The sequence below is a fragment of the Xyrauchen texanus genome, chromosome 23 (assembly GCF_025860055.1).
Source record: "Xyrauchen texanus isolate HMW12.3.18 chromosome 23, RBS_HiC_50CHRs, whole genome shotgun sequence".
In the NCBI taxonomy this organism is placed as follows: Eukaryota; Metazoa; Chordata; class Actinopteri; order Cypriniformes; family Catostomidae; genus Xyrauchen; species Xyrauchen texanus.
Genome location: NC_068298.1, coordinates 13,032,720 through 13,176,898, shown reverse-complemented (window position 1 = coordinate 13,176,898; position 144,179 = coordinate 13,032,720). Strand labels below are relative to the sequence as shown.

The window sequence follows — 144,179 nt, the reverse complement described above, 5'->3', positions numbered from 1 at the left end:
GATTTCTGGAGGGTTTCAGGTTAAATCCTCTATTTGGGAGTTCCGCATGAGGTCTAGCCAGGACTCTTGTATCTGCACGTGTCGGGGATAGAGAAGTATAATAGCGCGTGCTGCAGAAAGCCTTAAGGAAGGGCGTATGCCAGCTGAAATGAGGAAAAAATGGTCACAGACATAAAGCCTAATGTTTATTAGCTTGCTATCTCAAAAAGTGCATTTAGCACAATTCCACTGAACATCAAACATCCATGATGAGTAATGGGGAGCAACCACAGTAAAAAAATAAATCTGCAATAGACTTCAAAGTAGAGCACTTTTTTCAGAACAGTTTTTCTTTTATTTATGTCTGGTGACATCATGATATTTGCTCACAATCAAAGAGGCAAGCAACAAGCTACAAGTTGTTACCAGCTGAAAATGCACCTGCAATTGCATCTTTATTCTATTATTTAACATACCATTTGACAGACTAAATAGAGGCCAAAATGTCATGCCTGGTCTGCACTACTGTATATATATTCTATTAGCAAGTGCCAACTTTGTTGTTTTGGAATTTAGAATGGGATATAGGAACTATATCAAATGGTTTTAAATGGATGATAGTTTTTAGAAACTCTTTGATTGTTTATATATTCCTATTTATAAACTCATAATCTCAACTAAAGGAACATATCAGATATAAAAGAAAAGCCTGCAACTAAGATCTACCAATGAGTGCAGTCCATATCCCTCCCCCACCACCACCACCACCACCACCACACACACACCCTCCACAAAGGGCTGAAAGCCAGTATCAGTGCAGAAGGGCCCACTAAGGTCATGGGTCACTAAAGGGCAGGAGACCCCTCACCTCCCAAGGAGATGGCCTCCCATGTCAATGACCACAAAACATCAAAACAGCCTTCATGTTTGTACAGCCATTGCACACAGCTACATATCACACCCCTTCTGAGACAGGGCCTTGGGAATACATTATGCCTTGGGAGATACTCTGTCAAAACTGTCACTTGTATAACTACAGTAAGAAGTGACTGCAAAGATGTAGGTACATCATTTGAGCACTTAATGACATTTAATAGGGAAAAAGCTAAATTTCAGATAGCATTAAATTCCTTTGCAATCCATTACATTCAATATGTATAGCATATTTTTATAATAAAATTACTCATGTGTTGTGTGCATTTGTATGTCTATCACATACAGTATAAACATAGCCTAAAAACATTGTATAATACATCATTGAGCATCACAATGAGCATTGAAATCACAGCTAGTATGATGATTGGCCTGCATCTTTATTGATATGTTTTGTGCTTTCTTTTGATGTTGTCAATTTGTAAATTAAGGAGAAATAGGCTATTTGCCTATTGCCTATTTTTGCTTGTTTTACATTTAATTGTATGTGTATTATTAATATGTTCATTACTTCTACACTCCCTTGATGTTTTCATGTTACTTATCTATATTGGATTAAGGAAGCATCACTAAGAGGAGATTTTCCCAACTCGGCAGGTGGAGAATGAGAATCAGCAGAAGATTGACGAGGCTCTTCGGTGAAAACTTTACCAGAAACCCCAGAGAGTCATATGAAGGCACAATGCAAGGTCCAATTAAACTATAAATGCCAGTTAATGACAAACGGAAGGTTGAAAATAGGGGGGAAGAGGTGATAAGAGAGAGTCTAGGGAACCAATATTCAACAGACCATTAACATATCATAGGGCTATAGATGGAAATATAAGATTAAAATAAGATTAAATTAGATATTTTATAAGATGGTCCAATACATTTTTTAAATCACTCAATTAAGAAGTATAAAAAGAGTAAGTAAAATGTATACAAATAAATCTACATCAAATAAATCAGAAAATAGTATATGAAATACACTGCCAGCCAAACATTCGGACACACACATTTTATTACCATTTTCCACACTGTAGAATAAAGTCATTACAACTATGAAGTAAAACAAAAACAAAAAATGTTACTATGTAAAAAAAAATCAAAAAATCTTCAAAACTAGAAAACTTAGTCTGCAAATCTAATTTCACACATTCAAGCATAAGCATCTTGATAAAATGTTTTTTATGTTAAGTTCATGATATTTCAATCAAGTGTGTCCTCATTTTTGACTGGTTCTGTATACTTGTACATTTTATAATGCATTTTTTACAAATTCAAATGAGTACATTATTCTGAAGACTAATAATTGTTGTGCTGTTGTTTGTGTTTTCATGTGCTTAAATGTGGTTGGTTAATTTTTAAATATAAATTATCATAATCATTTTGTATTTGTATTTAACAGATTGTTATGATTACCCACTTATGATTCTAGCTTTGAAATGTTTAACTTAATGAGCAAATTAAACATAATTCATATTTGTTTTACTTTGAGAGTCCGTAGACTGATAAGACCACAGCCAGCCCTAGTTGCTTGTTTTGGGTTGTAGGCTGCTCCCCTATCCCTGGAGATCTGTGACTAATTCTGTTCACCTTATCTCAAACAGAGATTAACAGATGAGTGTTGGAAATTGCATGGTCCTGCCCTCTGCAAAACTCACCTTTAGATCAGTGCAATCCTTCCCTTTAGTACCTAAACAGAAAGCTTCACACCTTGCCCCCTGATGGACCTGAAGAGTCACTGAGAACAGCAGCACGGGATCATTAAGGAAGCTAATGGTTTGTTTGGAAAATAGAGGATTATTTTAAGTCTGATTAGGGAGACAGGTGTCACAAACTGTTCCACACTGTCCATTTACAATTCAAAGCAAAAAAGGTGTTTGTTTTTGTTTTGTTTTTCAAAGAAACTGAAATAGGAATTTCAGCAGCTCTTATTATGCTTACTTTTTTAAAAGGTATAGGGTACAATGGGACTAAAAATCCCCTTAAGGAAAAATATGTCACTCATGGCCCCCTGGGGCCAAATGTGGGGTAAAAGATCCCACTAGCTATCCCCTCTTTTATTTTCACACAAACTTATTTTCACACAAATTGAGTTGCTAGATCAATAAACACACACACACACACACACACACACACACACACACACACACACACACACACACACACACACACACACACACACACACACACACACACGTTGTGTTTCCATGTTTTATGGGGACTTTCCATAGACATAATGGTTTTTATACTGTACAAACTTTATATTCTATCCCCTAAACCTAACCCTACCCCTAAACCTAACCCTCACAGAAAACTTTCTGCATTTTTACATTTTCAAAAAACATAATTTAGTATGATTTATAAGCTGTTTTCCTCATGGGGACCAACAAAATGTCCCCACAAGGTCAAACATTTCGGGTTTTACTATCCTTATGGGGACATTTGGTCCCCACAAAGTGATAAATACACGCTCACACACACACACACACACACACACACACACACACACACACACACACACACACACACACACACACACACACACACACACACACACACACAGACACATGTATATACAGTGTATATAGAGAGAGAGAGAGAGAGAGCAGAGAGAGAGAGAGAGAGAGAGAGAGAGAACTAGCAACACAATTTGTGTGAAAATGAGTTTGAAATGAAGTTTGATTCTCAAGATGGCGCTGGGGCGGATGGCAGCCTCAGTGTGGAGCTCTCCAAGTCTTTTGTTGTTTTTGTTTGTTTGTCCTGTGTTTAGGAATATTTTTCCCAATCAGTTTTAGCAAGGACGAACTACTGACCATTCGGCAGCATATACCAGACAAACTTTTCCCAGTTTTTGACTATTCGGATGTTTGCTGGACATTTTAGTAGAGGCGCAACTGTGTCGTTCAAGCACGTTATGAGATGCTAGCGAGGGAAGCAAGCCGGTGCGCTGGTCAAGCTCCGACAACGCAGCTTTCGAACAGTGCTGCTAAGTATTCATCTAGCGAATGTCCACTCTCTTCCTAACAAAACAGACAATCTACATCTCCTCACCCATACAAATAAGGACCTTTCGAACACTGCTGCATTACATCTGCTGGGCTTCCAGCAGTTCAGAGGGGATCACATTGCGGAGCAAACGAGGAAAATGAGAGGTGGTGGAACATGCTTTAACATCAATGAAAGTTGGTGTACAGATGTACAACAACGTCAAAGAAGAAATTTTATCTATTTTTGGAAGCGCTCTTTATCAACTGTAAGCCTTTCTGCTCGCCACGGGAGTTTTCCTCGTTTATCCAGGTGAGTGTTTATATTCCTCCACAAGTATGTGGGAGCGCAGCACTGCAACAGCTGGCTGATCAGATCACAGACACGGAACAACTATACCTGGACTCACATATTATTTTTCACATGATTTTAACAGAGTCAACCTAACCCTTGAGCTGCCAAAATACAGACAGCACATTACATGCCCCACTAGAAATATACTGGATTACTGCTACACAACATTAAAGGATGCATTTCGTTCTGTCCCTACGGCAGCTTTGGGACTCTCTCATCACTGTCTGGTTCATCTTCTTCCAACCTACAGGCAGAAACTTAAATCAGCTATGCCTGTAGTAAATTCTGTAAAGATATGGACTAATGAAGCAGAGCTGGAACTTCAATCCTGTTTGACTGCACTGATTAGAGTGTATTTGAGGCTACAGACAGCAATCTGGACGAGCTCACAGATACTGTGACATCATATATCAGTTTCTGTGAGAATATGTACTAGGACTTATTTAACATTCAACAATGACAAACCAAATTTTACATCAAAATTCAGGCAGCTCCGTCAGGCCAAAGAGGATGCTTACAGAAGAGGGGATAAAATCTTGTACAATCAGGCCAGAAACACACTGACAAAAGAGATTATAGTGGCTAACACAAGCTACTCTGAGAATGTGCTAACGACCCAGCGTCAGTGTGGAGAGGTCTGAAAGACAAAACAAAACACAACAAACCACAATTCCCCAACAGTGTAACGACTCAACAACTGGCTGACAACCAGAATTTGTTTTACTGTAGATTTGAAAAGCCCAGTCTCACACCCCACACCATCTCACCTTCACTTCACACAAACATTAACACCTCCTGCAACCACCCTCCTCCCCCTCCTTCTTCTCAACCTGCACTTAAAATCTGTGAAGAGGATGTGTACCGGACAAGTAAACCACCCGACAAGGAAACCACAGTGCCCAGACTGTGTTTCACCCACTAGTCTAAAATCCTGTGCTGACCAGCTGACACCTATCTTCAACAGATCACTGGAGCAGTGTGAAGTTCTCTGCTGCTTCAAACACTCCACCATCATCCCTGTCCCAAAAACCAAATCAAAGGACTTAATGACTACAGACCCATTGTTCTGACATCTGTGGTCATGAAGTCATTGGAGAGACTCCCGCTCCCGCTTCCTCCTTTCCCAAACGAACAGAGATCTGTTACAAAATGTTATATGTTTATATAATGTTATACAAATATAAATATAAAGTTATAGAAAGCCCCTCCAACAAGGGGTCTTTTTACCCCAAATTCTAGTCTTTCACTTAATCTACAGTCACTGGAAAACTATTTTTTTAATCTCCTTAAAGATAATGAAAGTGTATTGTTTCAAAATATGTTAGTAGTACAACTTTATTCAAGACACAAATGTCCATAGAGACAACACCGTACAGATATATATAAATAAATAACAATACAATCAGTTAAAAATGATGCGGAAGTGGCATCATTTATAAAACATATACAGGCTTTGGGTCCAATGTTTCCAAAAGCAAGATGTATACCTTGTGTCACTCTTAGAAACATCAACTATGGACACAATGATCATATTCTTAGACCCTGTCAGTCTGCACATGAATCTATACATACAATTTCTTAAAACAGCATTAAAAGTGGGCACATTGTTAGACACAAACATTTCACAGGCACTACTCCACCTAGGAATTTTAAGCACAATTCTCAGCGCATCATTATAAGCCACGTGAAGTTTTTTCATTTTCGACTTACTAAAATTACACCACAATTGGGCTGTATATAGTGAAGTGCAATAGGTTTTGAAGAGTGAGATTTTAACATCAGGAGTGCACATATGGAATTTGCGTGCCAGCATGTTCGCCTGCCCATACAGTTTTCTACACTGACGCTGCACATCATCATCATCACAGAGGTCATCTCTTATCACATGGCCGATATTTCACTTTCTTTACAACCTCTAGGGGTTCACCTGCCAATAAGAAAGAAGGATAGACACATTTCATATCCTCCCTGGTTCTGGCGATCAGCACCACACTCTTCATTGAGTTAAATTTTATATCAAACAATAAACCATATTGAGAACATATTCCAAGAAGTTGCTGCAGGCCAGCACTAGAGGAAGACAGTATCACCAAATCATCAGCATAAAGCATATGATTAATGAGACTATCCCCCACCAAGCATCCAGTTCTACAGCCCTTTAACTCCATAGATAAATTATCCATGTACAGATTAAATAGCAACGGAGACAGAATTCCACCCTGCCGCACTCCATTGGAGACATAGAAAGGTGTTGACAAACTCATCCCCCACATGACTTGCATAGTTTGATGAGAGTACCAAAACTGCAGTATCCTAATTAGGTAAGAGGGGACACCACGCTCAAGTAGTTTACCGAACAGTTTCCCATGATTGATACGGTCAAAAGCCTTTGACGCATCCAGGAAACACATGAAGACTGTGCTATTGCGAGATCTGTACCTATGTACAATTTCTTTAAGTGCATAAATACACATATCAGTTCCATGCTTGTTCTTAAAACCAAACTGATTATCTGTTGACGCTATGTGTTCTGCAAGCCAATCCATAAGAATCCCTTCCAGCACCTTAGATAGTGTATTTGCAAGTGCAATAGGTCTATAGTTATCTATACTAGTTAATTTACCAGTCTTATTTTTGACTACAGGTACTAGCAAGACAGATAACATGGATCCAGGAAGTATGCCATGCTTCATTAACCCAGAAAAGCATACAGCAAGTAAAACTGAAATACTTTGACTAGCGTATTTCAGATGTTCTGCTGCTATTCTATCTTGCCCACAGGCTTTGTTCATTTTAAGTTTGTCAATAGCATAACATACTTCCTCCGGCCTGATGACTACATCATCACTGTGAGGTATCTCTCCTATGTTAAAAACATCGCTCTTCACACAGTTAAAAATGTTCTCATAATGACTCCTCCATAGCTCAGCAATGTTTTCAGGTTCAGAAATGCCCTCTATACTAGAAGGCAGTGGAATTTTGCTGTTGTTAACCACTTTCACCTCCTTCCAGAACTCATAAACATTATTAGTTTGTAACTTTCTCGCCATAGAGTTCGCCCTCATAGTCTGCTCATTTCTTTTTATAAAACGCACAGCATATTTAAACCTAGCATTAGACCGTACCTTGTGCTCACAGACTGGGCCATGCCTAGGTTTACCTGCTAAGACCCATCTTCTAACTGCATCTCTTGCCTCCATATGAACATCATGGACATAGTCATTCCACCCTGGTCTTACGATATGTTGTTTCACCACTTTACTTCTCAGTGATTCACTTCCATCAACTAAGCAGTTCACAGTTCTATCATACATTACACATAGGTCATTATTAGGGCCCAAGCCTTGAAAAGGCAAGGCCCTATTGTTTTCATTAGGATGACTATGATTATTATTTTTTTTACGACTATTGGGGCACTTTTGGGGCTCTTAACATGCTCGAAAACTCTTGAAACTTTGCACACGGGTCAGAACCCGCGGCCATTAGGGCCGGGCTGAAGCTGGTGCCGGGGCGTGGCAGAGGGGCTCGACGGCGCCCCCTGGAACGGGGTCCGAAAACTTGGTCCATAAATCAAACACGCTTGCATGTAATAATATGAAACTCGGTACACATATAGATCTCATCGTTTCATATATCCTTCATACTTTTACTTTTTACCTCAGCCCAACAGGAAATCGTCTATTTAGGGTTGTTTGGAAAAGGCATGCAATGGAATTTGAAATACTCCTCCTAGAGAATTCCACCAATCGCCACAAAACTCGGTCAGCATGAAGTCAAGACATTGAGGATGAAAAATTGCCGGCAGATTTTTGATATCTCGAACGGTTTGGCCGTGGCGAGAAACGAAATGATGGCGCGAAAAGAGAAACAGGAAGTGTGTTATAACTTCTGCATACATTAATTGATCTCGATGAAACTTCAGCAGTTTGTTCGCTGTAAGAGCCCGATCGCATGGATGTGACTATTGTGAGTCAAAGTTATAGCGCCACCAACTGGCAGAAGGAAGTGTGTCACTTTCAAAATGCTTTGAAATCACCCTCTTATTTTTACCCGATTTACTTAAAACTTTTGGTGTGTAATGTAAACACACGGCAGATGTAGACATGTGAAAGGATTATTGATATCTTGGATACTGTTGCAGCGGCAATGCTTCAAACTCGAATATTCTTTTTGATGCTTTTAGACTCTTAGCATACTTGAAATTGCATGAAACTCGACAGACACATCACATTTATTAGCCAGTAGACATGTGCAAAGTTTCAGAAACGGGCGTGGTGCAGGGGCTCAGTAGCGCCACCTTTTGACAAAAGTGAGGGGTTGGTTTTATACTTTAACCCACAGTCACAAAACTCAGTAATTATATTGTTCTCATCGAGCCGGACAACTTTCTAATTTACAGTCATTAGCTCAGACCAACAGAAAGTCAGATATTTTGGTTTGAATGTGGATTTTTGGAGAATTTTCTCTGCCTCTCCCACTGACCCTACGTCTCTCTGTGTCTGGGGGAGGGGCTGATTTTGCTGATGAGTGAAATGCTTTTATTTTTGTTTTTCAAGGTTTTAGGGCCCTTAACGTGCTCAAAAACTCTTGAAACTTTGCACACGGGTCGGAACCCGCGGCCATCAGGGCCGGGCTGAAGATGGTACCCGGCGTGGCAGGGGGCTCGACAGCGCCCCTGGAATGGGATTCAAACACTTGTCCCGTATATCAAACATGCTTGCATGTAATAATATGAAACTCGGTACACTTGTAGATCACATCGGGCCGAACAACTTTCGTGCTCTAAGTTTTACGCCAGCCCAACAGGAAGTCGGCTATTATGGGTTGTTTGGAAACACATGCTCTGGAATTATATATATATTTCTCCTAGAGAATGAATCCAATCGCCACCAAACTCGGTCGGCATGAAGTCAAGACATTGAGGATGCTACATTCCGGACGGATTTTTGATATCTCCAACGTTTTGGCCGTGGCGAGGAAATTAATTTATGAATAAAAAAGGACAGCATAATAATGGGAGCATAAAAGCAATCCATACGACTCCATTGGTATAATTCATAATTCCCACAGTGTACTTGCTTGTTATATTAGCTACTACAAAATATATAAATACATTTACTATCTTAACTTTAATGATCTACTTAACATAATGATAAATAATCGTAAAATATGATATCGTATGCTATGTATTGTGAATACACCCATGTTAAACATAAAAATGTACTTCCATTGCATATCATAGGAACACATAAGCGTAAATTATAATTACATTAATAAACCTGTACAAAGACTGGGACTGTTGGTGTACATTGTTGGTGTACTTTTGATGTCTGTCTTTTTGGTAATTTATGTCTGAGAGTTGTACCAAGACAAATTCCTTGTTGACGTGGCAGTAAATTATTATTATTATTATTGTGAACTGGACCGAGACATCACATTGCATAGTTGTTAGAAATAAAAGTCTTCTAAACCATAGCAGTGCCTTTTCTCTCCGTCTTTTATTGAGTCATGAATGAATCAATACAAAGCATTGAATCCAACGTTGGGGAGCGAACAAAATCTGCAGCTCAGATTTTGTGTGTGGCATACAAAGATATACTACAATAGTGAAGGGGAGTTCTCATCTCTAACCAATAAGAGCAAACATTACCTCATACAGATATCACAAATAACAATTCCATATGGCAAAGGCTCCTCTATTCCTTGAGAGCCTGGGACCTATATGGAAAAGACTGCTCTGTCTGTGAGAGCCTTTCGGACCTTTGCCATATACAATAATACAATGTACACACACAGACAAAGTATACACAGAGAAAGAGAGAAGGAGGGGGCTCTTACAACTCCATGCTAATATGAAACAGATGTTTGATAATGCACACACAGCATTTCTTTCTTGGACAGAGCTGAAATAGGAATACCATTTCTTACAGTGCCCCCTTTGATAATGACAGTTATAGTATAACATAATTATCACATTACGTTATTCTCAGCATGTCCATTATTACAGAATAATACATGAAACATATTTCAATCAAACATTTCCTTCGAAGTCATTAGTACTTGATAGTTCTGTTTGCTGAGGAATATTGAGAGGATACAAAAGTATTCATAGAACGATAAATCAACATCCTAATGAATGGAATAATACAGCAAACAATAAATGAAAGGATTAACAGTATAACTCCAATTGGTATTAAAAAAGATACATGTAATTGTTTCCAACTTGTAATCCAATCACCAAACCCATCTCTATCATCCACTTGTCTTCTCTGTAATTCATCAACAATTTTTGTCATATTATTTATACCCTCAGCTATGATATGACCATCTTCATCATTTTCTGGTATATATGTACAAACATAACAGTCACTCTTTTGCATTAGTAATTGTAGCAAACATGGGCCAAATAATAATATAAGTAGAATGCATACAGCAATCGATATAATGGAAGACATACAGGGTGCGAACCACCCACACACATTGAAAAATGTCCCCATATTCCCTGATGTTATCAGCTAATTCCTTATTCAACTTATCCATTTCCTTTCATACCTTCATGAATTCAGCATCATCATCATCAATGTGACCCAGGATGTATGTATAGCATTTGTCACCAAATATTTTACATATTCCTCCTCCATCTTTAGCCAAGAATTAATCCAAACATTTAATACCTCTTGGCAGTCCAACACTGTCTAAATATACTTCAGGGTCACTTGAGGCATCACATTCTATGTACCTTCGTTTCTGGGTGTTTACCCGTACCTTCATAACAAAAACATCTTCCTGTAACATTACCATAAAACATAAACATCATACATTATTTCTAGGAATTGGAATTACACTTGTGACTCCTTGCTGTTGTTTTGATGCTGAACGGGCATAGGCAAGCACGAACACCTGCCATATGCAGAGTGTCAGTAGGAATGTTTTCATGTTGACTGTTCCGGGTCCCGCCTCAGGTCCTCCTAATTCAAAGATTCCGGTTGGGCACTGGCGCTGCGTGTTCAGCTCCTCCAGTGCTTTCACCGTTCACCTTGAATCAGTAAGGCCCTCCTCTGGAGCAAGCTTCACGCGGCTTGTGTGGATCCACTCTGGTTGAAGATCAGTTAGCACCCCTGTTCTTGTCACCACCAGTACAGTAGTTGGGCCCACTTTGGCTCACCTAACTTCATTGGTTGCAGATACTTCAACAGAACCTGCTGATTCGGAACAAATGAGTAGAGGTTTCTGCAGGCAGAGGGAGAGAGAGAGAGACATCACCATTTATGCCATTTAACGTTCTAACTAGGGAATCCACATAATCTGCGATGATCACCTCCGTGTCACCTGTGGAAAGATTGCCAGTGCGACCTCTGACCCAAGGGGTCGGGAAAGGTCTACCCATGAGAATTTCAAAGGGAGACATTTTTGTAGTGGCTGACAGAGACATTCTCATTTCAGTCAGTACGGCAGGCAACAAATCAACCCAATTTCTACCCATATTTAGACACACTTTATTAAGACGTTCTTTTATCGTTTTGTTCAAACGTTCCACATTTGACGAAGACTGAGGATGATACGGGATATGAAAATGCCAATTAATACTAAGTTCTTTAGCTAATAATTGTGTTACTTTAGAAGCAAACGGAGTTCCATTGTCGCTTGCTATAACAGTTGGAATACCAAAACGCGGTATCATTTCTTTGGCAAGAACCTTCACTACCGTCTTTGCGTCTTCTTTTCCACACGGAAAAGCCTCAGGCCACTTAGTAAATCGATCAATAATCACGAGCAAATACTTGTGATTTCCACATGGAGGCATGTGTGTAAAATCGATCTGTAAATATTGGAAAGGAAGTTCAGGATGCGGTAAAGCATCATGGCTGATTGCCTTGTGCCTGTTTGTTTACGCACACACCAGGCAAGCATCCAATATCAACAAAGTATTTCTTCGAACGTTTGCAATGCAGTATGATTGATTCAAATTTTGTATCACTTTCTCTTTCGACACATGTGATACACCATGATAATGCCTACACAGCATTATAACAGTAGATGCTGGTAGCGCAATTCTACCTTGTTTATCTCTTAAGATACCAACTTGAACTGGTTTTACTTCATTGGCTGCCCAATGAGTCAAATCATCTTGAGTAGGATTCGCTTGTAAGATTTTAACATCCAAATCATTAATCAACGATGAATTCATCATCGGTACTTCATTGTTTTGTTCATTTACATGCGGACTACGTATTGCTTTGTCAGATTCACCTGTTTTATGACCAGCTACTTTAATTACAGCAAGCTTCAATGGTTGCTGTGCGGCACTTATCAGCTCGGCCACAATGTTATGATGCGAAATTGGTTTTCCTTCAGAGGTTTTGAAATTTCTTTCCTCCCACAATTTAGCAAAATTATGGACTACACCATAAGCATATCTGGAGTCAGTATATATGTTGATACTCTGACCTTTTGCCAATTGGCAAGCTCTTGTTAAAGCAATCAGTTCTGCGACTTGTGCTGATTTATGTGGCAGTGAATATGCTTCAATTACTTACTTCAACAATAGCATAACCACACAAATATGTACTGTCGTTTGGCTTAAAGCAGGATCCATCAATATACCAATGGATTCCCTCCTCCAGGACAGACGTGGAAACGTCTGGCCTGCAAGCAGTCGAAATTTGGATCCTGTTCAGGCAGTCGTGATCGTCGCTCTCAAATTCACCTTGTGTCAGCAACCTATGCAAATGTACAGTAGGGCCATGAATAACAGAAGTTACTTTCAACGTTACATTAGCAGTAGCTAACAATATAGCCTCATAGCCGGAACGGCGTTGGGCAGTCATGTGTTGAGTCGAAATATTATGCATAATGGCTCCTACCTGATGAGAAACATGTACAATGAGAGGATGTGACAAAAAACCTTTTCAGCATCCTGTATCATGATTGCTGTGGCAGCCACTGCACGCAAACGTAGCCACTGAATCAAGGGTCTTGGATAAATAAGCTACTGGACGGAAAGTGCCCCCATGCTCTTGGGCCAGGATTGCTGCGGCTGTGCCACCACTTTCGTACACGTATGGATGAAAGTCTTGTGTGTAACAGGGTAGGCCAAGGGCAGGCGGCCTTAAGAGTGATGATTGCAAATGTTTGAATGCTTGATTCATCTCACTTGTCCATGTAATATCTTCTTTGTCACCCAGCGTAGCTTCTTGCAGGATTTTGTCATACATGGAGCAATTGGGCACCCACAGGCGGCAGTAATTGACCAGTCCCAGGAAGCTTTGCATTTGCTTCCGTGTGGATGGATGCTTAAATGTAGCGATGGCTTTGATCCTGTCCACAGACAGACGAACTTGGCCTTGTGACAGTTCATGTCCAAGGTGATTGACTTTTCTCTGCACCCATTGAAGTTTGTCTTTAGATGCCTTGAAACCAGCCTCAGCCAGAACATTGCAAACAATCTTTGAGGCAGCAGCACACATGTCCTCAGAGGCACCAGTGACCAGAATGTCATCAGCATATTGGAGCAGGCAGGTGTCTGGAGGGAGTTTGACATCTTTCAGTGTATCGTGCACTACAGCGGAGAAAACAGCCGGAGAATCTCTGAACCCTTGAGGGAGACGCGTCCAACTGTATTGACAATTCTGAAAACAAAATGCAAACAGTGGCTGAGTTTCATGATCAACAGGAATACTAAAAAATGCAGAGCTTAAATCAATAACAGAATAAAATTTATGTTCTGAAGGAATAGAATTAATTATAGCCTGAACTTCTGGTACAATAGGAGCAAGTGGTTTGATCAAATCATTAATTTCTCTCAGGTCTTGCGTTAAACGTCAAGTACCATTAGCTTTCTTAATTGGATTGATTGGTGTATTATAAGGTGAATGAGTTCGAACCAGAATGCCTTTTTCCAAAAATCGAGCAATGAGAGGTTTAATTCCCTCCTCTTTTTCCTTTGAAAGCGGGTATTGTTTCTGAAACACAGGCCTAGTATTTATCAAATTCGCCCTGTAGGGCTGGACATCTATTAACCCTACGTCATCCTTGTGTTCCGCCCACAATTGAGGGTTGACTCCCAAAATTTCCGGTAGCAGCACAGTTGCAGACGAATCTTCAACAAGAGCACTTCCTGTGTCGGTTGTAATGGAAAAAACTGAAGGAAACAGAAGTGTCAAAGAGTAAGAATCAAAATTCAATTTCATACCAAGTTTATGCATCAAGTCTCTACCTAACAGGCAGAATAGAGAATTCGGTATGATTGCAAAAGCATGCATCGTAAACAATGTCGGTACATCCTTAGAAGTAATTGGTAAGGCGGGTGTCAATTCGTATTTCACAGGAACATTATTAATCCCTACAGAACTAATTTTCTTTCCCGTGATGGAGCCTGAGTACAAATCAGAAGCTAACAAGGACACCGAAGTGCCGCTATCAATTAAAAACATGTATGGTTTATGGTCCACATTTAATTCAAGGAATGGCAAAATATTTGATTTATTTGGATATTGCATCGAAAGTAGTGAAAACTCAGACTCTTTGCTCTCGCACCGTCAGGCGCGGTTCCATTCAGTTGGATATCTCCCTGAATCTGTTAGGAGAAAACGAAGGAGGGTTTTTTTCTCATAGCCATGGAAGCGCTTACGCATCTGGTTTCTATTAGGCTGCTCAGTTCTTTGTCTGCAAGACTTTGCAACATGTCCGGAGCGACCACAACAATAACATCTAACAGGCTTTGTTTTGTGAAGGAACGGACGTGTCTGAGCCGCAGCATCAACCTGTAACATTATCAGAGTTTTTCCTTTGGAGGAAGCAAGGTCATCAATCGACGTCGTTAAAAAATTATTCGTGGTGATAGCTATAACATCAACAAGAGGCAACGGGTGAACCTTAAATCCTTCTGCAGTTTCCACGAACGGAAATGCAGTCACAGCTTTCAAATCAGGATACAGTTTATTTTTCACGGGCTCACACACTAAAGGAGCCTGAAGATATTCATAACTCGGGGGAAGGGCAGTGTGAGAGAAACTTTTTTTCTCTCTTTTCATGCTGTGCACTGAGATCAGCCCGTGGGGGAGAGAATTTGCGATCTTTGTTTATTCCAGCAGCTTTATCTATCTCAGGTCCGCGATCCCAGTACTTTTTCATCATTTCCCAAGTTTTATAGGATTGTTTCATATAATCGAAGTCCCATTCTGGATCACCCCAATTTCCATAAATCATGTCTTTCGCTGCAGACATGTCTCTAATTTTAAAGGAACCTTCATGCGGAAACTGATCTAATTGTGTTTTGTCAACTGACCAGCCAGCTAAATTTGATAGATATGGTTCCGTAAAAAAGGCTTGATTATTTCTTTCATTATAGATTCATTAAATAAAGGTGGATTTATTTTATTTCCCATTTTTGAAGCCACACAAAAATATTCTCCTCTAAACAAAATAAACAAAATTCAAATAATCAAATAGAAAACAAAGAAGAAAAATTCTGCAGTGTCAATTGTTAGTAAAGCATTTTAGTCAAGGAAGCAAAGAAAGAAGAAGAATAGAAAAAAGAGGGGAAAAAGAAATCCAAAAATCAAAATAAACTGTGCATTGATTCACTCACAAACCCCCCAAAAAACAACGGAGATTTCTTATGAAATATCTCGCAACAATCCTTCTTACAAAAGTAAGGATATCACACAACGAAGAAAATTGATCACGTTTTCTTACGTTCATCCCGTAGTTTATCAAAAACTTACGAGGTTACTCACAACAACAAATAGAGGGAATTCAAGTCACTTTTGTGTTCTTCCCGCATCTCATTAGAAACACGAGGATAATCCTCCCACATTTATCAAAAATATGAGGAGACCATACACCCCTCAACGATAAATAAACTTGATCATGTCCTTTATCGCCCTTCCCGCGTTAATTAAAACACGAGGTGTCACCAATCCCTGGTGACCATACGGTCTTTCAATAACGCAATACGGCACTATCATAACATTATAATCATATACTTTAAAATTATTTCTCAGCAAACAGAAAGAATCACCCCCTCATTAAAAGGAAAATTTGATTCTTACCGCTTTGGAGAATCCCGGTGACGAAGCCCCCAATTGTTAGAAATAAAAGTCTTCTAAACCATAGCAGTGCCTTTTCTCTCCGTCTTTTATTGAGTCGTGAATGAATCAATACAAAGCATTGAATCCAACGTTGGGGAGCAAACAAAATCTGCAGCTCAGCTCTTCCTATGTGTGGCATACAAAGATATACTACAATAGTGAAGGGGAGTTCTCATCTCTAACCAATAAGAGCAAACATTACCTCATACAGATATCACAAATAACAATTCCATATGGCAAAGGCTCCTCTATTCCTTGAGAGCCTGGGACCTATATGGAAAAGACTGCTCGGTCCGTGAGAGCCTTTTGGACCTTTGCTGACTGTTCTAATGGCCTGACGAGGTCCATGCCAACTCTGTCAAAGGGAACCTAAATCAATGGAAGAGGGCACAATGGCACTTTTGGAGTGGCCGGCAGATTCCACCAGCTTACATTCGTGCCATGTCGCACACCACCGGCCAACATCCCAGTGAATGCCCGGCCAATAGAAACAGGTGAGATGTTTTAGTGTTTTCCCCTGTCACAAATGACCCACCATCGGACTATGATGAGCCGCCTGGAACAACATTTCCTGACGGCTCCTTGGTATTAACAACTGGGTTGTATCTTCTTTTGTCTGAGTGTCCTGCGTCACTCGATATAACCGATCGTTTATAACTGAGAAATATGGATATGTGAGTGCAAAGCATGGCTGAAGGCTTTGACCATCAAATATTTTATCTTGATCAAATGCATGCTTAAAGGTATCGTATTGTGTCTGCTCCAGAGGGAAATCCCCAGTGGGAATTCCTCTAAGGGCTGGGGAAGCCGAGGCTCCCTTACGTTATCCTGGCATAGACGGCCCCAGCTCCACCTCCCCTCTCAGCGCATTGCACACCCGACATGTCCCACTGTATTACAGGACCCATCCACACACAACCCCTTTAACAATTTTGGAAATGCCGGCCAATTAGTACCCAAAATTAGTGGATCTAACCACTAAACACGGAAACTAACCACAGTCTTAACGTTATGCTTTTGACTCCGAAATAGAATAGTGACGGTCACTGCAGGATAATCATAAATATCCCTGTGCACACACCTCACCTTCACTCAATTATTTGTATCCAGTGTGCAGGCTGGATCTTTCTGTGGACAGGCTGTCCTTTATCTCTCCCGACTCTGACTGTGAACATAGAGATGGCAATTAGTCACAATTCATCTCAGCTTGATGTCTTTACCGCTTTCTCTCTCCCCAGACAGGCACTCGGTTACGCTCTCACCTCCATAATCATATCTTATTTAATGATTTATAGCCCAGAATGTTTTCCAATTAAGTGAACATGTATAATGAGAATTCTATTGTTTTATACTAATATAAACTCAGCAAAAAAAGAAACGTCCTCTCACTTTCAACTGCTTTTATTTTCAGCAAACTTAACAGCTATAAATATTTGTATGAACGAAAAGATTAAACAATTAAGACATAATCTGAACAAGTTTCACTGACATGTAAGGAACAGAAATGGAATAATGTGTGTGTGATGTGGAGGAGGGTGGTCAATATCTGGTGTGGCCATCAGCTGCATTAAATACTGCAGTGCATCTCCTCCTCATGGATTGTACCAGATTTCTTGCTGTGAGATGTTAGCCCACTCTTCCACAAAGGCACTTGCAAGTTCCCGTCACATTTCTGGGGAGAATGGCCCTAGCCCTCACCCTCCGATCCAAAAGGTCCCAGACGTGCTCAATGGGATTAAGATTCTGGCCTTGCAGAGCACTGACATACCTGTCTTGCAGGAAATCAAGCACAAAACAAGCAGTATGGCTGGTGACATTGCCATACTGCTGGATCATATCAGGATGAGCCTGCAGGAAGGGTACCACATGAGGGAGGAGGATGTCATCCCTGTACCGCACAGCATTGAGATTGCCTGCATTGACAACAAACTCAGTCCGATGATGCTGTGACAACACCTCCCTAGACCATGACGGACCCTCTACCTTGTAATTGATCCCGCTCCTGAGTACAGGCCTCGCTGTAACGTTCATTCCTTCAACGATAAACGCGAGTCTGACCATCACCCTTGGTGAGACAAAACCGTGACTCGTCAGTGAAGAGCACTTTTTGCCAGTCCTGTCTGGTCCAGCGAAGATGGGTTTGTGCCCATAGGCAATAAAGTTGCCGGTGATGTCTGGTAAGGATCTGCCTTACAACAGGCCTATAAGTCCTCATTCCAGCCACTCTCTATTGCGGACAGTTTGAGCACTGATGGAGGGATTGTGCATTCCTGGTGTAACTCGTACAGTTGTTGTTGCCATCCTGTTCCTATTCCGCAGGTGTGATATTTGGATGTACCGATCCTTTGCAGGTGTTGTTACACGTGGTCTGCCACTGTGAGGAAGATCAGCTGTCCTTCCTGTCACCCTATAGCACTGTCGTAGGCGTCTCACAGTATGGACATTGCAATTAATTGCCCTAGCCACATCTGCAGTCCTCATGCCTCCATGCAGCATGCCTAATGCATATTCACGCAGATGAGCAGGGACCCTGGGAATCTTTCTTTTGGTGTTTGTCAGAGACAGTAGAAAGGTCTCTTTAGTGTCCTATATTTTTATAACTGTGACCATAATTGCCTACCGTCTGTAAACTGTTAGTGTCTTAATGGCCGTTCCACAGGTGCATTTTCATTCATTGTTTATGGTTCATTGAACAAGCATGGAAAACATTTATTAAATCCTTTACAATAAATATCTGTAAGTTATTTGGATTTTTACAAAATTATCTTTAAATAAAGTTGTAAAGGGATTCATGGAAAGGAGGTGAGAACCGGCTTGACAATATAAACAATATTTAATTAAATAAAAAGACACAAACACACACAGGCCAGCTGCCTGTAAACGCTCTCTCTCTCTCTCTCTCTCTCTCTCTCTCGCACCACCATCCGCAGTCGGTCTTTATCCCTCTCAGAGGCTTGATTAGCCTGATAAGGGAACGGGTGTATAGAATCACGACCTGGCCCGCCCTCCGCCCTGTCACAATAGTGTCCTGAAAAGGGGACGTTTCTTATTTTGCTGAGTAATATGTCCTAAAAGCCTGGGACTTTTAATTAATAAAATAAAAACTAAAATTTTATAAAATACTTTGAGTTATTTAAGCATGTGTGAATGCATAAAATGCTTTGAGTGATTTAAGCAAGTACTTAAATGCATGAAATACTGTGAGTGTTTAAGTGTTGAAGCATATGGGTAGGCCAATGCCCTATTTGTATTTTCATTTGGCATTACCCTCTCCCGTATTCCATTTTCTATGTCATTTTCGTATTTCATTTTCTTATTTCATTTTTGTATTTCTTTGTACCAGATCTAATTTTTTATATTTTATTTATTCTTTTTTATATTTATTATACAGTATATACAGCCCCATCGACCACTGTTTTTTCTTCCTCTTCTTCAAACTGCCGTCAGAATAAATCCCCAAAATATATTTTTGTATCCCGCGTTGATTATTTTCAACTCACCGACTACAGTTATAAAAATGATTATATGTTAAAACAAATTAACTCATAATCAACCTTTAGATATTGCACACAATGTCTTCATGGGACAGGATCATTTCCAATTTTAAAAGAAGCACATGGTGACAAACAGATGTTTAGGAAAGTGGTGTTGTTGCTTAGTTACAGGCAAGAAATCAAAAGCACCTTTTAACCTGAGGGGTGCTTAGCCCTGTTGTAGCTGTAGATTTTAGGTAAATGTCATATCAACAGGTAGATTGAATGTTTTAGTGTCTCCACATTCCAGTTAAAACAATTTTGACTACACAGTATAAACTTTAGAGTGGGCTTTCAGCTAGTCTTTTCAATGGGCACAATGGGATGGTATTGATCTCACTGTAAATTCCTGAACATTGTTCTCAATTTGTAAACCCACTTTATATGCTTTGTCTGTTAGAACTAAAGACCCACTTCTCCAGACCCTCCCTCTGAATACTCCTACAGTCAGTTTTACGACAGTTCAACCTTTGTTTTGTCCTCACTTGTCCATGGAGTGGAACCACAGAGTGCCCGGTATGTCAAAAGTCAAAGGACCTCTTGCCCCTGTTCCATGTGATGACAGCGGATTCAATTCGGACCAAATGTATTCTGCCACTGGCTGCTGGACCCATTCTGTTTTCTTCACCACACCTCAAGCATCCTTTCTTTGTGCTTTCCCCTGGAGTTTATGAAGGTGGAAATTAGTCAATTAGTGTTTTATGTCTTGCTAGGAGCAAGAGGTGCTTTCTCATGGATGTAACATAAAAGTGAATTTAGCCTAAAGCATGCAAACCTCTCCTCTACAATCCTCTACACAATGAAAATCATTGTTTTGATTTGCAAATGCATAGCAAAGCAAATTATGCTGAAGACTGGAGCTTTAATAACACTGAGAGGTGAGAAGTGATGTATCAGTAAAGTCTATACCAGGGTCAGAAATTAAAATATTCCACTGAAAGTAACAAAGATTTCCTATCTATCTATCTATCTATCTATCTGTCTGTCTGTCTGTCTGTCTGTCTGTCTGTCTGTCTGTCTGTCTGTCTGTCTGTCTGTCTGTCTGTCTGTCTGTCTGTCTGTCTTTCTATCAGTCTATCTGTCTTTCTGTCTGTCTAAACACTTTGGCGACACCATAATGCATAGACACAGTAGCCGCCTCAATGGTTCAGGCATTTGAGAAGCACCTACACCTGTACTGAGGCTGGAGTGCAGATGTTCCTCTATGGTAGATTAGGCATATGTCACCCATAACCTGAGGAAGAGGCCATCCCTCTGGTTTAAGGCTTGAGGAGTCCACTTTAGAACGAGAGGCAGACAAAGACACAGAGGGACCTCTTGCCTGAGGGCTGGTAGTTCCAAGTGGCTGACTACAGTATGTAAAGATACCTTGTCTTCATTTGTAACAGAAAGCCACCGACACACACCTACACTCTACCTCCACCTCTAAACATGCGTACACCCTTGTTTCTACCATTGAAAGGACATTTCTATATGTGACCGTATGGCAAACCTCAATAACATATGTTGATAAACATCCTGAAAGTGAACCACAATTGAAAATGCTTCTGTTTTACTTTCTATTTAAATTTTTTCAATTCAATAAAAAAGACATTTTTTAATTGTAAATTATATCATCTACATAACAATTTGTAAGATAGGGTGAATAATTTTATTTTTTTTTTTATGGTATACAACATGCATTGTGCAATACCTCATGATCCATGTTATCCAGTATGATTTGAGAATGTCCCAAATAGCATCTAATGTGCTTCAGTGGAAGCAAAGGAATCTGAGTTAACATGGCTAATGTCACAAAATTGACAAAGAAATCTCAAAATACTAATATATATATATATATATATATATATATATATATATATATATATATATATGATATCCAATATGTGTGGGGCAAAAAAAAAAAATTATTCCCATAATGACTTCTTTTGTATTTTATTTGTAACATCTTATATTATATTCTAGGCATTGGTATTAAAACATTGCATAAAACATATGATACTTTATTCAGAGAATGTATGTTATACTAAATTTATTTGACATTTATTTTTATATGATTAGAAAACAAATCCCTGCATAAAGGTGAAAAATGATGAAAATCAAATCTAGGTTGAAAATATTGTCTCTATATGGAAAAGTTCATTTCTACCACTGATAGTAAGTAACACATGTGCCACAACATAATGTGTGATATTATTGCTGACTTATGTAGTTCAAAACATTTGAAATGGCCAACGTCCTAACTGTAGCCCTCTCATTTAGCTATCAGTCACATGATCTTATGTGCTCTTACAATACACTAGCACTGTGCTTGAAACTGATGCATCTCAAAGTGGCTTTAAAGTGGAGGGCAGCAGGTTACAAGTGCTGTAGACTGTGTTAAGTGCTGACTGCTTAGACTGGAGTGGCTTTGAGAGCAGAACTGCTGGTAGAGGAGGAGCAGCTCTTGCCTGTATCGCCACACACTGTCACCTACGCTTCACCTGCCCCCTCTATCTTCCTCCAGGGCCAGGAGGTCCAGCCCCCAATGCCCTTGGGCCCACAACGACAGGAAAGTGTCAATCAAAAGGGAAGCCATGCAGCTGCCTGAATGCAAACTTTGATTCTCGGCAAAATAGATGGCTTTTTTCACCCCACTCCCACTGGTGAGGCAGCTCCTCCGAGACTCAAGATAAAAATCAGGGAAATTCAATCCAAGCCACAGTTTTGGATAAATAGATGTGATTTTTCCCCTCTCAGTGCTACACAAGATAACCTCTTTCCCCCTTCTTCCATCTCTCCCTGACCCTGCACCTGCAAGACTGATGTCTCACTCTGCTCTCTGCTGACCTGGAATTATAGAAAACTATTCAATGAATCAATTATATGGCAACAGGCTATTTTGATTTCATCACTTGTCAGTTGTGAGTGACTGATGCCAGTTGCCAAGCACATATCAAACATCGGTAATTATTATCAAATGGAAAAGTGCATAAAATGCAAGTATTTTACCTTCAATGCTGTTTGATCATTTTAATAGCTCGAAAAAAATTCAAGATTGAACATTGAATTAGGCTATACGTTGTTAAATTTTACTTTTATTAGTCTTATGAAAAAAATACATACAAGTCTTTATAAAACTATAAAGGGTTTTCAGCAAACTTTAATCTCCATATTACTATAGGTCCACTCCCAGACTCCTCTCAAAAGAGAAATAACTTTTTTTGGTTTTATACTGTATGAGGCCATCAATGGGGCCAGGCTATGGGCTTTTTATGAGAACTCAATCAGGCCAATGGAGGTCAAGCCCTCCTCCTTGTCTTCGACAATTACCATGAAATTCTTAATGTCCACACAGTCGAGGGATACCCAAATTTCAGAGTGTCATCCAGAGGGCGAGGGACTCTGGCTGTGCATCTCTCTGGCTCCCTCGCATCTCCACCCATTATCCCCTGCCATGGTGTGCAGAAGTAGAAGGTGCAGCCAGGCTACAGTTGAACCAATGACCCCTGCAGACTGTGGAGAGGAGCAATTTCCAGGGCAATAAAAACAACCATGGCAACAGAGATGCTGTCTGTGACTCACAGCCTTTAGATAGCTAAGACTGGTCGCTATCCAAAGAGAGCCTTTTTGAAACCGATTGAACTTCAAATTTACATAAAAAAAGATTTAGAATAATTTCAAAGCGGTTGTTGTATGATTGTGCAAGAGTTGCTTTATGGAAAGAACTGCACATTTTGTGGCAAATCTGCTAAAATTTGTAGTTAATGAAATAGAATGTCACAAAAGCACTGATGTCTAGTGATCTATGTAGTTTCTTTTTTCCAGCATGGCCACACAGTCAGTTAAATAATGAACCCCGTTTTTAACCTTATAAAATTAAACTGAATCACCCCTATTCATTTGAACTGTGCTTCTGGGTTTTGATTTTGTTTTTAAATATACCATGAAGAAAAATATAAATCAGACATTTAATTTGGCCTGCTACATGGCAAAACAATGCCTTGTGGAGAGGAGATGAAGAGGGTAACGCCATAATGTAAAATAGTTAAAAGCTTATTAGAGCCATTGAAAGGCAGCGTGATTTCCACTTTGTTTCAGAACACCCTGAGCTCTGCCTTTCAAGTGATTGTGAAGGGGGCAATTCAAATCTCTTTGGGTCCATATGAATGAAGGCCTCTTAAAGCTCTTTTATAAGCCAGCAAATTCCCCACAGGCTATGCCCTTTAGCTCTGTTACTGATTTACCAAAAGCATTCATCTTGAGCCTTCTGCTTCTCTTCTCCCATTGTTCTCCCCGGTCACCCCAGCACCTGACAACTCTAGCACCAGGCTTTCTTAGCTGCTTAAAATGTGCAGGCCAAAACAACTGTGAATATTGCTATATATCTTTATGCGCCTTTGCACCATTGCACATTTTACAACAGTTAAAAAAGAGTGATTGATTTTGCTCACCCACAGGGTATAACATTCAGTAATGTTAACATAAATGGCTGAATGAGGCGGACTCCTATCCGGACAGAAAGGGGAGGCCTGATTCCTTTCTTTCTGCACAGAGAAAGAAGGGAAAAAATTCCGAGAGGGCCCATTGCCTCTATACTTAGATTAATTAGGCCCCCTTTAAGAGCCATTCAACCCAGTTCTAAATTAGGGGTCCAAGTTACATTATGTAAAGTTTTCAGAGTGATTTGCATTTGTTTGTGTGGCTGAGAGTTGTCTGGAGGGGCACTTGGAGAGAGACACAGAGAAATAAAAACAAAGAGAGGAGAAAATATTCTTTTAATGGCTTTATAATGTTCTAAACTGTTTTTCTTGCTCATTGAAGTTAATAGTGCTCAAAAATAAAAGTGTTTTTAAAGTATTGAAATAGATGGAAATCAAACCTGAAAATTATATTGCATTGCAGAAGTAAATGCACTAACTTGCTTTTTTCATAAAGCAAGTTAGTGCACATGTTTGTATTTTATATCTGTTTAATCACAAAGACTATTGTTAGATTTCACAGATTTCTGAATGTTTGCTTTACCAAACTGTGCATCTACTACATGGTACTAATACCTGTAGTTATCTAAAAAAAAAAAAAAAAAATTAATTTAAGATTCTTACAACGTTGTAGTTTTAATTAAGCCACTGTGACTCTCCAAATCCTGAAGTTGTTGTAAATAAAAATATTTAAGTGGCCCTAAATACTTTAAATGTCAGATTTTGGAATCATAACTCAAATATATATTAAACTTTAAACTTTGGCATGGTGTACTACTAACTCAAAATTATCAAGTACAAAATTGTGGCTGTGTAGGATACCCATAAGCAATAAATGTCTGATCAGAGACTATTTAGCAGAGACGTTCCACTTCTATTTAAATGAATGGGAGAAATTAGAATGCCCAACGATCAACGGATGTAGAAATGAATTCCCACCTTACAGTTAAAAGAGCCAATCACCGTTTAGACAGTGGCGATTTCTCAGGGCCAGCAAAGCCTTCGCTGCTGGCATAACCTGCCTAATAAATCAATATTTTTTCATCCTTTCATTCTTATTGACATTTATGTATTTTCAATTGCTTTCCACTTCTAATTAATCTACAAACCAATAGCAAAAAACAAAAAGGTCTATCCAATCAGAAATTATTCCTCGATGCTTACAAGCGAATTGTGACAACTGTTTCACAAATCTCATGCCCGAAGCCATACTCCTTAGCCGAAGCAATGTGTGAGTCTAAACTCCACATTGATGCACATTAATTGAAAGCAAAGAGCGCGAGATCTTGCTGACGAGACGGCTGTCTTCACTGCCTCATCACCACTGAGAAAGATATCCTTACTTCAAGTAAATTTTTAAGTGCTTTTAGCATTGTAATAGCAACATCAGGAGTTTTCTAAGTGTAAATTAGGCTGCTTGAGCATTCAGTGTTGGATCATGTTTTGAAAAGTAACAGTGAACCCTGACAAAACAAAATATATTGCAAGCAAAATTTAAATCGCAAATATTATTAGAGCTTTTTCTTGGTATTAGACCTCCTTGGTTCTGGCTTTCGTGCGTGGACATGTTTTTAAAAAGTCAGTTGGTATTATTAGTTGACTGTCACATAATGTATGATTATTCATTGTGAAACTGTGTTTTCTTAATGGCATGAATAGCACCGAAGGCCTAGACTTTAAATGCTCAGGCCGCGGCTACATTTAGATACAGACATCAGCTGTCAATCGACTCGCTTAGGCGCATGAATATTAGCTACACAAGATGGGAAAATTGCATGTTTTATTGTAAAATGAGGTAAATCAAATCAAATCAAATCACTTTATTGTCACACTACCATGTACACAAGTGCAACAGTAGGTGACATTCTTGTGTGCAGTTCCGAGCAACATAGCAGTCATGACAGTGACGAGACATATACCAATTACAATAAACAACATACTTACACAACACAATTTACATATCAAATGTACACATACTTACACAACACAATAATTATATACAATGTACAGTAAACAATGCACACAATATAGAATACACAATATACAATACAATGTAAAGGTAGATGATATATAGATATATATATATATATATAGTAGTTGAATTGAGGAGAATATGTTGACAGTCCAGTGTGAGATTATAGATTAATAAAGTGCAGTGCTAATTATTGATCGTGAGAGATCAATTGTTCAACAGTCTGACTGCTTGGGGGAAGAAGCTGTCATGTAGTCGGCTGGTGCGGGTCCTGATGCTGCGATACCGCCTGCCTGATGGTAGCAGTGAGAACAGACCATGATTCGGGTGGCTGGAGTCTCTGATGATCCTCCAAGCTTTTTTCACACACCGCCTGGTATATATGTCCAGGAGGGAGGGAAGCTCACCTCCGATGATGTTTCTGGCAGTTCGCACCACCATTTGCAGGGCTTTGCAGTTGTGGGCGGTGCTATTGCCGTACCAGTCAGGATGCTCTCTACAGTACTAGTGTAGAACCGTGTGAGGACAAGCACAACGTATGAGTCCAATATTTTCAAATGTAATTGCTGATTTGAAATATGTTGTTTGATCATAATCTTCACCAACCATTATTGAGATTACGCTGTTCCTCCATTCAAGTAGATTGTAGCTGCACTGGCATGACTGAAAATAGTCTCCTGGGAGCATTCCAAAGATGGCCGCTGGTGGAATGCAAGACATTGTTTTGGTGAAAACTAGGGAATATATGTCAAAAAATCTTAATTGTTATTTATAATGTATATAGTTTTAATACTTCTGACTATAGTCGTTGTTTTGTTGTAGCTGGTTGACAGTCATTAGTGTGATAAATGTGGCCTCTGGTGAAGTTGAAGCCTGTTAAATTTAAGCCATTGTTACTCAATTGTACTTTGCAAAAGTTTAGATTTATGTGCACTAAGAAGTACTGAGAAGAATGCAATGTGCCATATGACTAACCGAGATTCCAATCATAATTACCCTTATACTGTATGAAACATGATATAACCCAATTTAAATAATAAATAAAAACAAGGATACTTTAATCACAGATGAGTTACGTTTACTTGTAACTAGTTAACGTAAGCCAAATAAGTATATTTACTTACATAAAAGAATCTACGGTAAGACCAACTAATTAGATTTTACAGTTTAAAGTGAACATCCACATTTTTTTTAAACAGAACAGTCTTTAACAGGAGTGATTTAATAAAAATTGTCTGCCAGAAATGAGTTCCTTAAAAAATTAGACACATTCTACAAATTCGTCAAAACTACTATGGTATTTAAGTCTAGGTTAAGAGTTATTCAGGTTGAATGTGAAATTCATTCAATAGCATCTGGATTTGGCGATTAAAAAATTAATCATGCTTTTATAATTCAATATATTTGTATGCTTTGATTTCTTTTCTTTTTTTGGTAGCTTTTATTTAAATCCTAAATATTTTGAACTTCATTTAATCTTTTTAGTCACTTCATTTTTTTCACGACATAAGCAATATGTCAACAAAAGTACGTTACATAACCAACATGTGTTATTCATAATTGTGCAAAGGCATTTAAGGTTATTTATAATTGTGCATTAAAAATCCCTAGGGCACTTTCTTGTAAAGAGTAGGGGTTTAACCCCGGTGTCCTGGCCAAATTCCCCATTGGCCCCTATCTATCATGGCCTCCTAATAATCTCCATCCCTGAATTGGCTACATCACTCTACCATCTCCTCTCGTGTGTGTGTGTGTGTGTGTGTGTGTGTGTGTGTGTGTGTGTGTGTGTGTGTGTGTGTGTTCTGGCGCACTATGGCTGCCATCGCATCATCCAGGTGGATGCTGCACACTGGTGGTGGTTGAGGAGATTCCCCCTATACTATGTAAAGTGCTTTGAGTTTGACGAAAAGCGCTATATAAATGTAAGTTGTTGTTTATCCTTCAGCCTCCTCGTTAGCGCACCCGCCTCCCATGCCGGAGACCCCAGTTCATATCCCGCTCAGAGTAGGTCGATCAGGACTGATTACAGTGGTGCCGTGACCTGGATGGGAGCGAGGTTTAATGGGGTGAGTGTAACGGGAGCCAGCTGGTACGTGATAGCTGTGTGGTATGTGCAATTCCCTGCCTCAAGTGGCACACTAGTAGCTGACACTAGAGGCTGTAGCATTTAGCCTCCTCCTTAGCATGTCCACCTCTGGTTTAAATCCCGCTCGAAGCGAGTCGAGCTGGATCAGTTACAATTGCACACGTAGATGCCAATTTGACCTTTCAATATTTTTACATTTGTGGACTACTTCATTCTTTTGAACAGAATTTGTTTTTGAATTAGGCAACAAATTTGGTGCTTTTTAAGCATGTTTTTACATTTGCATTTGCATTGTATCTGAAGTGATCACAATGTTTAGTTTGTAAGATTTAGATTAGATTTAGATTTATTAGAAGATATTAAAATGCATAAAGGCTTCTTTATTAAAGGTTTGCAGATGCATTCATCTTTTTTAACTATTTTGCATTGACTGTGTGCCTATGAGGCCATACAATGATACTGAGGCATCTGTAACACTTTAAGGCTCCATTTGTTAACATTAGTTAACATCATTAGTTGACAAGAACTAACAATGAACATTACTTTTACAGCATTTATTAATCTTAGTTTATGTTAATTAAAACATGTACTAATACACATGTTAACTTTAGGTAATGCACTATGAGCTAACATGAACTAACAATGAGCAATTGTATTTTTATTCACTAACATTAACAAAAATGAATAAATGCTGTAAAAATAAATAGTTAGTTTATGTTAACTGTTTTAAGTAATGTGAAAAGATTGAACCTTATTGTACTGTGTTACAGAGGGATCTTTAAATGATTGAGAAATGTCACATTTTGTCTGTTAGGGTCCCTTTCTCAACTCAACAGGCCTGTGAAGCAACATGGGATAAACTGTGTGTCGTGAGTTAGATTTAGTTTAATTTATTTACACGCTATGTAAAGGCTCTTTTATTTAAGGTTTGCAGATATATGACCATTTTATAACCATTTTTCATTGACTGCCTTCCTGCCTGTGAGTGCATATAATGATATTGAGGGATCCAAAATGACTGAGAAGTTCATAAGATTTCACTATTTGTCTGTTAGGGCCCCTTTCTCCATGTCTGCAGGTACACAACAGGCACGTGAAGTGACATGGGATAAGTCATACTGCGTGAAGAAGGGCCTCTCAGGCAGGAGAGAGGCAGCGTGCAGCTCAGGGATGGGGGTGATGTGCAACGGCAGGCTTGGACCTAACAAAGCGCCAAGGCTGTGTGTTAGTAAGGGGATTGGCGTGCCAAGGCTGCTTAATACTGAGGAACGATTAAGAACACAAAAGAGCAGGATGAAGCGGTGTGAATGGAAACCGTGTGCCCCAGATCACATAAGGGTCTTAAAGCTGGGGGATGGATTAAGCCCTGAGTGAAAGTGTCTGGGAGAGAGAAAGAGACTGCAGCCTCTTTTAATTGCATTTTGTGTGGAGCTATTGCCATGCCCAGGATGAACCCCAGACTGGGCAGTATCTGAAAGCAAGGGTTAAATCAAAGGAGATGGAGCACAACTTTTACTCTTCACCTTGTATATGAATGAACCACAGTGATGGATTTGGTGTCGGCTTTTAGATCTGGAAACAGCTAACTGTTGCACATTTGCAACCGCGTGTTTCGGGCAATGTTAGGGATTGGGTGGCTGTTTGATTTGGCACATAATGGAGAAGTGTGTAACACCTGCTTCTACCATGATCCTTCTTGAAACCCCTTAGAAAAGAGGAGAAAAGAGAATTCTCAGCATAGCCACTCAGCATCCTGATAGTACTTCATTTGATGAGTTTAGTACATTTTCTGGGGTAAACTTTAGACTTTGCTGGAATTTAAATAAACGGAAATGTTTTTACATAAGATACCCCTTTTCAGTCCAAGCTTTTAGCTATAGCTCAGAAACAATAAGTAACATCAAGGAGTCAAACGTTCAATTACAATGTGTGGCTTCTCTGACAGTGTGTTGGTTTCAAATGGCCAGTTTAAAGTTAAGAATAATTTTTTGTGAATTCCATGCTTCAAACTTCAATTTCTGATATTATTATGTTTTTCTAATGGCTCTTTGGTTAACAATGGAACACAATAAAACCACACTAAAATACATCCAAGGGTCAACTATATAATGAAGGTAGATTTTAACTGCCAGATTTATGACAAGGGACGTTTATTCTTTCATAAATGTCAGATCGGGCTAAGATGTCATATATAATTAAATGTTATATATGTATGCTATTTATTACTTAAAATATTTGTTGCTACAAGAATGAGTTTAAATTTTTGTCTTGTGTGTTTCATAAGTGTTTTACAGTTTAAAATGTTTTTAAAAAGTGTATAATAGGCTGTTTAATGACAGGTTTCTCTGTGTCAACTCACACCATAAACAGTGTTGGGGGTAATCTGATTACAAAGTAATTAGTTACTGTAATATAACAATTGTTTTGTTAAAAAAGTAGTGTAAAGCATTACAATGTCAATTATTATACTCAGATTACACTGCTGACTTTCAAGTACTGTATATTACTTGGGTTAAATTATTTGTGTAGGATAAACATTAATTCTGTTCATGTGTACATCTGTTTGTGTTTTTGTGACATCTGAAGAGACAACAATAAACAAGGAGGAAATAGACTTTGATTCAAATTTGTTGAATTTGTCTATTAAAACAGTTTTAGAATGTAATAGAAGTAATTTGGAATTTGTAGTGGATTACTATTTTTTAGTAACTTACCCTATACTGGTAACTTCCACCTATTGTGGAATGTGTCACAAAAGGTCAACATGTGTTCAATAAACTGTATGTTTTTTCCAGGCCAGTAACGGTTAAAATGTTCAAAAGCTTTTTATTGCAAAAACTTTACAGAACAGGTCTATACAGAAATGTACTTTCATAAATAAAACCTATATTAACTGAAGTAAAAAGTGACAGCTAGCTTCAGTCTCCCATAAATAAAGAATCTGATTTAGCATATGCTAAATTCTCAGATAAAAAGAGTTGTATTCATCATTGCTATGTATCTTTCTTCAACTTTATACACAATATCCAGTGAGCATGAAGATACTAGTTCTGCAAGGAAAAGTAAAACAAAGAGAGGCGCTGTGTATTACAGCCTCGCAAAACAAGGAGGTCGCCTTGTGGACATTAAATCTTTCTGCTGCTCTGCTTCTCTCATGTGTCCGATGACAACTCCCCTGGTTCACCTTTGTTCTGGGTCTTCACCCCGACCGCTCCTTGGGGAATGGCGGTCATGCGAGTCTGAACTCTGCTTCCCTCGGACCACAATACAGAACGCCCTAGATCCCTCTCCATTTCCTTGAAGGGCTAAGCACGTCCACAGTGAGGTCAGAGGGGGCATCCCAAAGTGGATAACAAAGCTTTGAAAAGCTTTGCCACTTGAAGATTGCCTGACAGAGCTACTGAATCCCTTCCCCCTCCCATCCCAGGCAACTCAAAGTGTGGGCTGTCAGATTTGCCCACCCTCGCATCAAGCCCTGGAGCTCTCTCTGTGGCCGTCAGTGATACAAAGGAGGCCCTCGCTGCAGAGAATGAACCCACTTGTCTATATACAGTACATGCTGTAACAACAGACGTGGAAAGACTGATGAATGAACAAGTGTGTGTGTGTGTGTGTGTGCTCTTGTTATGGTAACATTTAGAGCAAATTCGAAGACTTGCTTGAGGTGAATGTTCTCTCCAAATGTGGATAACACCATGTTACCACATAACTTTAAACTTAAGTATAATGGTCATTGAATTTGCATTGCAAGAATGCTAAATTATTAGCCTGCTGTGAGCTTACATACTGCTTTCTAACTTTCAAGTGTAATAATCATTTTAAATATTCTGTTTTCTGTTTCAGGTTTAAAAAAAGACGGTGGTCAAAAATAGAGCAAGAACAAATTGCATGACACTAACAAAAAAGCAGCATAAAGTACCATTGTAATACTATGTTTTTGACAACTTTGAAGTAACTTAAAATACATTACTGGCCCCATGGGCATTTTTAGTGTATATATAAAATCAGTTCTCCTAAAGTTCACACAGGTGTCCTGGCAGAGTAACTACATGCCAGTGTCCAAAAACACTTAATTTTGAATAGCAGACATTTATCTACAGTTTTGTTTGCAATATTCTTTTTCTGAGATCTGAGATGTTTTGCTTGTGCTTTATTGTTCTATATTCTTCCTTTAAAAATAATGTCATGTGGTTTGATATATTGATATCTAATGCAATGACATTCATACATAGTGCGACTGTTTACTTTGGGGTGACTACTTCTGGTGCAGTGGGGATTTCTTTAAGACTGCAAGGGAAGCTCAGCTTCCCCTATAATGTCAAAAAAATAATGGTCAAATATGTACTATTGTGTAAACAATTTATTGACTAAAAATGCGTTAGAACACGTTCATCTCGAAGACGAGTTCGTTCAGAATCAGCTACATTACATATAGCAGGTCGGCTGACTCGATTTACTTCTCATACATTCCCGTAGCGTCAGTGCATTTCCCTGTTGAAGCCGATCGTCCATTGACTTCAATGGGGCTGCTCTGAACAGTTTTTTCAGTGCTCGAAAATAGACGGTCATTGGATAAATGCTGCGATTATGTCCCGCCCACGGACGCTCAGCGTCTCTGGGGGTGAATGAGGAGTGGGCTGGCCGGACTCGGGCTTCCGCGTGATGATTGGAGGATCTGTCGAAAAACTGCATCTCCTTTTGATTGACAGCGAATCTATACTATAAGAAGTCACTGAAGCTATTTCAGCTCAGTCCCATCGTGGATTTCTCAAGTGTAGTCGAAAGACAAACTGTTGCAACCTATTTCTTTATATTTGTTTGGCGAAATTGCTAGTCAATTTGCATAATACATTTCACACAATTATACACCACATTCCTTGTTTCAGTTTTACCAAGTTTAATATATTTTGTTTTAGAGCGTTCGTTCGTTCGTTCGTTCATTCATTCATTCATACAGTAGGCTAGGCTAGCGTCGTACGGGTGAAACTGCGCACGATGGCAGACGGTGCTAATATTGTCGACCTGATTTTGGCGAAGCCATTTGAAAGTCTTCCTTACGAGGAAAAAATTAGAATTAAATAGCAGGGCAGAGCAACACCTAAGATTGATTTAGTGCAAAAAATAGGGTAAATAAGTTTATAATGTAGGCCGAAAATGAGCTTCCCCTCTTTGAAAGACCAGCAGCCGCCACTGTTCTGGTGGTATGGTATATAACCATCTGAAACAATTACTGTAGCATGGTATCTCCACAATACTTGAAAGGGAAAATATGTGCTCACTGAGAACAGCTCAACCAACACACAAAATAAACTAACACTATGCTATATGGCCTTACACATAAATAATCCCTCCATTTACTCTCCAACTGTTCTGATTAAGCAACAGCCAGCAGTGAGTGCTGCAATATGCAGTGGCTCAGCACACTAAAACTACTGACAGATCCTCTGTCCATTAGTATCACCTGTAGCAGTGAGTGACCTCAGAGAGCGGCTGATAGGCTCTTGCACGGGGGGGCCTCTTGGTGTGCACCAAAGTGCTGGGGGGCTGAAGTGTGCCGTCCGGCTGCCAAAAGACTCAGTGAATGAGCATGCAGGAGATCAATGCAAGCTCCTGAAAATCCCATTAGGTCCCGAAGGCACTTGTTGGCTTGGCTTAGACCTTTGCTACACGTTCTGCCCAGGGCTACATCTTTCTCTTTGTCTACCTTGTCTTTTTCTTAGATTTTATCACATTAGTTCCACAGGAAGTTAGAAATCAGCAATTATTGAAAGTTCTATGATGCTGGCAGGACTAAAGGTGGGAGGGAGTGATTAGGGCAAAAGGCCATATGAAGAAGGGGGCAAATGGTGTATGGTCAAATTGGAAAGACATCTCTGTTTTCCACAGTTTAAAAAAGTGGAAAATGAATTGAGGCTGCAAATCTTGGCCAAGCTCAGAGTTTCCTTTGATGCAATTCAGGGGATTTGTCACACTGAACCTTTGAGTTTATGCATTTGACAGAATACAAATGAAGCTAGATCTCCAAAGTACAAATGAAGGTTTTTGAAAGGTGCTTTTTAAATTGTCTCTAAATAGTTTGTTTGTTTTCCATGTTGTGTGTGTGCATATATATATATATATAATGGAATTGCGTATTTAAAATACAAAATATAAGTAACTGTTCCATGAGTTACAATTTAAATCATTGGTAATTAGAATACAGTTACATTCAAAAAGTATTTTGATTACTCACGAGATTTCTTTGCATTTTATTGTCATTTGTTTCACTTAATATTTAGTTCTTTCAGATGGAAAACATTTATACATATAAACGATGCGTTCCAAAGTGCATTTGAACAGCGGTGAAACACTTTCTTATGAAGTGTTACATTCATATGAACAGACAGTTTGAAGTAAGTTTGGAGCACAAGAAATATAAATAAATTCTGTTTAAATATTAGCTTTACGTTAAGATAAAATGCTATTTCTAGCCATTTTACATGCACATGTTATCAGGCACAGTCATATTTTTATCAAGAAAATTTACGTTGGATCATAATTTATTTGATCTAGTAAGACCTTTGATATTAGGGCAAAAATCATATTCTTGATAATAATTTTTGTATTGTTTTCCTGTAAAAATTTCTAAAAATCCTTAAAACAAGAACTTCAAATCTTGTTTTAGAAACAACACTACGTATGATTTTTAAGTTTTTCAGAGAAAGTATGTTTAACATGTGTATTTTGTCTTATTGTATTGGCAGAATTTTAATAGTCAAAACAAGTGAAAAAATCAACTAGTGCTGAAGAAGTAATCCAAAGTATTTAGAATATGTTGCTGACCTTGAGTAATCTAACGGAAAATGTTACAAATTATATTTTACAGCATATATTCTGTAATATGTAATGGAATACATTTGAAAAGTAACCCTCCATTTGAAAAGTAACCGGTCAAAAGTTTTGAAAAACGTACTCATTTTTACATTTTAGAATAATTGTAAAGTCACAAAACTATGGAATAACATAAAATGGAACTATGGGAATTATGTTGTGACTAAACAAAATCCAAAATAAATCAAAACTGTGTTATATTTTAGCATCTTCAAAGTATTCAGCCTTTACCTAGAATTTGCAGACATGTACTCTTAACATTTTCTCAAACATCTTCTTGAGGTATCACCCTGGGATGCTTTTTAAACAGTACTGAAGGAAGTCCCATCTATGTTGGGCACTTATTGGCTGCTTTTCTTTATTATTTGGTCCAAGTCATCAATTTCAAAAACTTTTTTTTAATTACATTTTAGTTTTATAATAAATAATAAATTTCAAAAATTTAAGCATATGCCTTCAGATCAAACGATTTTTAAGATAATAAGAAACATTTCAGTCAAGTGTTTCCAATCTTTTGACTGGTAGTGTATATATATATATATATATATACTGCATATGATTAAACGAATCATTTAAAAAAGAGGCCTATATGAGCTTTTAATAAATGTATACAATTAAAGGGATAGTTCACCCAAAAAAGATAATTCTCTCATAATTTAATCACATTTATGCTGTCTCAAACTCATATGACTTTCTTTGTTCTGCAGAGCACAAACAGTGCTCTGATTTTTGAAAAAATATATGAAGTTTGTGTTTGTCCATATAATGCAAGTCATTGGGGTCCAAAACTTAAAAACTTCAAAAAGGCAACATAAAGGTTATTCATATGACTCCAGTGGTTTAATCCATGTCTTCTGAAGAGATATGATTGGTCTGAGGTTAGAAACAGACCAAAATATAATCTCCAGTCTCCTTGGCACAATCATGAGAGAAGCTTAATTAAAGTTCCAAGCAAAATGGCGCATGCGTAGAGCACTGTTCACTCGCTTTTCACAGCTTGAAAGTTTTGGACCCCATTGACTTGCATTGTATGGACAAACAAACACATCATATCTCCTTCAAAAAAAAACAAATATTTGTGTTTTGCTGAGGAAAGAAAGTCATATCAGTTGAGAAGTCATAAGGGTGAGTAAGTAATGAGAGTCATTTTGTGGTGAAATTTCATTTAAGAAAGGATTCCATATAAAGGATGTGGACAAAACAATGAAAATATAGTTGCAAGTGTTGTCATCTAGGGCCCTTAGTGCAGTGATAAAATCTATTAAATGGTTCAAAGAAAAGTAAAATAATAATAGTTGCTTAATATGAACAAACTCGGAAAAGAACTGTAACTGTCTGCAAGCATAAGGTAACTTACGGAATTTAAAGAGTTAGCTCAGCCAAAAATGAAAATTCTCTCATCATTTACTAACCCTCATGCCATCCCAGATGTGTATGAATTTCTTTCATCTGATTAAGTATATTTCTGCTCTGTAGGTCCATACAAGGCAATTGAATAGGTGCCAAAATGTTGAAGCACTAAAATCCTCATAAGGGCAACATAAAAGTAATCCAGACGACTCATCATTGATGTGGGGAACTGTATGACGTCTTTTGGGGCATTGGGGAAGGTTACGTGCACCTGCTATTTTTGCACGCAGCAGCTTGCTTGCACCTGCATTAGCAGTCCACGTAACGCATCACCCAGTCCATCACTCTACAGATGTCTGCTAAAATCAATATCTTCTGAAGCAATATAAGTGTGAGTAAGAAACAGATCAATATTTAAGTCCTTTTTACCATAAATTCTCCTCACTGCTCAGTCAATCTCCACTTTAACTTTCACATTCGTCTTCTTGTGTTTTTGGTGATTCACATTGCCCCCTTCTGGGCAGGGAGAAGAATTTCTGATAAAAAATGACTTGAATATGAATCTGTTTCTCACCCATAATCATATAGTGTCTGAAGTCATGGATTTAACCACTGGAGTCATATTGGATTACTTTAATGCTCCCTTTATGTTGAAGTTTTCTTTAAATAAATTAAACATTTTAATTAAATAAAATTTTGGCACCTATTAATTTGCATTGTGAGGACCTACAGAGCTGAAATATTCTCCTAAAAATCTTAATTTGTGTTCTGCAGAAGAAAGAAAGTCATACACATCTGGGATGGCATGAGGTTGAGGAAATCATGAGAGTATATTCATTTTTAGGTGAACTAACCCTTTGAAGGCCCAATGAAATCAAAATAGGTTTTTTTATTTTTAATCAATATCTGTTAGCTTTGAGGTCATCCATATGAGACCCTTCTCCTAAAAATGGACAACATGTTCTTAAAGCAGATATCAACACAGTAAACTGTGCTCATAAAGTCATGTCATAAGGGCTTTAACAGACGCTTCACACTTGAAAAAATTATAAATTAGTGAGAGAGACAAAGCTGTACCATCTTCAGTTAGTTCTTCACAAGATTGCCCTGGATGGCATAGGTGCCAAGTCTTGGCATAGGTCACTTGTCAAATTTAATACACAATGGGTGAAAGGTGCCATTTGTTGTTCCTGGCAGGCTCCATTCGGTTGGGATTTTTAATTGAACATTATCAAATTTTTTCTATTACTCAAATTTAGACAATTGTCATCTTTTAAGATAGTAGACCCATGTGATATTATTGTAACAAAAATGTATATTCATTTAATGAGATTCTTATTTGTATTCAACATCAGGGATTTAGATGTGCCACTTTTTATACAATTTAAATATTTGTTTTAGGCTTTTTACAATGTCAAATGCCCAGATTCTTCCTGAATGTATATTTTTGTAAAAAATTTAATTTCATATATGTATATATGTGCGCATGTGTGTGTGTGTGGCTGTTCTGCTCCAGCAGCATTTGTACTATTATCCAGTGCATACTAAAGAGAGTCCTTAATCCCACTGTCAGGGGAATAATGCAAAGAGAGGACAGTACCTGCGGTGTGACATTCGTGTGACGCCTCAGCTGCTCCAGTGACTCCTCCAGATCGGGAGAGCAGTGGGTGAAATGATCAATAAAGCTGCTGATCAATCGTGCCCTTTTTCTAATTCAGGGCCAAGAAACCCACTCCACTCTTGACGTAGCACTTCTTTCGCAGACTGGGCTTCCTGTCCTCATTATTGCAAAGCCAGAGGAGATAGTTGATCACTCCTCTGGAAGCTCAGAGTGGGGCGAGCATCCATCATTCTTCTTGAGGACCTGACAGTGTGAGTCTTTAGATGGGTTCTTGCCTGTACTCTGTCACGAGAATGATTAACATATTACCGAATACCCTTTCCGACCTAACTAGGCCTGTCACCTCTCTTTCACTGGGTAATAATCAAGACTCATCAGTTCTATGGATATCAGTTAGATTGGCTTTCTATATCAGATTGAGAAGAAGAAGGTTTGCTTTGGAGCACAATGATCTTTATGTGTGGCAACAACTTAATGGCTTCTTGCATACTATACATCTTTCTACCTGGTCTGACCTTGCTTTCAATGTTGTAAGTCACTAAGGTTTATTAATTCATACAAAATATATTTGACAAATAATATGTTTAAAATGTTATATTTATTTAATAATTTCATAATGAATTATTTAATTTAATAATATATTTGTGATGTTAGCACATAAATTAGAATTAAAGTTCTGTGACAAAATGTTTTTAAAGTGCAGTTTGTAGGATTCGGATTTGAAGCCATTTTCTTTTCATCCCTACAATTAAGAAAAACACATTTAACGAAATGAACAACTTTTTTTCTAAAAGAATGAAAAATAACAGTAAAGCCTATTAAAGCAAATTATTTTGAACATATTAAAAACATCAACAACATTGATGGTGATTATAATGTTACCACTAATCAAATTGCACATAATGAAATCTGTAAGAGGGTGAAAATTGTCTCTATGCTCATTAAATTACAGCCTATTATTTTCTAATTTTCCCTCAGGGCTGAATTCCACAGTTTTTTTTATTTAATTATATTTATTACACATAGTTGTATAAATGCATTTTAATGTAATTGTCTTTATTAATTTATAATTATGAAGCCAGTGTTCTTTTTTTATTTTTGGTGATTAATCATTTTGATCATTTATCATTTGTCTCATTTTAGCTTGCATTTCGTTCTCATTTCATCTCATCATTACTGACTGTTTTATTTAATAGATTCAGCTTTTTCAAATGACATTAAACATAATAAACCAACTAAGAAACATACTTTATATTTTAAAGACAATGAAACAGATCAATTCATTTCTGGGCATGAAAGAGATGAAGTGTGAACATTGTCACATTTACAAATCTCCTTTTCTCCCAGTAACAATTGTGGACTCATTTTGTAAGTCGGGTTTACTGTGTGAACATCTGAACTCATTACTTTGACTTCTGTGTATAGATACATACCACATACAATTCTGATACCATGGAAACTTCTGTCTTAGTTATATATAATGTCTGAACAAAAAAAGATTAGTTTCCTTCTTTGTTTTTGTTAGATTCAAAGGCTTAGTGCTGGTGACCATTAGGAGTGCAATACAAGACTATTGGACCATACATATGAAATCTTATATTCTTCTTTATAGTGTTTGTTTGTAGTGTTTTCCTGTAATGTGTGATTAATATTGTTTATGATACCTTTAAAACTATATTAAAATGAACAGTTTTGCTATTCGTGTTATGCTTGGACAGCCCAGCCCTTGGCTATCTTTTGCTCCAAACTGAATGACTTCCCAAACATAATAAAGAATAAGAGCAAACCAAAATGTGCATTGATCATTGCTAACCAATCTGGTCACACCTTGATTAAATAAAATAGCACTGTTTATTACCGCTTTTAACTAAGTTTCCATTTTAAAAGCCCCTTTTTCACTTCTTACAGTATCTTTTCAACCTACAGACACATTATGTAAAGACACAGCGCAGACTATCTTTGTAACTCGATGTAAAATGTGTACTGAATCAAAGCTTTGCTGCTGAGCATCTGAAGCCAAATTGCATGCCAATTAATGTAATGCCTCATTGTAAACCTCATCTTATGTGACTCATAATAACTGTACACGTTTTCAATGTTTTAATGAGCCAGCATTAGATAAGATAGCAGCAAGCATGTCAAGGAGCCATTGTAACTTGATAGAGCCACAGAGTGTCCATAGAACGTGATTTTGACACATTGAGTTGAAAATGGTTTCTATAAGATTGTTTACTCTGTTTTTCCATGTTTATGTTGCATATTTCCTAATCTGTTTGGCCAACCATGAGGCTCATACTTTTGTATCTGTACATTTCAATGAATATTGATTTATACTGCTACCTCAAGCACTGTAAACTATAACTCTAGGAACGCACAGTAGGCTGCACTGAAAATATTCAAATATAGTATCTATAAAAAATAGCACCTGTGTTATGCATGAAAACAAATCGATTAAAACAAAATCAACACTGGAAAGGATAACATTTCTTAGAAGGTAGGCCAAATGTTGGCGATCCCGATTTCCCCCTGTGAAACCTGACCTGTGTGCACTGGTCCAGAATGCTTGGCTTTATTGTTGGAAAGGCATCAGTGGTGCCACCTTCTTACCATTCTATTGTGTGTTTGGAGAGGGAAAGGATTATGTGGACATGTTTTAAAAGCTGGGGGAAACAACTCCCCTTTGAAAAATGCTTAAATGGTGGCCATAGAATGGGATCCTGCTTTTCTCTGCATTAGGGAACACTGTGCTTCACCCTTCAGGTTGTTCTAGTCACCTGGTGTCTTTGCCACCCAGCAGGACACGCTTTCATCTTTTGTTGTTTAGCAGGGAATGGGCGGCGTTTTGCCATGCAGCTGGTTTAGACCGCCGGTTCCCAAACCTCCCAAATACCCCATGCAGCCAAACTAACCCCCAATATTCAGTCATCAAACATTACAAAAACTTGAAATCTCATCAAAAACTTGAATGCTATTTCTAAGACAGAAATACAAAGTCCAACAATATAATTTAGCATTCATCTTAGCATCTTTCTTTCAATATAGGCAAATCCAAGAAAACAAACATAACTTTTCTCCCTAGAAAGCTGAAGGACACTACTGGACACCAAAAAAAGTCTCTTGACACTTATCAGATGGTAATACCATAGTAGTTTGATATACAGAGGTCCCAAAGTATTTGAACACTTAAGTCACACTTATAAATGTATGAATCACTGCAATGGAAACCAAAATATAAAACCAAGAAGTAACCAAGTGAAGTTTTAAATTATGAAATAATACATACACTATTAAAAAATAAGACAAAAGTATTTGGACACTTTCTGGTTGTGAAACTTAGTGCACCATGTCCACAGTTAATGTGATGGATTACACCTGTTATTCTGCTAGGACACTTGTGTGAATATGATGGTAACTGATTTCATACACCTACTTAAACATACCTTTGGACCAGTTGATTAAAAGTAATATGTGAAGTTGTTTCTAAAAAGGTCTAACATCATTTATTTGCAAATGCTACTTGGTTTGAACTGATATTCCCAAAGATTGTCCAAGACTTGTGTGGCACTCACACTGCCATATCTAAGGGCAACAAGCTATGGACGCAGAATGTGGGACTCTTTATTGGATAAGTGCTGTTCCTTTGTACTTTTGAACTAGAGATAGCCCGTCGGGATCTTAATCACTGGCTTTCAGAGGTAACCAGTGTTCAGAGGCTAAGGATAAAGAAGCCGCGTCCATTCAAGGAGCTGTTGATCTAGACCTCATTGTTCTCACTTCTATTGCTTGGGCAAGCAAGGTAAATAAATGGCAAACAAAAGGCGGTGCTTCACAGCAAAGCGGGCTCCGTGGGGGGTTCACGTCCTGAGATTGGGCCAAGGCCTCCAGCTTCCATTATGAGTACAAGTGCCACTCGCACCTATGAAGACTGTATGTCCCCACCATCCCTTGCCAGACAAAGGTCTGTCATAGGGACTGCAGTAAGGGAAAAGGCACAATTAGCACTATGCTCCCTTGATAGCAACACCACTAGGAATACAGTTTAAAAAGAGCTAACTATGATTTTAAACATCTTTTAGGGTCCCAATGAGTAAAGTTTCGATTTAATGCAAAAAATATTACTGTGAGGCTGATATGCAATTACATAGAAGCTAATCATTTTGAGACTATTTTTTTTAAAGAAAAAGGTTCATATGGACTATGCAGTCCATTTCAAGGCATATATATCACCCCAAACTGTAATAAAGTCACTTCTTTTTGCTGAGGTATATTTACAAATATACTTAATTTTGCCTTAGGGAGCCTCTATCATATCAATATATAAAAGTCTTAAAAGTGTTAGTGATATTATCTGTGGGAGTTCAGTAATAGGGGTGATATTTGGTTAAGAAGCCTTTATTTGTCAATTAAGTTATCTATCTAATTTCTAGGGATTAAGCTGTGCCATCTGGTGCTAGTGCCAAAGAGGTGAAGATCACAAATATGAGTGCCAGAATAGATGTCATGTGATCAGAGATACTCTTATATACTTGAATGTATGAACAGTGCTGCTGAAACAGAGAATATGCGTCAGATAGAGTATACTGAGACATTAAAGGTGAAGTGTGTAAAAAAAATTAAATGTCTTTCTCATGTTCCATTTTAAAGTGCAGAGATAATGTAACTGCATGTAATCTGTTGGTAGGTTGATTTTCCCAAAAAGTGTGAAACTGTGGCTTTGTGGTGCTATCAAAATATTGCTCTGTTTGTTTGACCATCAAGACACTGACATAACCAAAATAAACACATCACATTTAAATGTATCTTATCCTGCTTAATTTAGAGTTGTAATCTTATAAAGAAGAATTGCAAAAACTATTTGCCAAAAGCAAAAGTGTGGTGAACAAAGCTTTTAAAAATCTTCAAATCCCAGACAAGTGGAAAAGGAGCGCATCATTGATGTAATGGCATGGATGCCACATCTTTTATGCTCATGAAAACCCTCCCCAGATGGCAGGAAAGTTGCAAAAAAGACATTCACCTTTTTATAAAGCTGTCTAATTGAGAACAAACTGCCACTGATTTAGAGGGGACCATGACGAAGGGCCGATGTGGGCTAAAGTCCAGTTCCTGTGAATGTGGCTGGAAAGCTGGGACATGAGGGGCTGCTACAGATAACCCGTAAAATAGAGCTCTACAATAGCATTTCTCAGAAAATGAACTTGCATCAAGGCACAAATATGGTGCATGGTCAATGCATAACCCACAGCGAAATCTTTGTAAACAAAAATAAAAGTTTTGATCTTTTTTTAGTCTGATGTTAATTCTGTTTGCAACGGCAAACATCACTTATCTTATTTTTCATCAACATTAATTAGTTTGCCATCAATTGAGCAACAGACATAAATCATATCACGTGGCTTATTGAGGAGCTATTACTTTGTCACTTAAGATTTTCACCTGAAATTTTTTTTTTAAATAATCAGATTTTTTTTTACTTTATACTATGACAGTTTTTTTATAGAACAAGATAATCATGATTAATCACAATATTTTCGACCAGTTAAAAGAAAAACAATCTTTTGAGTCTAATCTTTAGAAAGAAGAATGAAATGGGAATAATGTCAAATTCTGTAAAACTGTGACAAAAACAAAAAATTTTTAACATGTTTGATTAACATCACTTTGAAATGTGTTACCAACATTTCTTTAAAATGTTGGTAACACTTTACAATACATTTGTACACTTTTGCATTTGTAAACATTAGTCAACAGCATTAGTTAACATGAACTAACAATGCACAATACTTTTGCAACTTTGATTAATCTTTATTATTAATTCTAATTAAAACATATACTTATATTTTTGGTAAATCAAAAGTTGAGTTAGTTAACATTAGTTAATGCACTGTGAACTAACAAACTATCATTGAACAATTTTAATTTGCTTAAGATTCATAAATGCTGTTAACAATGTGATGTTCATTGTTTGTTCATGATACCTAATCCATTAACTAATGATAACAAATGGAACCTTATTGTAAAATGTTACCAACATTTTCTGTGGACCCCCCAGTGACACCTTGCGGACCCTAGAACCAGTGAGCCTTGGGTGTGGGCCAATTTGACTAGGGCCGGTACTCAACCACCTAGCAACCACCCAGAATACATTAGTAACCATCTTGCATCGACCTAGCAACTACCTAGAACACACAAGAATCATTGCAAAGTGCTAAAACCACTCAGAACACCTTAGTAACCACATAGCAACTCTGGCTACCTTCAAAACACTAGCATTGTGGCTGCTAGTTTTGTATAGGCAATCACCACTCACATTTTCTTCAGAAAAGAATCTAGGGTTATTGTTATGATTTCAAAAGGGGTATGATGTTTAACATTTCAATGTGGGTGAATTTGGCAAAACTCTGAGGTGTACTACTTGCAAATTTGAATAGATGATTGTGTTTTGATTGACTGTCTGATCTTTCTCAATAGACTTTTTGATTACAGAATTTTGTGAACATTAAATTGTGTAACAAAGTTTGTTTATAAACCTTTAGATGTCATTCAAACTGACAAGTAATATAAAAATCCACAACATCCACAAGTAGAACCACTCAAACATTTCCCAGACTGGTCATTTGCACCGTTTGTCTATAATAATTCTTCTAACTCAACAATATATTTCAAATGAGAGTTTAAATAATAGAAAGTAAAGAGAATGATTTGCACACATGAACTGACACAAATGCTCACTGAACCCTCCATAATAAGGGTTTGCATGGGTGACAGTGGCTTCACTCATCTCACACCCTCATTATAGTTTGAAGACAAAGAGTAAAAAAAAAAAAATGAAAGAGCTTTGTTGGACAGCACAAAAGTCACCTCTCAAAATTATGAAAATGCACAAAAAAGGGAGTTCCCTTCTCTCCCAATGCACCATCAATCATTCCAAACTCTCACTCTCCATTCCAATGCAATCTATGGGCATTCGAAAGTTGAGATGTCACTTGAAATGTCTGTTCTGTTCATCTGTCACTTTTTATACAATAGGTTACTTTGCTGCAGCCTGCACTACATTTATATCAAATAAATTCAGTCTGTTTACTCTCTATTGAACTTAGAAACATTTTAAATATAATATTGAAAGAATTAAAAAAATTACAGCAAGGTGCAATCTTATTTGATGGTTGATATATTACACGCCATCTGCATTTGTTGCTCTACAAAGTAGCCAGACACTGCACAAGTCTGGAGGAAGGCAGCCTTTGGCCAAGTGTCACACGGCCCATTGAGAGGATTTATGCTTGTGTACTTTATTTTGTTTTGTATAAACAACGGCACTATGCACTACCTTTATCGGCTGCACCGCGTTCTGATTATTCCTCCCTAAAGTCCTCCCATCTGTCCCTGATTCTGTGGCCTGAGCCTCTTTCATTGGCCTGACAGGGAGTATCGGCAGAAAAAAGTAAAATAGTAGGGGGCCCTCATTTCACACCAACCCTCGATTGTGCCCTTCCAAACCAAAGCACTCTTCTATAGCTTTTTGATAGGCTTTCAATCCCAGCCCCACTGACAAGGTTTTCTTTAGGAGGAGTACGAGTTGTGGCTTTTTTTTTTTTTGGCAGTGGGGTGGGCTGGGGGGGCTTACCGCAGAGACTTAAGGGAGAGCAGAGGTGATTTTTTCAGGGAGGGGGGCCAATGGTGGAAAGGAAAAACTGGAGCAGATGGGACTGATTGTGCTCCCTACGCAAATTAAGGAGAGAGACATCTGCAGCCACAACATACTGGTGGTCTTAGGCAATTAAGGCAGGGGTACATGGGGGGGTGCAGGACAGAGGAAAAGACAGTTCTGCCTGCCGGTGCATAGAGATGAAGTCAGGCTCACATTACAATGAGGCGGGCTACAATAGAGGGAGTCGTCCAAGTGGAGATGGGGGGGACAACTGGGGGGTTGAAGATTAATGTACAGAGAAGCCAGCAACAACACTTTGTGCAGCCAAAAAAAGAGGTGGGGCCTTTGGGGCTGAATTGAGCCAGAGTTATAAAGTGTGTCCTTTTCTGCTGTCTTCCCCATTTGAGCCCTGGGGTCATTTACTGAGGTGACAGCTTAGACGTGCACTGTTGTGGATTTAATGTGCAGCGTTTTTCCCCATTTTTTATTTTTTTGGCCCGTCCTCACCCGTCCCCCCTCAGTTTTGGAGAGGTGACATGACAAAGCGGGGTCATCCTAAGGATTAGAACCCTTTAACGTTGCATTTATTTATCGACTGGGTGCTGAGGGGGAAATATGGGCCGAGGGAAGAATGCCGCAATGGTGTTTACAGGCTCATCCCTCCAGGGATATGTGTGCGCAACAATGCAGTCCTATTTCAGATTTGCATAACTCAGTCTCATCTAAACAGGCTCAAGTTGTTTTAAATAATTGGGGCAGCTAACAGGATGCAATTGTTTTGTAAGGGAGGTTCTTTCTGTGGGTAACTAAAAGCAAATCATACTCTAATTAGCATGCACACATGCCGTGATCATGAAAAATGTGCAGGTGCACTGCAACTTTCAAGTTCACATAAAAATAGGACATAGGAGTTTATTTATGTAAATCTACAATTGTATTGACAGTATTCAATTATGTATAGCAAATAGCCTTTTAAATTTGAAAGATGTTATGGTTAACAAAGTGGCTAATGATCAAATGAGATTTTGTTGATTTTATTAGATTCTGCCAATTCCTCATAACATGATTGGTTTTATACCTGTACAGTGGCCCCAAAATGTATTTGGGCACTTTGGAAAACTTAAGTCACACTAAAAGATGTTTAAATGTCATTGTAGTCGCCTACAGCTTGCTCAATGGGGTTATTAATACAATTATTATTTAATTATTTTTAAACACGATTAAGAATCATATTTTATCTAAATTACACAATGATGATTCATCGAATTTATAGACATTACAGTTTTATCGTCTGTTAATGCTGATCTTCTGTAAAGCTGCTTTTAAACGATGTGTGTTGTGAAAGGCGCTATACAAATAAAATTGACTTGACTTGACTTGACTTGTATTAGATAACAAAAAAATCAATCCAAGTGGATTCTATGCTAGACCTTTTCTCAGAACTAACTTCAGAATGGCACTTTTCCACTGCATGTTGCAGTTCAATTCGCCTTAACTCTACTCGCTTTACTTTTCTGAGCTTGCATTTCCAATGCAGTTCAGTTCCACCTCAACGTGGGCAGGATTATCGGCTAATTGTCATTGTTGCTCCACCTGACCAAAACAATAACACTACCGCTAGCTGTTAGCTACTAGCTCATTGTGCTGCATATAGCATTTGTTGCATGGTGATTTTACACAAGTGTAACAGTTAAATTGGCCTGGTTGTTTTAGAAGCAAGCATCCAGTAATTGGTCAACTAAATAAAAGTGAAGCTTTCAAGCAGAGTGTAGAATTAACATAACAAAATATACCATCCTCCATCTTGGCTGAGTCCAGGGCACTCTCCCTTCCATTGCTCGCCGGTTTAGATAGCGTCCATTTGGTCGAACCACTTCCACTATTCCTTGATGGTTCTGTAGTCACTTTTAAGTTTTTTTTTACTTTTTCCTACACAAACATTGTTTTGTTGATAGATCCGGTGGTAGCCGTGTGCGGCCAACAGTTGATACACTTCCTGAGAGACTTTATTGTTTCGCTCATTACTAACGAGTGGACCGTCTGAACCTCGTTTTTTGACCATGCCATGGTTTTGCGCACAGCTATTTCTTTTTTCACAATTCAAAAGTCACGTGAACAAATGATACTGTTATCGCTTTTGATAACTTTAAAATGAATGGGTTGATGTCGCGTGTCGGAAATCCAGTGATGCTGGTAGTGACGATTCTCCCTGACCAATCAGTGATCTACAGGATTTTGACATCACATTTAGTATCGGCTCGGCACAATGTCTATCCACAATGGAAAACCTCAAAAAAGCGAGCAGAGTTGAGTTGAGTCGAGTTGTACCGTGCAGTTAAAAAAAGCCCCTATACAGTATGATGCCAATTCCTCTCATGTTCACACAGGTGTAATAACAGAGTAAGCATGGGTATAGTTTGTCACATTAAATTTAGATATGTTCCACTAAGGTTTGACAATTAGAAAGTGTCCAAATACTTTCTTCACAACGACTGAAACCATGTCCATATGCGTGGATGTTGTATTTTGGCTTTGCTGTACGCAACGCATAATTTAAATTAATTTAAATTGACTCAATACTGTTCACAACACTTTAGACTGTCATTTAAGGGTTAAACTTCTGGCGCAACGAGTCATGTGAAACGACAGTATGGCGACGATTTCTGTGAAGCGCTTCTACGGGTGCAGAACCAACAAAAGTGCCTCTGATAAGAAACCGCTAAGTGTTTCATTGAATCCTGTTTGGGTGTAAAGAATAGCATTGTTTCCTTTGATATGCCACTTCAAAAAAATTCATAAATTTTTTGCACGTCAGCGTGTTGATAAAGACGATGACCACGTGTGTGGATTTTGGGACATTATTCCCTCAAAAATGGAAAAAAACATGAATACAATTGAATACAATATGGTTCTGTTCATTAACATTAGTAAATGCATTGCTATAGTTACTGTGCATTTTCACATTGAGAATCAAGAGGTTCATCCAAAAGCTGAAAAATATTTCTTTCAGAGGCTTGATATGGACACTGGGATGCATATAAGTTGCATTTCGAACTGTTCTGAGACCAGTGCACACAAACAGCACACTGTAGGTTAAGTCATTCACTAAATAGGGAGCAAGAGAGCAAGAGTATTTCCTATAGCTTTCTATGCAGCTACAGTGCATTCACTCCTAAAGTCTGATCAAAAGTTCAGTTTCAGGGTGCAGATGATGTTTGGACCACTCAACATGTTTGGCAGACATGGGATAATGCCAATTAGTACATAGATTCCAAATTGATATTGCTATATAAAATTTTAACATGGTTGGCAGTGATTGGATGTTGCTGGTTATAATTATTTATTCAGCTTAGCAGAATTCTTTTTTTAATGTCTGTAATGTCTCAAATACTTAAATGACCAACACTCCTGGAAACATAATAAACAATTTGATGAAAAAAATCTGACTGTCTATAACTTCTTACTACTAAAATCTTATAAGTCCTGCTGTCCACATTTGTGGACATCGATTTTTGGGAAAACCTTTTGCTCTAGAATTTATTTATTTATGTATTTATTTATTTGTGCTTGTTTTTTTGGTGCTACTAGTTACATGCTACATGCTCGGGTCTCAGGAGGTTAATTTTTAATAATATATCTGTTGTTTTGTGATTTTAAACTTAAACTTCTTAATGTGAAATTTTGCTTTTGAAGTGTGCCTGTTTTACCTTTTTTAAAGTAATATTCAGGGGTCAATACAAGTTCAGCAAAATGTACAGCATTTGTGGAATTTTGTGGATACCACAAAAACTATTTCAACTTGTGGCTTCTTTTCTTTAAAAAAAAAAGCACAAAAAAAAGCACAAATCTGAGTACCACTTACAGAGGTGAATGGGGCCAAATTGTAAACATTGAAAATACTTAATGTTTTAAAAGTATTGCCACAAGACTTCAACAATAGTGTTTGTTTGCTAACATGATTTTTGTGTGATCATTTTGGATACTATCCTTTTCTGTGTAAAGTTATATCCGATTTTACAACTTAATTGCCATGAAGACATAATGCCTTAAACCCTGTAATTCTGAAGAAAAAAAAAATGATGATTAAAAAATTGTACAGCTCAACAAATACATGAGTTTAATAGAAGACTTAATATAAGTGCTTTTAAACAAATTTAAGATTCACATTTCGGCATTTAAACTCTCCAAAATCTGGCCCCATTCACTTCCATTGTAAGTGCATCACTGTAACCTTTATTTTTCCTTTTTTTATATGGAAAAGGAGGGACAAGTTGAAATTAATTTTTGTGGTAATCAACATTAAGCCACAAATGCTGTGGATTGAGCATTAGTTGTATTATATTCCTTAAAAAATAAATGCCACTTGGTTTGATATTTTCTCTTTTAATGCAAAGACGTTATGTTACAAAATATTACTAGTCAAAACATACAGTGGCCCTTATGCAGGGAGACTGTGTGTAATTATACTAGAGATTTGCTATGATCATTGTTGTCCGAAAAGTTGAACCAGCCCAACTGTACGCCAGGGTCACATTTAACAAGGGTTAAGGGTTTGGTTTGTGAACATCCAATTCAAATCCTAATTGTCAGGCCAAAGGACAACTATAATGGTGGATATCTGAGAGGCTCCGTTGTCTTTGAAGATATGCTGTTCAGACAAAAGTCCCAATTACTCCCAATTGTCAGGGGGCTTGGAGAGAGGCAGAGCCTCCTCAAAACTGAAACAAGATCCTGGTCTGTGGTAATCCTGTGGTTTCTTCACCTTTTTGCAGCTTCCATCTCTATCGGGTCAGACACCCCAAGTGTGAGGCTCACTCCAAAAATACTGTTTAAATGGGTTTGCAGTCCCCCTTCATATTCACACTGAAGGAGTCTGCTTTCAAAGGCACACTATAGGATTCCTTTTGAACAGTGTGCAGGCAGTTCACAGTGGCCCAAGGTTACTCATCCATGGACTCAATGAAGCCTTTCAGAGTGTGGTACTCATACACAGACAGACTCAACAATAAGTGTTTGCTCACAAGAGGGTGCCCAATGCAAGAAGACTCCTCACTTGACAACTGTCCATCATCTCAACATTTGCTTTTTAAGTCATTCCACAGGCCAAAAGAGAAAGTAAGCAACACTTGACAATCTGAGACTATTGGTGCATTCAAATGATTTTCACAAAAAAGGCTTTTTAAACAAAACACTGACATTTTGTTTTATATAATTAAAATATACAAATCACTCCATTTTGTTCATATTAGCATTTTTTTATAGTGTCCAAAAAATTTTCGGAATTGGGTTTGTATAATAAACTGAATATACCTACTGTTTTAAACTGCTACTAATAACGAAAAGTGATCGAGCACATAATGTTGCTATGGTTACCTCTTAAGATGAATGCAGTTAATGATAGCGAGCATCCATTTAGGGCCAAGTTCATATTTTGACTAACTTGTAATCAAAGTTTTGTTTTCAGTACTGAAATGTAAATGTAAAAGTAATTTGTACTTCGCACTGCACATATAGACATATTCACATTACTTTGAGCACATCAACATAATTATATTGACAATCTTGCCAAACACATCTTCATACAATTTCCCTTTTTCAGAAGTTGTAAAATTGTACAGAATGAACTACAGAATTGATACATTAACATTTACACTAAAATGGGAACAAAGGCTTACTAAGGATCTTCTAGACTCCAACATTGTTCGGCTTGCGGCCCAAGCAGCTTGCATACAACTTCATGATTTAGAGCTTTTTTGTCTCCTTGTTCCCTATGAAGGACTAAAACCCTGAGGATATTTTTCCTCCTGATTTAGGAGGAGCTGATGTTTCTTATAATTGTTCACTGAAGTGAATCAGCCACCACAAAACACTGCAGCACATTGAGACCACTAGCAGAGGGCACAAGGAAGGTGACGAATTGGCAGTGAGAATGAACTTAATCCCCTAAGCTCTTGTTGGGGCTTGTCTTTGCTGTCCCTTCTTCCCTAGAAAAGACCCCAAACGTACAAAGCAACTCAAACAAGAGCTCCCACTCTGAGCTTGCTGAATGCTCACAGAAAGAAAAAGAAAAAAGCTGTTTATATGCATGTTCTGCCAGCTGTGTGAAATGAGTTTGCAGCTGCAATATTTCAGTCCAAATTTGAATTGATAACATTAAAAAGATGTCACATTAATTTGACCTGTGAAGCCTCAGTCTTAATAAGGTTGTATTTTACCATGAATTCTGTGTCATTTCACTTTTTAAAATGCTCATAAAAGTTTTCAGTGTCTTACAAAATCATAAAACCCCAGCAACAACTTTTACATTATGCTGCGTGAGTCTCAGGCAAATGCATCAAATACATCACCGAAACTCCTCTTTATAATATAATATATTTGTACTTATATATATGTACTTCTAGATAGGTTTTTGCTTAATTCATGGGAATGGATGATCTATTTCTACAAATTCCAAAGATATTTTACCAATTTGGACATAAGGAGAGATTATCTTAAAGGAAATGAGAGGCATCACCTTCATAGTAAGGTTACTTCAGAGGTGTCCAGTTAAAAGCCAGGATAATAAGATTACTCTTAAAAGTCAAATTGCCCCAGAAGACACTTTTGATTGACTGATCCTGAACCAGCTCTGCATGCTTGCCCTCATACCAAAACAATAATCCTTTTTTCACAATGATTAGGTTAAAAAACAAGATTACAATCATAGATACTGTCACATCTAAAATCAATACCTAAAACTTATTTATAGTTTCTAAAAAATTCCTAATTTTCTGATGAATTAAGATAACTAATTTGCCCAGCAATGATAAAATTGGTTTTGTCCATAATCCCTAAACTAAGAACAAAATTATCAATTGTAAATCCTCCTAGAGCATCCAAGCTACATACATCAAATTAGGCAAGTTGCAATGTCTTACCTAAATGAACCAACATATGGTTTTCCCATAATGGACAATCGAAAATCCACAAGATTCCATAAAATTACTTTGATGGAATGTTCAAACAAAATGTTCTAACAGCTTGACAGAACACCACAGCAATGTCAAGCAACCAGCCAGAACACCCTTGCAGTGCCTAGAAACCAGCCAAAACATGCTAGCAACCAGCCAAAACAGACTGGCAACCACTTAGTAATGTGCTGTCTGTGTGTTTGTCTGACTGGCCTGTATAACCTGTACAATTCAAACTTTTATAACTATATTTAACATCACTTTGTCATGCTTACATCAATGATAGTTTTATATTGTTCTCACAGAGTTGAATATAAAAAATATCCAATTCACACATAAAATCAATTTGATGTTTTAGGCCAGCAAAAACAAATAACTTAACCAATCAAAACCTTCCCTTTCTATAATGCTGTTAGTGGTGTCAAAGCCTGACATTAAATAAGGGTTTTGATTACAGATGACAAGATCATATACAGTATATATATATGTATATATATATATATATATATATATATATATATATATATATATATATATATATATATATGTATGTATGTATATGTGTGTGTGTGTATATATATATATATATATATATATATATATATATATATATATATATATATATCCTATGAATAAAGATTTGACACTTTCTATCAACACTAGCAACTTTAGTATTTACTGTTTGCTGCTTTTAGGCCTCAGAAGCTAGATACAGCAATTATCAATTAAGTATAGTGGTGGTACTGACACATGAATTTGACATTGCAATAGAAGTGAGTCCATATCTACTCCATAAAGAAGACCAAAAAATCCACACAACTTAATCCACTGTATGAAGATTCACAAAAACACACCAACTGGACTGTTTCATTGGTCTAATACATTAAACAAAATTTCAGGGTAATTACACATATTTATTTTGTCATTAGATTTTATAGTACTGTACATACCTTTAATAAATGCCCATGAAGTGGAGTGAAAATCAATGGAAGTTAAATGCTCAAGATTGTCAAGACATTATGTGCTGTATCTACACTGCCCTCTACTGTTCAAAGTCTTACCACCAAATCAGTAATTGCATTCCTTCAAATAGAATTATTCAAATAGTCTCTAAATAAATTAATAAATACAGGAAAACTGCATACAAATAAAAAAATCTGGTCAAAGTCCAAAGAGAATTGAAAAACGCTCATACAGTAGTCATTTATGTTTTACCCACTGCAGATACTGTGCTTTACATGCAATATCATTCATTTTTAGGTACAAAATAATACAACAATAAAATACATTAAACCTTATGTCCAAATGTCAAATATGTGAAATTCTGGAAAATGCGAGGTCTGTATGTTTTAAGGTAACAAATCAACACATGCCAAAACAGATTTACCCAATTTATACAAAACATTTTTAGCACAGATTCCAAGACTTCAATTTCAGTGACTGCTTTGGCTTGGCACAATGCTTTATGGTTATACTTTTCAATAATAATCAGATCATTTTAATACTGGTTTCTTGCTAGCCAATTTCAAACAGATAAAGGACCATTTAAAAACAGCAATCTCAAGTTTCAGAGCAAATTGTCTTTGGGACAAATCTAGTCCAACTTTTCTAAAGCTCTTGTGTGGTGTTGCCCCTCTCTCAGGTGAGGTTCTCAGTAGGACGCTGCTCTTCAGACTCTGGTTTCTTGCTGAACATAGTGGATAGTTCTTGTAACAGCAGTTCCTGTTGGGGGCTACATGATCTGTGTGGCCTGTGCCTACTTGGAACATGCAGAGAATCACTGGGGTCCTCTTGCCCCAGAATGTCTAAAGATTCACCAGAGGATAAGGTTCCCTCTCCCCTCATAGTGTGCATTGAGATATCCCCAACCATGCGTTCCAGGGAGGCAGCCTTCCTCTGTCCGAGGCTGACAGGCCGTGCTGGCACCTCCTGTGTCTCAGCATGGGCACTGGACAGAAAACTGGTTTCTAAAGACTTGAGCACCTGCAGGCCAAAGTCACCCACCTCCTCATACAATGGCTCTTTACTTTCAATGTGCTCCTCGAATGAGTCCTGCTGCATCTTCATGGGCTGGACAGAAAAAGAAAAAAAATCTAAAGCATTGCATAGCATACAAGGACGACAAGATATAACTGTGGTAACAGTAACCAAACTGTGCTTTGTAAACCAATAAGCCATGAGAGGCCATGCATTACAGTAATGTACCACAGTTACGAGGTAAAGTATTAAAATCACTGTAATGGAAGGCCTCTTGTGGCTTAATGCTTTTATAAAACAACAATATGAAAAAAGAAAACAGTATCCAATAAATAATTTTTATTTATGTTAATAATCATAAAAAATGGTTCTTCAATAAAATGATAGTAATATGGAACATATTATATAGCATGTATGATTATATATAGTGACAGTTATTATAGATAAATTGCATAATCATATAATAAATAAATACATAAATACACATGTTATTATATTATAACTAACTTATGATCAATAAATATTTACAGTATTAATTATAAATATGTATACATTTATAATATATATTTATTGTAACAATACAACATATAGCAAATTATATTTAAATATATATACAAATTTCATTACAATTATATAATAATTAAATATATAACACAAAAATATGTATTATATTTAAGACTGATTAGTATATTATATTTATCGATTCAAATATGATTAGTATATTGTATTTATTAATTAAAATAATCCTAATCCATTTTCTATAATACAATGAGTAATATAAATTAAAACATAAATATATTTTTTATTTAAATTACAATACTACATATAGTAAAACATTTTGTATTTAAATATATATCTAAAAATATAATTACATAATTATAAAATAATAAATAATACTATTATTATATACAGAATAGTAAAATGTGATCAATAGACATATTATAATTACAAAAATGTTAAATAATATATAATTACATAAAACTGCACAATAATAATATTAAAACAATTATATATTATAAATAATAATTATAAAACGTTATCATTATAGACTTTATAAAATGAACTATAATAGATAAACTGTAAACTGTTTACCACTGATAAGAAAGCTGGAACATTAATATGTATAAATCATTTTTGGTTTGCATATATCAGTTATTTTACAACAGCTTTGAACATGGCACATTCAATCAGATTTTAGAGCTAGAACTTTCAGTTTTATAAAACATAAGTAAGCTTATGAACATGTATCCTTGTGTTTGCAAATACTTAAGCTAAATGCAAAGAAAAAAAAACTAAATGAAATAAAATTGTATTAATAGGATATAGAAACAATACCTGAATAAGTAAAATAGAATAAACTAAAATAGAAACCAAGCATATATATATCAAACATTGAAAATCTCATATCAGATGACCAATAATCTGAATATTGTGGCAGACACATCCCTCTTATTGTCTATGTTAGCTACAACCCTAATAGAAACTAAATGCTAAACTATTTGGTTTTAGGTTACAAACACACTCGTGAATTTTTCCACATGAAAATACTTAATCTGCTAAATATATGGTTAGTAGATGATCTACCATTATGCGAACAAAAGGAGTATTTTCAGTATGTGGGTCATACACAGAAAGGGATTCACCCCTCATCAATGTTAAAAACAAATTACTTCCTTTTCTGAGCTTAAACGTTTGTCTCAGTATCAGAGTGACAACACCAAGATAATTGCCGAATACACTCAGGACAAAAGCACAAAGCCTGCAGACAATTTGCTTGCGAAAGCTTTTGGGCTGGGACGCTCCAAAGGCTGCGGCATTTTCCCAAAACATAGAGCTCCCTGCCCTCCCTCAAGGCAACAGTTGCAGAACAATGCAGAAGAAGCATTCTTCTTCTAAATGCATCCTGCCAGATCAGGAAACTTTGGTTCCCAACCGAAATAGAGGGAAGGACTAAGGAAGTCAAAGGGAATTCCTCAATTAAGTATAGCTTGTTTTGTGAAACGTACTCCCGAACCCTTTTGAGCTTGTAACACACAACTGCCATTTGATACTTTTCAAACCTTTTTTTTTACATTTTGGACAGTCATTGTAATTGTGACTAACTGTGTTGAAGAAATGGCAACAAACATGTTGGCAGTAGTGTTAAAACTGAAGTTTAAAAGCATTCTAACATAGATTGCATTGTTTAATATGCAGACAAAATTAAATACTTACAAAGAACATTGAAAGTGCTCTTCTTGTATGAAGCTTTCTCTGCAAAAATACACAAACAAAGACAAAAATCTTAAAGCGTCAGTTCAACCAAAATTTTGTCTTCATTTACTCCCCCTTGTGTTTTTCCTAACGCATTTTACTATTTCTCTTCTGTGGAACACAAAAGGAGAATGTTAGGAACTGACAGCCTCAGTCACTATTCACTTTCATTTCATATTTTGTTTTCCTTAAATAAAAGTGAATGGTGAAGAAAGACAGTTATACAGGTTTGAATCAACACAAGGGCAAGTAAATAATGACAGATTTAAATATTTTGGGTGAACTATCCTTTTAAGCTTGGGGCAGGTGAGCAGTACATGTGCAATGTGTCAGTATGGCAAACATTTTATGGCAAAAGCAAGCATGTGCTATACCAGAGTCTGATTGGCAGAGAGCATGGTAGAGTTGGTATTACTCTCCTCTCCTCTAATAGGCACTAGTGGCATGGTGCCGAATCTCTGTTTGGAAATGTCAGAGGAAGAGTGGCGTCTCATCACAGGAGGGTGCGGGTCATCATTCTGAGGAGGGAATTTACTGTTAATTTATAGCTTTGAAAGGTCAATGAACATTCAGAATCATTTGCTCTATAAGAAAGGTATTTTACCTGTGCTTTAAGTAAATTAGACATCCAGTCCCATAATTCAGTTTCACATGAACAGCTGAGGTACCTGTCAGGTCAATAAAAGTGATTAACATCTGCTATATTACCATAAATCAATTTGGTAACACTTTCTATGTAGCCTGTATATGTAAAATACATTTTCAAGGCAGTCTTAGTTCTTTGCAAATGTATTAATAGAACCAGTTATAATACATAAAATAATACCTACCTTGTATTACATCCATAAATAATTGCAAGCACAGTTATAATACATAAAATGTATTATTCAAGGTACCTTTTAAGAGTCTATAACACATGATATATCAAAATAAATGTTAATTGTGAATTTTAATGAATTGTAAAATGTAAACTACCAGTCAAAAGTTGATACAATTGACTTAATAATACTTTCATGATCAAGTCTCAAGTCTTCTTTAGTTATAAAGCCCTTTAAAACTACACTTTAGACCAAAGTGCTGAACATTACAGATAAAACAATAAGCAAAATGCATTAAGATCACATCGCACAGTGTAAGAAACAACTAAAAACAATAAAACATTAACAAATAAAAATAAAAATCACAGCACACAGTATCCATCAAGAGTTGAAAGCCAGAGAATACAGAGAGATTTTAAAGATGGAGATGGTATGAGGAGGATCTAATATTGAGCAGAAGACCATCCCACAACCTCGGACCAGCAACAGAAAATGCATGATCCCTTAAGCTTAGAGTGTGACCGAGGGATCGTAAGGAAAAGTTTATTCGCTGATCTTAACAATCTACATGAGTATTAAAGATTAATAAGCTCTCTAACATAACCAGGGGCCATTCCGTGAACTGCTTTATAAACATATTGCAGGACCTTATATTGAATCCTGTATTGAACAGGTAACCAATGCAGAGAAGCCATAATAAGTGAAATATGATCCCTCATCTTGGTATTTGTGAGAAGCCTGGCTGCTGCATTTTGGACAAACTGCAACCGTGACACAGATGCCTGATTGTCCCCAAATAGAGGGGATTACAGTAGTCCCGGCTGGAGGAAATAAAAGCAAGTATCACCGTCTCCAGGTCATTGACTGAAAGAATTTAATTAATTTTGGATAGAATTGGAAGAAGCATCTTTTCACAACAGCCTTAATCTGCTTGACAAATTTAAGGGCCAAATCAAAAACTACTGTGTCTGTAAATTAGCAGCCCATGGACATAAGCCATTTATTATATCCCCTCGACATCCACTAGGGCCAAAAATGTGTAAAAGTTATGTGAAAGTACTCGTCTCCAGATTTCAGAGAAAGTTAAATCTGTACATATACAATGAAAATAGAGTAGGTCCCAAAACAGATCCCTGCAGGATTCCACAAGTAACGGGTGCTAAGGAAGAAGAAAAATCCCCAAACCTCACAGAAAATGATTTACTCTCAAGTAGGACGAAAACGAATCGGTTACCTTACGTAACCTCGGTTCTCTCTAGAAGAGGGAACGAGTATTGCGTAAGCTAGCTTACGCTACGGGAAAGATTCATCTTTTCTGAAATATTGAAGCCAAAAAATTATCCTTAATTTTGTATCCATTGTCAACGCAGTGCAGCAACTGCATACCTTGAGCGGGCTAGCTAGCGAGCTCATAGGTTGCTCTGCGGCAACTGCTGCAGCCTATAGACGAACTTGAGTGAACTTGCGTCCAATGACAGGCGCCCGCGCCGTCACTGCATCAAAGCCCGCCAAAATGGGCGTGGCTAGAGTGCATATAAGCGTAAGTTCGTAGGCTGGAACCCTGGTTTTCATTGAATGAAGCGAAAATCGCTCGTGGCGCGAGCACGGCCGGCTACGCAATACTCGTTCCCTCTTCTAGAGAGAACCGAGGTTACGTAAGGTAACCGATTCGTTCTCTTACGAGAGGTTCTCTCGTATTGCGTAAGCTAGCTTACGCTACGGGAACCCATTGTCAACGCCGTGCGCGCCAAGCATCCACTGCATGAGCCCCGGGGGTGGGGGGACCCGGGGGAGCCCTTGTGAGTGGGGAAATAATATTTGGCCGGCAAGAGTGCGGGCCAGTGTGTGTGTAATACATAAGCACATAGTGGGAAGGAAAGACAGAGCGGCGGTGCCGGTCTGTGTGGAATGTGTCCCATCAGTGCAGCTCACCAGGGGAGCTGTAGCGTATTAAACCGCTAGTAGTTTCGCCTGCAGGGCGGGCACTTCCAGATTGTAAAATCTGACAAAGGTGGAGGGGGAAGCCCAGCCCGCTGCCACACATATGTCGTGAATGGAAATCCCGCTGGACCATGCCCACGAGGAGGCCATGCCTCTAGTGGAGTGAGCCCAAATGCCTAACGGGCATGGTAGGTCCTTTGACGTGTACGCGGCAGCAATAGCGTCCACTATCCATCTAGACAGTGTCTGTTTCGAGGCGGCGAAACCCTTGGTGCGCCCTCTGAACGAAACGTAAAGCTGCTCAGAGCGTCTGAAAGAGGCGGAGCATGCAGTATACAATCTCAGTGCTCTGACTGGGCAAAGGGGATTGGCGTCGTGTTCGCTATCGGATGCTGGCAGCGCCGATAGGGAAATGATTTGTGCTCTGAAAGGAGTACCGATAACCTTGGGGACATAGCCGTGTCTAGGCTTTAAAATGACCTTGGAGTCACTTGGTCCAAACTCAAGACACGCAGCGCTGACAGACAGCGCGTGAAGGTCTCCCACACGTTTAACTGATGACAGGGCAGTCAGAAAAATGGTTTTGAGTGAAAGGTATTTCAAATCCACGGATTGAAGTGGTTCGAAAGGGGGGGCTTTCATAGCTTCGAGAACTACGGAAAGATCCCAGATAGGAACCGATGGGGGCCGCGGGGGGTTCATCCTTCTAGCTCCCTTGAGGAAGCGGATGACCAGCTCGTTTTTTCCCAGTGACTGGCCGTGCAGGGGTTCAGCGAACACCGCGATGGCCGCCACGTACACTTTGAGCGTGGATTGGGATCTGCCCTTATCCAGCAGCTCTTGTAAAAATACGAGCAGCGATGACACCCCACATGTCCGTGGGTCCAGGTCTCTGTCGGTGCACCATTTTGAAAACACAGACCATTTGGACGCATAGAGTCTTCTCGTGGAAAGGGCTCTAGCGTGTATGATAGTGTTTATTACTCCTTCTGGCAAAGCGACGGGTAGTCGTTGATCACCCACGCGTGCAGCGCCCAGCGCTCTGGGTGGGGATGCCAGATCGTGCCGCGAGCTTGAGAGAGGAGATCTGCTCTCACTGGAATGGGCCACGGGGCTGTCAGTGACAGCCGCGTAAGCTCCGGGAACCATGTCTGATTCTCCCAGCGCGGGGCTATGAGGAGCACCGAGTGACGCGTTTCCCTGATCCTCTGCATTACCTGTGGCAATAGCGAGACGGGAGGGAAGGCGTAAAGCGGGCGGTTGGGCCAGTCCTGGGCCAGCGCGTCCTCGCTTTTTGAGAAAAATACTGGGCAGTGAGAGTTCTCTTCTGACGCAAAGAGGTCTATCTCTGCTCTGCCGAATATACTCCATAACTTCTGGACTGTTTGAGCGTGCAGGGACCATTCCCCTGGGGAAATATTGTCTCTGGACAGTCTGTCTGGGCCGTCATTCAGGTGGCCTGGCACATGTGTCGCCCTCAGCGAGCGCAGGTAGCACTGGGACCAACTCAGTATGCGTTTTGTCAGATGGAAGAGGGTCCTGGATCTGACACCGCCCTGACGGTTTAGATAGGATACCACAGATCTGTTGTTCGAACGGACCAGGACGTGGTGACCCTGAATGACCGGGAGGAAGTGCACGAGCACGTACTCGACCGCTATCATTTCCAGGCAATTTATGTGAAGGAGCTTTTGATACCATTCGGCCACTGCCCAGGGCTGCAGAGCTGAGATACAGGTCTGAGTCACTCTGATCGGCTGGCGGCCCGTGGCCCAAGCCCGGCGAGACGCGCGGGTGTTTAGCCAATGCTGAAGCGGGCGCATGCACAGTAAGCCCAGCTGAAGCACTGCTGCGGCTGAAGCCATGTAGCCTAGCATTCTCTGAAATTTTTTCAGAGGCGTGAGGCTGTTCATCTGAAAGGACGAGGCTAGTCGCTGAACACGGCGCACGCGCTGTGTAGATAAGCGAGCCGTCATCGCCATGGAGTCTAGTTCTATTCCAAGGAAGGAAATTGCCTGACTGGGCTGTAGTGAGCTCTTGGTCCAATTGACTGCAAGGCCCAAACTGTTCAGATGACTGAGGAGAACTGTCCTGTGAGACAGAAGCTCCGTATGTGACTGTGCCAAAATCAGCCAATCGTCCAAATAGTTCAGAATTTGCAAGCCCTGACTCCGCAGGGGTGTGAGCGCCGCATCCATGCACTTCGTGAAAGTACGGGGTGCTAAAGACAGGCCGAACGGAAGGACGGTGTATTGATAAACCTGGCCGTCGAAGGCGAATCTCAAGAATGGCCTGTGACGGGGATTTATCTGAATCTGAAAGTAGGCATCTTTCAGATCGAGAGAAATAAACCAGTCCCCCTGGCGCACATGCGCGAGGAGTTTCCTGATTGTAAGCATTTTGAACGGTCTTTTTGCGAGCACCTTGTTCAAAACCCTGAGATCTAATATTGGTCTGAGGCCGCCGTCTTTCTTGGGGACAAGAAAATAACGGCTGTAAAACCCCGACTCGCTCAGAGAAGGTGGCACTCTCTCTATGGCCCTTTTGCACAGAAGGTTTGCTATTTATGAACGAAGCATGCAGGCTGCTTCCGTGTTCACAGTAGTTTCGAGCCGCGCTCTGAAGCGGGGAGGGCGGCGATCGAACTGTAGCAAATAGCCCTGTTTTATTGTACTTAACACCCATTTGAAGCGTAACGCTAGAGGGTGAATGGCCAAGTCGCCCTGATTGCCGCACACAGCGAGCTGAACAGAATGTGTGAGCGCGCTTACTGTGCTTATGCATGACTGCTCGCAGACAGCAGGGACAGGCTGTTCTGTGAGTGACTTCCTGATTGAGATGAATGGGGAAAGAGTCACATCCGTGAAGTGATGCGCGAGCATAGTCACGGGCATGGGACTTACATACAGAGAGGTGTTTGCTGGCCGTGTGACAGAGCGGGCAGAGAAGGGGCGCGCGCACGGATTCGTGGGCGCGTTTATTGACTCTAACACTCGAGCTGGCTGTGCCTGCTTTATGTGAGTGGGCTCTGATAGGGACACGGGAAGTGTAATGCTTGTGTGTAGGGGTGAACACTGGATTGTGGGCACATTTTCTACACATAAGGCATGTTTGCTTTTCACAAAATTTCTTTTGTTCGCCGTGAAAACGGCATTTGAGTGCAGGCAAGCGGGCAGTATCACCGGCTTGTTGGCTGCTGAATCCACCACTGCAGTAGCCTGAGAGAAGGGGACTGACAGGGGGCGAAGCTTTGACGGTGGTCCGGCCGCGGCGGGACTGAGCCGTCGTTTCCTTAACAAAGCTAGGAGGACTTCGGTTGCTCAGGTTTCAGCGCAATCTTAGGCCGAGGCCCGCAGGGGGACAGCGGTCTGTGGCGGCTGTCCGAGCGCATTCTAGGGCGGCCGCCCTGTCGACGCTGAGAAGTCTGGCTTTGCTGAGCTGGGCGCTGTGAATAGGCTCGTGCAGGAGGCTGGTCACGTGGGCGGCCTGCAGAGGAGCTAGCGCGACGAGGCAGGAAGAGATTCATGGCTTGGGTGGCTTTCTGGACTTCCGAAAAACGGTCAACAATGCCACTCACCGCGGAACCGAAGAGACCGGACGGAGAGAGCGGCGCGTTGAGGAACGTGGAGCGCTCAGCTTCTCCCATATCGGCTAGTGTTAGCCATAAGTGTCTCTCGGTCACAGTCAGCGAGGCCATGCACTACCCTAGGGCTTGAGCTGCAGCTTTGGTGGCGCGAAGGGCGAGATCCGTCGCGCTCCTTAGATCTGAAACAGCCTCTGGGTGCCTGCCTTTCTCATCCCATTCTCGGAGAAGGTCCGCTTGGAGGATCTGTAAAACGGCCATGGAATGCAGAGCAGATGCGGCTTGGCCGGCGGCGGCATAGGCGCGGCCAACACAGGCGGAAGTAGTTCTGCAGGCCTTAGACGGGAGCACTGGCTTAGACCGCCATCTCGCGGAGGGCGGGCAAAGGTGTGCTGCTACCGAATCCTCGACCGGGGGGATGGAAGAGTAGCCCCTCTCGGTGGCGCCGTCCACCAGAGCAAGAGAGGTGGAGACGTGGGATCGGTTCCTGGCCGAGAGAGACGCGTTCCACGATTTAGAGAGCTCGGCGTGGAGTTCCGGCAGGAAGGGCGCGGCCCGGGCCGCAGGTGCCGCGTTGACGGCTCTGAAGAAAGCAGCCGTCGAGTCTGTTGGGAGCCTGCTCAGAGGGCGGTGACCACTCGAGCCCGAGGCAGTCGACAGCCTGTGTGAGGAGGTGCGTTAGTTCTTCCTCGACTCCGGCGCGGGTCCTGCTGGATTCCTGGGCCGAGGAGGAGGCTTGGGAGCCTGACCACTCCTCGCTGTCCGAAGCCATGATGGAACAGCAGCCCTTATCCTCCGCCTCGTCATCCGAGATGGCAACAGTGCGGCCGCTCGGCGGCAACTGCGCGTCCCGGGGGGGCGGGGAGGGTGAAAGCGAGGCTCGAGGGAGAGGCTCCGGCGAGGTAGTCGCTTCTAACACCGGTTCCGGCAGCCTTTGGGAGCGGCGCTTCTTTCTGCGCGGCGAAACGAAAGGCGGCGCGGCGGCTTTGGTTTTGAGTGCTTCGAGTCGAGCCCGCAGGGTCGACATCGGAAGCTCCTCGCAGAGGTCGCATCCGCCGTCAGCGAGGGCGAGCTCTGCATGTTCCAGTCCCAGGCAGAGAGCGCAGATGAGGTGGCGGTCTCCGGCGCTGAGAGGGGCGCGGCATGAGGCGCAGGTGGTGCGAGGCATCTTAAAAAAGACGCTCGTTGCTCTTTTTGTGAAGTTCGCTGAGGAACTTGCTTGCTCTAAAAAGGATACGTCGCCGGATGGCGTAGCTCGCAGGATGGCTGAAGGTGGCGAAGACGGCCGGCTTCTTCGAGCGCTGTCCAAGCTTGCTAGATGCCCCTCGAACGGCGACGCGGCTTCTGCAGTTCAGAGATGCGAAGAGCTTCGCTGAATAGATGAAAATCAGGGTTCCAGCCTACGAACTTACGCTTATATGCACTCTAGCCACGCCCATTTTGGCGGGCTTTGATGCAGTGACGGCGCGGGCGCCTGTCATTGGACGCAAGTTCACTCAAGTTCGTCTATAGGCTGCAGCAGTTGCCGCAGAGCAACCTATGAGCTCGCTAGCTAGCCCGCTCAAGGTATGCAGTTGCTGCACTGCGTTGACAATGGATACAAAATTAAGGATAATTTTTTGGCTTCAATATTTCAGAAAAGATGAATCTTTCCCGTAGCGTAAGCTAGCTTACGCAATACGAGAGAACCTCTCGTAAGAGAACTAGTATAATACTTGGAAGCCCACAACCTGATTAGCAAGAACCACCTTCTCCAGAATTTTGGATAAAGAAGGAAGCCTAGAAATCGGTCGATAGTTCGTCAAATCCAAAGAGTCCAAGCTAGGCTTCTTAAGAAGAGGCTTAACAACCGCTTGCTTGAAGCACAGAGGGATTGTCCCAGCTGAAAGACTGTAGTTCATGATAGACATAATACTCTGACTAAGAATTTCTACCATCTCACCAAGCAAGCACATGGGAACAACATCCCAGGAACAAGCTGAAGGCTTCAGGTGACCAATAATGTCCTTCACATCAGAGAGAGAAACTAGATCAAACTGATCAAAGATCTCATCACTAATAATAGCCACTACAGGGTCTTGAATCTTAAAAAAAACTTGATCTAAATGCTTGTAATTAGTTTTGCAGATAAATATAATTTGTGTCTACATTTTAATTTCTATACAAATCTATAACGTTGTTTTATTTTTGTTTTAATTGATGATTTAGGATGGATAGTGACAAGACGTATAACCATAGGTTGCTATGAATTCCTGCTTTAATGAATGTGTAAATTCTGAAAATAAGTACTTACATTTGCTGCTTTTCCAACATTACTGTAAATCCCCATCTGCAAGTACACACATGTTAATAGGTTTGGTTACCATTGCATAACGTTTGCTCAGGATAAAAAAAATGTAATTTATACTAAAGACAAAATATAGAGACATGTATTTTACTTTGTGGGTGGTTTTAGTTTCTTTCTTATCCCCATGTAAATCTTCAAGGTTTTTATTTGCCACTCTTTTTCAGGTTTGTTGGTCTGTGATGATGGATGGATATGAAATAATTGTTAAACTTTGCTTTCAGGTCTCTATGCTCTCATTTGTCAGGAAAGCTGAAATGTGCTGATCAATGATGAACTATAAACATACTTTCTTGTCCTTCATCAGGAGTAGTTTGTGGTCTCTAATTTGGAACGACCGCTCCTGGAATTTGTTGCCCTGCAGGAGTTTGGGCAGCTCCTCTCGACACTTCAGAACACCAGACTTCACTATCTCACTCTTGTAGGCTGCCACCCACAACACAGACAACAGATACAAGGTCAAAAACTAAACAACAATACAGAGAGAATATGCAGTTGGTGTTTTTCCTGTGACAATTTATGGTTTTAGATTGTATTTTTGGATGCAGCATGTTACTAAATAAACACACACACATACACAGTAGCAAGAAAATGTATATGAACCTTTTGGTTTTCTGCATTTTGGTCATAAAATGTGATCTCATATTCATCAAAGTCACAAGTATAGAATAAAACGATGATGCTTAAGCTAATAACACACAAACAATTTTAATCTTTCATGTCTTTATTGAACACATCCCATCAAACATTCAGTACTGTGGAAAAAGTAAGTGAACCCTTGGATTTAATAACTGGTCAATCCTCCTATGGCAGCAATAGCCTAAACCAAGTGTTTCCAGTAGCTGCGGATTAGACATACACAATGTTCAGAAGGAATTTTGGACCATTCTTCCTTACATAACTGCTTCAAATCCGCTATATTCTTAAGATGTCAGGTGTAAACAGCTCTCTTGAGGTCATACCACAACATCTCTATTGGGTTAAGGTCTAGGCTCTGAATAGACTTTCCAAAAGGTGGTTTTCTTTTTTAAGCCATTCTGAAGTGGATTTACTTCAATGTTTAGGGTCATTGTCCTGCTGCATCACCCAATTTCTACTGATCTACAGCTGGTGCACAACCACCCTGGCATTATCCTATGGGATATCTTGATTAACTTGGGAATTCATTTTTCCCTCAATTATGGCAAGTGGTCCAGGCCCAGAAGCAGCAAAGCAGCCCCAAATCATGATGCTCCCTCCACAGTACTTCACTGTTGGGATGATGTTTTGTGGTCTGAAGTGCCGTTTTTACACCATATATAGTGTGTGTTCTTCTCAAACAATTCAACCTTAGATTCATCAGTCCACAAAACATTTTCCCAGTAGCTTTGTGGATTGTCAAGGTGGTCATTTGAAAACTTCAGGAGCGCAGCAGGGTTTTTGTTGGAAAGCATTGGCTTCCTTTGTGGTGTCCTGCAATGTTCATCATGCCTGTTTAATGTGCTTTTAGTTCTTTTTATAAGTCAAAGTAGTTCTAACACACACCTCCATTTTTGTTTCATTAATTGGATGCCAGGTTTGCCAACTCCTGACTCTAATTAGCTTTTGTTGACATCATTAGCCAAGGGGTTCACATACTTTTTCCAACCTACACAGTCAATGTTTGAATTATGTATTTATATGTACATGAACAATACAATAAATTGTGTTATTTTTTTTAAACAGATTGTGTTTGTTCAATATTGTAACTTAAGTTCAAAACAAGATAATTCCAATGGGGTCCCATGATTTTTCTTAATGTATTTTTTGATAAACCTTTTATAGACATGTAAAAAAACAGTTTATAGACATGTTAACTTGATTAATGCATTCTCTGAAATATGTAATTTCATTATATGAAATAAATATGCTTTTCACCAGTGAAAATGTCTATAGCTTCTCTGGGTGCCTTCTTCACCACTAGATATGCTGAGCTGGGATCAACCATTTTACACCACTGCAGGGCTTGTTCCAGAACTTTCTCTTTGGGGTGAAGAGGTCGCTCTGCAAAAATGACATCCTGCATTTTACTTCTTTTTCCACCCTTAAAAAACATTATTTACCATGCAGTATGTGATTTACTTCATATTTTAAGGAACTTGTCAGTGTGATTTGACTATCATTAGTATGCATTTTCTTTTTACCAAGCTCTCCTTCCTCAACAGCCTCAAAGGTCATCCATACGTCTTTCTCCCCTGCAGGAATATTTCTCATATACAGCACCTGATTAGTCAGCTCTTCGGCACACATAGTGGGAGAGACCTGCAGAGTGCAATCAACAGCAAAACAAGACAAGACTTCTTATTGAATGAAAAAATGGTTTCTGTGTGCCACCTTGTGGTTATATTGTACAACAGCATCTTCCTAGTTTATACAGAGATGCAGCACTTGGCATAAGAAATTTTGTTCTTTTTTTTTATAAGCTTCTGCAGAGGCATCCTGGATTTTTAGTGAACAAAAATGTCCTTACTTTCAGAGTGATGCAACGATCTGGAATCTTTTCTTCTAGATAGACTTCAATAATCAAGTCCCCAGCCTGCGAGAGCTGTAAATGGCATAACACAAATATCAGCTCACGTTGCAATCTTTTTATTTGTGAACACATTAACATCAGATAAGCAGGTTTATTTTACTTGTGTGTCTCTCCAGGTAGTGATCAGACTGATTTCCAGTTCAATCTGTGTTTGGTGCTCTTCATCGACCTGATCAAATACAAGATATTTAGTGGTTATACCATGGTACAGTATATGTATATTGCAATCATTCGTTACCATGGAATATATCAAAATACAGTGGTATATGTCCTTTGTATCATTGTACAACCAAAGTACTTTATTTTATTCAGTAAAATATCCTTTTACTTTAATCAAAAGTGACTTAAAATGCTTCCAAGTTATACATGTTATTTGTTTGTGCTTTGCTCTACCTGTTGAGGTTCAGGAAAACAATTTTGCATCATGCTCTGAAGTTATCCACTTACATCAAAGATATACAAGTAGTTATCAATGAGGTCTTCTATAATCTTGACCTCATGTTCTCCTTTCCCGTCAGTCTGAAACAGGCTAGGAGCAAACAGCAGTGACAGGTTCTTAGTGCACATCTGATTCAGGTCAGCACACTTTTGTACCCTGAGAGAGAGAGGCAGATGCAAAGTGAAAGAAAGAGAGTGAGGGTGCTGCTATAATGACCAAAAACAGACTTGTAAATGTCAGGCTGAATTAGAACAAAGACATGTACCAACCTGTAGAGGTGACCAATGAGCGCTGCTAAAGTAATTCTGTTAACCCGCGGTAAACCTCGAATCAGCTCTTTATATCTGTCCAGACGTTGTGTCTTTTGAGGTATTTCTGCATATAGGCATGAGAAATCACTGAGACAACTATTCAAAATGAGATGCTCATTCATTTAAAACAAATATATTAAAGGGTTTGTTCAACCAAAAATGAAAATTCTCTCATTTACTCACCCTCATGCCATCCCAGATGTGTGACTTTTTTTCTTCTGCTGGACACAAAGATTTTTAGCAAAATATCTCAGCTCTGTAGGCCCATAAAATCCAAGTGAATGGTGACCAAAATTTTTAATCTCCAAAAAGCACATAAATGCAGCATAAATGTAATTCATAGGACTACATACGACTTGTTTAATCCATGTCTTAAGAAGTGATCCAATCAATTTTGTATGAGAACAGAACAAAATAAAATGCCCTTTTCACTATATATCTAGACAACATCAGTCTCCTTGGGATCGTGATTTCAAACTTGATTACACTTCCTAGAGCCATTTAGCTATGTGCATACATCCAACACTAGAAAGTATAATCGAGTTTGAAATCGTAATTGTGCCAACAGACTGCAATGGTAAAATGAAAAAGGAGTGACAAACTCATGGATTAAGCAGTATTATTAATAAAAATAACATAAATTACTTTTATGCTACCTTTATGTGCTTTTTGCAGCTTCAAAGTTCTGGCCACCATTCACTTGCATTGTATGGACCTACAGAGCAGAGCTATTCTTCTAAAAATCAAACACATTTGGGATGGCATGAGGGTGAGTAAATGATGAGAGAGAGTTTTTTTAATGATTTACTTTAACACTGAAACTTTTGAAAACATAAAGTTTAATGCACTAACTGGCAGCTTCCTTCCAGAAGGGGTGGAGATCAGCCATAAATATGGGATCATCTATCTCTCTGAAGAACCTCTTTAGTACATCAGTCACATCCTCTATGAAGTTATCTCCTATACGGAGTTTAACATTGCGGGCATCCTTACGGAACTCTTCCATCAAAAGCTTGATTCTAGACTTCGCACCATTTTTCCTGTATATACCCTCATGACCCAAACCTGTGTATGTGAGACAGATATCACTCATTGATATTGTTGATATTGTCCATATTATTGATGGACATATATTGATGGTGGCATTTCTTAAAAACAAGGCATATGTTATCAGTCGGTCTTCTCACCATACTGGGTTATGAAGGCAATGCAGCTGTCTACAATGATGGGAATGTCATTTCTGCTGAGTTGCTGATCTTTAAGGGTGTTTCCTTTCCCACCGGCAGCCTTCTGAATGTCTGTGTACCACAGAGAGAAATCTGTCCTGCCCATGCCTTGCAGGTGCAGAGTCCTACAGACAGAGTCATCCATAAAATTACATTGAATTTTAAGAAATTGAGACTATTAATGCTCGGCATGATCAAAGACCTCTATTTTTTATTCATTTGGCATTTAAAATGTTGGGAAAGGCGTGGTTTTATTCATCTGAAATTGACGGAATTGGCCTTTATCTTTGGAATATGTGCATCGATGAATCATTCACAAAAAAAGTCATGTGTATTAAAGGAGTAATGGCATGACTTTTTTATTATTGTGATGTGTTACTTGAAGCTCACTTATAATTTTAGTAAAGTTGCAAAAATAAAAAGATCACATTGTAAAACAACAAACTATCAGAAACAATCAGTTTTGGTGCTTTTTCTCATTTAAGACTTGTCAGTAAACACCCACTGTTCTGATTGGCTCTCTAGCATTGACTGACCTGCTCTCTGGGTGTGTCTCAATTCTAAGAGAAAGGACTTGCGTTCTTGTGAAGGCCATTCTTGCCAAGCTACCTTGGAAGAACAAAGTCGGAAGGACATGAGGATGTAGATTGCATCTAGTGCAAGCTTTGTGATGTGCTACAATCTTTCTGTTGTGCAATTGCAATTGTGAACAATCACAGCACATTTGAATCCAGTGAGAGATCTACTGGCATTATCACACCAGTAACAGCATTAATATCATCACACCAGTAAGGTTTTGCAGCACTAGTGACACGTTAAAAGATTAAAGTCTGTCGACACTAGTTTTCTCGTTTCTTACCATGTTAAAAATTATGCCTTGGGACTCTTGAAGATAAAAAACAAAGCGATAAATGTCCTTCGTCTGCCACCGTAGAACTGAGTTCTTATCAAGAACACATCCAGGTAATTGTCAGCAGTCATATCACCCTGTAGCACTAGACCAGTTGCCCACTGAAGCTTAGCAGAGTTGAGTCTGGTCAGTACCTGGATGGGAGACCTCCTGGGGAAAACTAAGGTTGCAGCAGGAAGAGGTGTTAGTGAGGCCAGCAGGGGGTGCTCACCATGCAGTCTGTATGGGTACTAATGCCCCAGTATAGTGACGGGGACACTATACTATAAAAGACACCATCTTTTGGATGTTAATACGAGGTCCTGACTCTCTTGGTCATTAAAATTCCTCCATGGCCCTATTCGATCATGGCCTCCTAACAATCCCCATACATGAATTGGCTCTATCAGTCCTCTCTCTCCTCTCCACCAATAGCTGGTGTGTGGTTTAGCTTTCTGGCACACTATGGCTGCCATCGCATCATCCAGGTGGATGCTGCACATTTGTGGTGTTTGAGGAGACCCCCTCTTCACCATATAAAGCGCTTTGAGTGTAGTTTCAGAAAATGTAACGTGCATTCATCCATAATTTCCCGCGTCCTTGGTACTTGAGGATTGGAATCGAACTGTGGCAGTGGATGATGATGTCGAACGAGTCTGCGAGAACGTAAGAACGCACACTGAGAAACAGCTCCTCTTTGCCATTTCACTGCTCACCGCTACTGGGCGGGGCTACGGAAATTATAAGGTAAAGTAGGCATTGATGTGTTGTTGTGGAGGCAGTCAGATGCAAATGTCTACCACAGTGCGACATCACAAACAAATGCTCTTTTTACAGTAAGGAGGAAGTTTTGAGTTCTGAAACTTACAGTATGTTATCCCACAAGTAAAAAGATCAATGAAAATTGAATTCCTCATTTCACGACCCCTTTGAGAACGTAAATAGGGTAATTTGTAATTTCATGTTGACTTTAATATGGATAAATGTGAATTTAGAAAAACCAAAGACCCACCTTCCTTTTTCAACCAGAACTAGAATGGCCTTCTTCTCATGGTTCTCTGTTTCTGATGCAATGCCTTGATTTATAAACCAAGACAAAGATAGATAAGTACATATGTAATTTATTAACCCAAAGGGTACATTTAGGAGCACGTTTTGCTCTGAAATACCATATTAGTAACAGAGTGATTGAGGTAACAGACTCACTGAGCTCCTGAAGGCGTTTGAGGTTTATAATGTCCTCAGCGGCTCCATCGTTTCCAGGGCAGATGAACAGGTTGGACTTTTGCAGAACAAAGAAGCCTTCTTTCCACTGCTGGGGATTGAGCATGGCCTTGTAGCGTAGCACGCCCACTCGCTCGAACTCTCGCGCCAGAAGGCAATGACAGCTGAGAGGGGTGGTGGCCTGCCAGAGATCAAAAAACAATGCAAGGTCTAATGCACTGGTGTGACAAGCTATTTCCTGTGTACAGAAAGCACAGCTTGTCTGATTAATATTTACCTTCCCTATTGCTCTCGCCCAACTATGCAATTCTTCTGGAGTTTCCAAGCCAAACAGAAGCAGTTTATCAGATGTTAGGTACAGTTCAAAAGTGTATCGAAATCTGAAATGCACAACAAAAATAAATCAAGGAATGTTAGACCTTTATTATGTGGAATATTTTGATCTATTCTAGTACTACAAATGTGAAACATGGTAACTTGTCACACACTTGTCGATAAAGCCGCTGTTGTTGCAGGAGTCTGGCCTGCTAACTCCTAAACAGATGATGTCTTTCACATCGATCTTCGTACTGGGCTCTTGACATCTGTCAGACTCATAAAAGAGAATGGACTTTTCCACTGAACACCAGTATTTTTGAAAATCTGCTGAAAAAACAAAACAAAGACGAAAAGCTATTAAAAATAAAAACAATAAAAAATGCTAAAACAAAGATAATATACTGTATGTAACATTGTGAATATACTGTATATACGAGCAGTATTTATTGAAAAGCGCACTAAGTAAGATAATATCGTTGTTAAGGATATAGATTAATAGACTTTGTACACCTTTAAAGTAATATCTGCATAATAGTATACTACCACCATATTCTAAAATGCATGAAATAGAATGGCCCAGCTATGTGGATACTGGCAAGTGTTTCTTTTTACTAAAGCAGTACATTCTGCTCCAAAACCACTGCCAAGGCTTGTGCTCGCCAGATAGTCGCCTACCGTCTCTGGTTCTGCGAGATAATGTCGCTTTGTTCAAGGTGCTTGACTTGTAGATGTAGCCGGAGTACAGGATGGGCTGCATGATCTCATCATAAACACAGGAATCTGAATCAAAATAATTACAGCATGATATTTTTATATTGTAGATGATGTAGATGATATCCAGATGTGTATGACTTTATTTCTCTTGCTGGACACCAAAAAATATTTTTTGGCCTCTGTAGACCATAAAATGCAAGTAAATTGTGACCAGAACTTTGAAGCTCCAAAAAGCATGTAAAGGCAGCATAAAATTTATCCATATGACACCAATGGTTAAATCCATGTAAATGATTAGAGAGTTATACATTTTGGGTGAACTATCTTTTAAATCATTACTGTGTTTTTTGGAGCATGTCAACTTCTGCCTCAATCAATGCAAAATCTGGGACAGAACTACCTGTAATAAGTCTTTTAATAGCTATCACCAAATACTAGGGGCAAAATCAAAAGCCCTTACAAAGTAGAGAATGAGTGGATGTAGTACAACACAAACAGTTATCAGTATAATTTTCACAAAATACAATATTTTAGGAGATCTACAGTTCCTTCTCAACAATTAAGCCTGGCTAGTCACCAACTGTGCTAACATTAGCTTTTTAGGTATTAGCTAAATATTACTGGCTAGCTCAGAGAAGTGGTGGACAGAGTATTTGGGAAACATTTTATTTTTATTCTTTCTTTTTTTATATATAGCTTGGGTGCCACTATTGGTGCAGAATTTACATACTTCAACTTTAAGAATATTATTCTTGATATTGCTAGTGGTGATGCAGAAAGAATTCTGTAGGACGTAAGTGTGTTTGTGATGTCAGCGGCTTTGTGTTCATACCTGCTGACTGTGTGTATGAGTAATGTGGGGACTGATGCTTATTGTTTCCATTAGCATCAGAGAGTCGAGCGGCCTCTGCTTCCGCAAAAATCTGAGTAACTGTTTTCAGCAAGTTCTGCTCAGTCACGGCAGTGCACAACGCCTGCAGGACAACCACATACACATAAAAACACACACTTAAACCAATGCACAACTAATAGCACATTCAGCCAAAGGACATTACATTTTCAATATTCCAAAATACATCTATTCAGCGCGGTGCTTTTGTTAGCCTTCTTTAATTATTTACAGTTCACAGCACATCCATCTGCCTGTTCCGGGGGTGCATAGGTAGCCTAGATACACAAAAGATAGCATTGGTAAATTCCTAAGAAAGAATAATGCACACTAATCTTGGCTTGACCGCTGGCATAATACTTAGATGGCTCTGGCTATATTAAGAACGGTTGTCCTTGTTGCCCCAGTAGAGACTGATCTAAAAGTTATCTTTTGAAGCAAAGGTATCACAGACAGAAATGCCCAATGCAATGTTCACAGTGGTTCTCTTTGAGGGAACTATTCTGCAGTGGTTTAAGAAGTAATACATTTAATGTGCAAAAGTGTTTTTATGTGATTATTTGGTATTGAAATCATCTGACCAAAACATTACCTCACTGCCATCTACGCAAAACGTTACGCACATGTTTGTATGGTAACTAACAACTGTTAGCATGTTAACAGGGTTCCCACACTTTTTGGAATACATTTCCAAACTTTTTCTAAACCTTTCCAGTCATTCATTAATATTTGATAAAGATTTTTTCTATTATTTTAAAGATGCAATTTCTAGCAAATTAAATATTTTAGAGCTGCCGTTAGTATTGTGTCCATAAAAAAAAGTTTAAAGGGTCTATATCCTACTATCATTTTCACGTTGAAATCCATTTATAATGTTAGTTAAGTTTTGATACACAAACAACGTGTAATTTTATTTTACATGTCCATTTTTCCACCTTCTCTCTGACTCTTGAATTATCAGGCTGTTTTTGCAACTTTACCTTTAAGACTTATTTGATCTCTGTTATGATTGGCTAACCTCTTTTCTAACACCCCTTTCAAGGTTGCTGAAAAATGAATAGGTGTTGATTTGCAAACGTGGGCGTTTATTTGTGCTTGGCTATGATGATTAATGAATGACCTGTTTTTGGGTCAACGTGACACAATTTGTTGTCTAGATCGATGAATAGTCATGCATACATTTAAAATGCAATTTACACAAAACAATTACTTGAATACACCTCGACAATGATAAACATGTTTTCAATTTCTAAGTTTATAGTCATTCTGAAATTTTAAAGTCTTAATGTCAAAAATGTCATGTGGTGTAATTGTTCGGAGACATAATAAATAAATAAAAGTCTCATTAAAAGCTGGAATTCTTTGTTGGCATATAGTACAAATAATATATTTATTTTATTTATTATTATAAATATGGTGTAACCAACATATCAAGATTGAAGAAAGGTGCCATTAGATGTTCCTGGCAGGCTACTCTGCCTTAAGGCCTTGGTATACTTCTTTAGAAGTTCTTCTTCGTTCTTCGTTCAGGGGTAAAAAAAAAAAGTTCTAAACAGCCGAGCGATGGTATACTGTTTTCGAATATTCAGACACCCACCACACTGATTTAAATGTAAAAGTCCATTTAAATATGAGGATGCTACATGTAAATCTTTAAAAATGTGTTAGCGAGCTGGTACAAACGTACCTACATCTGTACGATCGTTCGCTTATTGACATTTTCCAAGATCAAGTCATGTGTTTTTTTTTGTCTACTAAAGGAATCCATCCACCCATTCATAGGTGGTACTGTAGCCTATCCCAGCTGTCTCGGGCCGAAAGCAGGGAAACACTATGGACAGGTGGCCAGTCCATCACAGGGCAACATACACAGACACACACATTCACACACACCTACAGGCAATTTAGGGTCTCCAACAGTAGTGTAACTTTCAACGATTGTACATATGCCCACCTAAAATGAGTGATGATACATATGGCCGCCAGAACAGCGAGGAGGCTTTTGACCCATAACTTTGAATTATACTGAGGTGATGCCGCAGCACCGTTAAGGGAATTTTGATTATTATTATTTTTAATAAGTGTATAGCGACTCTCTCTAAACCTACATGGAGCAGCGGGAGGTGGGACCGCAACTGAAGGCATGGGCAAGATAGACATTTCGATTCAGCTGAGCTACCAATCAGAACGTTCGTTTTCGACGTGGTTGGATATTAAGGGCACCTGGAACAAACCGTGGCCCCATTTGTACAATGGGCCTAATGTGTAAGTGGTAAAAAAAAAAAATACATAAACCTGAGAGGACACTTTTGACCCTCAACACTGTTTGTGAAGATAAAAAAAAATATATATATATATATATATATATATATATATATATATATATATATATATATATATATATATATTTTATCATATTACTAAATATCAATAAATTTTATGGAAGGCAAATTTTTTTCAGGTCATCTGGTGTAACCCTAAAAAAAACATCTTGATTACCTTGACTCATTATACCTGACATTTGTCATATTTTTGTCAAACATTTGTGAAATATGTTTGTAAACTTTTTTACAAAAATTCCTCAGATTATATCATGTTTTGTCTTGCATCCTATGCATTGCTATTACCTTTAGAAGTTCTTCCTGGCTGCTAAAACTAGGATGAGGGTGACGGTATCGGCCTTCACGATATTTGTGGGTGATAAATTCTTTCCGCTGTTCCGGGGAGGCATCACAGTCCAGTTCCTCGGTCACAGGAAGCCTGCCTGCCCAGAATTCATTGGCACCATCATTGCCAAGCATTATAAAGAGCTAGAACACATGAAGATAGGGGTTCAAGTTAGCCTCATTTGTAACAGACCTTGTGAAAAACATTGTAAATATCAGTGGGGCGAAATATCAGGACCTTTTCGAACAAAGACCTGTGTCAAAATCCTTTTACAACTCATGACAACCCTTACCTGGACGATCTCGTTACTCCACACGCTGGTGTCTAGTTTCAGACTCTGCACTTTCGACACCATTGTGCCAAGACCTCGATGCTGGCCTGCAGGCAAACAGAACAAAAGAGGCATCACATCACTCTCCACACACCATTCACTCTGTTTGTCCCACAATGACTTCCAGATTTTGTGCCTCTGAGCCACTGTTATCTATAGTTTATACAGCACGGAGGACCTCTCATGAACTCTCAAATGAGCTTATGGGCTCTTAATACCATCTGTATCAATCCAAGACACTGCACTGCCATTACACATGTTGGCTAATCACAGTTTAGATGAACCATGACCAAAGCATATCAGACTAAGGGGCGAATTCACTTAATGGGTTCGCCACTTTGTGTGCAATATTTCAGTGCAAAAACTGCATTATACTACCACACGCAATCCAGTTTAGCCAGGTGCTAAATGCGTTGAAATAGCGCAGTGTGCTGAGTATTTAAATGAAAACATTGAGAATCCCCATCTTTGGCAATGTATCTTTTTCATCCTCTCTTTCTGATTGGGCTTTTAGTGTCTGGAGAGCACAAGGCTTAGTTATAATTGGTCAGTTATTTATTGTTAATAACTTTGCTTCATTTGACCAACTTAAAGAAAAATTTCATTCGTAAATATTTCACAGATTTTCCCTCTACTCCACACAACAGTATTCTTGAATGCATTATAGATCAGCATAAATGTATAAAGGGCACCATTTCTAGAATTTAAGGTTTAATAAATAAAAAGCAAGCTCCTTCTAATTGGACATTAAAGTCTCTTTGGGAGGATGACTTGATGATGACACTGGACGGTGACACTTGGGACTCCATCTCAGAAAGAATACACCATTCCTCAGTTAATTCTAGGCACTGCCTTATTCAGTGTAATATAGTGCATCGTATCCATTGGTCTAGAGCCCAAATCGGCTAAATAATATCCTCATCTTGACCCCACCTGCCCATGATGTGCTGTAGAGCCAGCCTCTTTGTTTAATTCATTTTTATCTTGTCCTAAATTATTAAAGTTTTGGGGGAAAATTTGTAGCTGTTTTTCAGACATTTTTGCTATGCTAATAGACCCCAACCACCTGACAGCCTTAATTGGTGTTCTTCCAGAAACTACTAAATAAACATCTTTAGAAATTGACAATATAGCACTTTCCACACTGTTGGCCAAACAACTTATATTTATTAATTGGAAGCTACCATCTCCACTCTCCTATCGTCAATGGATTTTGGATATACAGTTTGCCCTCATACTGGAAAAGATTAAAATTTGAATTAGAAAGAAACCAGATATTTTTACTAAATATTGGAGCCCTTTTTACAAATTTTTAAGGAGGCAGGTACTTCTTTTTTCTTCTAACGTTATATAATATTTTCTACTGTAACTTTGGGTAACTTTTCTTGTACTGTTTTTTTAATATGTGACTTTTATAGTGTATGTTAACATTTAAGGATGTCCATGCAGGGGCCATATTATTTGCACAATTTTCTTGTAATTTTCGTCTGTCTTGTGATGGTTTTTGTAATTGTGTTTTTCCAAAGTTGTGCCTATAACTCTCTATTAAAGACATCTATCCTTTGCTATTCTGTTTCAGATTTTTTTTTACTTTTGCCATCTCATTTTGTAAGGCCATATGTGGTTAAAGGAATATTTTTGGTTCAAGTACAAGTAAAGATCAATCAAGCATTTGTGGCATAATACTGATAACCACAAAAATTCATTTTGACTTGCCCCTCCTTTTCTTTAAAAAAAAAAAAGCAAAAATCTGGGTTACAGTGAGACACAAAGGATGTGAATGGGGCCAATTTTAACGTTAAAATACTCACTTTCTAAAGCAGGGTTTCTGCAGGTTCGAAGGAATGAAATTTAAGACTTTTTAAGGTCAAATAAAAGAAAAAATGAAGAGCATTTTCGCAATAATATTAAAAAAATAAAACGCATTAAATAATAAAATAGCTGGTAAATACAAAACCACTGAGGCTACTTGGATGTCTCTGGACATGTTTTCTATATTTTATTATACATTTATGTGTTTACTTTTTTAAACAAGTTAATACAACATTCAAACTTTAAATGAATTCATTAAGAATGCACATAGCCTAAATGATGTAGCCAATATTGTGACCCTTCACTTTATTCACTTGCTTTCCACCAAGACATGATACAATAGACCATTGCTTTGGCAATGTCACCGCTTATCTCAAACACGGATGTGGTGGCAAAAACCATGCGTAAAAATTAAACCTTTATCGGATTACGTTGTTGAAAATGTATTCCGAAGGCTCTCGTTGACTGCTGTGGCTTCAAGACATCAAACAGAGTTTACTGGACTGAGGAGATCATTTCAACTCACTTTGCAGCAAAAAGTTATAGCAAATGTGATTACATGTTTGTTATTAACTCATTTCATTATAGTAATTGTAACGCTAAGAATATGTTTGTATTTATGATGGTTTTGTGTCATACATTTGTTTAATCCTCTAATCTCTAAGCTGGCTTTCTTCCACTACACTGCACATGCACTGACATTTTGTAAACTACAGGATTGGTCTATAGACCTTATTCCCATAGCACCATGTTTGATTTTTAATGGGAATGGAAACAAGGCTGTGAGGGATAGACTTACCACCTCTTCAATTGCATGCACGGTATAAATCTGTAAATTTCCACAACTCATGTTGTCTGGAGTTTTTTATCTACTAAGTGTCCTTGAAAAGATATTTTCCCAATGTTTTGTTTGCAGAATGATCCAAAAACACTTTAAACTGCAGTATAACCAATTGAAGAGACTGTACATCCATCCCTCACAGCCTTGTTGTCATTGTCATTAAAAATCAAATGTGGTGCTGCTGTGAATAAGGTCTAGCATGCGTGAATAACATTTATAAAAAAAAATCTTGGCAGATACATTTAACAAATACTTTAACAGGGCAGTTCATTTAAAAATGAAATTTCTGTCATCACTGCTCACACTTAATTCTGAATAAAGTTTTGGAACAAAAAATAAGACGTTAAGCAAAACGTTTAGTCTCAGTCACCATTCACTGTCACTGCATATTTTTTCATTCAATGAAAAGTGAATGGTGACAGAAACTCCCTAATATCTCCTTTTGATATCCACTTAAATAAGAAAGACATACAGGTTTGGAACAGCATGAGGGTAAGTGATGACAATTTCAATTTTTGTGTGAAATATCTCAAGTAAAAGTCAAAACTCGTCAGTTAACTTAAAAATGGCCATTTAAAGTTGACAATATGTATTTCAAATGTTAATAGATTAAATTATTAAACAGAACTGTGCTGCATAATTAGTTATGAAGTATATTAAAAACAGATTCTATACTAAATATTAAATATTGATAATATATTTTCATATTATGTCTATTATGTTCTTATAATATTTATATAAATATATTATTATTGTTTTGTATATTATTAAAAGAATTTTGTAATCAACTCATTCAGATGGCAGATTAATACCTCTAAAGAGATGGAGTTGAGTGATATAAGAGGTGTAACTCTGCAGCTGAGTAGTTCTTTACAATTCTTGCTAAAGGTGATGTAAAATAAGGAAGCACCAAGATATGAAAGGTGTCAAAAGACTGCTCCAACATTGAGTGCTTGCAAATTGCAATGTTGACAGCTTTGTCAATTATAAGCAGGAGCGAGAGTGTTAGCGTATCGCTCGCTTACAGAGATGATGGTGATTCTGCTGTTTTAAGCATCTCCTCTATTCATGCCCCAAAATGTAAGACCTCAGTAAATGGGGGGCCTGGGTAGCTCAGCTAGTATTGATGCAGACTACCACACTGGGAGTCTTGAGTTCGGATCCAGGGCATGCTGAGTGACTCCAGCCAGGTCTCCTGAGAAACCAAATTGGCCTGGTTGCTAGGGAGGGTCGAGTCACATGGGGTAACCTCCTCGTGGTCGTGATTAGTGGTTCTCGCTCTCAATGGGTTGCAGGTTGTGCGTGGATCACAGAGAGTAGCATAAGCCTCCACATACAGAGTCTCCGCGGTGTCATGCACAACGAGCCACGTGATAAGATGCGTGGATTGACTGTCTCAGAAGCGGAGGCAAGTGAGATTTGTCCTCCGCCACCCGGATTGTTGTGAGTAACCGGGCCACCGCAAGGACCTACTAAGTAGTGTGAATTGGGCATTCCAAATTGGGAGAAAAGCGGATAAAAAATAAAAATAAAAAAAAAGACCTCAGTAAACAATATTTAAGACTTCTTGTAATTTATTTAAGATATTTAAGACTTATTATGGCCTTAAATTTTAAAAAGTAAATTTACCCATGGGTATCCTGTCAAGTATAGCAACAAGACATAAACAATATGCATGTAAACATAATTTTAGCGTGATAAAATCACTTATTAACCTTTTCTGTGTTCATTTATTGCCAATTTTACAAATTTGTTGCCATGGCGATGTTGTCAACAACCTCTAAAACCCTAAAATGACTGTAAAAATGGCAATTCAAACCACTTCGTTGCTCAAATAATGCATGCGTTTTAACAAGAAAAATTTGCTTTTATAAAATTACAAGCTTCACATTTCTGCCTTTAAACCCTCCACAAATTGGCTACATTCACTTCCATTGTAAGTGCCTCACTGTGACATAGATTTAAATTTTTTAAAAGAAAAGGAGGTACAAGTCTAATTTAATTTGTGTGGTAATAAACATTATGCCACAAATGTTGTCGATTGAGCTTAACTTGTATTGAGCCCAGAATATTCCTTTAAATCCTAGAAATATGGGGCTCTCTGAAAAAAAAATTAAACGTACCCATTTTCAATGGTTGAAAACCAAATGAGGGTCACATAATATAAAGCTAGTTTTATTTGTCCAGCAAAACATGTACTGAAGTACTATTGAACTCTGAAATAATATTGAAACTAGAAATGTACCTGAATTTATTCTTTCATAATACATAATACGTACATAATATAATATATACAAAATAATGGATTACTCGGTAAATACTAGTCCATGGCATTTAATACTTTTGCCTTCATCATCATTTATGTTTATTTTTCTTCAGAAAAATTTATTAAAAAAAAAGAATTCAGGGAAGTTTCCCATTAGACAACCAGGCACTAAAACAATGCAGAATGTGCATGTACCGTAAATAAACAATTCTATCAGTGGGGGAAATGATTCTAAGTGAATTCCTATTCTGAAAGAGCTCAACAAAGCTCACAAGCCAAAGTCGGTACTTATAAGTCAAGATGACATTGACAAATAAGCCGAAGCTGATAAAATGTCCAGTCTTTACACTACCACATCAGCCACACACACACCTGCACAATTCTTGCAGATGACCACACAGAGATTGATGGATGCCCAGTCTGGATTGATGGCTTTGCAGTCTGCACAGACCTTGTTGGACCTGTTGGACCAGATCTTCTCTGCCACCTCGTAATCAGATAGTGTTTCCGCTATAGATTCCTGCAGGGCCTCCATCCAGTCCCTCTTCTCTCGCTCTGACTCTGCAGTAAAGCTGCAAGCATGCACAGAACATTCTTATTGCTCGGACTCTGTAAATCCTATTAATTGTCCCGAAGGCTGGCATGGTTACTTTGTGGGAACAGCCCACTTGATGATTTCCCTACTTTTCTTGCAGTTGAAGTCTAAGTGTGCTGATAAAGAGATAGTTAACCCAAAAATTAAGATTCTATCATTATTTACTCACCCTGATGTTTTTTCAAACACATATGACTTACTAGCTTCTGTGGAACACAAAAGGAAATATTTAGCACAATGTCCAAGCTGCTCTTTTCATACAATTGAAATGGAAGGGGACAAGGAACAGCAGTGGTCACCATTCATTTCACTCTATGGAAAAGAGAAGCTTAGACATTCTGCTAGATAACTCCTTTTTTGTTTCACAGAAGAGAGAATATAATATAGTTTTAGGGTATGACATGAGGGTGAATAAAATATGACAAAATCTTCATATTTGGGGTGAATTTTACATTTAAATTCAACTGATGAAAAGTACTTGATTGATTTCAAGACCACATATGGCATTAGTTTATTGAAGCCTTTAAAAGAGAATAATGCAATATTTTAGAATAAGGAATGATATTAGGAAATGACTTAAAGAGGTTGGATGTAAGCAAGTTACATGAAGGTATAGTTCACCCAAAAATGAAAATGAAAAAAACAAAGATTTCAAAAAAAGTATCTCAGCTCTGTAGGTCCATACAATGCAAGTGAATGGTGATCAGACCTTCATATCTCCTAAAATCACATAAAGGAAACATTCAAGTAATCCATAAATTCATGTTGTCAGAAGTGATTTAATATGTGTGGGTGAGAAACAGAACAATATTGAAGTGCTTTTTTACTCTAAATCTTCACTTTAACTTTCACGTTCAGATGTGAAAGTACAACTTTACAGGCACCACATATTAATTTCAGATGTAAAAGTGAAAGTGGAGATTTAGAGTAAAAAAAGGAGTTACATTTTGATCAGTATCGCTTCTAAAGACATGAATTTAACCACTGAAGTCTTATGGATTATTTGGTGTTTCCTTCCTGTGGTTTTTGGAGCTACAAAGGTCTGATCACCATCAACTTGTATTGTATGGACCAACAGAGCAGAATTTTATTCAAAAAATCTTTGTTCGTGTTCTGCTGAAGAAAAAAGTCATACACATCTGGTATGGCATGAGGGTGAATAAATGATGAGAGAATTAACATTTTTGGGTGAACTGTCCCTTTAACAAAGAAGCGTACTGTGACTTTAACGATTTACCTGAAGGTTTTATAAGGTGTAATGAGATCAAAGCTCTTGCCCTTTCCATCACGTATTGTAGCGCCTCTGGCCTCAATTAGAGTAATTCCAATCCCATTCTTAAAGCACTGCAAAACACAAGACACAAAGGCTTAGCTTTGATGTTAAAATGAATAATTAAAATCCCATTCAATTATTATAGTGCTATTTACTGTACAGAGTATTGTAACATGCTACAGGAAGTCCAGAATATGTTTTGCAACACCCTTAAACAAAATTACACAGGAAAGAGACACATAGATCAGAACTGTTTTGCTGTATAATTAGCACTAAATCAAAAATAGTATGGTACTAAAATATGATTACCTATAGCATGATTAACTAATCACCTGCTCACTCTTGTACAGCCAGATCTGCTCCATTATAATGGCAGTATAGATCTTTGATTTGGTTCCTTTGAGCTCTAGAAAGCCGCTCTTTTGGCAGTGGCTGCCAGGGCCAAAACGTGGCCGGCCAAAAACCAGCTGTTCTTTGATTCGCTCTTGCAATGTGCTGCACCATTTGGTCCTCTGGACTGCAAGTAGACATTAAAGTTGAAATATTATCAGATGCAGATCTAAACCTGCACTTTCTGTTGATTTTCAGATTTTTTGAGCCATGATACTGTATTTTGTTTTTAGATTACTCAGATGGAAGAGAAGTGAACATTTAATAAATATTATGGCAGGCACTTCTAAAGTCAATGTATAATTCTACTGCATATAATCAGCTGTAATGCACTAACAAAAAAGTACACGGTGCACTGACAAACCATGTTTTTTAGACATAGGCCATAGTAGCACCATGTTATTTTTGTAGTAGCCTACCTTGGATACCATGGTATTCATTTTACGACACATTTTGTGTCAGAAAAAGACAATTAGCTGCTAAAATGCAATGTTTACCATCATTATCAGCACGGAAGACAAATGTCCTGTGGCTTGTCACAACTTCAAATTTATTGTCTTTAGCTACGCGGGCCATTTGAATGGCAGCTAAGGGAATCACACCTTTGGGGTAAGCATCCTGGAAGAGAAATACCATTTGTGTTAGAAATAAGCAGCATATATGAACTTTGTAGACAAAAACAGAGGAATGTAGGATTTGTTTAACATTTTGAAGGTTTTAAGACAAGTAAAATTGCTTAATTGTTTAATGTGGAATTAAAATTTGCCTTGACCTTTTAATTGTGCCATGTAAACATAGTTGTAATTCAAAAAGACAATTTATTGCAACTAGGCTGCAAACAAGTCTTGTTCCCAACTTAAGAAACAGTCAGAAACCCAAATTCACATGACCAAATACATGACCGCCCACATTTGTACATCAAGGATGCCTAATTTGTGTTTAGAAGCGTCCAGTCATGGTGATGTAATAAAAAAATAAATTAAAATAAAGATTCAACTTTATTAACATTCTGTAAAGTACAGGTACAGAGCCAATGAAATACAGTTGTTTTCGCACATCCCAACTAAGCTGGGGTCAGAGCGCAGGGTCAGCCATGAAACAGCGGCCCTGGAGCAGATAGGGTCAAGGGCCTTGCTCAAGGGCCCAACAGTGGTATCTTGGCAGTGCTGGGGCATGAACACCCAACCTTTCGGTCAGTAACCCAGAGCCTTAACCGCTGAGCCGCCACTGGCCCTAACACAGAAGTAGGATAGATTCTATTATTCTTCAACACCAGAAGGACTAATGATAAGATTAAAATGTAGAAGAGTCTGTCCAACTTTGTGCCGTTCCTCGCTGTGTGCATATCCTGCTAAAGAAATGAGCGGCTGAAGTTTATCACATGGTCCCTGATAATTTCAGTCAGATCTTAACTATTTGTGTGGCGTACTTGAGCACAGTTTGTTTTTGTGAACCGGTCACAATGTTATACAGATTTTGCAAAGAAACTGTAATTAACCCAGCCCCAACACCAGACTATTTGTGACTGCAAAAATATGCCTTATAGGGGCTGTTCAGACCACACACATTCTTGCACTAAAAAAAGCCAGACAAAATGAATAGAAGAGTGCAGGTGTCTTTTTAACTTGGCACAGCACAAAAAAATGCACCTACACAAGATGCTGTGCAACAGTCAAAGTGTTGAAATTTTGTAATAAAAAAACAAAAAAAGAGCACAGTCAAGTCAAATTTATTTGTATAGCGCTTTCACAACAGGCATTGTTTCAAAGCAAATGTACATGAAATTATGCAAAAAATGTTTTGGGTGTGAACAGCCCCTTATTCACTTCATATTCAATAAGGGTCAAAGAGAAGGTGAAAATGTCCATGTGAATCTAAATAGAGATTGTTTTGGACCAAAACAGTAAGTGGTCTCCAGGGGAAAAAATACATTGTTAGAGATATGATATGACCCCTTTGATTATACACTATCTTAAAGGCATTGAGTTTGCTCTTGAACAATCATACCTTTTCGCTACCATAGTACATCAAGTTTTTCCCATCAAATTTCACATAGCGTTTCTGGAACACATAGTTTCTGCAACATAGAAACAAAAAACGTATTTTACATCAGATTAGACCACTATTTATGTTTGAGTGAACACTAACTTCACTCAAACATATACTCCATAATAGAGAGCGTTGCAGTTTTCATGAATAACATTTCTCAAGAAGCAAGTGAATCTAACGAAATGTCAAACAGAGGACAGGAACAAACATCTGGAGACACAGACAAAGCCATGAATAAGGACAAACCGGCTAGAGAGGACAAACAGAGGGCAGAAACAGCCATTGAGGAGAGTGCAGGAGATGCAGTGGCAAGAGGAGACGAGTAGCGGCCCCAATGGGGCGTACCCTTGAGGAGAGAGCTTGTCCAGCCAACCGCTGAGGACGGGTGCCACCCGCTCGGACAGCGAGGTGAAGCTGGCATAGGGAGAGATGATGTGGTCCTCATCCGCTTCAATGGAGCAGAGGTTATGAGGGAGGGAGAACGAGTGGGATGCTGGGGAGGGCTCACCCACTGTAAAGTAGCCTGGAGAATCAAGACGCTTGAGCCACGAGTAATTCCGATGCCTGTAGGAAGAGGAGAGGGTGCAATATGGGAAATGTAAAATGTACATTAATTTTAATGTGTTCCTCTGTAACCCATAATGATACCTCCTGACATCAAATGATCCCATCCCCATAAAACAAAAGTGAGAATATTACATGTATTGTTTTGACTTGCTTTTTCAGTTAATTGAAGAAGTTACTTTGCTGAATCATGCTTACTTAGACAACTATGAATAACAAAAAAATAAAAATATGATTTGCCATTTACAACACTTTTTAACTTCACATTATTCTAGAAGGTCTTCAAAGCTAGAAGCTTTCCTAACTAGATCAAAATATTCTAAGACAAAGGACAGTAGGCTAACACATGAGGCAGGAAATGGTTTCCTGACTAAGTGCAAACACTGATTCCACTTTATCCCAGATTACTTTTTGCTTTAGGTGTCACTATGAGATTAACAGTAGGACAAAATACTTTGGGAATACTGAACTTTGTATGTATTTTATAGTGTCTGTTTTTGCTCATTTTAACTCTCATGGAAATAATTTCACTTACCCTTGATCTTTTAGTTTGTCTTCTTTATTTGTAGTTCCAGTCTTTCCCTCACTTTTGGTCCTTTCAACCTGAGCATAATGAAAATATTATAATAATAATAATAATAATTAATATTATTATTATTATTATTATTATCCCCGCGACCCTGTACACAGGATAAGCGGTTGACGATGGATGGATGGATGGATTATTATTATTATTATTATTATTTATTAATACTAATAATAATAATAATAATAATAATAATATAATGATTACATATCTAATTATTAATGGATAATAATTATTATTATTTATGCATACGTCTATATAATTACTAACAAATAATAATATTATAAACAATAATAATTATATTGATGGTTATTATTATTATTATTAAATCATCTCTTTGAATAATTAAAGTATTTAATAAACAATTAACTAAGTATTTTTTTTTAAGTTTTAAGTTATTCTGGTAAATTAAGTTAACATATCTCTTACCTCTGAGTGTTGATATTGTCGCTTGCTTTGGAAAACTGTTTCACAGTACGGACTGATCATTTCATCATCACCCTCAGCAGATGCTAAGTTGGTTGGGCAAAAGACATGTCCCAAGTATTTCATACATTCATAAAAAAAAGTGTTTAGACAATAAATCCATTTAAAATAAAGTTGTACAAAGAGGCAAAAATAAACCTACCAGATGTTCTTTGAGGTGATTGAAATGTGCTGTTATTTTCTAAAGTGCTATGGAAAGAGAAATATTACAAGCTTATTATGAACTCTGAACAAAAAAAAAGACAAATCACTTAATCATAATGACAGCACTGGGATCACCACCAAAACAATCAAACTGCATTCAAGATTTAACTAAGAACCGTTACATATTCACCTATGGTTTTCAATAGATGGGCTGACTTCCTGGCGTGGAGGGGGAACGGGTACAGAGTGACTCCACAACATGCATGGAGCATCTGGTAAAGTGCCACAATAGATTTCATTAGAGACCATCTCCAGCCCTGAGCAGGGTGGACTCGGGGGTGAACCAGGTGTGTTAGTGAAAGGAGAACACTGATAACTAGAGGGTGAGTCCAGAGGGTTAGAGAGGGGTGGGGTGCTGTGCCGGTCCTTGTCCGACATTCTCCTGAATGTGGAAGGAGGAATCCCTCGATTTAACCTGGGAGGTACTGGGGGAAATGGCCCACCAGTCTCTGGGGCCAAAGAGGTATTACTCAAACTTGATTCACAAATGTCCAGTTTTGATTCAGTAGACGTTTCAACAGTTTCTATACTAGATGTACTAGACAACAAATCATCCTGAGAAGAATTCCAGCCAGGCTGTGCTTCATGTTGTGTTGGTAATGATCGCCTCTCTGCACTAAGTTTGTGAAAGACAGTTCTTGGTTTTGGTACTGGCTTTACGACAGTAGCACTACGCTCAGAGTATGAACGTTTCACTTGTGCACTAAGATTCGTGGCAGAGCTATTATGTAAGGCTTCAAAAGAGGTGTCAACATGTCCTGAGGGAGAAAGAGGCTCTGCGTTGACAGGGGTCACCTTGTGAATAGCAGAATCTGAGTTACAGCGATCTAGCAAGGGCTCTTTCCTTTGATATTGACAGATCGTCTGAATGTGCTCGACCAGTTTGAGGATACGCTTCCTGTGGCCTGTGGCAGTCACTCCCACCCTGTTCAGAGCGGCATTGTCCACATGACAGAAGTCCCGGGCAAGGAGAAAGCCTGCCTGACGGAAGTGATCCAGATACCTCTCGAGGTGGATAGATGCCAACAGGTCCTCTGCATCTGAGCATGGACCAATTGTTGCCATAGTGTGCATGAGTGCTCATTGGGCTGCATGCAAAACAGCAGCAATTCCAGTCAAGAATAAAAGGCGATTCCAGTCCTTCATCTGAGAAAATAAGTACAAAAAGATATGAATAGTTTCTTTGCAATTAAGGTCTCTTTATCATTGTATTATCTCTTTTTCACAGCCTCTTTATATGTGTGACGAGGAGGAGGGCGTGGCTAAGCCGTGAAGGAACACTGCCGGCACTGAATCAGCTGATCAGCGGGAGAGCAAGATCAAGAGGCGGACAGAGACGCCGGTTAAGTTGGTTCAAAATGCAGCAGCTCGAGAGCTAACTAGAACCAAACAAATATGATCATATCAGCCCTATTTTACCAACTGGCTACCTGTTAAGTTTCGTATGAATTTTGAAATTGAAACCACACTGTAATCTATCACAATCATTACGATCGCAAAACTTGATATGTTAACATTACAGAGAATATCAAAATCTACAAAATGAGGAAGATCATTTTTATATTTGGCTCCTAATCTATGGAATAGTCTTCCTAGCAGTGTTCATAACTCAGACACATTCTCTCAGTTTAAGTCTAGACTAAAGACTTATCTATTCAGCCAGGCATACACCTAATTTATCCCTCAATTCATAGCTTTGCTGCTTTAGTTAGGACTGCTGGAACCAAAAACACTTCTCTTATTATTTAACCCTGCTTTAAAGTGAATGACATCTATGCTAATTTTATTCTATAACCTTTATTCTCTAACCTTTGTACAAGGCTAAAAAACGCCTCTTTATATGATACAAAACTGCATTATACTTCCTGGTATCATAAAATTTACGTGCTTCATTACACTTTTGGCGAAAATCGAGCTAAATAAGGTTGTAATCAGACAAGGTTTTTAAAGGTGATTTTTAGATGGAGGTTTTAATAAGTGAAACGTACCTCCCACACCTAAAACTGTAGCCTAAACGTAACCAACAGTGTCCAGAAAGATAAATGATAGTTTAACAAAACAGATATCCTTACCCTTAACCAACTTCTAACCCTAACCAATAGTGTTTTAAATGCAAATTCAAAATAAATAAAAAAGAAAACACATGAACTGAATCATCCACGCCAATTTGTGTCACTTCTATGCCACTTTCACTTCTGTGCGTCTTTGGCAGGACTCAAACCGTGTCCAACACACTATCAGGTGAGCTACAAAGTAAGCTATGTACATAGGAAAAAGTGTGTATATGTAGGTGGGTCTGTAATACAAGTGTTTAAATGTTTTGTTTTTTAAATAACGCACTAAAGTGAAAGTGTTTTGATATCATAACAGCGGGGGTGAGTAACAGAGTGAAAAATAAGCAACAGCAATTGTACTTGTGATTTGTCTGACAATTATTAAACCACACTGTTGTTGTAGCACCTCTAGTGTTCATTTCACCAGGAAACTGCAGCGAAATGTGGAAAGTGGCACATACAATTCAGTTTGCAAACATTTTTATAAAGTAACGTTCATTCTATGAGACCAGGTTGGCATTATAAGCAAGGAAAAGCAAAGCAAAGCAAAAACAAAACAACAACACAAAACAACACAAATAAATAAATACTCTATTTTTTGTCTTGTCTATGCAAAACTCACTGCCACAATGCCAGGCTATTGCGTGTGGTTGTTAAGGTTCTCGTAATGTGGTTGTTAAGGTGCTCTGACATTCTAACACGGTTGCTATGGTGTTCTGGCTGGTAGTTTCTATGATTTTCTTGTCCCTAGATCTGACTCAGGTCCCTCATTTATTGTCTGCCAGATGAAAATTGCAAGACTCATTGCTTAGAAAAGTCATAGCACACCGCTCCACAAGAAGTCAAAGGATTTGAGGTATCGAATATAAAAAAAATTGTGAATGAGTTTGATGAACAAAAGGCAAGGCAACAGAGGTTAAAGGCCTTTTGTGATAAAGAGCATTTTTCAGTGGTATAAAAATTAATCACTGTTTTACTCATAGACTGTAAAAAAAGATGGACGATGCCCCTTCGCTCTTTTCCATTGGTGAGAACTGAAGCCGCCAGTGTCCCGATATGGCGCTGACATCTTGGGCCTTGAGTCTGCGTAGTTGCGATTTCGGCACCAGACCTGCGCAGTAGTGAGCAGGAAGTAAAGCCGTGAAATCAAGGCCCCGCCCTCACTCTCGCTGAATCAATCGCAAGCACACGCACCTGCACTTTTGACTTATGACGGTGTGAAATAATTAATTATAGAAATTTAGATATTAAATTTAAAGCTCCAATCTCCTCAGTCCTCCGAAGATCCCGAAAAAAAGTCAGTTGGTGCTTCAGTGACTACTTCGCTCAGAGAACCTGTCAATCACAGCTGTCACAGCACCGTTTTTATAGCATCAAATAACTAACTAAAAACAAACTTATTTTGAAAACAAACACTTGAAATTACATCAACGTGATAGAAACTACAGTAAATGACAGAAACTATCTTTGGAAAAAAGATATGTGAAGTGTAATTTAATTGTTTAGTTGGTCTCACGTCCAGTTGAATAACATGGGGAGGCGGGGTTTATGACCTATACTAGGACCAGTCACCGGGGGGCAATCGAGATGTTTTGGCTTCACTTTTGAGGGCTTGTGCGGCACACTTGGTTTTACTAAATTTCCACATGAGGCCATTACCCTGCTCCCTGACCCTAAAAACCACCATACTGAACCAAAGAGTGAAGTCAGTGACTGCACAAAAACAAATCTTTGTGCAAACGTTTAAATGAGCACTACGGGTTGAAACACATGTAAATATTACTGAATCACAAATAATGTTAAGCTGTAACCCACAAAGCACAATTCACATGACATGACAATACAGTAAGATTTCTAAAGTCTATTTTTAGATGTCTTTCATAGTGGCAAAGCTTTTGAAAATGTGGTGGAATGAAGTCTCTTAGAATTAGTTCGAAAACATTTACTCTGCTGAGGTAGGCCAGTGAGAAAATTAATGTGGGTGGAGCAAAGCTTATCAAATCAAATCAAATCTATTTGGAGGGGATGGCATGACTTTGGGAATGACCATTTGGGAACACTTTCTATAAACATTTGGAATGTGTCCTGCAATGGAGAGCAACACTTCCTTAACTGTGTGTCCCTCTCCCAGAGCAGGGCTCATTTTTACTGGCCCCACCACAAAAATCATACATTTTATTTGTGCAAGGAAAAAAAGGAACCATATTTTTTAATAAATATTTTGAGTAATGCATATTTTCTTTACAAAATTGCTAGGTTTTTAATTTGCTGTAATATATACTATAACTCCATGACTGCATACAATTTACAAACACACTTTTGCTGAAAAACAATGGCATTCAATGCAAAATACTACGAATTGGGTTATATTTAGTGGCGAATTCACCTTTTTGCCTTTTTACCTTATTTTCAATCGCTTTCCACTTCGAATTCATCAAAAAACGAATAGCAAACGACTAATAATTTATCCAATCGTAATTTATTTCTTGATGCTTACAAGGAAGTGTGACGACTGTTTCACAAATTGCATGCCCAAAGCCAAATGCTGAAGCGGTGCGTGAGTCTGAGCTCCACTCCATTATGTCTTACGAATTTATACAGAATCCCTCAACAGTGCAAGTGAATAGGCATCTAATGTCAGATTGACAGATTCATCAACATTGTATTTGTTCTTGATGGGTGTGATCTTTAGGATCTGTCCCAGGTGAGGCCTTTTAGCTGGCCTTGAGTGACTCAATCATGCCTTAAGTGATGTGCGTAATTTCAAAGTGAAGAGCGTGATATCTAGCTAACAAGTCGGTTTTCATCGACAGTGAGAAAGAGATCCTTATAGATTTAAAAACCTGAGATGTAAACAGGAAAAGAGAGCAGATTTTCACTTCAAGTAAATTGGTAAGTGCTTTATGCATTGTTATAACAACATCAGGAGTTTTCCAAGTGTCAATTAGGCTGGCTGGAGCATTCGGTGTCAGTTTAAGTTTTAAAAAGTAACCATGTACCCTTCAAAACAAAAATGATTGCAAGCAACATTTATTCTGGTAACCTGGTATTAGACCTTTTTGGTTTTGGCTTTTGTGCATGGACGTGTAAAAATGTAAAAAATGTAAATTGGTATTATTATTTAGCTGCGATGTAATGTATGATGTCCATAGGCATAGGGTGTCTAATTAATTGTGAAACAGTGTTTTATTAATGGCATGAATCACACTGAAGGCCAAGAATTAAAATGTACGGGCTGCCACTGGTTTTAATTGTAAACCCATTCTAACTGGTATTTCCAAGACTAGTCATTCTCGCAATTTCGACAAAACAAATAATAATAATGGAATTTTTTTTCTAAAGGTCATGTGTCAACAGGACCCGTTGGGAAATACTGGTAACTCAGCTATAGCAATTTCCTAAAATGTGAAGTTGAAACACTACCAGAGTTCAGTTGCTATTTGTGAACAAATCCCCTGATATAAGAAGGCTGCTTTGGGCCAATAACAAAGTTCTGATGAAGATGACGCAAGTCAAAAAAGAACCCTTAAATTGGACAGATTGTGAGAGTAAAGCGCTTCTCGTCATCCAAGGAGATGAAGAAATTTGTTGTCAGCTTACAGGAACAGTAAGTGATTCCATAACTTATGATAAAATAACTATCCATTTTTGACAAAAAGGTATACACAGGACCAAAAGCCTTTCCAGCAAAGAACATGATCACAAAGTTTAACAGAATTTTGGGGCTAATGTGTGAATAGTAGCAAAACAGATAAAGAGATGGAAAGCTGTTGCATCTGTAAATTGCACATACCAGAAAAGGCAATCTGGAAATTTTACTGCAATCTAACAGGTTTCATGTGTGAATGTAAGCGCAGCGTAGTTCTAGGGGGAAGACTAGCAGCTGTACATCATCGCACCATTAGCTGGGTAATTCCTAGCCAATCACATGTAAGCCATTGTTTTATAAGTCTGCTCACAATCAATCACATTGCTTTTTCAGGGTGCTAACATGGCAACCTCCACCACCCCACCACCTCCAGTTGAGTCCCGTCCTGCGTGGGGGTAGGCTCCTCGCCCCTGTCTCCTATTTCCGGCAGGATATGACGGTTCCGAGTATAACTTCTATGCCAAAGAGAGACATTACTTTTCTGTTTTATATTCATCAAATAAATGTCATCTTAAATATCACTCAAGTCTGCGAGTCTTTCTGATAGAAATGTGGCTTTACCGTTAGCCAGATAACGTTACCTTGGTGACAGGTTTAAATCAGTAGACTACAAAACAACAATGTTCAATGCATCACAGGAAATTAAAAGTTTAGGTTTGAAAAGGCATAAAAACAAAATATAATTACTTGTGACAATGCATCGGGAAAGTCACAGATCCATCAACTGTCTCGGACAATTATCACACTGGTTGAACCCTGATTTGGAATGTATTCCCCTATTGAGAAAGACAGTTCCCTGATTGTGTGTCCCAAAGACTGACAGCACTTGAGAACACTGGCCTAGGAAGAATCTCAAGGCTATGAATGGCATATAGCCAACCCTGACCAGGGGTGGGAACTGAGAGCCGCTACATTCCATGGCCAGGAGGGGCGGAGCCAGATGAGTGGGCGTAATGATTGGATAAGCTCTCTCATCATAGGTTCTACGTCTCATATTCACAAAGGATGCACAATACTCTCTATCAAGGCCATAGCAAATTGGTGGTAATAAGGGGTCAAGGTTTGGCTAGTTAGCATGTTCCAGTTAGCCCCTGCTGGTAGATGCCGTAACTACACCATTCTGCTGGCAAAAAGGCCATGAGAAAAGATTAGGGGGAATGAGTTTGTGCCAGCCAAGTAACTGATACTGAAATGAATGTGAATGCTAACGAATAGCACAAAAACAATAATAATTAAGTTAAAAAGCCTTGATATTGTCAAGAGGGTCTGTTTAACACTACAAAACTGAATAGAAAAGAAGACGTTAAAGGCTGTTAAAAAGGTTGATGAGTCATATCCTCTTCTTCCTTTGTCTGGACTCTGGATGCTAACCTTTGGCTCGGGCACTCTGATTCACCGGATCCCACGCTGTGAGGGGAGGCAGGAAGCTTATGAGGCGGACTGATAAAGTGTGACCTGAGGAAAGGAGAGAAACGGGTCCGGGTGTTGTCGTTTTCTCCCAAGCAGATATGCAGAAAAACTCCCTTCAGCAAACCTGTCATCACAAAGCTGAACAAGCCAAGCAGTGGCAAAAAATATCAAGCACTGAGCTACTTGCAAGGCAGCACTGTATTGATGTACCTCAAATATTGTAGTTAGGGTTCTTTATATAACCAACTACATACAGCTCTGGAAAAATTAAGAGACCACTGCAAAATTAACAGTTCCTCTGGATTTACTATTTATATAAGTATGTGTTTGAGTAAAATGAACATTTTCTTTTTATTCTATGTAGTACTGACAACATTTCTCCCAAATTCCAAATAAAAATATTGTCATTTAGAGTATTTATTTTCAGAAAATGACAACTGGTCAAAATTCAGTGCTCGAATAATGCAAAGAAAACAGGTTTTTTAACAACATAATACAAACGTTTTAACTTATGAAGTGTTCAGAATTCAATATTTGGTGGAAATAACCCTGATTTTCAATCACAGCTTTTGTGCATCTTGGCATACTCTATGTAAACTAGTCAACTAGTAAAGGCAAGGTGTATGAGTTCTGAAGTGGATGCGAGTCCACACGTGAGATGAAAGTATCATAGAAGCACCACAAAATGAAATTTTATCTTACATTTGCTTTTTATGACACTGTCAGTTAGGTTTAAGGTTTAGGGAAGTGAAGAAGATTTTGTTGATTTAAAAAAATTGAAAGATTAACCTTAAAGAACCTCAAAATTTTCATCTAACATTAGCTTTTGAGGACACTATTGATACGTCCACACTAATGAGTTTTCTTTCTCTATGTTTTGGCCTTCAGTCCACAGTGTCCACGTTTACATGCAACCAAATAATCTATTCATAATCTGACTGATATCTCAATTGGATTGAAAAACCTTCATGTAAACACAAAAATGATCGGATTGAGCTGGATCCAAATTACATTTCCATAAGATTGAAGGGGGGTGGTATAGACCTAAAATAATAAGTTTAAAAGAAAAATATTAGCCATGTAAACATTTGAATCTGATTTATACATAATACTCTGTGGGAACCTAATTTATACAAACTAATGACAAAACACATTATTAAGGGAATGCGGGCTCGCACTGAATATTCTGAAGGGCACACATGTTCTTTAATGACATCACATACAGCAAAAAAGACAGTTGTGTCATTCTTAATAGGGACTTTAAGCAGCAGGTGCGGATAAGGCGTTCTGTGTTCCACTGCATATATGGGACTTCACTTACTTCCTGACATCGAAACCATTATTTCTAAAGCATTTCTTCTTTGCCATAGTAACAGTCGATCGAACTTGATGGATTAGGAAAGTAAATGTTAGAATATGTTTTAAAGAGATGCACAGTGAACACCGCAGCCTAAACATGCTCCTCAAAACTTATGTTAAATTAAACACGGTTATAGGCTTTGAATAAAAAACCTCAAAAATATTGGTAGCCTATTAATTCTAATATCTAGGTACTGTAAGCTATTTATATCATACAAGAGTAAAATTCTTCTTCTGACTGTTATTTAACACTGCAAGCATCCCTTCTTTTGTTGTTGTTTTTCTTGTATGATTAAATGCTCTGTTCCACCATCATTATTGCTTAGTGATTTTTGCTTAGCGTCCTGTCTGAAGCTGTTGTTTAAAGTCCCTATTATTTTGTTTCCATTCCACATCTGTCAACTCCTTTAAGGACAACTCTCACCCACCAGTCTGCCTGCGGTTTGATTGGAGGAGGAACGGCATGAAGCAAATACATGGTTGAGTCAGACAGGATATATTAGACTCTGCTTCTATTTCTTCGTTTTAGAGCAAAAGAGCTTTTCTGGCATATTTTTTAGATATCACAACACAACAAAAAAGGCAATTATGAACTTTGGTGCCATTCTCACTTTCTCAGCATTTCTCAGATACTTCAGAACGCAACGACTGTCTCTCTTCACACGTGCAGAAGTTTTGTTCGGAATGGAGTTAATGCATATGTAAACAAATATTGAATTTATTTGGATTAACAAAATAGCCACTGATATGGTGTTGTGGTTGACAGCAACAACTGAGGTTTTCGAAAATGCTCTCCCAAGTGGATACATTTAAAAACGGTGTCCACGCATTTTAGTGTGGATAGGGAAAACTGAGACATTAGGTGTGTTCGACTTCATGCAACGGTACGCTGACAGATCGGCACAGGACTTGAAGCAGTGCATGTGGGGTTAGAAATTCTGTCTGAAGCTTTGTCGCTGCATGTCACCAGTGGCTGGCGGTTAGGTCGCTAGTGGTGTGCATGGAGAGTCCAAACAGCACTGTGTCTTTAAAATTAATATTATTATTAAAATATTAGGATCACGTGAGCTCTACCATCTTCTCTCATATAGGCTGTCACTCATGAAAGTCGCTCTCCGTTTGCATAAATTAAAAAATGCCTCAACTTTGTTGCATTGCTGGACACGCCAACATCCGGTCACCGTCGCTCGTGTTGCAGTAAGTCGCCAGCTCTCATTGAAAATGAATGAGATGAGGCCGTTTTGTCGCTGTGAGTCGCTGGCAGTGTGAACGCAGCTTGACTTGAACCAGCGCCACCGCTGTGTCACCGTTACGTATGCCACCAAAGTACCGCGAGAGCGATTCGAGAGTAGCCGGCACAGCCACTGCAGTTGTTCCAAAAGAGCTGCACAAGCTCTGATGACAATACAGCTAATTCACAAAATGACAACGGTTACACGTGTTTCATGGGCTGCTTTCGCAACTGCATACTTCACATACTACTACTGCTGTGTTAGTCTATGGCAGAAATAAGAGTAGTGTGGTAGTATATCATTACCATTGTGTTTATTCTGACATCTCCAGTTTGGCAAAAAGTCAAGGGATTTTAGAACAGTACATCATACAGTACATACAACTTTTCGATAACTTATGAAAAACGGCAGTGTGGACGAAGAGCGTTTTGAAAAAGAAAACGCAGTTTTCAAATGAATCTGGATTAATGTGGAGGTAGCCTTATGATTAAGGTTTAGGGTAGGGAGGTAGGTTTTGTTGATTTAAAAATTGAAAGCATTAACCTTAAAAAATCCCACTTTTAGCGACACAATGGACATTTCACATCTGAACTGCCAAGATACACTCAAATGAATATATTAGCCTATTTTTTTAATCCTGTCTCCCAATATGGAATGCCCAATTCCCACTACTTAGTAAGTCCTTGTGGTGGCATGGTTACTCACCCCAATCCGTGTGGCGGAGGATAAGTCTCAGTTGCCTCCGCTTATGAGACTGTCAATCCGTGCATCTTATCACCTGGCTTGTTGTGCATGACACCGCGGACACTCGCAGCATGTGGAGGCTCATGCTACTCTCCGCAATCCACGCACAACTTACCACGTGCCCCATTGAGAGTGAGAACCAATAATCGTGACCACGAGGAGGTTACCCCGTGTGACTCTACCCTCCCTAGCAAAAGGGCCATTTTGGTTGCTTAGGAGACCTGGCTGGATTCACTCGGTTCACCCTGGATTCGAACTTGCGATCTCCAGGGGTGGTAGTCAGCGTCAATACTCGCTGAGCTACCTAGGCCCCATATTAGCCTATTGTTAAGATTCACACAGTTCGATTTCATTTTTTGAGTGAAACAGGTAAGGAAGGAAGCATGTAATATCATTTAGCAAAAATGTCATGACAGTCACCTGATTTTCATTCTAAACCCCTTACCTCAAGTATTAAACTTCTGCGCTGTAAAGAGGAATTCCGTAAAATTTACGGTAAATTACCAGCAGCTGTGTTTGCCAAACATTTACTGTAAAACAAAATATGGTGACGGTGACCATTTTTCAGGCTTCATGGGATGTAAATTTGATGCCTGTATATTTTACGGTTCATTACTGTTTATATTAAATGATATAAACTTGATACACTAACATTCTGAAACTTTAACAATTTTCTTTTCACTTTATAATGTATTGTTAATTACTGTAGTAATTGCAGAAAGGCACATGATGACAAAGTTAAAGTAAAGTAGTGGCCCTTCCAGGAGCAATGGCCAATAAACATGTAGAGACAGTGTGCACAGTATCACTCACACAAACACTAAACACCATGAGGGTAAATTAAAATAATGCAATAAACATGAACTAAACTGCATAAAATATAACACGGAACATCCAAAAGTATATAACTGATTTAAAAAAGTAAGAAACATACATTTTCCCATAAAATATAATGAAATGTGATGGGTCATGCAGGGAATTCTGGGAAAGCCTGATTATTGTTTTTTTACTGTTGTTTTATCAATAATGTACTCTTTTTGTAAACATAATATACATTTTTACCCTTAATTATATGGTAAAATTATACTTTTTACAACAACAAAAAAAACATAATTTCAACAGCATTTTACCGTAAAATTGTTATATTGTCTTGTTAAATTTATGATAATTTTTTCTGTATATGTTAAGGTAACTACTTTACTTTACTAGTTTTTTTTTACTGCAGCAGTCTGCAACAGTACCAGCAGTGGTGAAATCAATGTAATATTTTCAAACTAACTTGCATTTGGTCTTTTTACAACATCTATTGGCATACTGAATCTGTATGTGATCACTCTTTTCTTTCTTTCATCCATTAACCCATTTATAGTCGCCTTTCCAGTGCATAATGACTGTGTTGATTCTTTTTGCAGCCAACAGAAAACAAGACATGTGTCATGGCAATGACAAAACGGCTTTGATGCAGCGATGTTCCACTGCATTTTTCAGCTTCTGGGCAAAGGATCCATACTCGCAAAGCCATATTACAAAAACGTTACACCACAACCGCTTGGGTTGACATGCATGCATGCATTGTTTGTTTATGTTAGCTATCGTCTTTACTACTTTAGCAATATGTGTGGTTTTAAGGAAAAAATTTGTCAAAGTGAAGAAAGGTCAAAACCACAACTTCTGCTTACCACACACAAAGAATGAGATGTTAATTTTACTCGACAACAGAATGAGCAGAAATTAAACAGATGCATATACTGAAACCACTTTAATGTTAAGTTAACAGCAGCAATTTTCAACTTTAGTGCTAAGACCTTATATGAAACACGTTGTCAAAATCCGCTTGTGAACAGTTATTATTTTTAGCGATTTTAATCTGTGCTGCTAACAGGGAAGAAATGACACACTATAACTTAAAATGGGACAATGTTTGGTGACTGCATTGTCTCCACAATGTGCCCTGGGGATGCTGGGGGAAGGGATGTCTGAAGATTAGGACCTTGAGAAGTGAGGAGATGATCTCAGGCACGCCAGTTCTCACAGCTGAAGGTCTGGAGAAGGTAAAAATGGTGGCTAGAACTGGCAGGACACCAGACAAATCTCATTCCTTCACACTCGTCTGCTACACCTTTACTGTGAATGTGATTGCAAAGTCAATTGCAGAAGAAGCCCGCAATCTCAAAACATCATTCAACATGCATTTTGCCTTGAAAACTGTGCCCTGATCTGTTCTCTACACCCCACCTATGATTATCAGCATGGGCGATCTGGGTTTTCTCTCAATTACTGAATTCACAGGATACAGCTGTCTTTTAAAAAAAAGGGCCCTGTCTCCTCTCTTACAGGCTAGAGGAAAACAGCTATCACTGATGCCACTAATGCCATCACTTTCCTACCATAGAATGGTAGGAAAGTGATGGCATAAATAAATACAAATGTTTCCAAATTTGTATTTATTTATTCACCCTTGTGTCTTTCCAAACCCGCATGCTGTTATTCTTTTCAGTGGAACACAAAAAGAGACAACATGGGTTGATAGAAGCACATTACTATACCTACATTTTTGCTAAATAATTTTTACTTGGCTCATTGTACATATTGCGTCAGTTTCCTGGTGACAATAGATTTCATTTAATTTCACAAGTATAAGGACTGAATATCAGTTGATAAACACTTTTTTCACTGTTCCTCACACAATGCTATCATATGACATCAAACACTTTTACCATAGGTAACACATTCAAGGTAACACATTTGAATGTCTGCATTACATAAAGTTGTTCAAGCATGATCAAAAATTAAAAAACAAACAAACACTGAACTGTTTTCAGATCCACCACAATTGCATCTAATCCAGGATACTGAAACACAGAATAAGATGGTCTTTCATGGTCACACGGACAGCAATAATTACATTGAGTTTACATAATAAAGGAGCCCCTCAATTCCAATGAAAGCACTGGCTATGTGCGTAATACACATTTCCTGTTCCTACCCCTTTTCAAAGGGGATTAACAAATGAAACTATTTCAGATATATGTTTCCTTGTAATACTGTGAGTAAACTGAACTGTAAACATATAGTCATATGTAAAAAAAACTCTAACATTTACATTAGTTGGAGTAGTACGACAAGTCGGCATTGAAGCTGTTCCTCCTGTTTTGTGATGCTATTAAAGGATAGTTCCCCAAAATTGTTTAATTCTGGCAGTTTTTACTCATCATAATGTTGTTTCAAACTCGAATGACTTTTTTCCATGAAACACAAAAAGAGATTTAAGGCAAAATGACAACCTCAGTTTCCACTTATCCACTGGTGACTGAGACTATACTGCCATTTGCATACCAACAAAATCTCCACAAAGCTCTTATTTCACTAGGGTTTTTATGTCAGCAGCAGTTTTAGCAGGTCTCTGAAAACACATCCACTCAGTAAAAACATGTTTGGATTACTTGATTTGTCCATGTCAAGATTTTGCCTGAGCACTGATGGCAACCCATGCTGTACACCTATCTTGGAAACATCCTAAATGCAATGTTTGAATTCCACCCAGTCGATTCATAGGAAATTAATTTGTAAAACAAAGAAATGTCAAACCACATTGGAATGGACTAGTTCCCCACAATTGAATGGGCAGGAAATCATTTCTAGACAGTATGGTCTCTGAGTTCTTGTGTTCTTGCATCTGAACAGTAATTTTTATCAGCAAGAAAAAAATGCTATTTGCAAAAGATACCAGTTTGAAGATTCTGTAAATCTAGGTATTTAACAGGAAGTGGAAACACGAGCACACATCCACTAAGTAGCACTGGACATAAATGGCACTAACACATAAATCAAATAAAGCTACAGCTAATGTAATTTTGTCTCACAGGAGGACAGAAAGAATGCACAGTTTAAACAAGTATAAACTGGCCTTTATTATTTGTTTTTATGTTTATTTTCATTCTTTTGAATGTTAACAAATGGGTATTATTGAGTAATTTTCTAGCCAAGTACTCTAACCCACAATAGTCGATTAATCGATTACTCGTAAATTAATATTTAGTTTAAAATATCAGGTATGACACCTAGATGAATCTTGTATTTTGTTTTATTCACAAACATTACCAAGAATGGTTTCAAAATTAGCTAACTTCTACAAAATTTGCTTTTTTTTATTTCTTTTTTATTTAATTTGTTTGGAAAAATGAAATTAACAATATTCATTCATTTTGTTCACATTACATTTCATTACAATTATCAAAGCATTAATAACTCAGTTGTAACTTTGAGATTTGGTGAGAGATTCAGAGAGAAAGTACAGTAAAATTCAGCATTTCATATGGCAGCATGCAAATGTGCACAGGAAAATCAATTTGCGTTATTCGAGTAGGATTTTAATAGTCGATTAGTTGTGAGTACTCGATTAGTCGATTACTTGTGCAAATCCCTAATGTTAATAAGATGTTGTGTTCTCATTAATGAAAAAAACATTCCTAGTAGTCTGTACTGTGTACAGCAATACTTTATGACCTGTTGAGTTCACAGTTCTGGTGGGTTAAGTGGAACCAAAGCAGAAAAACATATCTCTAAACATCTTTCCCTATTATATCCTACTCAAACATCCCTGCAGCTTCCAGAACGAACATTACTAGAAGCTGTAGAGTCAAAAGCAATTTGTGAAATGCAGGAATCAAAGAGGACTTTGGGATACAGTGTGCTTGGGGGGGGGGGTTATAAATAACAGTGAAGCACTATTGTGTGACACAATACGTCATTGTTCACAACTGGTGGAGGCAGTGTAGCTGAGATGACAGAACACACTTGTGTATTAATATGCTGGACCCTTGCTCAAACACACATTAAGATCTCAGATCTCTAGATGGATTAAAACCACACTGTTGAAAGATAACCTACACTTTCACATTTAAGACATATTAAATCACTTAATGTGTAACAAAATGCTTAACTATCAGTTTGACACTTCAAATGAAAACACAAATGTTAAAAATATGAATTGTACCAGCATACTGCATTCAGTGGGGTCCAAAAGTCTGAGACCACAATAAATCTGGGATTTAAAATCTAATTTAAACCTAGACATAAACAGAAAGTTTATGGATTTTGAAAAATGTATACATAATAATAATACATCATTACAACATAAAACGTATTAAATATTATGCACTTATCAAATAAGAAAATCTGTGACATTTACCATGTTAATTCTTTTGTACAAAAGGTCATATTTCCTTGCTTCATTGAAGCACACAAGATGCTCTTTAGAACATTCTGATTCATGCTGGCATTAGATGGATTATCTGGTTGGTGCCAGTTCAAGGGCATGGTGTCATTAAAGCAAAAAGGAGACCTCCCAAATACCAAGATATTTTGTAATCCATTCTAATTATTTAAAGGAATTCTGGGTTCAATACAAGTTAAGCTCAATCAACAGCATTTCTGGCAAAATGTTGATAGGCCTACCCACAAAAATTCATTTCGACTCATCCCTCCTTTTCTTTAAAAAAAAGAGAAAAAAATCATGGTTACAGTGAGGACTTACAATGGAAATGAATGGGGTCAATAATGGGAGGGGTTAAAGTGAGAAATGTGAAGCTTATAATTTTATAGAAGCAGTTCTAATACTTCTGTTAAACCTTGTGTATTATTTGAGATGTAAAGTTGTTTAAATAATCATTTATTTTGTCGTTTTAGGGTTTATAACATTATGTTGTCATGGCAACAAATTTGTAAAATTGTATAAAACCATTTATAATATATATATTTTATATATATTTAAAATTGTATGTACACAGATAAGGTTGGTTAACAATTTTATCATACTAAAATCATGTTAACAAATAAAATGTTTATGACTTTTGGGTACTTTAGTTTATTGACTGGCCCCATACACTTCCATTGTAAGTGCCACAGTGTAACAGATTTTTGTATTTATTTATTTATTTTAAAGGAGTTAGTTAACTTGAATATTCCTTGAATTAAATTTTTATTTATTTGAAATTTTTACTGAAATGGATATTCTGACAATGTTATTTGTAATGTTATTTCCATTATTTATATATATATATATATATATATATATATATATATATATATATATATATATATATATATATATATATAAATAATGGAAATAATTCATATCATGGCAAGTGAGTGGGGAAAAAACATGTATCCAATGTGAGGGGAGAGGCAAACCAAGAGTACCCAGCACTAAATTCAATTCCAAACATACTGTATAAGCCAGCAATATTGTGAAAATAATTGCCCAAAATAAAAACAATGGATTAGATGGTGCACCTAAAATTAAAATTCAACTATAAACCTTGTCTGTACAGAAAACTGTCTTTGCAAAGGTCAAACCTTTCAAATCTGAAAACATTCATCATCCTTGATGTATCTAATGAAGTGCATCAAGGTGAATACAGGTCATGTTATGCAACAAGAGACTTATCACAATTAATACACTTGTCCATGTTGTGAGTACTTAATCTGCATTTGGGAATCTGTTCAGTGAGACACATGGCAAATACAAGGGTGTAGAAACAATATGCATAGGCATAGTTTTTGGAAAAGTAATGATTTTCTCCCAAAATGTGGAGGGATGAATGAAGTATTTCTCCCCACAAGTTAGAATGCTACTCCCTGGTGCATATAAGCTTGGGATCCACTGAATGAAAGTGTATTCTACAGAGGCTTTCAAAATGGAAAAGCTTGTTATTCTTGCAAATTCCCCGGTGAATCCTACAGTTGTTGTGTCTGCAAGGAATTTGCAAATGAGCTCTGGGTGTATCTCTATAATTCAGCTTAAACTGTGACATTCAGCAACTGTAAAGCCTGTGGATATTAGATTCCTCAGGGGAGTAACAGAGGCTATCTAACACAGGGCAGCACAACCAGAAGACTAAATGCACTGCTGTTTGCCTGGGAACAGTGATACTGCCATGAGAATCAATGGAATTCCATCTCAAGTCAACACACTACTGTCTGTGCTGGGTAATATTTAAACTCGTTACCATAAAGTAACTCAAGCATGGAAATAAATCTTGGAAAAAAAAGCTTAGCCAATGATCATTAAAAGCTCCATCAAAAGTTAGAATATCCTATGAGTTCTCACATGGGACACGGACATATAGGAATATCAAACTACACGTTATATGATCAGACAGACAGACTTGTCCGATACTGGCAAGTGTAACTTCGAATGTAAAAGGATTTTTAATAACACCTTACCTTTATTGCTTCGCGTTATATATCCCGCGGTTTTGCGCTTCGTTAATCCGGAGATTCTTAAAATCCAGTATTATATGGGCGGCTGGTGAAAGTTTGAGCGTGTTCTGCAGCGCCGAGCGGGTTATATTTGTTATGCCGGAGGTTACAGTGTTCAGTGTTGCTGAGAAGTAGCAACTGACCTCTTAAAGGGACAGTTGTTTGTGAGTCTCTACCGACAGTTTTGCCAGTGTTCAAGGAATGATTCGGGTTCAGTACAAGTTAAAGGAGTAGTTCACCCAAAAATGAAAATCCTCTCATCATTTACTCTCCTTCATGTGGACTGTATGACATTCTTTCTTCTGCTAAACACAAAAAGAAGAATATTTCAGCATTGTGAGTTCATACAATGCAAGTGAATGGTGGCCAGAACATTGAAACTTCAAAAAGCACATAAAGGCAGCATAAAATTAATCCATACAACTCCAGTGATTAAATCCATGTCTTCAGATGCATTGTTATAGGTGTGGGTGAAAAACAGGTCAGAGGTGAGATATACTTCCAAAAAACTCTGTTTGTGTTTAGCAGAAGAAAGTCATACACATCTGGGATGGCATGAGTGTGAGTAAATGATGATAGAATTTTCAATTTTATGTTAACTATCCCTTTAAACTCAATTGAGAGCATATGTGGAATAATGTTTATTTCCAAAAATAATACACACACTCACACACAAAAATCGCAGTAACAGTAATGCACTTGCAATAGAAGTGAATGGGGCCAGTTCATAAAAGTTACAAAACACATTTTCAAAAGTATAGCCACAAGACGTTAACATTATGTGTATTAACATGATTTCAGATTTTATTTTTTGATTACCAGAATAACAGCATTACAACGTTTACAGATTATCGGATTATTCTGTGTTACGCTGTCATGTAAACAAAATTGTGACACAGACGAGATTAGTAACCAATGTGATCAAACTTACATCAGGTTAACATATGTAATGTTTATGTCTTGTGAATATATTTTGATCCTGTGTGTGTATTTGAATGTTTATGGACTGGCCCCATTCACAATGTGGGTGGATCCATTGTTAGGGCCTCACTGTAAACACAATTTTTGCTTGTTTTAAACAAAAGTTATTTTTGTGGTAATCACCAGTATGCCACAAATGCTGTCGATTGAGCTTGAATTGAAGCTGGAACATTACTAAGCTATGGCACTGGTAAAGATTAAAACATAATTAACATAAACCTAACATGATAAAAAAAAATCAATTTTAAAAGCATTTTATTTAACCTACAATGAAGCATTTAGAGATAAATAATGTGTTTTCTTGTAAAGTCATAGTTGCCAGAACAGCTACCGTATCTATAGCTGTAAAAACACCCTGATTAGAATTAATATGTTAGAATTATGAAATAGAAGTATTATATAAAAAAATAATATAGAAAATATCTTACATTTTTCACTTGAAGTTGAAAAATGAAGTTGATGTGAAGAAAAACTTGATCTGTGCAGCAATTGCAACAGGACTTTGTTGTGAGAAAAAGCCGGAGGTTTCACTGGTGCAGTTTCCTTTTCTCCCCTACAGCCCAATCTGATTGATGTAGGCAGGAACTGCTTCAGATGGGAAGCAGGAAGTGTCTGAGACAATAGAGGTTTTAAGGAGTGGTCCCCAGCTGTACGTTTATGGATGAAGAGAAAGGATACAGTTGTGAATAAACTTTCCTCATTGCCAAAAGCAAGAGGAAAGCATTTCTACTCAAACACAGACATTTATAAAAGTTAATAAAATAGAACTTTCTCAAGAGTGTTTAACTTCAAGACCCACACATTTTCAAAGAGACTTCTGATACCTGTGGAATGTTTTGGAGGCATACAAACAAAAAAAATGATACCAAAATGTTTTTTTTTTTCCATTTGAAAAATGCAAGACCAAACTTTTTATTTTCAGACAAGGAAAACATTGAGGGATTGATCAGCCAAAATGACACACACTCACACACAAATATCCAAGTGTATTAAACAGAACTTTTTTGCACCCCCCGAGGTCTTACAACACACACACAGATCTTTCTCTCAGTGAAGATAAAAAGTTGGAAAACCTTGCTATCTGCAAAACTCAACACTGGAAAACTTCATCTCAGAAGCTGGGCTGAAATATTAAGGTGCTATTAGTTATAAACAAAGCTATAACCACTATAGACATTAAGGGGGGCCAATATTTTGATTTCTGGTTGATCAAAAAATGGCTTTCAAAGACCGATTCCTATTTATCCATTTGATCCTTCAGTTTAGAATTTTTGGTTATGTCCTAGTTGTGTTTCAAATGTGTTGATGCCATGTAATTAAATAAAGGTTTAAGTTGCACTAATGCAAAATATTTGCATGAAACCTTTTTTCAAACAATTTCAGACAGAGATTTTCCACAAATGTGTTACAGAATAATGCCATGTTCAAGAGCCAAAACGTTTATTTATACTGTTTTTATGTCAAATGATTATATCATACACCATAAAACGTGAAGTCTCAATTGTTCAGACTATAATATGTCATATGTCCAATACAGTCAGACACTGTCTTAATGTATGGACAGAGTAATCTTTAAATGCCAAAATATCTGTAAAACAATATCATGTTATGTTGTTCAATCCAAGAAAGCAGTGTACCATTTACAGAATGAAAGTAAGGGATACATCCTACACTGAGGATGGTACACACTCACTTTCACATCCACACACATCCTCTGCCATGCTCTAACAGATGTAGAACAGCACAGAGAGATTGACTGTGAGTGATCTTAGGTCTCCTCATCATCACTGTGGTGCTGAGCCTTCTCCTCACTCACACTGCTCTCATCGATGTTCTCCAGTGAATCTGCTCTCTGCACCGTCAGGTCAGCCACATTGATGCAGTGCAGAGTGTTCTGCTCTGGGTACCTCCAAGGCTTCAGATTTGGGTCATGTTTCCGTTTCCACTCTGGGTATTTTAGGCATGCTTTGTAAATCTTTTTCATGGCCTGTGGATAAAAAAAAATAACAAAAGTAAAAGAACGGTATCGTTTTATTTATGTAGTCATCTGTTCACCATAGCTTGGCATTATGCACTTATGGTATTCACGATGTGCACGTTTGCAACCACCTGATGGCAGCAGAGGAAAACTGAAATTTGGAATTCGACCGGCTTGATAAGTTTTAAAGGACTTTAAGTTCTCCTATCAGCAGCTTGCAAAGACAGCTAGGCTAACTATATATCATTTTAAGTGCATACTTTTCTATTCTAAGAATCTTTTTGAATGCTGGTAAGTAATTTTAATTACACATAATGTAAATAAATGACAAACATCATGTAAAAAGGAAATCTGATCTTTGATCTGATCTCCAGTGCATTCTTACCTTTGGTGCCACAAACTGCGAGACCCTATTCACAACCCACTTGGGTAAAGACCCTGAAGAGGAATTCAGATAAAGCTTTAAAATTGTATCATCTGTGACAAAAATCACAACATCAGCTTACACTACTAATATAATTTAAATTGATAACATTTTAATTGGGGTGGACATGTAACCCACATTTAGAAAATCCTTGCCTCCCTTCTAATAATTTATAGACTTTTTAGGAGATGATAAATATCCATGCTTTAATGTGTCCCTCCAGTAAGTACTGCACAAATTAGTATTTTTGTCTTTTTTCCAGTAAAAATATCTAAACATTCTTAAAACAAGATACATTTACATAAGGAGCTAAATTACATAAGATATTTTGTCTTGTTTTAAATGAAATCGAACACAATTTAGTAACGTTTATAATGCTTAAAACATTTAAAGTATCAATGGGAAAACAAGTTTATTTCTTTTTTTACCCAATTGGCAAAGAGTTTTTTATTTTGTTAGATTTCTCTGAAAACTAGACTTAATATCTAATTGTGCATGAGTTCTGAATACGTTGTTTAGATATTTGACCAGAAACTAAGAAAAAAAAGAATAAAAGTTATTTTTGCAGTGTTCATTTCCCCTGCTTTTTGAAAGTATAGTTCACCCAAAACTCGAAATGCTGTCATCATTTACTCACCCTCATCTTGAAACAACATAAGGGTTAATACATCATTTTGGGTGAACTATTCCTTTAAGTGACTGAAAATGCACACCATATCCAAAGTAGGTCAGCAATTACTGTATCTGAGACTTGTGAAGTGCTGAACAATTATGGGGGTGGATTATTTATTCTTTCTTTTATTAAACAAACATCTAGGTGTAGCATAAGCTGTAATTTTCCCTGGAAAAGACAACAGTCTACTGTACAAAATCAATAAACTGAAGCCAAGTGTATGTCCCGCAGGCCACTAACAGCTGGTGCATCGCAGCAACGGAAGACATTAATATTCAAAGCCATTGCTTGAAGCATCACGGAAAAGATGACATCAGCAAATTCATAAAATATAGCTGAAGCAGGAGTTACAAAGGCTTCTAGGCTGCCCACGCCTTACAGCACAGGAGTAGGAATGGAAGCAGAAAAGAATGGAAAGGGACATGACCTCAAGACATAACATAAACGTACTTTCATTGCATTTTTGAGAACTTTTTAAAGAAAACATCACGATAAGGTTGCACCCCACTGTTTCACACTTGGAAATTAGGTGGTGTTCTTGTATATTTATGCAACAATAACTCTTCAGGCCTGAAACTTTTAAACAGTGTAAGTGTTGTGTAAATATATACAGTATGGTATGTTCCTTAAATACAAACACTTTGGTGTACTTTTTAACAAAAAGAAGGAGTGGCATTCACAGAGTGAATCCTATATTGTAAGTATAATTTATTTTTACAGAGTGACTATTTGCACTAGGTGTAAATAGTACCTGCCACACAGCACGGCTATTTGCGCTCCAATAGTCTGGTGGAAACAGAAACTGAAGACAAACTGCACCCCTAGTATCTTGAGGTCTGCACAGGCCTTATAATGAAAATGCATTGCCTTACCGTTTATTTACTGAAACTTCACTTTGTGCAGAACAATCTGGAATAATATGAAACAATGCAACAGTCCCCTCTATGCAGCCTGAACTTTTTCAGAATGTTAAATCTTTGAAACAACTGCACTAAAAACAATCTAGATGAAGCACAAAGTATGAAACAGAGCGCAGGTTTCTCGACATGTGTTTTTTTAACATGACATTGTGTTTAAAATATGCCAGTTCTGTGCAAGACGCTGAAGAAAAAGCGAGGCGTGGTGCAAATGTCAAAGTCATTCGTTCAGCATGTGTTTAAACAATGGGAAAACAGAACCGACGCGCGCAAAAACATATTTGGTGTGAACGGCCCCTAACTCGTCCATTTGCGCGTGTCTGTGAGTGAGAGCATGCGCGAAACAAGTTCGGTAAACCTGTTTATTTTTTCATTAATTAGAAACCCCAACCCCAGTCCTACTTGAAGAACTGGCCGAAATCGATTTGGTTCTCGAGTCCCAATAGGGCCCGGGTCGGGTTGCAGACCTCTACTAGTGTCACTGAAGTGGCATGGGATGTAACGGCATTATGGATTTGCTTTTTTCGTGCGGACGACCCAGGTTCGATTCCACCTTTTGCCCCACTTTCTCCCATTCCTGTCTCCACTCTTAATATTTCCTTTAATACTACTTATTATAATAAATAAAAATGAATATAAAGGTTGATTTCCTAGCAGTGATTTGGTCATGATGAAGGTTCTGGTAGTTGAGCGACAGGTTTGATCCAGGTAATATTGCAGCAACCATCTTTTATGGCAGAAGCCATAGTTTTAATGCAGTTAACCACAGTGTTACTACATAACTATGCTGTTAATATAGTAACCATGTTTAATTTTATTGTTGGTATGATTTTACAACAAAATACCATGCTGATACTATGGTTCATGTAATTAAACCATGGTTGTGGTTGTAGGGTTAGGGGTAGAGGTTGGTGTAGAGTGTCTGTAGGACTCAAATAAACACAATAAACCTGCTGCAGTTATGCCTCTATACTCTATGCTAGTAATTAGGGTGCAAATAGAATCTAACACTATTTACACTTCAAAAAGATTTTTTTGTTTATATTTACACTTAGTACAAATAGCCTCTCTCTTTTTTCTAACCCTGAATCAGTGGTTCTCATCTGGTTTTGCTTCAGGAGCCAGATTTTACATTAGAAAACAAGTGGTGACCCAATACACTGTCAAAATTGTTTACTGTACAAAATTGAATGTTTTTGCTCTTACTACAAACCATGTCCTCATTGCAAGTGAATCTGTATTTAATGTAGTCTAGGCCATAATACATTTTGCCTTGTGTCGTTTTATTCATGGTTTACAAGGATGAGGGAAAGAATGTCATGTAACCTGTCCATGTTGGTATTGGCCTAATTTGGCTAGCATCAACCAAGTGACAGATGAATTTGCGATAATATACTGTTGAGTTTGATTGGACACACAGCCTTTGACGTAAAAAAAAAAAATGAATAAATTATAGTTTTCTCCTCCCCTTTAAAAGTTGATAAGCCTCTTTATTTTGCTGTGCTAACATGTAAGTTTGCATATATGGTAAAATTACAATTGTCCGCAACCCTATCTGTACAGACTTGTGACCTATTTCCGGGTCGTGAAGCTGAGAACCACTGATCTAAATGACATTAGCAATGGAAATTAGAAATGTTCACCTCGTGGGTCCACTTGCGTTAAGTAATAAAGGGTACAGCAATTTGCTCCACTGGATTGGATCAAGTAGCCGGTGAGTAAAGACACAGCTCTGACATAATCCTTCTTTGGTGGGAATTCCTGAAAAATACCAACACTGAGAAATATGTTTGCAAGAAATTAAGTTTCAGTTCCCCAGAGAGCATAAAACATATACTGTAAAATGACATTAACAGTCTGAAGATTATTTTCTCCAAGGAACTGACATATTAAAAAAATTTACAGCAAAGGTGAACATGTACATTAAGTGTGACAAATGTTTCCATGAAGAAAGACAAAAAGCCCTTGATGCTAGACATGTTATCATTCATTACAGCATGGGGATTCAATAACCCGACAGCCAACTTGATACCTCTGTCAGACTTTTGACACTGCTCTGGCCTCTTCTACATACCAACTGACACACTGCACTGGACTATATTGCTGGTTCTGCCAAATTGCCTAATAAAAGCAGACCACCTACAGACCTAACAGTCCGGACCAAACACAGACATACCGGGTGTTTGACAGAGTAGTTGATTATCAGATAGTCATTGCCAAGAGGAAGCCATGACCGCATAGTGACAAAGTCTCTGTTCTTCAATGGACTGGGACATTTCCCTGTAAATAAAAGATTTAGTGCTATGAAAGCATGAAAGACACCAACGACTTATGTCATTTTTTTAACCTTGTGATAACTCATTTTATATGACCTTATAACCCATTCTAATATACACTATGTACAATCGCAAATATTCCTAAAAATGCTGCAAGACTCTTTGCGGTCACATTATTTTTTTAAAAGGGACAGTTCACCCATAAATAAATACAAATCTGTCATTATTTACTTACTCTCATGTTGCTCCATGACTTTCTTTCTTCCACAGAACCCAAAAGGAAATGATAGGCACTATGATATACTCAGTCACCATTTACTTTCATTGCATCTTCCAGGCTCTAATTCTACCTAACAACTCCTTGTGTGTTCCACTGAAGAAAGAAAGTCATGCAGGTCTGGAACAACATGGTTTATTGATAATCCCTTTAATGTGTTTTCTAATCACTCATGGTTTTTTGCAAGTGATTCACTCTTTTTCTAGACTGTCTCTTTGAATGGCTCTCTTTATCCCTGATATCCATGAACATTAGGTCAGAGGACACATATGAGAGTTATTAGACATACATCAACCGATTTGATTTTCATTCATGCAGTTAAACTGCAACAGCCAATGGCAAACTTCCTTTACACAGTAAAGCCAAAAGTGGGCTTTAGAAAAAGAGTGTATTGTTGTGCTGTTCCAGGGACATGGTGGAAATAACAGCTCAGTAAAGAAAGAGAGACCTAGGTGTGACTCACAGGAATAATATCCTACATCTGCATTAACTGTCAGTCTTCCAATATCAAATGTGTCAATCATGTTTGTGTCCCATTTTTTCCGGTAGCTTGTGTCGTGCAAGACATCATAGAGTGTCTCTGCTGTCACATCCTTGCAAACAATTCTCATCTAAGAGAGAAAACAAAACAGACAAAATGTTATTCTAGTCTTAAGAGCGTTTTCATCACAGAAGAATACTTTTTTTCCATAGTGATGGATCTCCTGCACTTTTCCCCCTGGTGCTCTGACAAAGTGCTGACAGAATTTGAATGCAGTCTCTCACCGGACAGATAAAAAATGAAACCATTTTACTGTGCTGACAAAAAAGCCAGCTCCCATTTATACACAGATCTATTCTTTTGCTAATCTTTAAAAGCCCTGCTTTCTGTATGGCTCAACGCTACAATGAGTTAAAGGTTGACACAGCACACATTGAATGTAAAAGGAGTCTCAGTTGAGTGAGCAAAACAGTAGATCTTTAGATAGTGAAACCTGTGTTTTTTTTCTTCAACTTTTACTGTAGCTACCTTATCCTTAAACTCTACCTGGGTAGGTTAGAGCCAGGTAAGCATGTCAGGTAAGCATGAATACATCAAATGCAATGTGATCAGATATTTCATGGCTCCACGACGCAAGCAAACGTGTAACCCAATCAACTCTACCCAAGCATCATTTAATAATTTATGTACAATCCCTTTCAACCCCAGCCTGATCAGTCCCTCCTCATTTCCATTGGGTTTCTTTGAACAATTTGTATTTAGTCTCTATGAATGGAATGTTGTCAAAGCCTACAAAACTCAATTATTCATGAAAAGAAGGGCATCAGTGCCTCAGAGAACTGCATGAATTATTAAGCAAGGTCTGTCATCTTCTTTCATTTTTGTAGTAGTAACAGGGGTCTAAATAATTTTCCCATACTTGCCAGAAATGTTGCTGAAACAGCCTTGGGACCTCGCTCTGAGACAATGTTTAGACATTGTCAGAGAGGTCAACTGCAGTGCTCTAACAAAAAAAGAAGAAGAAAAGTAGAAAAAAAAGGCCACACTCTGGCAAGCCAACAGGAGGGGCTCAGGTTTCCTCATCTAAGCCTGCTGTTACCACGGTTTTCCGCTCTTAATTTTTCAGCAAATCTCATGGGTGCAGACTGTCCCTGAGAGATCAGTCTTTCATCTCAGAGACTGTGGATCATGAGGCAGTCAGGCCTGGCCCTTGTCACTGAAAGTTACATTTTCCCAAGGCAAATGGCCTACAAACATTTCCCTGTTTGTTTCTCTAAGATTGGAGTCTTTGAGGAAAAGCTACTGATCAGGAGCTTATAAGACACTTTCAGCCTGATCTCATGAAATTACGTGATCATGGCAACAATTTTGCAAAAAGAAATTACACATTTGGCTGCAGTTTCCCTGTGACATGTCCAGCGAGGGGCGCCAAAAGTGAGTGAAATTGTAATCAGTCGATGTTTATAAGGTGAATGATAGATGGAGGTTTTAGTGAGTAAAAATACACTGGTGACCAAAAGTTCGGAATATTGGTAATAAATTGGTACTTTAATTCACTAAAGTGGCATTCAACTGATCACAAAGTATAGTTAGGACATTACTGATGTAAAAAATAGCACCATTGTTATTTGAAAAAGTCATTTTTGATCAAATCTAGACAGGCCCCGTTTCCAGCAGCCATCACTCCAACACCTTATCCTTGAGTAATCATGCTAAATTGCTCATTTGGTACTAGACAATCACTTGCCACAGTATGCAATAGACTGGCATGTCTTAAGGTTAATAATAGGTCAAAAATGGCAAAAAAGTAACAGCTTTCTCTAGAAACTCATTGGACAACAGATAATAGGAAAAGAGTGTTATGGATCTAAAACCCATTGAGCTTTTGGATGAAATGTCACCTGAGTATCTGGACAAACTGACAGCTGGAATGCCAATAATCTGCAAAGCTTTCATTGCTGCACGTGGAGGATTTTTTGATGAGAAATCTTTGAAATTGTTTAAGAAGTTCTGAACATTTCTTTTCAAATTGTAATAGTAATTTTTCACGTTATTATTGTGATGCCTATACATGGTGAATAAAAGTACCAATTTCTTTCCATACAAGCAAAATCTGTACATTATTCCAAACATTTGGCCACCAGTGTACCTCCCTAACCTAAAACTTTAACCTAAACCTTACCAATAGTGTCCTAACAAACATCCTTACCCTTAACCAAGACCTAAATCTAACCTAATATAATTTGATTCTCGATGGATGTACTGTTACATCATCTTCTACAGCGAAGAAATTAATTAATATATTTGATACCAATCTGTCCTTTGAAAATCAAATTTCCAATGTTTGAAGAACAGCATTCTTCCACCTAATAAATACTGCAAAGTTACGAAACATGCTCTCTGTAGCTGATGCTGAATAACTAATTCATGCATCATGATCATGACTAGTTTATGATATCAAGACTATTGATTATTGTAATGCATTACAATCGCAAAATTCTGGCCAGTTAATAGTTCCTAGAATCAATATCTACAAAAGGAGGTAGATCCTTTTCTTATTTGGCTCCTAAACTTTGGGAATAGTCTTCCTAACACTGTTCGGGTCTCAGACACACTCCCTCAGTTTAATTCTAGACTAAAGTCTCATCTATTCAGCCAGGCATACACATAATTTTTCCATACACTCATAGATATGTGGCTTTAGTTAGGTCTGGCGGAACCAGAAACACTTCTTGTATTCTTTAACTCTAAAATAAAACGAATGGCATCTATGCTAATATTATTCTATTTGTTTCCATGTCTCAACCTCGGGAATCATATCCTGAGGTTACCAGAGGCTGCTTGATCCAACTTTGTTCCTGCTTGGTGTCCGACTCCCACTGCTATGCATCCCTGAGTGATGACAACTAACTGCAGCCTGTGACAGCCAGATATCACTTCAGTCTACTACGATGGATTTCATAGAGGATGAACTGATGCCAACTCCAACTGTAGGACATGGGATACTTTATGTGCCATTGCCAGAACCTTGGACTTAGGATAGACCTCACCGAATTACCGGCCGGTTGAACTGCGAAGCATCTCACTGATCTCTGCCTGCATCAACTTGGACTAATGATGGACCTGTTCCACAAGCGTATCTCCAACCTTTGATCAATGTGCAAAATTTTGATACACAATCTCTCTTTCACATGCATTTAATAGAAAATAGACATGATTAACATTTCCAGTTAGAAGGCTAGAAGAATTATTCCTTTAATCATGTAAGGTAAAGGCTGTATTAGTATATTGGTATTGGTATAATTGATTAAACCAAGTCCATTTGCAACAAAAAAATTAAATAGACTAAGCTTAAGCAAAATTGTATATTTTTGCAAAAAATAGACTAAAGATTGTCTAAAGTCACTATGCCAGACGAACCAAGTGGTTCTGTGCATGAGTGATGGTTTCATCAAAGTGCATTGCTGGCTTGACACACTTTCATTATTGTGTTTGCATGATTGCATAGGTTTAAATAATCTAGGTGCATGAGCCCTTCTAGATAAAGAACAATGATTGCTAGCAATTACATGTGATAATAGACATGTGGCTTTTGTGATGAAAAATGAAGAGGCAAATAATATCTAACAATACATTCTTGCTTGTAGAGCACTATAACAAGTTTACAAATGTGGAAATGACTACATGACGGATTTGTTTACTTCCCTGCTGAAAACAACAACAACTAAAATTAGCCTTAAATGGTTGGCAGGTTTTTTTACTGGTTTCAGTTGGTCTTAAGTGGTTTTAGATGGTTACCAAGAGACCAGTTTAAAAGGTGCCAGAAATCACTCTATAACCAGCCAACTGACCAGACTGGCCGGGTGATCAGCCAAGACCGATCAACCAGTAGCTGTTTTCTCTCAAGCAGAGTTAGTGGTAAAAAAAAAAAAAAAACGATCAATAGCCTACACATAAAAAAATAAATTGTGCTGACAATGACCATACAAAGTCACTGATAATCTGTGCTATCGAAAATATACCTCAGTTGGTCGTAAGCTATGTTTGTGACGGAAAACTGTGTTTAAACTACTTCTTTTCTCGTAATTGTGTACGTCTATTGATTCCGCATTGCAGCTCGTGCGGTGCTCGCGGTAGGCGCACTTGCCTTGAGCTTCTGTACAGTTTTGCTCTCCTCGTCTCGACACCACACAGTCACTCCTCCTTTGTTAAAACGGGTGACCCAGCCATCCTGACTTTCACACTGATCTCGAAAAGATAAGAAATCGGTGTCGTCCGGTATCTGGACTGGCATCTTGCCTCCCGGTGCTGCGGATCAAGCTGGTCGGCAGGAGAGTAAAGCTGGACGCTCCCTCTCATAAGCCACGATCCGCTCTTTCTTGTTGCCGTTGTTGATTTCTCCTTTGTTTTTGAACACTGACGTGTTCGAATGGCTGTTTCTAGTTTAGTCTTACAGCTTAACTTACGGTAACTTGAACGAAAATGTGTATTCTGTCCAAATAGGTACCTAATGTATCATGGAGCAGGTGTATTGTAGCAGCATCGCCCTCATTCAGTCCTGTATCACTCTAGGCATTATGTAAGGCATCACGTTACCTACTACCTGTCGTTTTTCAGGTGGAACAGTCTGCAAGGGCTCATTTAGTCAGACTGACTGATGATACGCGGATCGGGTTTCATGTTTGACCATTCAACGGGTTTCTTTTCCGTCACTGTTTGTTTAACCAGTGCAGGTGTGTAGCCCGGATCCAGCGACTGTTTCGTGGGCAAGTCTCTATTCACACCAAACGCGTTTATTGTCTTAACTTGCGCTAGACGGACGGATGCCTTTTTACCTTTTCGCCGTGTAGCAGTTTTTTTATCTTTGTTTTTTTTTTTATTATTATTATCATTTACTCACCCTCATGCCATCCCAGATGTATTTGACTTTCTTCTGCAGAACATTAACAAATATTTTTTTATAAAAAATATCTCAGCTCTGTCAGTCTATTTAATACAAGTGAACTTTGAAGCTCCAAAAATCACATAGGCAGCATAAAAGTAATCCATACGACTCCAGTGGTTTAATCCATGTCTTCAGAATTGTTAAGATAGGTGTTGGTGAGAAACAGGTCCATATTTAAGTCCTTTTTTATAATAAATTCTCTTCCCTGCTCAGTAGATGGCGATATACATGAAGAATGCGAATCGCCAAAAACAAAACAAGAAGAATGGGGACGTGAAAGTGGATTAAAAATATTTAATATTTCAATTCTTAAATATGAATGTGTTTCTCACCCAAACCTATCATAATGCTTCTGAAGACATGGATTTAGCCACTTTTGTCACCCGCACAAGAAGAGACAGTCACAATGTTGATGAGAACTGCTTTTATTAAGAGCAAAAGCAGGCAAAAGTACAAACAAGGCAAATCCAGAAGGAGAATGGTCAGGGTGAGCGTTAAGTCAAAGCCGGGGAATCAAGATAGGGCAAAGGGGCAAATCTACAAAAGAGTGGTCAACGAGAGCGGGAGGTCGAAGCCGGGAAACAGGTAACAACTAGACGGGACTAGCGAGGGCAAAAGACAGGGTAACTAGCTGGGATAACTAGTGCTGGCAAAGCAAAGGGGTAAACTAGAACAATAACCAACAAGAGTGAGACGAAAGGGTTGTGATAAATATAGGGGAACAAACGAGCGGTGCAGGTGAAACGAATAACTAGTGATTGGGACGAGTACAGGTGAAACTAATGCTCCAGTGATTGGGCGCGAGCATTAGAGCCAGAGGGGGGAGATTGCGAACGAGCATGTGAGCTCGAGGGAGCAGAACGAGCGTGTGAGCTCGAGGGAGCAGAACGAGCGTGTAAGCTCGCGGAGTGAGCGTGTGAGCTCGATGGAGGGAAGCGAGCGTGTAAGCTCGCGGAGTGAGCGTGTGAGCTCGATGGAGGGAAGCGAGCACGTAAGCTCGCGGAGTGAGCGTGTGTGTGTGTCCGACGAAGCGGGGAGAAGCAGAGGAGTGGGGTTCGTGACAACTTTAGTCATATGGATTACTTTTTGTGTTAAATGAATGTGCTTCTTGAGCTTCAGAGTCCAAGCAACCATTCACTTGCATTGAATGGACCAACAGAGCTGAGATTTTTTGTCAAAAATCTTTTTTGTTCATGTTTAGAAAGAAAATCATACACATTTATAATGGCATGAGATAATTTTCTCTTGTGGGTGAACAATCTCTTTAAATTTGTATAAAGCTTCTTGATACAAATGCATTCTGTTCTATTCGTTGTGCTGCGTCAAGGGCCTATATAAGATGCAATCTTTAGAGGGTATTTTGATCTTTAGGGTGGAAAAGTGCTTGTCTCTTCATTGGACTGGGAGGGGCTGTCTGAAGTTTCTGGGAAGAACAAGGAATGGTGCTGGTGCTGGTAAAAGTCTGCTGTGTGAGATTAGTAGTTTGGGGTTTGAACAAACATGACTCAAATTAGGTCTGGAGCAGCTATTTTTGTGTTATTTGGAAAGCTGATTCCTTTCCAATCCTGTAAAAATGTTTTGTCAACTATCTGGGATCCCAGAAACGTATTCATAAAGCAGCTATAGTTTAACAAAACCAAAACAAATATGATTCTCCAGAAATTAAGACTTTTAAATGTCAGTTAAACTGTAAAAATCAGTCTGAAACTTCCATTTGACATAAAACAAAATTGATAATGTGTTGTTTGGATGTTCTCTGAATGTTAATGAAAACAGTATAGATTTTGATTCGATATTTGGGAATTACCTTTGCAAACTCTGGAGCTCTGCATGATATTTAATTTTTTTAATTTTTTTTAATTTTTTTTAGAAAATTGTTATTTCAGGCCACCTGCCATAGCTGCACACAGAAATTAAATTTTGCATGGTTTAGATTCACTTGAGAATTGAATGATATTTATGAAGCACCACTGGACTTAATTTAACTCATTTATATTCCAGATTCAATACAAATTAATCTCAGATGTCAGCATTTATGGCACAATTTTGATTACCACACAAAAAAAAAAGAATTTGACCGATCTATCCTTTTCTTTAAAGGGCACCTATTATGGAATTTTAAAAATTACCTTTCATGTAGTGTGTAACATAGATTTAAGTGAACAAAAACATCCTGCAAAGTTTTATATATGAAAGTTCACCGTAAAAAAAGTTATTGTCTCTCAAAAGTAGGAGTCGACTCTGAGTCAATTTAATGAATCGTTTTTCCAATGAGTCATTTTCCTTTTCGTTGTGACGTCAAGACGAAAAATTATCAAATTGGCCACGCTCCACTCATTGCGCGCAAGAGACACCAGGGAAAACTTGAAAACATCATGTCGACAACAAGACGCTGTGTTCTGAAGTGCATATCAAAAGCTGACCTTTTTTCACTGCCCAGGGACGAGCATGTGAAGAATCAGTGGCTAGAGTTTATATTTACAACTATACCACACAAGTATAGCCCGAACCTTGTGCTGTGTTCAGCGTCATTTTAATGACGATTGCTTTATGAACATGAATGCTTTCAAGTGTGGATTCATGAGCGGTTGATACTGAAGGAAGGTTCAGTACCAAGTTTATTTGGATCAGCTTCCTCCTCCGAATCACAACCTGTAAGTATTATTAATAATTGTTGCTTTTATGTGTTTTTTAGCATGCTTAATAAGTATTTGTGTATGTTGTGTAAGTTACGCTCAGCGCAGCTTCTGGGTCTCCAATGTCAATTTTTTTGAAATATGTGAAATGTTTGTCGATGTTATTGGAGTTGTCATAAAGAATAGAGCAATAACTTGTAGTAATGCAGTGCTTTACCAATGTTTATGCGTTGGGCTAACGCAAACAATAACTGATTGGGTGTTTACCACCAAACTTTGGGCTATGATCGCTAACATAAATCAACTCAAATTCCTTCTCTGATTTTGATTTTTTTACTACAAAGCAGTGGTGGGCGTTCCGTTTCCGACAATCTCTGCACAGAGTATACCAATCACAACTGACTGGGTCATCTGACCAATCACCGCAGATTAGCGTCACGCAAAGGAGGGGTTTGGAAAAATTAGTCATTCAAGGAATCATTTGGGAGTCAGTGAGCAAATCAGGTAAACATAAATGCATATTATAAGACAACAAAAGTGTTTTTTTGTCATTGCATGCATGTAAAACTGTTGTTGGGGACTCCCAAAACAATATTAGGAACATTTTAAATGCCATAATAGGTGCCCTTTAAAAAAACACAAATTTATGTCATAGTGAGGCACTTACATTGGATGCAAAAGGGGCCTTCATCAACAACATTAATCAACATTCATCAATGCTATCGATTTAGCTTATTTTCTTTTAACCACATTCAAGTGTCAGTCACAAGGAAAAGAGCAACGTCAGTCTTAAAGAATCCCTTCCAGGTGTCAAATAATATGGGCTGTCAGAATTCTGCTTTCCGCTGGCCTCAACTACAATGAAAAACCTTCACACTTCTTAATTTGAAAAGCACTCACAACAAACTACCTGCATTACTATCACCATTAAAGTGACTTTGTCATATTTTGTGTTTTTCTATATGATTTAGAGTGGGTTAGTTGCATTTTATAATTTACATTAGTTGTTTTTTGGTTCTTGCTGTCTGCGACCTCATCAGAACAAACCTAAACAAGCTTGATATTGACCATTACCCTAGATACGGTTGTATCTGTATGGTCCGTGGTTATTTTGATGAAATACAAAATTTGTTAATATCAGAAAGGCAATAAGTCAGAAACACAAAAAGTGTTCATATGAGAGGGCACTCATGAACCCCTTAAGATACAAAAATAACTATGTAATATACTTTCTGCACCAATGCAAATTTTCTAGTGTAGCTACGCACTGCATCACTGTATTTGCACTGAGGTGATGCCACATTAAGGGGGTATTAACACTTGGTCACTTAATAAATTTTTGCTGATTGGATAGCTGTACGATCAATAAAGGCCAAGTATAAATGCCTGCCTAGATGCATTCGAGATATATAGCAATCCAATTACTCTGACTTCCTCAGGAGGTGGTGTGAGATCCATACAAGATGCAACTCGGCCCACTGTAAATGCATCTGGTTGTTCAGCAGAAATAAGTAAACTGCCCTCCTCCCAAACAAAACTACGTCAGGGCATGAACATTTGAAAGTATTCTTTTTTAATTCATTATTATTATTTTAATATTTGCATATAGCACAGTCTCTAGCTGTCTATGACTTAAAGGTTTTGCTGGGTGTGTTGCTGGAATGTCTGCAGGGTCATAAGATCGCACAGTCTCTCATCATTGTCTGTCCTGTGATGTGGCCTAGCAACACAAACATTCACTGTAAACTGATTCATACCAAGAGGGTTAAGTCAGGGCGTTCCATTCATATGACACATCTCACCCATGTCTAAACATCACTGCCACCGCAAATATATTGCATTTAAGTGAAAGTGATTATAAAGCTTATTAAGCAGTGAGAGGCTACACTGACATTCTTTCTTTTAGTTAGGGCATTATGAATCTTTTGATCTTTTTCATACCACTGGTACCAACACATATTATGGGAATCCCAAGATTGAAGGCCCACAAGAGCACTTTGTGTTGACCTGGTCCCTTGAGGCATTTGCACCAGTAATCTGATCCTGTGTCAGCTACAATGCATCACCAAGGCAGTAACTCAAATTTATCTCAGTAAGACATGCCATATTCTTGTGGCCATGATTTATTGCTATAGCTGCTATAGCTGATGTCTCTAATGCTCTGTGATGTTTTGTGGTATTATAGTATTATTGTCTCACTCTAAAATCTTCAATTATATCAAACTGTATATACAATACTGAAATTGTTTGATATGATCAACACTTCTTAAAAAAAATAATCAAGTTGGGGCCTGGGTGGCTCAGCAAGTAAAGACACCGACTACCACACCTGGAGTTGCAAGTTCAAATCCAGGGAGTGCTGAGTGACTCCAGTCAGGCTTCCTAAGCAACCAATTGGCCCTGTTGCTAGGGTGGGTAGAGTCACGTTGGGTTAACCTCCTTGTGGTCGGTATAGGCTGTGTCTTATTTGGAATGATGTGTTCTCCGGAGGATAAGTCCTTTGAAGGCTGCAGTATACCACGTGTCCTTCTTTAAACAAGCCTTGTTTAAACGAGACTGCATTTGTAGAATGAATGAAAAATGAACGTAACATTGTTGCTATGAGCTCGCCACGCTTTAACAAGCCCAAGCGCTTTGAGGGAAAAGGGAACAAAGTCCATTTAGAAGGGAATGTATTTTAGGAGAGTTATAATGATAACTCTAATGATAGGTGTACTTTTAGTCTAATACTTTATTTTAATTATATATTCATATAATTATACGTTATTGACGTTATTTTTTAGACATTTCAGTTGAAGCAAAGAATTGTGGGTTGTGAGTGCCCACGAAGGATACACCTCTTGCATGTTTCTAAATTCCAGTGAAAGAAGGTTGCATTCGAAGGGTCCTACTCGTTTTTCTGAAACGGCTGACAAATGACAAATGCGGCCTCCGGAGGACGAATGCTTCCAAATGAGACATAGCTATAATGCGGTTCTCGCTATCAGTGGGGCACGTGGTGAGTTGTGCGTGGATGCCGCAGGGAATAGCACGAAGCCTCCACACGTGCTAGGTGACTGTGGTAATTCACTCAACAAGCCACGTGATAAGATGCGCGGATTGACGTCTCAGATGCGGAGGCAACTGAGATTTGTCCTCTGTCACCCGGATTGAGGTGAGTTATTATGCCACCACGAGGACTTTGGGAATTGAGCATTGCAAATTGGGGAGAAAAATCCCAAAAGAATTAAATAAAATACTCAAGTTATATTTTATAAGTGCCTCAGCTTGACCATTTTTCTGAATGTCTGGTATATCCATATATAGAAATAACTTTCTAAAGTTACAACCAAGGCATATTCATTTGTTTTAATAGTTACAGAGCTCAAACTACTATGTAACAGGAATGATCGCTCTGTTTTACTGTGAACATCAACACATTTATTTTTATGAAGAGATAAACTAGGACAGTCACTATCTAAACAAAAGTGGAATGTGTATTACTTTGGAAGTTTACTCACCAAAAATGCCATCACGGATGTGATTTAAACCATATTTGTCCAACACTAACATAAACACAGACAATGCAGGACGATGCAATCCAATAAAAATGTGCACAAATAAAATAGCTTTTGCTGGAGGACATGGGGGACTTACCAAAGTATAGTTTGAATAATTTCAGCAGATTTTTCCGACCAGCTGACTTCTTTAGACACTTCATCAACTGGACTGTAAGGATGCCACTAGACTTTTGGTGTAACCATCTGAATTTATTTTTATATGCAAAGCTAAACTGTTCACCCACAGTTTCAAATTCATATTCGTTTGTTGAACATTAGCATCTCATGCCTTTGTCTTTTTATTTTTGCAGGCACTAATTCTTGAGAATGGGACAAAACATGTTTATCTTCAATTATATTTTTTATTTTTTTGTCCAGGCACTGATTCTTGAGACATGGGATAAATATGTACCACAGCTTTACCTGCTATTAGTTTTTAAAATAGCATAATTTCAACTTGAAAATTAAACGTATTATTAAAAACTTGTAAATATTCCTCTTTATTTCAAAGTCTGCTTTCATCCTGATGGTCTCCCTTGCATATTTACCATGCTATTTCTACAAGGTCACATAGGCCCTGGTGAAGTTTATAGTTTTGTATAATTTTAGTAATTGTGCTTTTCTGAGTAGCAGCAAACTATGTTAACTATATCACACAAAATGTAAAGCAATTCTTTGGAACTTTTAGATAATAATAAAACACAGTAGGTCCTATTAGTAGCATATATAAAAAATAAATAAATGTGTGATACGCAATATATTTCCATTTTGTCAATAATGTAAGCTGTCAACCCCATCACATTTTCAGTATGACTGTGGTGACAGTTCAATAGATGGAGTTGAAATCAGTTTGAAACCATTCTCAATTAATTCATTCATTGAAGTGAATGCTAGACCTTTTTAATATTTATCATAAATTGTAAATATGTGATACTATGACATAAAAATGTTGTATTTGATGGTGTTCAAATACAGATGGTGTTGAGTGACTGGCAAGGAAAAACACATGGAAAATGGAAGAGGTAAGAGGCTGCACTCAAACACTGCACTCATGCGAATTCTGTTGCTAGTTTTCCCCCATGTCTTCAGAATCAGGGCAGGGTCAATACTGTATCCTTTGCTAAATTGTTTTCTGGATTTAGTTAACCTAAACATGGAGGCAGGAAGTAATGCCAGATGGTAAGGAGACCACTAGTACCCCAAGGAGAGTGGAAAAAACATGCCTAATTGTTTCCCCTTAAGGTAACCCAGTCCCCATGGCTTGATGTGGAAAAGCTGTAGTGATACAGGATGCTACATGGGCATTTTTCAATCCCATTAAAATGAATTCTATTGACACAGGAATATTGAATCAACGATGAAAATAACTAATCTTTCAAAAAGAAAAGACAATGTGTGAAAAACCTTTGGAAAACAGAGAAATGTGTGTCTTTCTGGTGCTTCAAAAGGGAGGTCTTATGGTTCACACTAAATTAGCACATTTGAAGAGCAGGCTGAAAAACAAAAAGGAATTCATATCAAATGTCTTAATGTGGAATGCAAAAATTCCACTTTAACTCGTTATTTACTGGGCATCTGTCCCATTGTCGAGCTCTATTAATAAGTATCAAAATTCAAAGGACAAATGGGTAGTCCTTCTCCTTTTGGAGGTTTTTGTGCAAAGGAATGAGCTAAGCTGAGCTAAACATTAAACACTAGGCCCCATGGCATCTCCTGGACATTGCCATAAAAAGTAATAGAAGAAACAGACCTCAACGAAGTAATGTGCCCTATTTTATCTCTGACATGAAATAACAAATAAGAAATACTGTGTGTATGAGTATATTAGATTGTCAATCAGTGTTAAGACTTATTTACAGAAGATATCCTTTAGTAGCTAGCACTTGACATATGGAGGTTTTTTTTTTCTTATCGTTTGTGCGAGTCTATGCATGTCATTCACTGAAATGAAATTCAAAGGGAGACTGGATTATATTCCAGACATCAAAACGTTTGTGGAAACATATAAAAGATTTACAGTTATTATGTATGAAAAGAGGGGTAGAAAAAAAACAGATTAGCAAGTTTAAGGCCAAAGCTTTCAAAAAATTCAAATGGTTCTCCAGAGAATGTCTGTGGTGGAAATATTTTTTCCCCTTTGAACTTGGAATTCGGCAACAATTGAGATGCTTCAACAAACTATTTGACATACAGTACCAGCAGGGCAGGACTGGTAATCTGGCATCCCAGGCATTTTCCCGGTGGGCCGCCGCACTTTGGGGCCGATCAGGGGCAGACTGGCCATCGGGAGAACCGAGCGGGCCAGTGGGTCAAATGTGCCGAATGGGCCACGATAAGCAAAAAAGGACAGCAAACCCCCCCGCTCAACAGTTGGGCCGGTTGCCATGTAAAATACCGGGCTGATTTCTCTTCCCAGTCCAGCCCTGAGTACCAGGTTAGATATTCACATTTTAAATATTTCAATGGAAACGCATTAATCGCTACATAGTATTATCGTATAAACCTGCACTATGTAGTACTATACTATACATGTAATATAGTATCTACAATTATAAATATCTACATACTATATACAGTACTTCTGTATTATTACTATCTAAAAAAATAAATTAAAAAAAACAGCGTACTAAAGCTATAGATTTAATATAGGCCTAAATCATGGAAACCGATGGCTTTTGCTTGCCCAAACAGTTTTATGTTTGCAAGGCTGTATATATGATATGATATTTGATGTGGTAGACGTCCACATTATAGTGGTTTACCGCAACATACAGCATCCTGGATCCCTGCTGCTTTATACAAACAAAGAAAATGAAGATCAGGTTTAGGAAACAAAGCTTCTGTATAATTACTATCTGGAAAAAAAAACTACGAAGACAGCCAACGCTTTTAGGAACAGCATCCTTAAGCTATAAATTTTAATGTATAGCTTGGAAACCAATGGTTTTTGCTGGCACAAATAGTTCTATGTTTGCAAGTCTGTAGGTATGATATGATATTTGACATGGCAGACATCTACATTAGTGGTCTACTGCAACCTACAGTAAGCTGGATCCCTGCTGCTTTATACAAGGAAGGAAAATCCAGATCAGAAAATCATCCCATTAAGGTTTAGATGGACTCAGTTGATGTTGCTATTATTCAACAAACTTCAAAAAACAAAGTTGAAATATAAAAGTAAGGCTTTAAAGCACATGCAGTGCAACAAGGAAGAAATTCCTCACAATGCTACTCAGGAGGAATCACCTCAAGTAAATACCACACAGTTAATGGACCATTGGGGCTGTCTAGAGAATATGAAGAGACGTCATTAACCCCTGCCACTAGATTTAAAGGGTAACCAAAATTTAGATTTAAAGGGATAGTTCACCCAAAAAGATAATTCTCTCATTATTTACTCACCCTCATTCCATCCCATATGCATTTGACTTTCCTTCTTCAGCAGAACACAAATGAAGATTTTAATAAAACTATTTCAGATTTTTATGTCCATACAATGCAAGTGAATGGTGACCAGAACTCAGAAGATCCAAAAAACACATAAAGGCAGCATAAAAGTAATCCATACAATTTCAGTGGTCAGATCTATATCTTCTGAAGCAATGTGATAGGTGTGGGAGAGAAACAGGTCAATATTTAAGTCCTTTTTCCCTTTAAATCTACACTTTCACTTTCAGCCACCTACTGGTTGGTGCTCGTCAAAGGTGGAGATTTATCATATAATTTCTAAAGACATGGATTAAACCACTGGAGACATAAGGATTACTTTTATGAAGCCTTTATGTCTTTTTTTGGACCTTCTGAGTTCTGATCACCATTCACGTGCATTTTGAGCCTACAGAGCTGAAATATTCATCTAACAATCTCTGTTTATGTTCTGCAGAAGAAGGAAAGTCATACAGATCTGGGATGTCATGAGGGTATTTTCATTTCTGGGTGAACTATCCCTTTAAGTCTAGTTTGGGGTTACCTTATAAATCTAATGGCAGTGGTTAATGACTCCTCTTCATATACTCTAGTAAATGCTGAGATAATTTTCTCTCATTTAGGGGTGAATTAGCCTTTAAAGGGAAAGATCACCCAAAAATGAAAATTCTGTCATAAGTTTCTTGCCCCAGTTTCACTGTAAGACTTTTTAGTTGATGTATTAGTTTGAAATAGTGGATTCTGTATAACAAATTGGGGGTTGTAAAAAAACAACACAGCGTCCAGACTGGATGCTGAAGCTTTTAAGTATAGCAGGTGGTATTATGTCATGTCTAGGAGAAATATCAAGAGTTTATTGTTCCATTTCCTCTAATGTGATCCAACTCCATTGGAAACTAGACCTCTTTATTGTGCAATTAAATGCTTATTGGAAACACATTCTAAATGAATGAATGCCTACAGCAATGCAAAGATGTTTGTCAATTAAATACTGCATGATTATGTAATAATGAGCAGGGACAAAAAAAATTGTTTTTCATTTGGATTGCAATTTCATATTGTAAAAGAAGACTGATTTGATTTACAAATGAAATTTGAGCAGCAGACATTATTTGGAGTATAAAATGTATGCACTTGGCAGATGCTTTTATACAAAGCGACTCACAGTGTACTTATTACAGGGTCAATTGCCCCCGAGCAACCTGGAGTTAAGAGCCTTACTCAAGGACACAATATCAGTGGCTGTGGGGATCGAACCGTCAACCTTCTGCAAACTGTTCTATGCTTTAGCCCACTATGCCACCACTCATGACTGTAATTCATCACTGAGCTCTACTAGAATAGGTGTGATCCTTGAGCTTGTAATTCACTCCATTGTAAATTAAACATTTAACAACATAAATTCAGTTGTGCATGGACTGTTTGCATTTTACGTATGGGATATTTAATAAAAGAGCACTAAAAATCAATCAGAGGAAACAAAAAATAAAATATACAGAAAACATGTGCATGTGTATACAGTGTGTCTAAGGATGAATGTCCTAAAATCATAATTTGAACCAAATTCACAAAGTTACATTCTGACTTCCTCTCGACTACAATGTGAATTTAATTTTAAGATTAACGCTAAATTTATAGTTTCTGCTATAAAACTAATTTAAAACAATGTAAAAAAATTTAGCAGCTCTACTGCAGAAGAAAAAATTGTTATCTGAGAATGTTGAATATAATAATCAAAATACAAATATTTTAAAATATCTAAAAATACTTTACAAAAGATTAATTCACCTGAGAAGTAGCATATAAGATATTTAGACTTGCTTTTAGAGAGTAGATCTTGAATATACGTATATTTTGTCCTCACAGTGACCAAGTATATACGTAATACACGTATATACAACACACACTTATATTTAAGATACATCCCATTAAAGCAAGTCTAAATATCTTATATGTTGCTTCTCAAGTAAATGTATATTATTTTGTTTTAAGATTTTTAGACATTTTTAAATGGAAAACAAGACAAAAACACTTGATAACAATAGTTTTTTACAGTAAATTTCTTTACTGAATTAAACTTAATAAAACTTATATGTTCCCCCTTTTATTCAGTGAATGTCATTTAGAGGTATTTTTAAAATAAAGATTTTCTCTCTTTATTGTTAGTAAGCACGTTTAATACAGCCTTTTAAGTCAGGATACAAGCAGAATAATCGGTTAAGAGCTAATGATTAATCTTTGCAATAATCGCCGAATAATCATTCTAATAATCGTTAGATTAATCGATTATCAAAATAATCGTCAGTTGCAGCCCTAATTAGAATCTTGCTGCTTAGCACATCATGGTGTTGTTGCGAGGTGTTGCCTCTAATGGACAACAGGTGATCACAAGACACATCACTTGGCCATATGCTGACTGGGATTTGGTCTATTAAATGTTATTTTTATTTTTAACAATATTTTATTATTTTAGAGACTTATTTTAGACTGTAGAGCCGCGTTCCATTGATAAATGTAAAAAAAAAGAAAAATTGTGTCACTTTGTATAAAAACCCCACGAGTTAATATGAGTTAAAACAAGTTTATTTTTGACATCTAATATTATATTTACGTTGCCATCACACTCTATCAGCAATCTACGGCTTACAGAAATTAACATTGCACTTATGGAGATAGGGTGAATAGACGTCTCAATAACCAGGAAAGTCCTGATTTTACATACCATGTCCCACTTCCCGACGGACTTACTGTATGGACGCCTTGTGTCCGAATCTTAGCTATTAGAATTTGATGTCCTCTCCAATCCATGTTCTTTGATGCCTAAACATTAATTTAGCATTCGCTTTTAACCCAAGCAACATCACATTTATTACATTTATCAATGGGACACAAATACACAGGTACTACAAAAGCATAGTGTCATAAAAAAAAAAATTATGATATATATACACCAACTCCCAGTCAGCATATGGCCAAGTGATGTGTCTTGCGATCAGCGGTGAAAATTTCATCAAAATGTTGGGGGGACAATAAACATAACAATTCTAAAGAGCAATTTTTGAAGGGGACACCAAGGGTTTTTTTGTTGTTGCCCCGTTTGCATTTGTATTATTTTATTTCTTAAACAATTATTTTAATAATATATCATTATATTATTTACAATACACATATTTTAATGATATTTTAGGGGGGGACAACCCTCAGATACCCCCCCGCAATTTCCGCCTATGCTTGCGATCTCTCACTGCAGCCGGCAACACATCGCAACCCCACCATGATGTGCCAAGCAGCAAGATTCTAATACATATGGAATGCATAGTTTACAGTTACTGGTGGCTCAGGACAATATTGAATGAAAATTTTGACAAATTTGTCAAAACTTTATGCAAATGAAGAGCGACTTTCGGGAGCGACAGCCAATACGAGTGAAGATGGTAGAGCTCACGTGATCCTAATGTTTTAATAAATATTAATTGTAAAGACACAGTGCTGATTGGACTCTCCATAAACACCTCTAGCGACCTAACCACCAGCCACTGGTGACATGCAGCGACAAAGTAGCTGGCAGTGTAAATGCAGCTGAAGGTGGTAGGCCTACAGAAGACGGGGCAAATTGACCAATCAGATAAAAGGGGCGTTTCAGTGCTGCTCCCATGTGCATATCAAATATTCAAGCTGTAAATTAACTTTTTAAACAATGAAAGAAAATGAAATTTTGCCATTTCCACCTTTCACTTTATTCCTTTCTAAATATAAAATGAAATATTAAACAGAAATTTCATTTGTATCAGCTTTTTCTATTCATCCGTGTTAAAACCAGTAAAGAAGGAACCACATTTTTAATTTTTGGGTTTAAAAAGTAAAAAATAACTGACGCAAAAGTACATGGACACTTCCACTATTGAAAACCAAATAACAGATGTCAAACATTTTAATGCAACTGTTGATATCAGGAATGGACATTTGCATTATTATCAATGTAACCGATGATATCAAAAATGATTATTTTTACCATGTAGCCTAAGTAGTACATTTCTGATATGTGTAATTGGAATTGAAATTTCAGTTAATAAATAAATTATAGATATCTGATATCTGCGTTTTTTGTTTTTTATAATTTGCATGTTAACAATGAAAATTAAGTTGTAGATTAAAGGTCAAACGATAGTGGATTTTTCTGATACCGATTACTAAGGTGGTAGAGGTTATATATATATATATATATATATATATATATATATATATATATATATATATATATATATATATATATATATAGAGAGAGAGAGAGAGAGAGAGAGAGAGAGAGAGAGAGAGAGAGAGAGAGAGAGAGAGAGAGAGAGAGATTTGCAACCGATAGCAAAACAACTATCAGCAACGATTAATCAGAAACCGAAATATCTGCCTACCTCTATTGTAGATATCTAATTCATATCCTGCACGTAATTACTGTAAATGTTAAAAGGTCTTGCAATAAATTATGGAAAATTCATTTTTGTTTGAATTATCCCTTTAAGATCAGGTCATTCAACACAATCTTTTATTTATACAATAAAACGTTTGGTCACACTTTACATTTCAGTTTTAATGTTACATACAGCATTCATTAATAAGTAGCCTACTGAGTAATATTACGCTGTACTTAATTACACGTTGTTATTTATGTATATTAACATTAGTAGGCCTACAATGTGACATGTAAAAAACATGGGCACTCTAAAGTAGGGATACAGTTTTACCAAAATGTTTTACAATGAGTCATTCTATTGAGTTTTATAAGCCAATTACATGCATCAGTGGTGGTTCATCAGTTTTTTTACCTTTATGATATAAGCGAAAGTGTCATGTTGCTGGTCCTCCCCAAGCCCCTCCCGGACCAAAAGGTTTCTGTTCAGTATTTAACAGAGCTGCATGCAACCCCGGTGTGTGGAGTGCGCGTGGAGAGTCTCGAGATGGAGCGCTTAACTTTGTTTGCTTTAGCTATCACTTTAATCGCGACAGTTTTTGCCGCCAAATCCCCGTACCAAGCCGTTCTTCAGCACAGCAGAATAAGAGGAAGACCTCATGGGTAAGGACTCTGCTGCAGTGATACACATATTTGGGTCTTTCATTTGAAAGTTTATTCAATTCGAAAGCAAAAACACAAATATGGGCAATATTGCACGGCGTTCTTCCTGATCATTGGATCTTATTTGATTGTGTTTTCCCTGATTGTGACCCTGACAGAAAAGTTTAACTTGTTCTTTAGTCATGCAAAATGCAAGTCCAAAGACGTGAATTTAAGGTACAATTAATGTGTGTGTTTACATTGATTTGTGTGTTGTAGCCCAAATGTTTGTGCAATGCAGAAGATTCCAGGCACGGATAAAAAGTACTTCACCAACTGCAAGCAATGGTATCACCGCAAAATATGCGGCAAACCAACGTGAGTTATTCAGACATGTTAATCTATCTATCTGTCTGTCTGTCTGTCTGGTGCATCATTTTCCAAAGCACCATGTTACAGTTGTTTTTTTGTGTAAGATATCCTTAGGTAACATGCAATTGTCATTATAAATTGCTGTTGACAACAAACTTTCAGGATAGCCTATTAACATAAATACTTCACCATTTGCCATCCCAAAGTTTTTCCACCACGTGTGGGTCATATGAAGCATTTAAGTTTAAGTGACAGTAATGACAGTCACTAACTATTCATCTATTAATGAATATGTGAAATTACTGATTTTAAAGGATTGCATTCATTTTTCCAACTCAATTTACATAATTTGTAATCAGCCAGGAGTCTTTTTAAGCATGTTAATATTGTGGTTTAAAGAGCTGGAAAGGGTGTGAAAATAATGATTATTACCCTGTTATGATTCCTTAAGGTGTATTCTTATGCCTCACAGGGTCACCATAGATGGTTTTGGTTAAGTATTTTCCAAATAAAAAGCTTTTGGAGTTCTGAAGCAGAATTGTCTTGTTAAAGTGTTAATGATTTTAAGCTAGATTGTTTCTAAAAACCTTGTCATTTTTAGTATATAACTACCCACCAGCTGTGTACGTGTAAAGTTATAGTTTAACAGAATTGTATTCTAAATGAACAGAATTGAAACATGAAGTAGTTAGTGGCAAAAATACTTATATATACTAAAACATATGAAGACTAACATTTTCCTTGCAAGTATTTATCTGCAATTTGTGCTCCTGGGTAAGTGATATTTTAGTTTTGATAACAAATCAGAAACTGTTTGATTTAAAAAATATATATATAGTACTTTTTTTAACAGCTATATAATACAGCAGCTAAGGGAATTTGAGTTCAACTTGACAGTAGATATAGAAGCACGTTGTGTAGTAATGGCTACCATATGTCTCTTTGTAATTGCCTTCAGTCTTCATGGGGTTAAATTGCCTAACATCCTGAGTAATGCATTAATGGTAGGCTGACAAACCTAATTGCCTTTCTGACTGAAGGCTCTCCAGTGCACCTGAACAACACAATGACAACTTGTATAGAGGCACTGTTTGACTGACATCCACTTAATGCTCCCAACATGGGAAAAAGATGTTATTGGTTTCTTGAACATTCCATTTAAAAAAAAAAAATGTTAAGGAGGAACTGCATGTTCAGGGCTTAGAATATGGGATTCAAATTAAACTTTAAAGGTTGTAATTAATAAATATACATAAAATCACAGATTGAAAAACAATGATGATGTACTGTAGATTTGTGAAGTTGCTTTTTGGTACTATAAATGCCAAAGAGAGGGTAAAATAATAATAAATCAAATAAAATGGTGAAGTGTGTTATTTATGCGTCACCAAACGGAATTGCAAAAGTAATGTCTTCCTGAAACAAATGTCTTAATGAAACAAACAGAACAATGTTTTGATAGTTGCACAGAGCCACATTATATTCACGAGGTGATTTGAGGAAATCAACCTACAAATTTGTCTCTGCATATTAAAAGAAATTGTGTAGAAAATAATAAAATAGAATAGCTGGCTAGTCTCATAGAATGAACATTACTATAACAAAATTTTTGCAAACTGACTTTTACCTCCCACATTCTAATCTTTGCCACAGTTTCCAGATTAAATCAACACTAGAGGTGCTATAACAACTGTGTGTTTTATTCACTTTCACACAGACCATGAGTACAAAGGCTGATTATGACTTTATAAACACTATTACTCATACAGGCTATGTTATGATATCCAAGCACTTTTAATCTAACTCATTTGAAAAATGATATATTTTAACACATATATTGCAGACCCACCTACATTTACACACTTATTTCAATGTGATTAGCTCACAAGACTGCAGTTCAAGCCCTGCCAAGCATGCAAGCTGACATGTGAGACAAAAGTGCTATATAAGCAACATTTGTTTTTACAGGTTTAGGTGTTGGTTTAGGGTAAGGTTGTCTGTTTTGTTCACCTCTCATATGCTTTTAGAACAAGTCAAGTCAAGTCATTTTTATTTTTATAGTGCCTTTCACAACACTCACCATTTCAAAGCAGCTTTACAGAGAATCATGCATTAACAGTAAATTATACCTATAATGTAATGTCTATAAAGTAGAGAGTCATCATTGTGTAGTTTGATTAAATACAATTATGAAGTGTGTATAAAAATAAGTAATTAAATTATAATTGTATTTAGAAACCCAGTAAGCAAGCCGAAGGCAACTGTTGCAAGGAACAAAAAACTCCATAAAATGTTGGTTAATGGAGAAAAATAACCTTGGGAGAAACCAGACTCACTGTGGGGGCCAGTTCCCTTCTGGCTAGCAGCATGAATATAATGCCAATATTACTTAATTATGTGCAGTGCAAGTCATGGTTTTAAATTATTAAACTAATTAAGTGTTAAGGGCCAGTGTTTAAACAAACATTTAGTGTGAACTATAAGATTATTGTCTAATGTCTTGGAAGTTCATCCTGGAATAACTGCAGAAGTTCATATAGAAGCATTGTCCTTTGTTAGTTGGCTAATGAAGGATTTTTTTGCCAGTTTATTGATTGCCTGTGTATTCCATTTTAATGTGTTGTCCATCATTAGACCAATGTGATGCAGGCTGAGATCAGTGAGGTGATTCACAGTTCAACCGGCCGGTAATTCCGGTGAGGTTTATCCTAAATCCAAGGTTCAGGCAAAGGCATATGAAGAATCCCATGTCTTATGGTTGGACTTGGCATCAGTTCATCCTCTGAGATCCATTGTAATAGACTGAAGTGATGACTGGCTGGCACAGCTGCATTTTGTCATCATCACTCAAAGACATATATCAAATACCAAGCAGGAATGGTGCTGGATCCGGACGGTTCTGGTGACCTCGGAATAGGAGTCCCGAGGTTGAGACATGGAAACAAATAGAATAACATTAGCGTAGATGCCATTAATGTTTTGCAGAGTTATAAATCATGATCAATGTTTCTGGTTCTGGCAGACCCAACTAAAGCAGCCTAAGTGTGTGGTGAAGAATAAATTAGGTGTATGACTGGCTAAATAGATGAGTCTAGTCTAGACAAACTCAGTGAGAGTGTCTGTGTCCCGAACAGTGTTAGGGAGACTATTCCATAGTTTAGGAGCCAAATAGGAAAAGGATCTACCTCCTTTTGTAGATTTTGATATTCTAGGAACTATTAACAGGCTAAAGTTTTGCGATCGTAATGAACGTGATGGAATATAGCGTGGTAGAAGGTCACTTAAGATCTGTGGCGCTAGACCACTCACAGCTGTGTATGTAGTTAACTGATTTTTAAAATGAATATGAAATTCAACAGGTAGCCAATGTAACAACGATAAAATGGGGCTAATATGATTTCTTGGTTTTAGTCAGCACTCAATCGCATATTGAACCAATTGAAGTTTATTTATTGAACTTGCTGGACTTCCTTCTAGTAATGCGTTACAATAATCTAGTCTTGAGGTCATGAATGCATGAAGAATGCAGGAACGCCACAGAGAGTATGTGTCGGAACTTAGCAATATTTTTAGGTGGAAGAATGCTGTTCTAGGAACATTGGAAATTAGATTTTCAAATGACACATTGGTATCAAATATAACACTAAATTTCTTTGCAGTTGAAGAAAATGTAACAGGACATCCATCAAGAGTCAAATGATATTTCTGCGGCTTATTTTTAGAAGTTTTTGGTCCAATATCTAGTACCTCTGTTTTGTCAGAATTGAGTAAAAAGACATTTCTGGCCATCCAATCTTTGATTTCATTGATACACTAATTTGGAGATTTGTGAAATTATTTCGGGTTTTCGAAGAAATATAAAGTTGGGTATCGTCGGCATAACAGTGGAAACTTACTTAACGCCATACTTAACTTTTGTTTGATTTGACAATTCCTTGTTTACACAGACAAAGTGGTAGTGGTCTGATATATAGGACCTAAACCATGCTAATGCAAGTCCACTAATGCCAACATAATTATCTAGCCTATTCAAGAGAATATTGTGATCTATCATGTTGAAGTCAGCACTAAGATCTAAAAGCATTAGAAGAGAAATGTAGCCGCGATCAGATGATAAGAGCAATCAGCAGGTGTGGCCTAAATCCTGACTGAAATTGTTCATATATACTATATCTTTGTAGAAATTAACATAATTGTGAGCTTTTGTAGTATTTTCAACATAAATGGGAGATTTGAATTTGGTCTATAATTAGCCAATTCTCCAGGATCAAGCTGTGGCTTCTTAATAAGCAGTTTGATAAATGCCATTTTAAAGTTTTTTTGGGACATGTCCTAAGGATAGTGAGGAGTTAATAATAAGAAGAAGAGGTTCTGAGATTACAGGGAATATCTCTTTTAAGAGCTTAGTTGGTATTGGATCTAACATACATGTTGTGGCTTTTGATGTTTCGATAAGTTTTGCTTGCACTTCATGACCTGTGACAGCGAAGGATTGAATTTGCATGTGAGGAAAATTATGAGACACTGTTTTCTGAGGTACTGTGACAGACGATTGCATAATTCAAATTTTATTTCTGATTATTTCAATTTTATCAGTAAATAAATTCATGAAGTCATTACTATTGTGCTGTGACGGAATATTTGGTTCAGTTGAAGCTTGAGGCTTATAACTAATAGAACACTATTAGTTAGGTTAAGGTTAAAGATTAGGAGGTATTATCTACTCATTAAAACCTCCATCTAATGTTCACCTTTGAAACCCATTTCACTCACTTTTGGCAAAATAGAATAGAATAGAGTAGAACAGACTTTTTTAGTCCCTTTTTTAGCCCCTATATCTTGGAGGTCAAAGATGGTTATAGAGTACAGTGATGGAGTCTACAGTCTGGAATATGGAATGGAGTCTCACATTTTTATTTGTGTCTAAATGTGAAGGTTTCTGAGGAAAAGACAAATATATTTAACAGGTTTATGTTGCTTACATAAGGTGTACATGTAGGTAGGTACAAATAGGTAGACCAAGCCTAACAATATCAAAACTTTAGGGAGTATTTAATGTGCAGAATTTTTTAATAACTCAATTTGATACATCCTGTGTTGACAATTTGTGGATAATGATGTGCTGAATTAGTTCTACGTTATTATTATACATTGTGTTTACTATACAAGATGTCAGGCATCAATGTTGAGAAATCAATGTTGATAGAAGTATTTTTCTCATGTTGTATGTGTAAGGGTGTTAGCATAGTTAAAGAAAGACTTAGCAGATATAAAGCATGCATTTCTACCTTTAAGAGTTACATAGATTTTAAGTTGTTTTTTGTCATTTGACATTTTGTCTTTGTTCGGTTTTCAGTGTCATTCTGGAAACTAATCAAGAATCAGATTTATATTGAAAGTGAAAAGCACTATTCTTGAAACAGAGAAGAACTTGTTTTCTACATCTTCCCATTTTTAAACAGTGTTTCTTTCATAGCAATTCTCAAGAAAGCAAGCAGGAAGTGAGAGTTGCTCTGAGTGTTTGGATGTTTTTGGGAAATTACTTAAATCGGGAGTCCAGTTGAAGGTCTAATATCCCCAAACACACACAAATCATTCACCAGTTACCAAGGAGTTTTCCATAAATCCAATGTCTACATGAAAAAAAAAAATCTGTAAAAGGATGTAACTTACTCATGAAAGCACATTTTGGGTTCTATCAGATTGAAGTTGACTTGATTTACAGAAAGATTCTTTTGGGGTTTTGAAGTTTGATTTTAGTGGAAACAATTGCTCTCTTTGTATAGTTGGTTCATTAAGGTCATTGCAGTGAAACAGGGTGTTTCCAGGTCACTTGAGGAGAGACCAATATCTTTCTGCACCAATTACTCCCTAGTGCCCTCTTTTTGCTTAGCACCTGGTCCAGAGACTTTATTCCATAACATACCCTTTCTTTGTCTTTTATATGTTGCTGCATGCAGATACATGTGGTGGTTGAGGAGAGTCCCCTGTTCATTGTGTAAAGTGGTTTGAGTGTAGTGTCAGAAAAGCACTATATCAATGTAACATTCATTCATATGTACATTTATACATATATAACATAACTATGATTAGATGCAGAAATAACATGGGTTATTGCAGGTGCCTGGGTTTAATGTAATCTCAAAATAAACATCTAAAGATACTACAGTTAATGATTACATTTTCAGCAGAGATGAATGTTGAATTCTATTAGTGAATGTATTTCCTGTTTAAGAAATTATTCAATCTGAGTAAATCTTCTCACAGGAATTATGCTGCCTTTTCTATATCCTGTATATTTTAGGAAGTGATCGTTTTTAGAAGATGCAAAATGATGAATAAGCTTTCAACATATGACTGTGTAATAAAACTTTCATAATACCTCTTGAGGACATCTTACCACACCACTTGAAAGTCCAATGCACTCAAAACATAAATTACACTGCTTAGCTGTTTATTTTGTCAGAAATCCATGGCTACCATGTTTGTTTATGTTGGCAGGGAATAAACAGTAGTTGAGTTACCATCTGTTTTGATAATCAGTTCAGTCTGCTTCCAGTTCCATGTGTTGTATAAGTCTGCTCCAACCTATTTCTGAATGGCAGGATTGTTGCCTTTGTTTAGATTTACCTCCTAGTTTTTTCTTTCACGCTGTTTAATGCAAATATATTGGAATTTTTTATGTGAATTACCGAAAAAGGGAATTATCTAAATTCTTGAATCTCTAAAAATATATATCATGGAATATATTGAAGTATCAACCAAGTGTTCTCTGCCAGAATATCTAATGAATAATAAATCTAATTTGAGAAGGAAAACTGCAATAGCATATAATGCTGCATATAAACATAGTTAGAAGTGTGTGTGTGTGTGTGTGTGTGTGTGTGTGTGTGTGTGTGTGTGTGTGTGTGTGTGTGTGTGTGTGTGTGTGTATTTCTCTGAGCCGACAAGTAATGTCACAAAAAAAATTTTAAGTGATCAATATTTACTCCTTTTCACTTTACTAAGCACTTTTGTTAAATGAATATTCCAGGCTCAATACAAGTTAAACTCAATCAACAGCGTTTGTGGCATAATATTGATTACTGCAAAAATTATTTAGACTCATCCCTCCTTTTGTTTAAAAAAAAAAAAAAGCAAAAACCATGGTTCCAATGAGGCACTTAAAATGGAAGTGAATGGGGGTCTATTTTTGAATGTTAAAATACTCACCGTTTCAAAAGGATAGCCACAAAACTCCATAAATTAAATGGGTGTAAACATGATTTTAATGTGATAAAATTGCTTTCTAACCTTTTCTGTGTGAAGTTATAGCAAATTTTAGAATTTCGTTACATGATGTAATTTTAACAAACCTTACAGCTCAAATTTTTAACAGAAGAATTAATGCAATTGCTTTTATAAAATTATAAGCTTCACATTTCTATGTTTAAACCCTCCAAAAATTGGCCCTCCTTCACTTCCATTGTTAGTGCCTCAATGTCACCTCGATTTTTGCTTGTTTTAAAGAAAAAGGAGTTACGAGTTGAAATACCTGCGATGGACTGGCGACCTGTCCAGGGTGTCCCCCGCCTTTCGCCCGATGTTAGCTGGGATAGGCTCCAGCCCCCCGCGACCCTGTACACAGGATAAGCGGTTGACGATGGATGGATGGATGGATGGATGGAGTTGAAATACATTTTTGTGGAAATCAACATTATGCCACAAATGCTGTCGATTGAGCTCAACTTGTATTGAACCCGGAATATTCCTTTAAGCGTTCATATTTTGGGTGGCGACACACCACCCAATATAGAGACTATTGTATTAGCTTTTATATCACCTGCATATAAAAATGAACTGCATTAGCCAGCGAACATTACATTTTTCTGAAAAGGAACTGTTCAAGTAAAAGCTGTGTCAATCTCTAGTATCCCAATTATTTCACTTTTGCTTAGTGGAATTTCTCATTGTTTAAATTGGCAGGACCACTGATCTGAAAGTTCACTCTCAGGAGTTTCCTGTGGCCAGTACTGTGCTTCTGGATTCCTCCATTACCAAAGAAAATTAGATTTTATGACTCCCAAAGAGCAACTCATGCACAGAACTTATTTATTATGGACAAAATAAATAAAATGAAGAAGTACAGTATAGCTTGAGCTATGCAGATTAAAAGAAAGTGAGCTGTGTTGTTCCCGATACAGCTCAGATAACAGTATTAAAGCAAATGTTCCTGAAAAACTCCCATTTCTGAATAAAAAAAAAAGAAGCACAGAGTGAATGCCATATTGTTCAGTCTTAAAGGAATAGTTCACCAAAAATGAAAAATATGTATTTTACTAATTCGCATGTTGTTCCAAACCAATATGACTTTCTTTCTTCCATGGATCACAAAAGGAGATGTTAGGCAGAATATTAGACTCAGTCACTATTCACTTTCATTGCATGTTGTCTGACCTAGGCTAACATTCAGCCTAACATCTCCTTTTTTGTTCCACATAAGATAAAACATTATATGGGTTTGGAGCAACATGTGTAGGGTGTGTAAATAATGAGCTATCCCATTAAATTCAGTTGTTTCTTTGCAGGACGATCAGCTATGAGTGCTGCCCTGGCTATGAGAACGTTATTGGAGAGAAGGGTTGTCCAGCAGGTAGGAACAATGGAGGCTTTTATAAATATGTGAGAATGAAGCTGATATTTAAGTGTGTGATTTGAGGTTTGTCAAATTCTAGTAATAGTTATTTCAGAATTGGATTTTATTTCAAAGCTCTACCTTTGGTGAACATCTACAAAACCATGGGTTTTGTTGGAGCCACTACTACTAAGATGTACACAGAGAGAGCTAATCTACAGGAGGAGATTGAAGGACCTGGCAGCTTCACATTCTTTGCCCCCAGCAATGAGGCTTGGGCTGCACTGCCCACCGTGAGTCCCCGCCAGTGCATCTTACAATAGATCATGTGGAAGAAATAAAAAGAGATTTTCATCATTCTCAGATAATAATATAAATAACAATATATTGCCTACCAAATGAGCTAAATTAGATATTGCGTAATGTTTAAAATGTAATGTAGGAAATTCTGGATGCCCTGGTGAGCAACGTCAACATTGAACTCCTCAATGCTCTGCACTACCACATGGTCAACAAACGCTTGACTTCAGACGACCTTAAGCATGGTGCTGCCTTCCCCTCCATGTATCAAGACTTTAATGTTCATATCAACCATTATCCTAATGGAGTAAGTCAAATTTAGTCAAGTCCGTTTGCTGTGTTAACCAAGGACAGTCAGCTTTGTTTAGATTTTCCCACTGAAAATACATTGTTTAATTTATCTGTGTTTAGTTAGTTTTAGTGAGTATTGTGTCGACTAGTGTTTATTCCAAATGATTTGTGAAGCAATGTTTCCCAATCGGGTGCACATCCTCAACCTGAATGTTTTGTTTCAGATTGTGACAGTGAATTGTGCAAGGCTGGTGAAGACAGACCAACATGCCACCAATGGAATTGTGCATGTCGTTGACAGAGTAATCACTGCCATAACAAACAACATCAACTCTTTTATTGACACTGATGATGACCTAGAGACTCTACGGGTAGATCTCTTTACTACACTGGGGGGAACCATTGGTTTAATGGGCTTTTCATATATATTCTCAATGTATGGTTCAAAATACTCCTCTTTTGATTCAGACTGCAGTTGCTGCTGCTGGTCTTACCACTTTGTTGGAGAATGAGGGCTCCTACACAATCTTTGCTCCAACCAATGAAGCCTTTAAGAAGATTCCTCCAGAAACACTCAACAGAATTTTGGGAGACCCTGTTGCTCTTAAAGGTTCCTTTACTTTTAAATAATAATGAAATGCTTTTTGCAACCCATTTTATATGATTTTTTCTGTAACTGATGCATTTCGGAGTGACAGAAACAGAAAGAAAAGCTGGTTGGCACTTGGATTTTATCCATCGGAAAATGATTGCGCCATTAAAAATATTATGTTACATATTAAATGGAGCTAGATCAGGAGGGATTGAAAAAATACAAACCTTTTTTACTTGGAATAACATACACTGATCAATCAAAAAATGAATTCATTTACTCACCCTCATGCCTTTTAAACTCATATGACTTTCTTCTGTGGAACACGACGATT

General features: G+C 37.9%; 3 protein-coding genes across 5 annotated transcripts in view; 1 reads left to right on the top strand and 2 right to left on the bottom strand.

Annotated features, from left to right (window-relative positions):
* Nucleotides 1-53,524: 53,524 nt before the first annotated feature.
* On the bottom strand, nt 53,525-107,820 carry LOC127617356 (arf-GAP with Rho-GAP domain, ANK repeat and PH domain-containing protein 3-like). Of its 3 annotated transcripts, none has more exons than XM_052089358.1 (35): nt 107,486-107,820; nt 106,041-106,381; nt 88,496-89,511; nt 88,304-88,350; nt 88,105-88,187; nt 87,625-87,692; nt 86,871-87,089; nt 86,484-86,553; nt 84,974-85,094; nt 84,419-84,603; nt 84,051-84,157; nt 82,591-82,790; nt 77,261-77,346; nt 76,929-77,111; nt 74,245-74,386; nt 73,374-73,478; nt 72,869-73,025; nt 72,658-72,760; nt 72,363-72,561; nt 72,169-72,232; nt 70,229-70,392; nt 69,894-70,106; nt 69,000-69,105; nt 68,739-68,886; nt 68,392-68,460; nt 68,229-68,303; nt 67,903-68,020; nt 67,637-67,762; nt 66,030-66,166; nt 65,835-65,917; nt 65,690-65,725; nt 57,659-57,722; nt 57,429-57,572; nt 57,016-57,054; nt 53,525-54,894 (listed from the first exon to the last, which is right to left on the bottom strand). In XM_052089358.1, exons 3-35 carry the CDS (start codon nt 89,437-89,439, stop codon nt 54,463-54,465), a joined length of 5,037 nt encoding a protein of 1,678 aa, XP_051945318.1. In that variant the 5' UTR covers nt 89,440-89,511; nt 106,041-106,381; nt 107,486-107,820; the 3' UTR covers nt 53,525-54,462. The 3 variants fall into 3 exon arrangements, with proteins under 3 accessions (XP_051945318.1, XP_051945320.1, XP_051945319.1); XM_052089360.1 differs by having other exon boundaries at nt 72,869-73,022; XM_052089359.1 differs by lacking the exon at nt 106,041-106,381.
* Nucleotides 107,821-107,934: 114 nt separating this feature from the next.
* On the bottom strand, nt 107,935-118,757 carry LOC127617360 (START domain-containing protein 10-like). The gene is made up of 6 exons (XM_052089366.1): nt 118,231-118,757; nt 114,066-114,213; nt 113,226-113,329; nt 112,693-112,810; nt 109,421-109,473; nt 107,935-109,044 (listed from the first exon to the last, which is right to left on the bottom strand). Exons 1-6 carry the CDS (start codon nt 118,375-118,377, stop codon nt 108,826-108,828), a joined length of 789 nt encoding a protein of 262 aa, XP_051945326.1. The 5' UTR covers nt 118,378-118,757; the 3' UTR covers nt 107,935-108,825.
* A 14,772-nt stretch (nt 118,758-133,529) lies between these two features.
* LOC127663493 (transforming growth factor-beta-induced protein ig-h3-like) overlaps nt 133,530-144,179 on the top strand; it is a 15,556-nt gene continuing 4,906 nt past the window's right edge. Inside the window, exons 1-7 of the mRNA XM_052155092.1 lie at nt 133,530-133,697; nt 133,956-134,054; nt 142,616-142,680; nt 142,798-142,955; nt 143,105-143,269; nt 143,478-143,624; nt 143,722-143,863. Coding sequence (XP_052011052.1) covers nt 133,582-133,697; nt 133,956-134,054; nt 142,616-142,680; nt 142,798-142,955; nt 143,105-143,269; nt 143,478-143,624; nt 143,722-143,863 — 892 coding nt within the window. The 5' untranslated portion in view covers nt 133,530-133,581. The remainder of the gene's footprint in view (nt 133,698-133,955; nt 134,055-142,615; nt 142,681-142,797; nt 142,956-143,104; nt 143,270-143,477; nt 143,625-143,721; nt 143,864-144,179) is intronic.

Coding starts and splice junctions, on each gene's coding strand:
- LOC127617356 (XM_052089358.1), bottom strand. CDS start 89,439: ATGCACACTATGGCAACAATTGGTCCATGCTCAGATGCAGAGGACCTG. Junction 70,393..72,168: donor GTTCTGGTTGAAAAAGGAAG/GTGGGTCTTTGG, acceptor CTCTGTCTGTAG/GACTCTGCACCTGCAAGGCA. Junction 66,167..67,636: donor AGCTATAGACATTTTCACTG/GTGAAAAGCATA, acceptor TGTGGGTGGCAG/CCTACAAGAGTGAGATAGTG.
- LOC127617360 (XM_052089366.1), bottom strand. CDS start 118,377: ATGCCAGTCCAGATACCGGACGACACCGATTTCTTATCTTTTCGAGAT. Junction 113,330..114,065: donor AGATGTAGGATATTATTCCT/GTGAGTCACACC, acceptor TTTTATTTACAG/GGAAATGTCCCAGTCCATTG. Junction 112,811..113,225: donor ACTACTCTGTCAAACACCCG/GTATGTCTGTGT, acceptor GGTATTTTTCAG/GAATTCCCACCAAAGAAGGA.